The sequence below is a fragment of the Sinohyriopsis cumingii genome, chromosome 11 (assembly GCF_028554795.1).
Source record: "Sinohyriopsis cumingii isolate HCF-2022 chromosome 11, ASM2855479v2, whole genome shotgun sequence".
In the NCBI taxonomy this organism is placed as follows: Eukaryota; Metazoa; Mollusca; class Bivalvia; order Unionida; family Unionidae; genus Sinohyriopsis; species Sinohyriopsis cumingii.
The window spans coordinates 17,728,206-17,872,384 of record NC_142971.1 but is presented as its reverse complement, the minus strand read 5'-3'; the positions used below and the strand labels follow the sequence as shown (position 1 = coordinate 17,872,384).

Sequence of the window (144,179 nt, the reverse complement as noted above, 5' to 3'; positions counted from 1 at the left end):
TCACTACATTTTAAACACCATGGGTCACTTTATATCCATGGTAGACCAGCGTATATTTAGAGGGAGTGTGTCTTGCCTTCCAATATTCATTTCACTCTCAAACCGAGCAGAACGATGGAAGAGCCTACACAGATCGAACTTTTGATCACACCTTTGCGAGGTGTCATAAGAAAATTTTCTTCAGACAAGCAGACGGACTAATCACCCTCCTTTCGAGATAAAAGTCAAGATACTTGCTATATCTGTAAGAAGAAAGGGCATTGGTCTTCAGAGTGTCCAGACCGTCAAAAAAGCAAAACAGGTGCTAGAAGAGACAAACGTCAAGATCCCTCTTATTATTGTCAAGAAAAAGGACATTGGTCTTCAGATTGCCCTCAGAAACAACTGAAGCAAGTAGAAGAGGAGGGTTCAGAACAGAAGGAAGAAGATGTATCCATCCCAAAGGAAGTACCGAGGCACGTTCAGAAAGAGAAACATGAGAAGAAAAGAAGAAGAGGAGAAAGTGAGGAAGAAGTGGAGGAAAAACTTGTGAAAGTGAAGAAACAGAGAGAGTGAACACACTGAAGAAGCCTAGGAACTTTATAAGGTGTTATGTTGTGCTGTGTGGTGGATTTTAAAATTTGGACCAGAATAGACCAGGCAAAAAAGGTAAGTGTCTCTTGGTTTTGATTTTGAGAATAAGAACCTACATTCACGCACTCACTCAAACATTCACACACGTACATGATGGGTAAAAAAAGTTCTGTTTTTTTAGTTTTAATTGATGTTGGCAATTGAAATAGTATCTCTTTTCAAGAAAGTTTGGTGGCCCTGAAAAGGGCCTTTGGGTATTTGTTTGTTAAAAATACAAACATACTCAGGAATGGGACGAAATTATCTTTAACTGTCTTAAGCCTTTGCCACGAACAAGGCCTACTTCTGGACAGCCTCCTGTCGATGATTTTGTAGAAATTACTAGGGGTGGTACGGCCGGTGTAGTCACAGGGTTGGGATGTCTAGCTCGGGAAGGTCTTTTTCTCTTCGGTCGTAATAAAGAAGTCTGATACATTTGTTTCAGACTTCTTAACTCTGCTAAAATGTTTCAAAGTACCGTGACCGTTTGACTTTCACTGTTCTCTTTCTCTCTTAGACCTTGTTTCTTCTCTGCTTCTTCTTCCTGTCGTTTCCTTCTTGCCTCTTCTTCTCGCTGTTGTTGAAGAAGAAAAGCTTGTTCTGTTTCCTTTTGCTGCTGTAAAAACTTCTCCAATTCTTCTTTCTGTTTCTGTTTAAAATCCTCCACGTGTGGTAAAGAAGGAGAAGATGGCGAAGGTACTGTTTCCGGAACAATGTCTTGCGAAGAAGAACGAAAATCAACAAAATTCCAATTAAAATCAACCTCTTCTGGAAGTAGGCCTGTGTTGACTTGGGTAGTGGCTGCTATTCCATCGCTTCTCGTCTCCACGGCCAGTGCACCCCAATTCATCTTCTTCTTAGTTTCCTTTACTAGTGTGGTCCTCCTCAGAATTACATCATTTGGCGAACCCCCTAGTTCCTATACAGTAAAGGATTTTATGTCTGTTTTTTTTCTATTTTCAATAGGTGTGTTGTATGTATATTTTATTTAGAAATTTCGTTTGGATGTAATTTTGATAGGGTTTGCAACACCGTCCTATTCTAGTGTTTCAAAATCTCTATTGTCCTAGCTGGTTTTGGAGTTGTTTACACGAGTGATCCATTGCTAGTGGATCGGTATCGTCCGGTGTGTGCTATATGTATGTTGATATATTGTTTAGTTGTTTTTATTCTATTGTTTGTGTTCGGGCTGGCTTACTAAGTCAAAGCTTTTCAAGTTGTTCTTAGTTGTTTTTATTTAATAGTGTATGGAAGCATTTTAGTGTGAGTATGTAGTGGGTTATAGAAGAGTCGTACTTACTTATTTATTTATTTGTTTTTTATAATTAATGTAAAAGAAGCGGTGTATGTAGTATTTGTGTACACTGTATTTGTAGTTGTTGTCAGAGATAGGGTAGTCTTACAAGGACTTCTTTTTCCCAGAATAAAGTATGTCACCTTACGGAATCTATAAAAGAAAGAAAAAAAAATTATAAATAAAGATAAATAAAAACTAAAATAAAAAAGTAGTTTTAGTGTATTTAATTTAGAATTGTATTTTAGAATTTAGCATTTATTATTAAAAAAACTTCCCTTCTTGTTTTCATAATGGAGTTGATATACCATATTATGTCATTGTATAAACTCTTTTCCTCGATGTTATTTGTAAACAGTATTTACATACCATTAAAAGTTTCATATTTATTTATGATCTTGTTTTTTATAATTTGTCTCTCCGTATCTTTCTTTCTGCATCATAATATTAAATGTTCTTTTGAATCAATATGGTTTTTACATAACCTACATCTTGGTATTGTGTTGATCATGTCTGTTACAAGCCGCCTCACCGGTCATCCAGCTTCCATGTACATATAAAAATAGTCTACTTTGGACAGCCGGTGATTTTATGTTTGCATAATTTTTCCATAGAATCAGCCAGTTTAAATTCGGATACTTGAATTATATTGTGTGTTTGTCTTGGCTTGCTATCTCATTTAGTATATTGTATGTCTTCTTGTTTGTATCCCTTACATCTATGTTGTCTCTATATTTATATAATAGATCGCTGATTCGTTTTACAAGTCCCAGGTGGTTTTAATAGTTAAGTTAATAAGTTATTTTGATATATTGTATTGTTAAAACGACATAGGTATCCATATACGTATATGTAAATAGCTTCCCCTGGTAATTGGGGAGGGTTATTTATGTATTTAAATCTATTCAAAATGTTAGGTTTTAGTGCTATACTTAAGTTGTGTAGGGCTAATCCACCTTTGTCCTTAGGTATGCATATATGGTGTTTGTTTAAATGGTGGATTGTGTTATCCCAAATAAAGCTCAGCATTTTCTTTTCAATCTTGTTAATCATTGCTTCTGTTAGTGTATCGAGCTCATTTTATAGTTTAATTGGCTATACATGTAGGTTTTAGCTACCTGTATTCGATCCATGAGGTTAATCTACGAATGTGACCAAGTTTCTATTTGTGTTTCAATCTTAATTAAAAGCTCACTGTAGTTTTTGTGAGTAGCGTTCATTCCATATTTGATTCCTAAATGTTTTACTGTTTCTTAATCAAGTTGGAGGTTTAACCTGGGTGGTTACCCCGCCAGTTACCTATTAATAAAATCTCTGTCTTATCGTGATTAATAGCTGAACCAGAGGCTTTTCCAAATTGTGTGAATTCGTGTAGTAAATGTTTGAAGGATAAACCATCACTGGTAAAGTTAGTGCAGTCATCTGCATGTAATATAGTTTTGAAATCTCTTTTCATATTTGGTATTTTTATTCCCTGAATATTGTTATTTTGGTTGATGGTTATGTTCAGGGATTCTATAGCTATTATATATAGCAGCATAGACAGGGGACAGCAGCCCTGTCTAAATGATCTTTGTATACTTATTTCTTTAGAGAGATCTCCGTTTATTATTTTTTTGAACTTTTATTTTTGTACATGGTTCTAACCCAGTTTATAATGTTGGGTCCGAATTCACATTTTCCTAGTGTTTTAAAAATGAAGTCATGCTCTATTCCATCAAAAGCCTTTTCTACCTTTATGTAAATTCGATTGTTTTCCTGCTCTAATTTTGATACCTTGGGTTAATTCTTGTTCTAATTCCTCCCATTGTCTAATAACTTCCTTATCTTCATGTGTTAAAAGTTCATTCTTTGTTTTAATTTCAGATTACTTCTTTTTAATCCATTGTTTATGTATTGCTTTAGTTTTGCTATAATATTTTGTTATTCTCCTAATCTCATTCTTTATTATTCCCCAGTCTCTTATTATATTTCCCACATATTTTGTTTAAAATTATTCACATGTGTGCGTATGTTATGTGCATAGTCATCATCTAAAAGTGAGTATTATTCAACTTCCCTACGCCTGCGCCCCATTTTATTGTATTTGCAATCAGTATCTCAAGTGTAACCAGTCTGTGGTCTGAAATCTGCTCATCCAAAATTACACACTTTTTAATTACATTAATATAGCTATCTGAAATATAGAAAATATCGAGCCTACTTTCATTGTTATTTCCATATATTTACGTAGATTGCTTGACATTTGTGTTACATTATGAGTATGCATCCGTTATGTTATTGGTCTTTGTAAAAAATTTAATCTACTTATGAAGCCTATTATCTAACTCAGTAAGTTGTTCACTTTTGTCCAATTCTGTTCGTATCCTATTGATATCTCCTCCTAATATACAAGGGTCTGTAACATAATGTTGGATATAATGATTTACATTCATAACAAAATTTACTTTTTGAGGGCTTCCAGATGGTATATGTATATATATATATATATATATATATATATATATATATATATATATATATATATATATATATATATATATATATATATATATATATATATATATATATATATATATATATATATATATATATATATATTAAATACGTTCCACTTATTCAGTTTAATATGAATTTAACAACCTTGTAATTCATTTGAGGTTTTTAAGTGTTCAAAGTTTAATCCTTTGTCAGAATGCCGAACAATTGTAGCCACCCCGGAAAAGATTTTGGACGGGTGGTTATTGATAATAACTAAGGCGTCTAATTCCTCTTCTAGTTTCTTCACCACATGATCAGGCATTTTGTGCGTTTCTTCATAACTTTTTGATTGTTTTATGATTTTATCTATTTTATTTGTAATTCCATTTCTGTTCTTAGTCAAGATATGTAGGTTTAATCCCTCCATATTGACTATGGACAGGTGTTTTAGTTTCTTTATGTATTAATTTGTAAATTTTAATGTGAAGGTCTTGTGACTTATAAAAGCAACTATATTTAAGATAATTTTGTTTGTTTAGTGGGCAGTCCTGTTGTTCTGTACTGTTCTAAACTAATTTTTCTCCTGCCTCTGTTCAGAGAAACTGCTCTTTCTTGCTCGTGATCTTTTTTCTCATTTCTAGATTCTCTGATGAATTCCATTATGTCTGATTCTGAGGGAGTCCTGGGGGTAGAGGCTGCCCTTTTCCTCTTCGTTGGAATGATAGGAGTTGATGAATCTATCTGCATTTGCACAGGGGATTCATGAGTTTCTTGATAGTTTGGACATGTAGATCCTTCTTGATTTATGGATTCTTCTATGATATTACGGCTTTCCGGTGTTTCTTTTTCTTCTCCGAATTTCGGTTCCCTTATGCCGTAGCATGGAACAGTGTTTTTCGCTTTGATTTTTTATTCTTTTGCCTCCATTTCTTTCTTTCTCAGAATTATCCATTTTCTGGCTTTGGGCTTCTTCTTTTCCGCCGATCTTGCTTGGCTGGCATCTTCTCACTTTTCTGATGTATCTTGTGATGGCACTTCTGAGCTCGCTTCCAGGCTATCTTGGGTAGGAGAACTTATCATTTCTCCCATTTTGTCCTCTGTCGGTTCTGGCAATTGTTGTTCAGCTTTTTCCGTGGCCTCATCGAATTTAGGTTATTCTGTAGTTTTTCCTGCTGCCGCCGCATAGGATTTTGGGACGGTGTCTTGTGTTTCCTTGTTGTTTTGGCTGTGGTGTTCGCAATCCCTTGGAAGTTGACCTGTATTTCCACACCTATTACATTGCCTGTGGTTCTCACACCCTCTATACCATGATTTAATCATGAAACCGATGACACAGAAATATGACTGAATCTTCTTGGCATCTTCAGCTGCTAGGCTCAAGATCTTTATCCTTGTGAATACGGTGGGGAAACCCCAGTAAGTCGCCATCTAGGCCATGGTGACTTTAACTCCGAATTTCTTTTTCACTTTACTTGTTAACTCTTTCAGTGAGATTTCTAATTGAGGCCCATAGAAATGGACCTCCGCGTTTTTATTTCCCAGGACTTTTATCAGTGCTGGAAGGGGGGGGGGGCGTATATCTTCACCGTCTTTCCTTTAATTTCTATTGTTTGGTTCTTCTTGTAGAGGGGTATATTTTCCTTGGCAAATAAGAAGTATGAACCTCTTCCACTATTTTGCAGACCTTGAAGGTTTTCCATCTTAATTTCTCTCGCTGTTAGATATCGAAAAATTTCTGCTGGTCTTGGCCTTTCTGCCTCTGTAAATCTGGCCAGGTCCAACACTTGGCATCCTGAAGATCTGTAAGTCAATAGCAGCCTTCCTTTTTACGTATCTTTAAGCTCTGTAGGAAAATACTTCCTGATCTTCCCTCCTTGCAGGCTTTTTGAAGTAGTAGTAGCCATTTTCAGATTGCGAGGACTACCCACTTGAATGAAATAATTTGGAAAAGGAAAAGTTTCTTTTTTTGTTAGCAATATTATGCTAAAACAGCTATAAAAAAAGAAAATTATTATTCAGTATTATTGCTAGGGTAATGTTATACCTTTGATCCTTAGAAATAATAATCCAATTGTTAGAGAGAAAACCTTTTTCCACTCTTCTGAGCTCTGAACAACACTCACTAAGAGCGTAATTGCCGACAGTTTGAAAACTGTGTCGCATGGATTCTAGAGGATTTTACGTCGGTCCACATCTTGTGACGAGAACAAGTGAAGGGAATGCGGTGAACAGTGGTTATTTATAGGGGAAGGGAGAATCGAAAGGGATTGAGTTCATTCACCAATCCAAACACGCGTTACCAAATACAGTCACAACACGCAGTCAGTCGCCCAATCCGAAGAGTGCAGTCTGAGACGTCACATTCCCTATATAGAGGGGCTAGCGTCTGTGCGCAGTCATTCCATGCGACACAGTTTCAATCATGACAGAAACTAAAAAGACGATGAATTGGGGTGCACAGACCGTGGAGACGAAAAGCGATGGAATAGCAGCGACTACTCAAGTCAACACAGGCCTTCCAGAAGAGGTTAATTTTAATTGGGATTTTGTCGATTTTCTTTCTTCGTAAGCATTTGTTCCGGAACCAGTACCTTCGCCACCTTCTCCTTCTTTACCACACGAAAGAAAAATTGGAGAAATTTTTACAGCAGCAAAAGGAAGCGGAACAAGCTTTTCTCCTTCAACAACAACCGCAAAAAGGAGAGGCAAGAAGGAAACTACAGGAAGAAGATTCAGCTAAGAAACAATGTAGTGAAGGTCAAACGGTCACGGTACTTTGAGACATTTTAGCAGAGTTAAGAAGTCTCAAACAAATGTATCAGACCTCTTTAATACTACCGAAGAGAAAAAGACATTCCCAAGCTAAACAACCCAACTCTGTGACCACGCCTGCCATACCACGCTTAGTGATGTCTAACAAATCATCGACAGGAGGCAGTCCAGAAGTAGGCCTTGGTCGTGGCAAAGGCTTAAGGAAGTTAAAGAAGTTTTCGTCCCATTCCTAAGTTTGTTGTTTAAACAAACATAAATAACATAAACCCAAAGACCCTTTCCAGGGCCACCCATTTCTCTCGAAAAGAGATACTATTTCAATTGCCAGCATCAATTAAAACTCAAAAAAGCCCTTTTTTACCCATGTTGTATGTGGAATGCATGAGTGCGTGAATATAGGTTCTTATTCTAAACTTCAAAACCAAAGAGACAATTAAGTTTTATGCCTGGTCTATTCTGGTACCAATTTTACAATCCAATTCATAACAAAACACTTTAAAAAGTTCATATGCTTCTTCTGTGTCTGTGTTCACTCTCTCTGTTTTTTACATTTCTTCACTTTCACAGTTTTTTCCTCCACTTCTTCCTCACTTTCTCCTCTTCTTCTTTTCTTCTCATGTTTCTCTTTCTGTATGTGTCTAGGATCTTCCTTGAGGGATCGTACCTCTTCTTCTTTCTGTCCAGAACCCCTCTCTTCTTCTTCTTGCTCCTGTTGTTTCTTGGGGCAATCTGAAGACCAATATCCTTTTTCTTGACAATAATAACATGTATCTTGACTTTTGTCTCTTCTAGCACCTGTTTTGCTTGTTTGACGGTCTGGACACTCTGAAGACCAATGCCCTTTCTTCTTACAGATATAGCAAGTATCTTGACTTTTATCTCGAAAGGAGGGTTAGTAGTCCGTAGGCTTGTCTGAAGAAAATTTTATTTTGCCCCCTCACAAAGCTCTGATCAAAAGTTCGATCTGTGTAGGCTCTTCCATCGTTTTGCTCGGTTCGAGAGTGAAATGAATATTGGAAGGCAAGACGCACACCTTTTATATACGCTGGTCTGCCATGGATATAAAGTGACCTATGTAGTGATTTGACATTTTGCAGTCAAGATGAAACGATTGCATCAATTCGTGAAGAAAGAAGAAAAAAAGTAAGAAGTAGAAACGTGATTTATCGCATCGTACAATAGCTGAAGTCTTGGCACAAATTCATGCCAGTGATTTTGAAGATGACATGAGTGAACCAGAATCCAAACAAAGACAGTCTTCACCTAACCAAAGTTCACCATCCTTAGTAAACCCTGAAAATTAGTATCGCATTCGAGAGACGGAAAAGCGCTGCTCTAGAAAGTTTAGAACCATGATTTACACCTACACGTTGAAGTTTAAAGATTTCAAGTCCGACGTACCACTGGAGAAAGCAGAGGTCTTCATCACCGAGGTGTGGGATTCTTTGTTAACCACACTGAAACACCAATGTCAAGCCAAAGAAGACGATCGTTGGAGACTTTCCATTCATCACGACAGCTTGAAATCACCTGTTTGGATCGAGTTTAGCAACCCAGCAGAACTGACACCTTCCAAATTCATGTACAAAATACAACAATGCAACAATCCAATGAATATTTTTATATCACCGATGGAAAAGCGACACTGTTCATGACTCATGTCTCTCTCCCCAAGGAAACCGGACAACGCAGAAACGTGAACGACCAAAAAGAGCCTCGTACAAATTAACAACCCTCAAGACCAGATGTGTTTAGCCAGTGCTATCCTGGTGGGACGAAGGTATGCCGACAATAACGACACGGTAGAATGGAAAAGGGCCTGGGGGAACATTCGGAAATCGGACCGAGCCAAACAACAAAGTGAACCAGTACTCCTGTTACAACAAGCAGGTCTGTCCAAAGACACACCCTGTGCTATTCCTGAAATGCAAAAAATACAAGATGTCCTAGCTCCACGCTACACCTTGAAAATACACACTCAAGAAGTGCGTGGACCTCTATTGTTTCGAGGCAAAGATTTTAAGGATGGAAAATACATTCACGTCTATTATCACCATGAACATTTCGGTACCATTACCAGTATCACCGCATTCTTGGGATACCGTTATTACTGTGAGAAATGTGACTATGGCTATAACAATTTAGAGCAACACAAACATTGTGGATCGAAATGCCCTGGATGTTTTGCCTCTCAATCCTGTCTGGACGATGGACAACAACGAGTGCATTGCCGTGCTTGTCAGCGCAATTTTTTGAGCCCTGCCTGTTACCAACAACATTTGAAGACACAAGCTTCACAGTAGAAAAGTGATTGTCAACTCCTGAGATTGTGTCCTATTTGTGGCAAAGCATGTGTTCCAATAATGCCAAGGCACACGTATGTTCAGGAAAGAAACGATGTCACATTTGTCACCAAATCATGGTCTTGGAATATCAATGCTTCATTAAAAAATACCAACCCCAACAGGAAGATGATGACCACAAGAAGAAAGGCAATTTCATCTTTTTTTTATTTCGAATGCATGCAAGAGACCGGTATTCACATTCCTAATTTCTGTGTGGCTCACCTAGCGTGTAAGAAGTGCATCCAAGAGCCTATCTTTAGTCATTGTCCGCATTGCAACAAGATTGCTGGAGGACGTGAAAAAATCTTTCGGGGACCGAACACACTAGCCGATTTCGCCCAATGGTCTTAGACCCCATCGACGAAACGTGGAGCCAAGAGGACATCGAACGTTATGGAGATTGTCATCGCCATGCCACAGTCATGGCTCACAATTTCTCGGGACACGATGGACAGTTTCTTTTGAGATACTATACGGAACAAGGCACCGCACGTCCTAAAGTCACTTTCAACGGAGCCAAAATCATTTTCATGCAATTGTTACAAGTACAGTTTAAAGATTCGATGAGCTACTTGGCCATGCCTTTGAGTCGAATGCTTAAAACGGTTGGAGTGACAGAAATGGCTAAAGGTTATTTTTCTCACTTTGTCAATACCTAAGCCACTCAACACGCCGTTCTACCCCATTTGCCTGAGATTCACGACTAAGACCCCGATGACATGCGTACCGAACAAAGAGATGCTTTCTACGCTTGGTACCAAGCTCACGCCTCAGACCCTTTCGACTTTCAGGAAGAAATATTAAAGTATTGTTGTTCCGACGTGGACAGTTTACGGCGTTGCTGTGGAAAATTTCGAGAACTATTCATGGAACACGGAGGGGTCGATCCTTTGAAAGAAGCTTGCACCATTGCCGAAGCATGTTCCTTAGTGTACCGTCAACGATTCATGCCCAAAAACACCCTGGCTATCATCAGTCCTCAAACGACCAACTTTGTCAAACGTCAATACTCTCCCAAAGCTATACACTGGTTACATTACTTGTGCGACCAGGAAGACAAATGGATCCAGCACGCTCGCAACGGAGGAGGCAAAAAGACCATCGGAACGTATTCGGTAGATGGCTGGGACTTAGAACGAACTCTGAACTGTAGGTTAGTGCTTCGAGTATTTAGATTCCCTACTAGAGAACGATCATCTCTTGGCAGAAAGTAAATGTATTGCTTCCGAAAATGTAGGGTATGAAAACAGGCTGCCATGCCACGGCTTTTATCAGAAGTGATTCAACAGATTCCGTGGAAGGAAATCAATGACACTGTTCAAACAGTGGAAGATTACCACTGTCTTGTGACTTACACCACCATTGGACAGATGTACGTGACTGGAAAAATTGGGGTTTTGAGGCTTGGACTCAAGAAGTAGCCCATTATGTTCAAGAGCTGGGATCCTCCATTTCAACGTTCTAGGAAAAAAAATCACTTTTCAACCTGTATTAGTGACAGTGCCAGAAGAACCCGTCACCGAGGGTAATCACTTCCTTCAGGACAGGACTGTCATGGACATTCCCGAAAGACCCTTTCGGGAGGACACTTGTGTGACATTACCCAATGTATAGTCTGTAAGAACGTTACACATTGTCCCTAGGACATCTTGGTTACCAAACACATGTTGTACAGAAACATGTTTCTATTTTACTTTGATCGTTTTGATGTGCATTTTATCGTTCTACTTAACCCTTTGTCTTTTATTATTTTAGTCTTTCGTGCTTTTTTTTAAAAAAATCAATAAACGTGTCCTGAAAAAGTATAAAAACTCTTGTCTTGTCTGTCTTCGTGTCACAAGTGACATTCCTTGCACTATGGTTACCTCTGCTGTCTCTACTCCCTCTTCCTTCACTTTCAAAGTCATCGACGAACACTTAGATCGTGCCAGTTGGGAGGCTTTGTGTCTTTGTCATTCTTTTAACATGCTCATTCCTGGACCTAGTGGTTCAGGCAAAACCGAATTTGTCAAACGTTTGATCGAAGACAAACATCATTTGATCGACCGTCCACCTCAACGAATCGTGCGGTGTTACAAAGAGTGGCAACCGGCGTAAAGTCTCTTGCAAGAAAGTCAAGGCGATTCCATCATGTTTATGGAAGGCATTCCTAACGAAGACGACGGAATCGTATCTGATCCCAGTCAAACCCATCTGGTCATTTTCGACGACATGTTAGGAGAAGACGAAGAACAAAGTAAACTGTGGTTTACGCGAAAAGGGCATCATCGTAATGCCAGTGTCATTGACATCACTCAATATTTGTTTCAACAAAGTAAAGCCCATCGCACAAATCAGTCTAAATGCTCATTACGTGGTCTTGTTTAAGAGCCCTAGAGGTAAATCGCAAGTGCAAGTGGCTAACTCATGCGTACGACGATGCCACTTAAACTCCACACGCCTATTTACTCGTCGATTTGAAACCGACAACCCCCGATGATTTGCGATTTCGTACCAAATTGTTTCACTACTGGTGTCAAGACGGAAGGGATGTCCTGTACATGTCTCCGTTGTCGGCTTAACCAAAAACAATCTATCAAAACCTCGGACACTTTTCGTCTGTCTCACACATCCTCAACATGACGTCCCTTCAGTCTCATCTTCCCGTCAAATTGATTAGTGCCTTGTATGGCATCAGTTGCGAGAAAAAAGTCCACAAATGCGTCTTTGTGTCTTAGAAGCCAGTTCCAAAGAAGTCTTACGCTGGTTCACGGTGACAGCACGTCAATTACTGCAAGGAATCATTCAGATTCCTCATCAAACCAAACGCTTTTTTGATAGAAACAAAGTAGCCTTGACATAACTGGCCGATCTCCGCATCGACACTCAAACCAAAAAGCAAATCATTTTGAAACCTGGAGGGAGCGGTACTCTAGGAGGTGCTATCATTCGCTCCCTCTTAAAATGGGATCCTAATGCTCCGAAAGTTCTCCCCAAGAAAAAACGCCACTCCCAAAAAAGCCAAACGAAGCCCCAAGAAGAAAAAGAGCAACCGTGTCATGACCAGGATACAACCCCAGAAAAAGAAAAGCCCTCAGGTAACAAGACAAGCTGGCACTTCGGCCAGGACGCAACCTTACATTCGCAAACCACGACCTGCAGCGACGGTGACCACGTGTCCGGTAGCCTCAGGTTCATCCACTTCTCCGTTGCTGACGATACCTGCCCAACCCCACTTGACGCCCGTTCGTCCTCAGTTGATAACACCATGGAAGCCCGTGTCTCCAAGAACTTCTCCTCCAGCGGTGACACCTTCTCCTCTTTAGCTGCAGTGGCAGCTGCTCACAAAGTACCTGCTCCCAAATTCAAAGTAAAAGAGAGATCGGGCATGTTACAGAGTTTACTGGATTTGTCCAAGCAAGAACTGACTAGATTTAGTCCGTTGCGAACCCTTCCACGACGCGTGATGTCTGTCATCAAATTGATACGAGGTAAAGAGAATCAGTGGCGACGCGTTCCAGTATAAAAATGGTCTGAGACAAAGCATGGGTATCAGTGTTTTTGTGCTCTTGAAGACCCAAAGATGTCACCCCCCAGAAAACATCCCTCTTCTAAACCCAAAGGAAAGCATAGGAAAGGACTGCCTCCTCGTTTAGTCAAACGTGGAGACATGCTGTCTGTCCTGTCCAAAGCTTCTCCACCCCTGCGAAAAAATGTCATTCAAACGGCCTCCAAAGATGTCATCGATACCGTGTGCGAATGTTGTTTGAACTTCTTGAAAGGCACGATACCTTTGTCATAACATTAGAAACAATGCTTAGGCAAATATCGTCACGTTCTTCGCCAAATGGTTCAAAAGGAAATCCCCATTCGTCAAAAGAACAAAGATGTTGGTCCAACGCGGAGGGATTTTGCCATTATTGTAAGGACCTTTGCTGAAAGGCGTATTGGGAACCATGCTGGGAGGACTACTAGGAGCTAGATAAAATGGACCACTGGAGTCCCAATATCTCAGACGTGGCCCTTGACATCGAATGGAATGACGAAAACTAGCTTTAGTGCCTTACAAACGATGGACGGAATACCATCGTTGGCAAGAACAACAAACCCCGCATTTGCCTTCCAATCCAAGTTTGACAGAGATGTCCCAGTTACAACACGAACTGCAGTCGTTGATGGATCGTCACGATTTGTCCGAAACAGAAATATCGCAAAAATACGGTCAACTTTTGCAACGACTGCAACTCTTTCACCAGAAAGCTTTAGACGAAACAGCTCTACCCTCTCTCAAAGATTTTAAGACCTTGATGAAAGTCCATCACCCACACCACCACCACCACCTGTATCATCCCCAGTGGTCATGAGAGACGCCACCCAAAGAAAGCCTGAGGAAGAAAAGATACGAGAAGTTTTTCAAACACCGTCAGCAGCTCCCATTTCTAATAAGATTGCATCGTCATTGTTGATGTTGATCCCTTCCCCACACCCCAACGAGAAGAAATGAAAGCTTGGGTTAAAAAGATGATGTCCACTCCTCCTTCGACAGAAGTGAAAAAGAAAGAAGGGAAACTAGAAGTGAAAAAAGAAAAGAAGACCAAAGCCATTCCATTACCACCTCCACCACTAGCTTCTACTTCTACTTGCGTGGCCCATCGGACACGTAAATCCGTTTCTAAACCACTCTTTCGCCCGTCCAAAGTAGCATCAGCGAAGAGTGGGTGATTTATTTGCAAAAATGGTAAAGGTGTTAGCCAACATTTACTACAATCGATCTCATCCTGCAGGTTACCGCGGATTGGTCTCCGTTTACCTCAAGTGCAACGATGGTTACAAGAACAAGCTACCTACACTTTACACAAACCCATTCGAAGAAAGTTTTCCAGAAGTCGGACCCAAGTGGAAGGCATCGATCATCACCGGCAAGCCGATTTAGCCGATGTCTCGCATTTGGCCACCTACAATCGTGGCTACAAATATTTGTTTTGTGTCATCGATGTCTTTTCCAAATTTGCCTGGGTCGTGCCCTTGACTTCCAAATCGAGCAGCGAGTTAGTGCGAGCCCTGCAACGGGTGTTGAAACAAAGCGGTCGTCACCCTCTTCGATGGCAAACGGACAAAGGCACTGAATTTCTGAAGCAAGCATTCCAAAAGGAATTAAAAAAACGTGACATTCATTTTTCACCACCGATAGTCCCGAAACCAAAGCCAGCATCGTGGAACGTTTTCAACTCACTTTGAAAGAACGCATGTGGAAATATTTTACGCATCCCCACACTCTCAAGTACATCGACATCTTACCGCACCTGGTTCAAGCGTACAACCAGTCTTACCATCGAAGCATTGTACGTGCCCCGCAAGAAGTGACTCCCGATAATGAAGTGCTGGTTTCTGATCGCCTGTTTGGTACGTCCCCGACGGTGACTGTTCCCCAAGAAAGGTGATCGGGTGCGCACTGGCAAAACCAAACGCACTTTCGACAAAGGTTACCTACCCAACTGGACGACCGAATTGTTTCGTGTCACTGGGCGAGTGCATGGTCGTCATCCTGCCGGCTATAAATTGGTAGACATGAACGGAGAAGTGTTAAAAGGAACGTTTTACTTACCCGAGCTACAACGTGTCCCCAAAAAAGAAGACGACATGTACGACATCGAAAGAAATTCTCGAACGAAGAACCCGTAAAGTGGGAAAAGGACTTGTCAAAGAAGTCAAAGTGCGTTGGAAAGGCTATCCTCCCAGTTTTGATTCTTGGATCGACGCTTCGCAAGTCACCGACTATAAAAAGAAGTGACCGTCATGCCCTTTCACACAGCCTCAGCTACCGCTACCATTGCTGTGACCACACCTTCACCCAGTTCTTCTCTGCAAGATCTACAAACAACCCTTGTGGATGTGGTGTGGAGAACAAATGCCTAAAATTCAAATCGTCATTTTCTGCCAAATCTTTGTGGTGTATTGTGTTATCGGTGCAGCCATTGCCAATTTGAGTTTACAACAAGGAGACAAACAATTGTAGACCATTTTATTGAGCAGTTGTACCGGTTACCTTCTTCCCAATCCATCCCTAAAATTCTCCTCGAACGGTAACAACGGGAATCTTGGGTCCAATGTCAGTCACCACTCCAACAACAGCACCAACAACCCCATTTTGGGCGGCGACACTCCTCTGACTTCCAATAACCCCTCGGACAGCCACAGAACTCTGGATTTATGAACCACCATAACCAATTTTACTTAACCTTACCCAGTGACAGATCCATGGAGGTGTTTCCCAATAACACTTTGTGTCGTTACACCGCCAAATTACTTCAGGCCATCCAATTAGATTAAGAAGCCCATTGGGAAGTGGCTTTGGTAGAAATCATTCACCCGACACAAGTCCTCAATATCAATTTTTTTTAAGGTCGAAGTTTATGATACCCATGTAAAATATGAGTATAAAACATATAACGTACCAATTAAAAATTGGACCTATCACTTGATCATTCCCCAAGGCTATTATTTTAGCGGTCAACATTTGGTCAGCACCATTGCTACCAGGTTTAATTCCGTGTTCCTTAAAGCTTTGGAGAGTGTCAGAAAAAGTGTCACCCTTGAGTACCATAAAGTAGCTCATCGCCTCCTGATGAAATTTCCTGAGGGGTACAAAATGTTGTCTATTTTGTTTTGTCCCGAATTGATTGACATTCTTGGTGGGGACATGGGGATGGGGAAGAAACTACAAAAAAAAGGCGAATTAGCAGTCATTTCCGACAACGATCCTTTGCCAAGTTCTTTCGTTCCCAGGTAGAACTGAACCAAGGACTTAATTTGATCTTTGTGTACTCCGATGTGGTGGAGTTCAACGTGGTGGGACACACTGCGTGTCATTCCTTTCAAAGTGGATTCTGCAACGAACGCTGACGAGGAAGGTAAAAACACTTATCACGTTCACCGCGAATTTGTACATCCTCACTATTTGCCCGTCAGCAAGTCATATTTTGACACTGTCAACATTGCAATAAAAGGAGATCTGGGACAAAATATTTCATTCAGCAAAGGGAAAGTCACGGTGAAACTCCATTTTCGAAACGGTTCTCTAACGACTCGTAAGTCATGTATCCAGTGTACGAGGCGTCGCTCGACAGCGAGGACACGGTTTAGGAGATATGTAGGAGATACGTTGAAATCAGCCTTTCGTTCGGTGGCCCCCGTGTTGAAACCGATGGTGATACGAGGATTGCACGCCTTGAAAGAATCAGCATTGACACACGGTAAAGAATTTCTCCAAAATGTCAACATTGACAAACAAAACCCTAAAGAAGCATTCCTAGGAGCAGGCAAAAATGTCTTTCTGCAAACAGGGAAGGACATTTTGGGCCGCCGAGAAACGCCTATAAATGCCCTGAACGCTACAGAGTCAGGCATTCCCGCTTCCCTGAAATCTCAGCAAGGACAAGGCAGAAAGAGACGACGAAGAAAACACCCTTTCACAAGACTTCATACCCCTAAAGCTAGAAAGACTAAGGAAAGAAGAACCGTCGGAGACTTAGACGTTTTCGATTATTAAATTATAATGAGACAAAAAAAAAATGATGCACCGAGAGTGAACTGGATCCAAATTGGAACTGGATCTGTTTGATATGCCACCCACCATGATGACGATGCAAGAATCCCAATGGGTAGAATTTCACCTCGTCTCCTCCTTGACGGATTCAGCTCCCATTGAGTATGAAATCAAAGGACAGCCCGAAGATTACATCAATCTGAATAACAGTTATTTGTACCTGAAAGTGAAAGTGATCGAATCGCCCAACACTCTCATAGAAGACGATGATGCAGTAGCTCCTGTCAATAATTTCATGCATTCATTGTTTAGCGAAGTGGATTTGTACTTGAATATAAAACTGGTCAGTAGCAGCATGGATACTTACCCTTATCGAGTGTACCTAGAAAATCTCTTGACGTACGGAAAAGAGGCCAAGAACACTCATCTGGATGCTTGCGTGGTATGGATACCTGACAAAGCAACTAAATTCAACAGCATTACGATTGCTGGGGATGATCAAAATTCGTCGGGATTTGTAGAAAGACGAAAGAAAATTGCTAGAAGCCGTAATTTAGAACTGAGGGATCGCATGCATTTGGACATGTGGTTGCAAGATAAGTATTTGCTGAACGGTGTAGATGTTCGCCTAAGACTCAATCGCAGTAGTACCGCTTTCCATTTGATAGCTGCAGCTGATACCACTTACAATACTGTCATCCAAGAAGCCAGGCTCTACGTGCGTCGTGTGGAAGTGTTGCCTAAAGTGGGAAACGACAGCAGTCACACTTTGAGCAGAACGACCGCCAAGTATTCGATACGTCGTGTGGAAGTGAAAACCTCCACCATTGCTACTGGACTCCGATCCATGATCGCAGATCATCTGTTCCAAGGACAGTTACCCAAGCTTTTAATCCTTACCAAAGACTTGGCCAAAAAAATTACGGAATTTATCAAGAAAGACTGCTTTGGATGTCAAAACGGCCATCCCAGTCAAATTCAACACGATAAATGTCTGATGCTGAGTCAAGAAGAAAAATTGGACCAGTATCTAGAAAAGCTTCGGGTCTCATCTCGGAAGAAGCCGTGTTTCATCAGTGGTATAAAGGCTTCGTGAACATTCTTGGCCTCCATTAACGCCTCTAGCGATCCGTCGCACCGAAACTCTCTTGGACTAGGGTACGAAGTCGGAGCTAATAGCCGTTTTCATGTCAGACATTTTCTTAGATAAAGTCAGGATCGAATTGATCACTTATTATTACCTGTGACGAAAAAACAACACAAACAAATGGATACTTGGGAACTTTATTACCTTTTGAACCACAGTTCGTACACTGCTTCTTGGAATCCAGTCGTGTATGCTAAAGATCAACTACGTCATCGCAGATCTCAAGACCATCAAGCTTATGTGATCAACACGGACGACAGTCATCTCCGAGGAACCCACTGGATAGCCGTCTACATTCCTAAAGAAGGATGTGTGGAGTATTTCGATTCGTATGGATTGCGACCTTTGGAAGACGATATCATTGACTTTATGAGAAGAAATGCTCAGAGGACACGATTCAATAATGTGAAATTACAAGGTACAGATTCAATGGTGTGTGGACAATATTGTGTGTATTTTCTGCATCAACGAAGTCTGTGATATTCTTTAGAACATTTAGTGATTATTTTGATCGTCATTCTTCTAGAAACGTTGAGAAAGTAGATTGATGGTTTTGTGACCATTATGGTTATGAGTTGTCTTTAGCTAGAAAACGCAGATTAAATCAATGGCCCAATGCCTTCCAACAGTGGAAATCTCAATTTAATTCACAACGTTGTCAACCTTGTCCAAAATAAATAGTTATTGAAAAACAATGTTTGTTAGTTTATTAAAATGTTATATTTAAAAATGTGTTCATTGTTAGTTGTGAGTTATTAGAATAGAAAATGTTGTGTTTTGAAGAAGAAAAAAATCGTTTGTCATTTGCTTGCCATTGGTATCATGAACCATGCTCTTTGACTTTTCTCTATCCCTCGCATGAAACTATTTTAGCGTTCCGACTCGAAACCGTGTAGGGATGTTTTCGTTCGCGTCCGCGCTTGAACCATAAAATCGGAGTAGACACCAGTCAGACCACTCATCCTCCTAAGAAGATGTGCTCAAGACTGGCCAAGATGAACGAAGCTTACGTCAATTTGCATCGCGCGCGCGCGCGTGTGTGTGTGTGTGTGTGATTAGGATTTTTAACTTAGCTTTAACAATTTTTCAGTTATATCGCTACGATGTCTGCAGTGTGGCAGTTTAAAGTGATGTCCTGCACTGGGGCATCATGCCGCAGACATGTCGCATGATGTCCCACCAGTCCTAACACTAACCTCTTAATGCTGAGCGCCAAGCCTGATACCAAAGTCTGAAGAGATAGAGAATGTCAGAATGTTACAAGTCACTGAAGACCTGATAGTAGACCTCTTCAGAAAGGAAATAAACAAGGAGAAAGAAGAATGGACAGAGAAGTACAGACTTCAGAAACAGCAGAGAGAGCAGAGAAAGCAACAGCAGCAGGAACTTGACAGAGGTTTTGTCAACTGCCGTGTTGACACCAAAGAGTTCTCCTTCTCTTTCCGAAGAAGCACACCCTATCCTGTGGGAAAGCCTGTCGCCAGACAGGGATGCAATCTTAGATAGAAATGATTGCCATAGCTCCTCGTCCACAAAAACAGCCCTTTTCAGGGCTACCCAATACTCTAGAAAATAAATAATCATTCAATTGCCAATGATATGTTAGTCAGTTAGAAACAAATAGAAGTGCGTGTATAAGCACATCATTTCTGTATCTTTGTTAGAAAGTGTGACTTTAAGCCCTTGGTTTCCGTAGTTTGTCAAAAAATTTAAATGAGTGATTGTAAGTAAAAATGTGAGTGAGTGTTTCTTTTAAGTCCGCGCGTATTTGGTGATAATATGGGTAATGAAAGTTTTGGTGTCGGGGATATTTTCCTTCAAGTCCGTGCTTGGCTGATATATACGGAACGTTTGTTAGTCTGGCTACCCATTGTCAACCAGACAAGATTGAAAAAAATGAGCAGCAGAATCGCCAAACAGATCGAACTTCAGTGGCACCTGGAGAATGCCAGAAGAATCATAGAGGAATTAGCTATGGAGGAGGATAAGGAAATGAAGTTAAAAGAGGAGAAAGAAGAGAAGGAGTAGGAGGAGAAGAAAGAGATCATTCTCATGATGAGGCTTATTTGTAATGTCAAGCCAATAAGAACATAGAAACGAACGCCAATCTTCACGCTTCCTAGCAGAGAGGATTGGGATTGGGAATTGGAGCTGGAAACACGCTGACACCAACACTAGAAGATACTTGAATTTTTTTAAAAACAGCCCTTTTCAGCACTGCTCCAATACTCTAGAAAAGAAACTATGCAAGTTGTCAAATGGTGTAAATTTGGATTAGTGTGAATATAAACACGCACACTTTCACTAATATAATTGTGTTTGTGTGTGTGTGTGTGTGTGTGTGTGTGTGCGTGCGTGTGTGTGTATGTGTGTGTGTGCTTGTATGAGCTCACGTACGTTTGTATGGATGGTAGATTATTGGAGTTTGTAAGTACTCACGTACGTTTGTGTGGATAGTAGATTATTTGGGGTTTGTAAGCGCTCACGTACGTTTGTGTGGATATTAGAGTGTGAGGTTTTCCATCTTCCTTTCTGTGTGGATAGTAGATTATGGTTATGTTTTTGCTGCTTCCCGTGTGTGGATAGTACATTATGGTTATGTTTTTAGCTTCTTCGCGTGTGTGGAAAGTAGATTGTGATTATGTTTTCTGCTTCTTCTCGTGTGTGGATAGTATAATTTGGGTTTGATTTTTGCTTCTTCGCGTGTGTGGATAGTAAATTTTGAGTTTGATTTGGCTTCTTCGTGGGTGTAGATAATATATTTGTGGTTCGTTTTTTTACTCCTCACCTCTGTGTGGACAGTAGATAATATGTGAAAAGATAAGTAAGGGATGTTTTCCTTCACGTCCGTGCTTTACAAAAAATCTCAAAGCGTTCGTCATTCGCGCCATTCTACGGAATAAGCAAAAGAAGATGGTAGCAGTCACGGCTTTATTCAACAATTTGTAAGACAGTTGGTACTGGATGGTGATTGGAGCCTGTGTAGTGGAAAGGCTTGAACATGAATGGAGGCATCCATTTACCAAAGACTTTGTGACAAGTCAAGTAAAATGCCTCAAGTTAGCTATTGATCTTGTCCAGGGAATATTAGAGGAAGAAGTAAAGAGATGAAGAGGCTTCATTCACCCTCCCTATGTGAGAGTGGGAACATTGAAGGAAGCCATTGATCATCTCACGAGAGTCAGGTGCTTCTTAGAAGATATCTTGGAATGGAATGAGTGGTCCTTTGTAAAGTGGAGAGTAGGTCAGCTCAAGAAAGCAGAAGAACTGAATGTCACAGAATTAGGCAAAGAAATAACTTGGTTTTGTCTGAAAACAATTAGACTATTTCTCGTTGTACATGCGTACAACGTTATATAGGGTGAATGTGTTTTTCCAGGTAAGCGACTGTATTAACATGTACCTAGCCACAGATTACTTCTGTCGGGTATCATGACTAACATGAGGTGCACGGGTATTCTACCCCGACTTGTACTCACTCTCCTATGGATTTAAGTAAGACGATTCCCGAAAAACCACACTGGTCATTTTTTGGATCACGTCAAGGAGTATACGCTCTCCTTTATTCTCCAGCCATAGGGGTAAGTGTTAAATTTACATTCTATTTATTTGATAGGCGAAGCTTATTCGGTTTGTACTGTGTTATCGCGTAATAATGTTTATTACACCGCAGATGTTTAAAAGTAATATCATATATATATAGAAATTATGCATAAACTATTATGTCCCATTTGGTTTTATTATAGCTGCGTATGTGAATATGTAGCTGCGTCTGCGTATGTGAATCTGTAGCTGCGTCTGTGCGTCTGTATTGGCAGCTGTGTCTGTGTTGGCAGTAGCTGTGTCTGTGTTGGAAGCTGTTTCTGTATTGGAAGATGATTCCGACTGTGTTCGTAGCTGACTATTATAGTAGCTGACTATTATGGTAGCTGACCGTGTCTGTAGCCGTGAATGTATATGAAATGTTATTGTGAATATAACTAGAGCGGTCCGAAGCTGTACGAAGCAGTCTAAAGTTTCTTGGAGTCATCTGGAGCTTCCAGAACAACGCTGTCTGTTGTGATAAGATTATTGTGAATCTTAGTCGTGATAAGATTATTGTGAATCTTAGTCGTGATAAGATTATTGTGAATCTTAGTCGTGATAAGATTATTGTGAATCTTAGTCGTGATAGCATTATTGTGAATCTTAGTCGTGATAAGATTATTGTGAATCTTAGTCATGATAAGATTGTTTTGAATCTTTAGTTCTGTCAAAGATTATTGTGAATCTTTAGTTGTTTCAAAGACTATTTTTGAATCTTTATAATTTTGTTCTTGTTGAACAAAACACCGTTTAAGGGGTAAGTGCAACCCATGAGGGTTCTTGGATCTGCACTTCATTTTATTCAATATTTGTTTTGTTTATTTTCAATTGTATTTTTACATCATATATTTATCATTATTAACTCATTCATAAAATTTCCATCTTTCTTACATTGTGTTTGGCTTGTTCATTTGGTCCAAAAACCCACTCGGTTACAATTCTGCGACACTGAAGAAGTCAAGAAGATCAAAGCAACCTGGACTAAAGAGAGATAGGAAAGAGACAATATAAAGAAAAAAGAAGACTTTGAAAAACAACTGGATGAAAGTCCAGGAAAATTTCAGAGCGATAGGCCATCATAACTAGGTGTCAGAGACAGAGATGAAGAAGAAAGGAATATTAGGAAAAGTCAGGAGCTGGTCGAACAACTGGAGAAAGTAGAAGAAAAAGAACCCAAAGTCCCTTTTCCGGGCCACTAATATGCCTCGAAAAGAAAGTACTTTCTTGCCTGCTAAAATTTTATTTTAAAACTGTTGTATAAGTATTTGTCTCTTCTATGTGTTATTTCTGTACACCCGCTCTTTGCTCAGTACTGTGACGTCACCTCCAATAGTTGCCACATTGATACCAATCTAACCTACCGTGACGTCAGACGCTATACAAACTCCACTTTCCGTTGTCCCTATAAAGGCCCACTATATTTTTGACTGCATTTTCCCATTGTTCCAATACATCCTGTCCCTAAACAGGCCCAAGGGTGTCTGTAATGTATTGTCCAATTGTCCTTATAAGTCTTGCCCCTAAACAGGCCCAGGGGGGTCTGTAATGTATTTTTCCATTGTCCCCGAATCGCCCCACTTCACTACTCATATCATAACACTGTTAAAAAGTGGAAACTACATAAAAGAGAATAACACAAGAATAGAAAGCTGTATGTGGTCATACGATGAAAATAAACTACTGTATATCAATAACATAGATAAAATTAACATAGATTACAGCCAACATTATACACGTCATGATAAAGCGTACCCGACAACAATTATACCAAGATGAATATAACCTTTACTTTTCACAGCATGTTAGAAATACGTTATCCTTTTCAACGGACATAGCAATACAAATTTGCATATACATACGGCATATGCATGATTTGAAGCAATAAGTTCTACGAATCGACTCTCGTCCATATATATATATATCCGGTACACAAACGCTAAAGAAGTAAATAATGCAGCATACGGCAAGGGATTTATTGTGAAATAAGTACAAATATTTTTTCTACAAGCGCTTAAATGAGGGACTTTGTTCGTCTAAGACGGGAGAGGAGAGAAGTATAGCCATTAGGAGGAAGTGATTAGTTATATCTTTCCCATACGGTGAGCTGAGCTGGGCCAATCTCTACCGTCACATGCTAAAATCTTCTACTTCCAGAAAGAGCGGGTCAAGCCTGCTTAAAATGCATTCACATCTGTTCAAGAATTCCGAAATTAAGGTCAGAAAAGGGACAGACGGGAGTACAAAATTTAAAAAATCTAATTCAATAACACAAAACAAAATCAACTCAAACTAACTAATATAATTTTAACACAAAAAAAACTAAATAAACACCTAGATCCCCCACTTTTCGATGTATCAGGGTAATGTTCCTTAAGTAAGGGATAATTATTATGGGAGGCTATGCCATCAAGGCGCCTTGCAAAGTAGACAGGATTACATTGGAGTCTCAATATATATATATGGACATAACAACAAAAATGTACACGACACAAAACAAGAAATCTGGGGACGCATACACATATAGTAACAATTGCGAATTTATAAAATACACATATCAAACAGACACCCAGTGGAAAAAACACTTTTTACCATTTTTCTCAAGTATCTAATTTTTTGTCAATTTTATTGTTGCTCTACTCTGTGTAGATTTTATAAAAAAAAATTAATAATAAATAAATGAATAAATATAAAGAAATTTACCTGAGGAAAGACCATTATTGACAATTACGATAAGAAATTTTTTGTTTTTTGTACAAGGCCATAATAAGATCCGTTTAAATATGGATATAATAAAGATGAAGTATTTATTAGAACATGCTACAACTAGATACATTGCGTATATACAGTACATAAATAGCTAGACAACGAATTGTCAGTTAAGTAGTATCATCATCGTGCTTTTAGACAATTTTACTGCTATAGGTCGAAGCCTTCTATACCCTATGACCTTACTCTTAAATCACACACGAGTGTATACGGTATGGCTGAAATTTAGTCAGTAAAAATAATTATAACGCTAACGTGAAACTACGCAGCTGTTATTATTTTTAAAACATAAAAATATTACAATTACTCCCACCTTTCGTCACGTGAATGGTTTTGCAAAGCAAAATCTGCCGCAGTCAGGTCAGTACATTATTGTTCATAGTGACTATGCTACATATATGAAGAGTGCATTTCTGTGCGAATAAAATTACAACTTCAATGCAGGAAAAGGATTCGCTAAAATGTTTATAAAATATTGTGCAAATATTATTTTCTATGTGAAGCTATAGTTTATAATGATCGTGGCAGAGATTTATGAGAATATTATATTAGACAACGTCCTATAAACGAGATATTCAAAAAATGATACGTATAGTATTTTGAAAGACTTTCTGAGTGTATCCAGTGTTGGAATCACATTATAGGCAAAAGGAGTGTGTAACGTTACGGAAAATATTAAATCTTGTTTCCTTTAAACGCATCATATAGATTTGTCAGAGAGGCTCAGTTCTATGATTTTTCAGATACATAGTCGGAACATCTTGAGAAATTAATTGACTTATTTACGAAATTCACGAAGACAAATGAAACTTACGCGCAAGACCAGGAGTGTTCGGAAACCATATCGTGCCAGGTATTTTCAATATTACAACAACGACTTAAATCAATTCAACCTATAATTTTTTCAGTAGCAGTTATGCAAGCGGAGCTTCCGCGAGCAGAGATGCTCAGGGCTACGCACTGCTTTTGGTTTTTAAGTCAACTTTGGAACCACGTGATTTTATGTCTTCCAAGTCATAATTTGCGGTTGATGGAACTTCGTTTCACCCTTGTGGATCGGGACTGAAAGATGATAGAACTCAGCGAGGAAACTTTGAAAATGTAAATGAATATTTGAGATGGAATTGATACAATGACTCTCGTATCTGATCATGTGATACCTAAGACTTTAGCATCTTTCATTTATTGTAAAAGATCTGAATCATCAGGTACGTATATATTTACAAATGCATGATACCTTGGTAGTTTCGTCATGTGAGGCAATCTTAGAAATCGATGGAAAACTAATACAACCAGAAAGTAACGATTATGCTGCCAATTCACAAGTTATTTTTCTCAACAGTGGTTTCATGGCGTTGTTTAATTGTGCACATAATTTTCATCAAGCGAAAGGAATGCGAAGTACATTAAAGCAGCCTTGACGTTGCCACGATAATGCTTGCACTTGTGATGATGACTCAGTCACATTATACAGAAAGGGTAACACTATTTAGGTAATTTAGGGTGATGATGGTATAGTTGTTGGTAAAGTTGTTTTGTAAAATTTGATATTGTGGATCCCTTCAATAGTTGCAGAAACACGTTTGTTCGTTAATGAGTTTCGGAGACACATCACCGCTGTTACTTCACACGATTACAAGAGACTTTATGAAGGCCAAGTTTAGCAGTTATCATGGTACATAATTACCAAACAAAGTATCAACACACTGAGTCACGTATGCATATAGTTTCGGGTACGTGATGGACAGCATATCAATCATATTTGACCGGTATGGAGTATATGAAGTTTCTGTACGATTAAACGGTTACCAAAAACCCTCCAAGAAAGCTTCCTTGATTTTGTCCACACATATGTTACACGTGCATATCAAAAGTAGTGGTCAGTTTTATGAGCAGAGATCACATACAATGTTCTGCAGATTTCCCAGCATAATTTCGCTGCTTAGTACCGTATTAATTGCTTTTTGCTGGAACACCTGAACCGCCTCGGGTCAAGTAGTAGTGCATGCCCGTACGAGCCAAAATATAAAAGATGTCGAGGTGTTACTACGTATGTGATCCACTGAATACCAGGTCCTGGTTTTAATAAAGGTTAACGATATCGCTTTCCACAGTCGGAAAATTTCGATGCTAGTTGACCCCAAACAGAGACGGAAATGCTTGACTGACTTTATATTTGTGAGTAAATCAAGATTAGTCACTAGACGAGAGGCCACATGCGAGTCGTACAGGTTTCTTTCAACCTCGATTGGCTTCGGTGAATTAAAATATAGGTTGATAGGTATATCAGAAGATTAACATGAACATGTTTTTCAAATAATTAAAACAGAGCTGGTAGGATAAACATGGCTCTGTAGTTATTGATATCGCCTTTATTGCCTCACTTGTGAATGTGGGTAACTTTTGAGAAAACACAATCAGGTGAATATACTTATTTATAGATTTTAGTTATGCCATCAAATATTATGTCTTCAGCAGTTATTAGAAGCCGAAGTCTAATATTATACAGACCTGTTGCTTTAATTGTCTCAGTAGTTTGCAAAAATGTTATAACTTTTTCTGTTGGTATTGTTGAGATCAAACATTTTGTGTGGGCTCTAATACTTTTTGAATATAAATTTCTTAGTTCGTTGTGATTTGAGTTTACAATTAGTTCCTTAATTCTGGAAGCTATACTGACAAAAGAACTCACTGAGTGTATTTGCGTTTTCAACATCATTAGCAGTCAATGTATATATTATAATGTCCACATTCACCAAGAGCTTCCATTTTTGAAGATTGTCTTTCAAGATTAAATTGCAATATACAGAAGCAATGCTGTAATTTCTTTACAAATTTTATATTAACTGACAAGAAAAGATTGGGCTTTATATAGTTTGCACGCTGTGTTCATTGATGGAAATCCGAGTTTTCTTATTACTTTCTTTACTGGGATCAAAGCTTTATGAACTTGTTTAACTAGTCTTTCACTTGCCTTTGACAAGCTCAATCGACCAGAAAACATTAAACCCAGATATGTGTAATAATTTAATATATATATATATATATATATATATATATATATATATATATATATATATATATATATATATATATATATATATATATATCCATAAATCCACATTTTATAATTCATAACTTTCCATTCATGTCTAAAACCAGTGATATTTGTCTTATCCATGTTTACAGCAAGACCATAGTTCATACACAAGAGTTCCATTGTACCTTTCTTTCCTTTGAATCCTATAATAGCATAAAGTAGCAGAATCTGTTACGAGTCTAGGTTCTTACAAAAAGTAACAGAAGAAAGTGAAGACAACCAGCTTTGTAAAATTGAAGAAATAATTTATTTCCCTAGAATATCAAGTGAAAAATGAGAAAAAAGAACTTACGGTTTGACGAATCAAATTCAATAGTAATCCAAGAATTAAAAAATAGAAGTCCTAGTAATAAAAAGTCTTGAATAAAACTGAGTTCGAATCCCGATGAAATCCAAAATGGAAGACGATGATGTCATTAATAGTCAGCGAAGTGCTGCAATGTCAACAGTCTCTTGTAGAATCACAGAAAGTATTATTGCAAATTTTGAATTCAGTATAAATTTTTTATAAATGTCCTTGTCCCAGAATTAATTTAGAGCACTAGCATTTCCAGGGAAAATAATTACTTGAAATCCAATAATTAGAAGAAAATTAAATCTCAGCCCAAACTGGTCACAACAAGACAATTTAACGTGTCAAAAGATTCAAGTCCACTGACTAATTATATACACAACATTAGGTATAAGGCTAACTTAAGACGCAAAACAAATTCCCAGAAGGAGGGCAAGAGTTCAACTTTACAGAAGAAATGGAAGTTTGTTACAGGAAAATGATCACATACTCCCGGTATGGCCTTAACTGAAATCAATGGTTCTTACTCTGGGAAAGAACAAAAAAGAATACAAAAAGTTGTTTGCCAGAACTATCACTGTTTCTGAATTAAGGTCAGATATTAGATACAATATTTCTATTATTATAACAGTCAGGTCAAACAGAACTGAACTGAATTTCTGGAAAATTTCAAATCCAGTAAACAAAGTTAAAGTACAATAGTACGTCATGGAATTAAAAAAAATTAAAACTAATAAACAAATAATTAAATTAAATATGCATAACAAATCATATTTTCTAATTCATTGTCAACATAGATTCCAATTTCACATTTTCATTCATAATTACTAATAAATCATTTAAAAACAAGGAGAAAGGAGCCTGAGAATTATACATTTTAAGGGATAAAAGCACATAAATAACAAACAGAAAAACGTACATCTATGGAATTAGACAAAAATAGAGCCCACCCTGGATGAATCGCTCAGTACTTCTAGACTGGACAAGGAAACCATTTAAATGGCGCAGTAACTAAGGAGGGGAGTACAAGCTAATAACTTAGGTACGGGGACGGAAAGAATCGAAACCTGGTAACGGGAATGTAAACAATACATCCTAATCAAAACGTAAGAAGAACCCCATTCCAAATTAAAATTTACCTTTCTCAAACTTCCTATTCTTATTGTATTATAAAAATACCAATAATGCACCAGACAAAAGAAACAAGAAACCAAGAATGAAGCCTCCAGCTCTTCGACTTGCAAGCTGGAACGTGCGCACCATGTGCACAGGCATCTCTGACGACCTCAGGGAGATTGACGAAACTAGGAAGGTGGTTATCATCGACAGATAGACCACCAGACTAAATGTCACCATAGCTATCCTCCAGGAAACCAGATTCGTTTCCAGCGGCTCCCTCAGAAAGGAAAACTACACATTCTTTTGGAAGGGCGAGATACTGAGGATTCCTGCCATCACGGAGTTGGAGATGGCATCAAAATACCCTCGTGGCCTAGTTGAGCCTCCATAACGGGGCACTAAGCGTCTCTTGCCCAGCCGCCTTGCCACTGGTGCAGGTCCTGTAAACATACCCAGTGTATACGCTCCCACCCTCAGGTCTTCAGAAGATCAAAAGGATCAGTTATATTGGCAGCCTGATGAACAGAATTCCCTAAAAACCAGCCACTATTGCTCCTTGGCGACTTTAATGCCAGATTTGGTGCGAACCAAGAGTTATGGCCTACATGCCTCGGACATCATGTAACTAGAAAGGCCAACGAAAACGGTCAAAGACTGATGGAGCTGTGCACCAACTGTGACCTGTCCGTTACAAACACATTACATTCTTCAAGTGTAAGCCACAACAAAAAGTGTCAGGGGAACACCCCAGGTCTCATCACTGGTACCAGCTCGACTTGGTTATCACCAGGCGCTCTGCCCTGAACAGCGTCTTCTCCATAAGACGCTACCACAGTGCAGACTTCGACTCCGACCACGCCCTCGTGAGCAGAAGGGTGCGCATACAGCCATACACACCACACCGCTCAAAACGAAAAGGTCGCCCTCGCATCAACACTGCGCAGATGTCGGCCCCGTCCAAGGTGGAGGATGGAATCAATAATCGAGGACAAACGAAAAGCCTTCATAGCTTACAAAAGCGAACGAATACTGGCAGCAACTGTGTGAAGGAATCCAGCGTATTGCCGAATCTGGAAACATCCAAGGCATGTACAGTGGCATCAAGAGGGCCCTAGGCCCTACAGCGAAAGAGGTTGCCTCCCCCATGAAATCTCAGACGGGATAGAAAATCACAGACCTTGAGCAACAGATGGCCAGATGGGTGGAGCACCACTCATTGCTGTACTCCCGTGAAATGTCAGTCACCGATGCGGCCTTTAGCAGCATGCAGAAACTGCCCACCATGGAGGAGCTCGACAAAATGCCCACCTTAGCGAAGCTCAGCAAAGTCATCGACTCCCTACCATACGACAAAACACCAGGTTGCGACAGCATCCGGCCAAAAGCTATCAAACGTGGGAAACAAATGTTGCTTCAGCCGCTGATTGAGCTACTCTGACTTTGCTGGGAGGAAAGAGCAGTTCCCCAAGACATGCGCGAGGCTACAATTGTGACCCATTACGAAAACAAGGGCGAACGCAGTGACTGTAACAATTACGGAGGGATCTCGCTCCTGAGCATCGTTGGCAAAGTGGACGCACGCATCCTCCTCAAGAAGCTGCAGGTGCTGACGGACCGTGTGTACCCGGAATCCAGGTGCGGCTTCAGAGCAGGTAGGTCGACAATAGACGTGATATTCTCCCTTCAACAACTCCAAGACAAGATCAGAGAGCAAGGTAAGCCACTCCGTATGATGTTTATCGATCTCACCAATGCCTTCGACCTGCTCAACAGGAAGGGCCTATTTGAACTTCTCAGGAAAATCAGCTGTCCATCAAAAAAAATTAGCATGATAATCTCCTTCCATCCCGATATGAAGGGAACAGTACTGTATGATGGAGCCTTGTCAGACTCATTTTACATCAACATCGGCGTGAAGCAAGGCATCATGCTGATGCCGACCCGTTTTGGTTTATTCTTCTCCCTGCTCCTGTCCTAGGCATTTGACTTGTCTACTGATAGCGTATATCTGCACACCAGGTCCGACGGGAGGCTGTTCAACCTGACACGACTGCGCTTGAAGACCAAAGTGAGGTCGGTGATCATCGCTGATGATACGCCATTTGTGACCCACACTATGGATTCCCTCCAGAGACTGGGAGATCGTTTTGCTGATGCCTGCAAGCAGTTCGGGCTCACCATTAGCCTGAAAAAGACAAACGTTAGCGCACAAGATGTTGACACTGCCCCATCCATCAAAGCGTCGGTGTCACCCTGTAAGCAGTCAACAACTTAACTTACCTGGGGTCAAACATCAGCACCATTCTCTCGCTCGATGTTGAGCTGGACAGACGGCTTGTAAAGGCAAACAAAATCATGGGCCGACTAAAGAACAGGGTGTCGGAACACCGCCCTGACAGAGCACACCAAGATCCAAGTCTACCAGGCCTGCGTTATTAGACCCTCCTATATGGAAGTGAGACCTGGAGCAGAACCTACATGAGGCAAGAGCGCTGGCTCAACTCCTTCCATATACGTTGCATCAAACGTATCCCGAAAATCAGCTGGCAAGACTGAGCCCCACAAAACGAGATCCTTCAGCGTGCAAGTATACCCAGCATGTACTCCTTGCAGAGCAGACGCCGCCTTCGATGGATGGGACACGTCCGACGCATAAAGGATGTGAGGATGCCAAAAGACATCATATATGGTCAGCTGGCCCCTGTCTCCAGAAGAATCGTACTCCCCTCACTCCGATCCAAGTATGTGTGCGAGAGGGACATGAAGGAATGCGACGTTTGACCCGACGGCTGGAAAGTGCAGGCCGAGGACCAATGCACCTGGAGACTGACGGTACGCAAGGGTTCAGCAGTTGCTGTTGTGAGGAGAGGCCAGCTGGCCGCAGAGAAACGTGACAAAAAGAAGAGTGGCAGCAATTCAGCAACTCAGACTTCCCAATACGTCCGCACCAACTGCAATAGGGACTGTCACTCACGCATAGGCCTGCATGGCCACATCATACGATGCCCAAAACCCCAGAGACAGACGAAACTCCAAGGGCGCTACTAGCATGGTCTCACAAAATTGAGCCGCCAGCGATGATAATAGTGGTAATTGTGAGTACTCCCATACGAAAATAGGTAAATGGCTTTTGAATGCTGGAACAATCCATACTTTTAGTAACTTTAAAGGGTATTCACTACTTTCCGCGGAAGGAATCAAATGTGCAATAAATAATAATTCACGCTTGTGCTTCTGAGAATTTTATTGTGTAATTCATCGTATAATTATGAGATACGCTGTGTGTCTTTTATGGCAGTTGATGTTAACTAATCTGTCAAATGTGCAATAAATAATAAAGCATGCTTGCGCTTCTTAGAATTTTAATGTGTAATTCATCGTATAATTATGATATACGCTGTGTGTCTTTAATGGCAGTTGATCTTAACTAATCTGTCAAATTTGCAATAAATAATAATTCACACATGAGCTTCTTAGAATTTCAATGTGTAATTCATCGTATAATTATGATATACGCTGTGTGTCTTTTATGGCAGTTGATCTTAATTAATCTGTCACGACCAAAAACTGGTTCGCCATACTGTTTTGGGTGGGACGCTGAGATATATTTGATGGGTGGTGAGGCTAGCACCACAAACCGAATCTAGGTCGCCGCCCAAAAAGGATATGAACCGCTGCCTTCTGGGAGAAACTAAATATTCGTATTCTAAGGAAGTCGCATACTACAATGGCTAGATTTGTTTGTTATACATTATCCAGAACTTATTGCAACCAGAAGGTTCAAGAATGGTCGCATCTGATGGCCTATCAAAGTAAATGAAAATCAAATTCAGTGATGAAAATCAATTGATTCAATCAGGAAGAAAGCAATTTTATTTTAAATTGGAAGATATGCGTCTATGTAGCAAAAGAATAAAATAAAATATCTACGGGATCATGGGTAAAAATAAGAAAGACCGTAAATCAACAAACATATACTTTTTATTGAACCAGATATGTGTAATGCGAAAACACATCTAAATGTAAGACAGCGTTGCCAAATTTGCTCTTTCAGATTTATCCAACGAATGATCTGAAAAGAAAACGGAAGTAGTTTTGTATAATGTACGTACGATAATCCGTTTTAATACTTTGATGCCTATTGTCAGACTATAGGGAGAAGAGAATGAAACGACTTATTGCCATATTACCGAAAAAGAAGTTATTTAAGAGTTGCTGGTGACTACATTCCCTACAATAAAATATTCCCCAACACTATAGGAATAGTCATCTTATTGAAAGAAAAAGAATCAGTATTGTATTATTACATTAACGGAAAATAGCACTTTAAAATAGCAAACAATTACAGCAAAAGTACCGTTTTAATCCTTTAATTTTATTAACATGTCCATTGAATAATGCCAGCCTTTGTAATGTAATCGTCTAAAACCCAAATAATTATTTCAGATTTGACTATCATATAATGCACCACTAAGCTTTAAGAGGCACCTTTAAGAATCATGCTAATTCGATGCAGAATACATTGTCACTCCACGTTCCTCCATATTTTCAATGCTGCTATACGGCATTGGCTTCATCTTGCTTCTTTGCGACAAGACTTATGAACTTTCAAAGATTTGCCTTAGATATACCTTGCGGTTTTTCAATTTTGCTCATTGAGAACAACATGCAATTTAACAAAATAGATTTGAAATGTTTTGCTACTATAATATTATGAATGAATATTCGTCATTACCTTTCACCCAAAAGCTAAACATATACACCTGTTCTACAATGAATAAATAGTTGGATAGTTGTTTGATAACTAAACAAACGTTATTTCCAAACTTCGTTTCTAGACAACAAACATTATAGCTTAAAAAGTAAGTTATTTTCTTTTAACTTTTTAAATATTAAGTAAAAACAAAACTCTCCACTAATTATTTTCTTTATACTTCTCAGCAACTGAATTTTCCAACATCCAAAATCACTTTGAAGAGTATATTGAATTAAAGTGTAACCATTGTCGCAACGAAATAATGAGCTTTACATTTTTATATTTGTTTTAATTAAGAAAAACATCACCTGATTCAAGTTTTTCTACTCATTTGAACGCTCCAATTAAGAAAGACTTTGCACAAATATTTAAGGAGCTGCAAAATTACTACAACGAAAGCAAATATTTGCATAGAATGTATTAAACAATTTTGAAAATTACCTTTTAAGATTTGATAGTGATATAGATCATTTTCAGATACTAATTTTAGTTGGCCAAACCTATCTCCTAGCCTCATCCGGTACGATCATGCGCATTTGACGTAGGTCAGTTCGAGTGACCTACACTCCTTAGATAAATAGAACATTTGTCATTATAGATCTCTACAGATAGTAGTATACAATAATATGCCAACCGACAAGTATAAGAGTTGAACTGTACGTTTTCATCAAGTATTTTTGACAATAAATAAATATATATTGCTTTATGTTACTGCATCGTGTCTCTCACCTTAACTATGCCCCCCCCCCTTATGACTGCATGGTAATAAATAATCCGAAAATAAACAAGTTAACTTGTCTATTCAGCAGCAAATAATGAACACCAAAGGCGGCACATCACATATTAAGCAGATTCCTTTAAGATTTACCATTTAGTAAAAAAGTTAATTGGGAATGAATGTGAATCCCAAACCTGCTTATGATACATTGGATTGGCAAGGAATTTACTCTCAGTCTCTCTCTCTCCTTAGTTTGCTAATTCCTTCAACATATATAGATAATAATGATGAGTTAACTCATCCTGCTATACATTTGCATCGGCCAGTTCCAACAGTACTATCAGCTATGTGTAACTCGTGTGGCTTCTTGGACTGGACTCGTGATCTGATTACGCTGGCATTGATAATGATGTGTTCACCACTATGAAATTAATTATATGCAACAAAGATATTTGTAAGTCATCGTGTTTTCGCGAGTATATAGTATTGAAGAGTCATCTAAATACACCTAGATTTGTAACAATTGTAATTCTGGTCACATAAGAAAATCGTCCACCCACCCCTTTCCTTTCAGAAATGGATCATCCAACTTTGTAAGTCCTATCCAGGACCAAGGACAGGGGAGGACAAATTACGGGGGACCACAACGGTCAGGGGGTCGACCTTTGTTTCAATTATGATTCATTGGGGCATACTGGATACTTTTTCCTAGGGCCTACAAATCCTGTCCGATGTTCAGGTCCTCTCTCATGCTTTTTGTGCTCATATCTACTTTTCTGTTTTAGGCAGATTACTGAACTATTCACTCATGATTTTTAAATACACTATTTCTGTGATGGGTGTAAAGAAGTCAAACCCTAACAAATTTGTTTGAAACTTTCTTTACGAACATGCACTATGTTAATGGCAATCGTTTAAAAGTTGCCCTAAGTTGATTGCGCATGCATTAAATATTGGAGTGGAAACACCCAAATTCGACTTCCTGAAAAAGATCTATAGACCACAGTGTAAAATGAAATGGGCAGTATTGATGGCAACAGCTGGCTGTGGAGTATCTTATTGACATTTCAACATATAAAAGCTAATTTAAAAATTTAGTAACATCGACGTCACGTCAAACTTCAAAAAAGAAAACGTTTGTCTTAATATGGAATACCTTTACCTCAAGAACAAACATTTTAATTGCTCTTCATGAACAGTGAAGATACCTCATAGAGAAGTATGTTTTTAATTAATAATGAATTATAGGACTATATTAAATAGCAACTGCATGATATAATATTAAAAAGATTTTAAAACCAATAAACTGAATAAAGTTACATGCAAAGTAAAAGTAAGGAGGCGCAAAAATACGTGGAAGAAATAAAACAGGATGGACAGATTTCATTTTGCAAGATAAAGGATTGACAAAAGGTTTAAGAAATATAAACGTTAGGTTTTAGGTCATGTGTTTTAAATGAACCAAAACAGTATATATTTTGCAAAATCTGTTTCAATTGATCAAGATTCAGGAAAAAGATTTTGCAGAAATTAATTTTAAGAGAACAAGACTATCCCACATTTCAAAAACTATTTTTCAGATTGAAATGTTAACTTGAATGTATTATTCGTGCAAATAGTTTAACTGTAACTTAAAGTGGTATAGTTGTGACAATTGATGGCAATGCTGATTGTAACAAAAACTGATAAAGTCATCAAATGGCTTTTAACCACAATTGAGCACTGATACAGAGAGAAAAAATCGAAAATATAGTTCAAATTAAAAAGTCTGCTGTAATTCGCCAAATAATAGACAATGAAATCAAAGAAGAAAACGCAATTAAAAATTACGCAAGTAAGATTCATATTGTACTTGAAATTGCTAATGATTTGATAAATATTATTAATAAGATCTACTACTACTACTATTACTACTACTTCTGCTGCTACATGTATATATTGCACTCTTTATATTACACACACACACACACACACACACACACACACACAGATATATATATATATATATATATATATATATATATATATATATATATATATATATATATATATATATATATATATATATATATTGATTATCGATGTTTAAATTGTTTTAAATAATTTTTATGCAAACAGCTTCTATAACAATGTACATGATTTTAGCATATAACTTTAATAAGCTCTTTAATAACACAATGCATTATAAATTAAAGCAACTTCTGTTGTTGAATAACAAATGTCTTTATCGTAATTAGTGTCATCGGAAACAGTATTTTCTAATCTTTGACAAGCATTTTAGCCACGTTTTGCAATGTTTACATTATTTGGATGGCAGAGAAACATTTATTGAAAACATTAGATGTATGCAATAAATAAATAACAGTAATATTTCTCTACTTGCCATCAAAGAATGCAGATAAGAACTGGTCTAGCTGATATAACACACAAAGAGGTAATTTGTACTATTTTAATCAGAGAGGAGTTGGACAAAAGGATGACAACCAAACAGATAAAACAGTAAACATTTGTCAGTGCAAGCTGGGGTACCAAAAGTATTGTTAAATGGCATCATCGTATTTATATAAATAAAACATTTTAATTAGTAAAATTCTACCGAGTGACGATTTAAAGACTGGTGAGCTATGATTGTTGGGTTCTTTAAGAGTTGGGCGAGGATCTCGGATAGCTTCTTCTTTAGTCTCGATTAAAATAGATGGAAAAAGTTTATTAGGCTCATAAAATGACTAAATCTTAGCCAAGTCAGCCTTGTTTAAATTCCAGTGTGGAACTGAGTCACGGATGGTAGAGTTAATGTTCTTTAAAGAAATATGGAAGTGATCACCGCCGTGAAGGTCAATCGTGACCTAAAATTCAAAAGCATCGACTGAGTACAAATTGTCATTATCAATGCAGATATATGTATTCGTTCCAGGGTGCAAACGTCGTTTATTTGTTGTTGTTGATGTTATGTAGACATAAATCGTGTCCAGAAATGAAATATGATACCTCTTGCCTCTGTCACATATGCAATTTTTTACCCCTATATTGTGATGGGCATCAAAAGCCTCGAGTAGAACAAATGGGGCCGGCATCTGTTCAACAAGGTGGTCTAATTCATTTGATGGATAAGTTGGCATTTGGCGGTATATAAATGGAACGAAATGTAACACTCGATGTGGGCTTGTAACTTTCTCTTTAAATGAACGGCATTTTGAGGGCCCGAATTTAACGAATAACGCAACATCTTACAGTGCAAATCCACTGATAGGATATTATTATTATTAAAACTGTTATTAACTAAATGGCCAATACAAAAACTATTATTTTGAAAATAATACACATTTATATATATATATATATATATATATATATATATATATATATATATATATATATATATATATATATATATATATATATATATATATATATATATATATATATATTGCATGTACGCTATAGCAACGATATACCACGAGATGTATTTCATTGAAATGAAACGAGGAATGCCGAGTTTCCTTTTAATGAAGCATTTATACAACGAGTGGAATATCACTGTTACAGCGTGCATGCTGTACATATATTTTATTTATAAAATATACAAATACATATATTTGCCTTATGAATGGAGTTAAGATTTACCATAGTCGACTGTGTACTGACCGAGTGAATGAACTCCTCACATCCCCGAGTGTGTCCGCTACAAAATGTAGTTCTATGCCGTTGTGGCTATTCACAATGACCTTTGAATATTGATAAGTTGGTTGTTTGTTTTTTCTTTCTTTGTCAGTTTCTATTTGTCTTCACATTGATTAAATCAAGTTAATACATACTTATGATTTAGACATGAAATATGGTTTTAATGATAAAAGTGGATCATTACATACACATAGTTAGTTATACTATACAGATGAAAGCTTAGCCATTCACATATCGGCACATGGAAATTATTGTGGAATAGAAACTAATTGAAACGACGTATAAAGAAAAGGTAATTAGAATACTTTAATATATGTACAGTTCAGTAATATGCTTTAGTAACAGTACCACAGACCATAAACTCTCTCTCTCTCTCTCTCTCTCTCTCTCTCTCTCTCTCATGCTTTGGTCGGTTTGATTTAACCTTTACCATAATTCGTAAGTCCAGAGACTTCGATCGAGAGATAGAGAGAGAGGTCGTTGGGTATTTTCATATTTCATTTATAATAATGGATTTTTAGAACATTATATTATGTTTAAGACACTGCAACAACAACAACAAAATTAATTACACATTGTGTGTATTACGTCACCGAGATATTTACCATATACAATAGACATGGTTTTCAACTTTGTGTCATTGATAAACACTGCAGATATATCCCAAGGAAAGTGCACACATATCGTTACGAATAACCTTATTATTATAGGTTACTTGGGGTAATTTCTATTTCAAAGTTTTAATCCAGCCCAGATTCGTTTTCTCTCACTCCACCTGTTTGCGTAGTTTGTCCGTTATGCAGGAGAGGGGAGGTGGAACAGAAAGCAGAAAGGATTGTGATAAAAATGGTTACCATATTAAATTTATTTAGAAAACGGGTATTGTTAATACATTTTGTCGTTATTTTCATAAATAACTAATGGTTAATGTGTGAAAATTCATCATTGATCTAGAATCAACTGCAGACGCTCGCGAGAAAGTTTATACATGCGTAACATTATTTGATATATATACCAATAGTGCTGGCATATGAAATAAATTGCTTTAGACAATATATAATACGTGTGAATATATAAATTCTCGTTTTATTCGAAACGGAAATTGGGCCCACTTGGCGACAATCAGGTTAGAAAGTATAAATCGATAAATTAAATACTTTAGTTTTGTGTATATTTTTATCATGGAAGCATTTCATTTTCAAAATGGGTAGGTAGTACAAACAAACGGGATAGTTTGCGAATATTATAATTAAAGCTTTTTTAATGTGTTTTCCCCAGTGTTTTGCACGTGTATTTACCTAAATATATTTCTTCATGAACGAATTTTTATAATGGACAATGAAGTTGCTGAAGGTTTTAAAATAAATATCAGTTAGTGTTTTCTTGCTAATAGATGAATAGTTGTTAAAAATTTCAGATCAGTGTTAACTAAAAATTGAAAGGATAAGATGTTTGTTGCCTATAAATGGAGTTTGGAAAAACGTTCCTTTTGTGAGTGGCCAAAGTCTATTTATTTTGAAAATTCAGATGTTAGTGGACTGTAAATATTTTTAAAGTTTAGCTATTTTTGTCTTAAAAAGGTAGGTTGAAAAAAAAAGATGCTTTATGCGAGTTAACCGACAACTATTCTACTAACTGTACAGAGTTATGTCGCTGAGGCTGACTAGTGTTCCGTAGAGAGGACAAGAAGACTAATTTCGAGACAAGTTTTGACCAATCTTGAAAGTTTGTGTCTCCGAAAATGTCGATGCTATGTTGATTATTTGTTAAAAACATCTGAATACCTAGACGGCGTATTGATAATTGGTTGCTGTCACGTTGTGAAGACAGCCTTCATGAACACAACATACCTGGGGATGGAGAATGTCGCCACGACATTGGCAACTGACCTTTGTTGCGCAAGAGTTCGACTTGAATCGACACTGGATGGAACAAAGGGCCTGCTGTTTTCAAAGAGACGATGTGACTGGTAGAACTGGAAGAGGATGTTTATTCACAACCAAGCCTCAGCCTAGCCGCGGCAGAAAGAAATTTGACATGCGCATGAGAAACTAGGCAGACGAAAGTTCAAATGAACCCCAGTATCAAACCAGGGCTGAGTTAGGGAAATATGGGCTTGACACCTATCCGAAGCAGAACCTTATTATACAGGTCATTTTACGGTCACTTCAGTACTCGCTGGGATTTTGACCAAGGCAGAAGTCTAGTAAGTTAGGTAGTGAATTCTAATAGGCATATCCCCAACGAATGTCTTGTGCAAAGAATGAGGGCGGGAATTCAGACTTGAAAAGCTTGTTAAAGGTAACAATTCTTCGCTCGAATTTGTTGAACATTATCAACTGAGTTGCAAGTTTATATGTAGTATGCAGAAATTGATTACTAGAATTATGTCGGTATGTAGAAGCTACCTTTATTAGAGTCAATGTCACCTACGTATTTGAGTTATTTACCTATTGTACCATTCTGTAGAGAAATTAGTAGAATATTGAATTACATAGATTGTTAGCCTGTGTTCGGAATTGATTGTGTAATTTGCAGCTGTGTGCATCGTATTGAATTATTGCTTTGCTTAATGAGTTATGTTAGAACTTATGCTTGTTTTAATTTTGAATTTGATTGCATAGCTGCGAACTATACAGAGTTAGGCATATTGGCCTTGTGAACATATCGTGAAGTATCTGCATATTTCTATTTGAGTTTGAACTTTGTGTGTACCTCTTATGATTTGTAAGGAAGGAATGCGTCTGATTGTTGTGATATTGGTAGTTACTTCATCGAGAATTAAAAATGTGTACTCATGTAACGGAAGTTCTTGATGTTTGTATCAGGAATCATTAATACCGTTTTTGCATTATTACCCTTATTTTATCGTACAAGCGTGTATGGAATATTGTGATTTGAGTGTATGCGTGACCTAACGATTTTAGTTGCCATTATACTGCTGAAAAGTTGTGTAAGGGTGTGAGATTGTCTAGGTCTAAAGGGAGACTAGACTATACGTTCCTTATTATTTTAGGTGTTAGTTCCACCCTAAGGTGACGATGTCGGGAGAAGTTATTACAGAGGTCACGGAACCGTATAGAACAACGGAGGCAGAAGTTTGAAGGCAGGCCGGAGAACGGACGGAGAGGAAGTGGAATGGTGAAGGATGTACCTGTCAAGGAAAAGGAAATAATACAGGTGAATAAAGTAGCAGGGACAGGTGGAAATACTCTCACGCCGCACATCAGATGATGAAATAGGCAGATTAAATAGGTCGACCGAGTGGATAAATTGTGGACGTTTACTTGTGTTGCTTGAATATCTACATCTGTATTAAATTGTTATTCCTCACATTTAAAGTTTGTATATTACCCACCTAGACCGTCGGCATTGCTGACTGGGGGTTCGGAACTATGTATCCGTCTATTTGAAATTTTTAAATGGTACGTCCTCCTATGAGATTAACAATAATACCCTAGGGGACAAAATTACAGTTGCAGACAGCATGACTAACCCATATACTGCGTCTTTCTCGCATATGTAATGCAATAGCACGTAACAGTCTTCGTCATTCCAAAATCCATTGTAGAAAATACCCAGGCAGTTCTCATTTCCACCCTCGTCGTTTGGTTCCCCGGACTTCCAGTGAGTGTAAGACAGCCACGAAAACGGGGTATTGCTATGAGTCCAAACCCAATCTCCCTTTATCATATTGTCTGTCGCACCCATCCATATCTGACCTAGGGTTAAACAAAGAGCAATATCAAATGAAAACTTTAGTTTCTATCAGGATTTCTTTCATTGTCAAATATTTATGAATAAGGACAGCGTTTATAGAATAATGTTTCCGTTTTATCTGCGGACATGTACAACCGCTCTCTTCCGCAAAGGGAATAGTTTCCCTGAATTCGCATCAGACCTGATATCATAATCAGACAACCAACTGAGATCTTTTCTATTATATGTTTCAGTGTGTGTGTGTGTATATATATATATATATATATATATATATATATATATATATATATATATATATATATATATATATATATATATATATATATATACACATACATATATATATATATATATATATATATATATATATATATATATATATATATATATATATATATATATATATATATATATATATATATATATATATATATATAGTGAGAAAGAAAGAGAATTAAGAATATACACCAGACAGAACGGAAGGTGCTATCCCTGGATTTTATATGCTATTTCTATACTTAATACACTTCCAAACAATTTACTATTCGGATCAAAGAATAAAGATACAATCGCATTTAGAGATTTAATCTTGATGAATTTACCTGAATTTTAGATATGAATATCGATCGGAGATAGTTTAGCATATTTTGATGAAAGATATCATCTGTTATTTTTCATTAAAATCATAACAGCAGAATGAATTATTATCTTCTCACTGTATTCATACTGTTTCTGTCGATTTACTGTCTCAAAGACCAAGGAATAAAAATGGAAGACTGCGAAGCTAAGCGAAATATTTGGTATGAGAATCACAAAAAGTGAACATTGTGTATTTGGCTTGCAACATCAATATACATTTGAGGATGTGGCCGCACTTGCAAAGTTTATTATAGTTCAGTTTTTTTATTGCCTGCCACCAATGACCAGTAAACAAAAATACAAAATGATCCACTGTTAATTTCTGATTCATCAGTCTCACGTGTCCATCTCTGATATACCAGTTATATTCATGTAATTGTGAGCACGCTTTGTGATTATTACCAATTATTTTGTGGTACGAGAACAGCATGAGCACAGTCGTACATTTTAATTATTACCAACTGGTGTAGTGTTATAAAAACCATTGTGAGGGGTAAGAAGATGCTCTTTCACACCATCTCTTCCGTCTCAGAGCAACGAAATCAGTTCCAGCACACTCATAAATTTCAATGTTTTGTCTTGTAAAAATTCAATAATTGAAAAAGAATTTTAAAAACATAGATATCTTAATGCAGTGCTTATACTCTAGGTACATTGGTGAATCATGGAACTACTGAATATTTTCATGACTGTGGTCGTTATCAAAGTAAGAGAAAAAATCGAAAACAAACTAGATTTTTAAAAATTTAACAAATAAAGTATTTCCTAAGAATACAAAGTAAAAAATGTAAAAAAGACTTATGGAATTGCAACTTAAATCCTCAAGATAATATAACTTACCTTGCTCAGACCTTAGAGCAGGAATGAATAATGACTAGATAAACACGAATATATAGTCATCTACGTGAGCACGGTTCACAATTAGCATTTTCCTAAAAAATGTTACCTATTGGAACGTTTCAGTCTGGAAAGTTCGAAATTTTGACAAGATAACACCTTTGTTCTAATTAGAAGGTGCGTTATTAAAATTATAATATAAGTTCAAAGGGATTTCCAATGTTCGGGACTAAGATTGACAAAACCACGCTGTTTACAAAAACAAAATCTAAGATTCAGGTCAATAAAAAAATGAACTTGACTTTGGACAAGATCATGTCCAAAGGTACAATTACCAATAGCATTTAATGAATACAAATCTAACAAACAATACAAATTAAATAAACATAACACTTACCCTCATAAAAGAAAAAAGACCGATTGATGAAGTAAATATTTCTTTTCAATATTAGTCAAATGCACGTCATAAAAATTTACATCTCATGAAATATTATGCATAACACAAATTATACATGAAATAATATATTTATATACATGTGAAAGTGAATCGGCTATTAAATTGTGTTTTCCCTTGACCTGAAAAGTACGACACTGTATCATCTACACCATTTTAGTCTTCTTGAGTCAATACTTCACTAAAATCACTTGCATCAACATACATTTTAAATGAGTGACTGGGATTTGGCTCAAAAAGAACTGGTACACTGTTACGTATAGCCTTTAACTTAGAAAAGGGTCCTGACATTTCTCAAACCAATGAAACTTAGTTTTCCTACCCAATATATTTCTCAAGGTGTCAGAAATTATGAAGAAATTTGAGATAATTTTCAGATAGTATCCAGCCATAACAAAAATCGCATCAATTAGTTTTTATTGACGGCACAGGAATTCAGAGAAAGCTTTGACCTTAGCATCTGTAGGTTTGACTTGTCAGTGTATCGCGATATGCACTACAAATATAAACAAACACAACAAAACTATCTTTTGGATAAATTATTTGTTAAATTTGCAGCATGAATGCATCAAATAATGTTCCAGTTGTCTCTAGATGTCGTTGTAAATCATGACAATACCGATGTAACATCTCACTTATCTAGACCAGATGTAATAATGTTCATTACACTTTGAAAAGTATAGAAAGAACATTTCAACCAAAACGGCACAACTTTATATTGATAAAGATTCTCTGGAGTTACGAATACCGAAATTTTCTTTGCTTCTTTCCGTCAGTTTCAAGTCAAACTTGGTGACATACTTTCCATTTCCAATTTTATCAATGCCGTAATCGATTCTTGGCAATAAAATTGAATTTGTTTTAGTCACACTAATCATTTTTCTATAGCCAGTACACATGCGGAAAGTATTATCTGGTTTCGGTACAAGGATACATGGTGAACTCAATTACTTTTATTCGTCTGTAAAATCATTATCCAGTAAATACTGGCTTTCTCATTTCAAACATTCATTTTTTCAGAAAGGTCATTCTATTTGGATACTGTTTCACAGGTGTGAAATCTACAATTTCATCGTCAGGGTAAATTTTATTTGTTCCTGTACAAACTTCTGGAAACTAGTGCTCATATTCGAGTACTAGCTATTTGAATGTGCTCTTGTAGCTGCAGATGTTTACGTTTCGGGTCCAGATTATTCACAATTTCTGAATTCTGACTAATAGTTACATCACAGCCAATATAGTCTGATTGCATTCCATCACTTAAATTATCACCGTATGTCACAGGTGCAACTAAACTGACTGCACGATTAACATAGCTATCTCTATGAAAATACTCCTATAACATATTTATCTGGCAAAGCTATTTTAGTTTGTTTGTGCATCACTGGAGTATTGATTCTATAATGTAAATCAGTTACTTTCTTTTCAACTGTGTAAGGACCAACGCGTTTAGCCCAAAAATTATTTTGAGGTAAGTCCAAGAGAGGCAGAACTATGTCACCATGATAATAAATTTCTTTCGCTTGTAATTTGTCATGCCTTAGTTTCATTTTTGACTTTGTAGAGTGATGATTAGGTGTTGCAACGTCACAGGCCTTTGACATCTTATATTAGAAACATATTCGAGAAGATTAAAATTTCTGTATCTTCATTTGAAAGATGTTTCTTTTTAACAACTTCAGTGGTCCACGGAGAGTATGTCCAAATATTAGTTCAAAGGGCCTGAATCTGAAAGATCCTTGAATTGTCTCAATCTTTTGAGCATAAAAATTATATGACTAAATCATATTTTCAAAGTTTGATGAAATCTTTTTAACAGAAGAATTGAATTGGTGATGCCTAGTTCGTGCATAAATTGATGGAAAATGCCAATCATAAAATGTGACCCATGATCAGGTTCAGCACGTCAAACTGAGTCAAAAACTATATTAAAACCTTTACTGTTTTTTTTTTTGGTTTAATATCCCTCTTAGGAGTTGCCTCTTGGATCATGGTTAACACGTTCGGGCTTTGGATATTTCAGAGATTTGAATAGGATTTGACTTTGCTCGAGATGTGAATATTTGAGTAAGATTATAATTGCTTCTGAAATTTAAATTTTAATTTCGTTAGAATTTGTCACATTCTCTGTTATTTTGATAGAACGTATTTGGTAAATTTATAGTGAGACCAACAAATCTTCAACATTACATGTAAAGTAGGAATTTTTTGTGGATTCTGTCCAGTAGTGCCTAGTGTCCTTGAAAATTTGAGCTCGATAAGCAATATCATATTTCTGAAGCGAACGCTTCCTTAAGCAAGGGAGATATGAATAATATCTTGACAGATTATTTTGGAGTAATGTTATTATTCTTAGCATGTTTGGTTTTAATAAAGACTTCTCCATTAGGCTCGCATATGAAATTAAGAGGGCCTCAGTTTGAAAACCAAATGGAACTTGAATGAACAAATACTTCATCTTCAGAAGAAGGAAGAGATAGAGAAAATGCAAAACGATGTAAAGTAAATACAAACGGACGGGAGGAAATGCTAATGAAATTAATAAGGATGAGCCGAGAATCTTAATTCACAGAGGGAAGGATGAGAAGCAAATGACAACGCAAGTTAAAGGAAGTGAAGCAGCCATGTAAAGCACACTTGTATAAAGAGGATCAGGTTATAATACTGCTAATCATATTGGGTTGGTACCGCCTTTTAGAGAAAAGGAGTTAGATTCATGTTTTCTTTATTTTTAGAAATTGCTGAACATTTCAAATGGCAAAGTAATCGATGTTTGCACTTCGTTCTAGTCAAAATAAATTTATGATTATCGTGTGGTCAAGGAATGCATCTTGAATCGTTATAAGTTAGTTCGTTTTGCCTATTGTCAAAGGTTTATAAATTGTTATAAAGAAACTATTCATTTTGAATTTGCTTGGGAACAAGAACAATTGTTTAATACATGGTGTGGAGCCAAGAAGGTTGCCAAAAATTATGATAACCTTAGAAAACTCATACTGAGTGAATAGTTGTATGTAAGTTTTATGATGAACGCGTGTTTGTTCCTTACTATTACTGTTTGCTTTATGGTTATATTTCCTAGGAAATAAGCATTTTTGATCGAGATATTTCTTCAGGAGCATGGTAAAATTTGGAGTCGAAAATAAGTATGTTAATTTATTTGTAAAAGTATTATAAAGACCATGACAATCATATTTCCAGTAAAGCGTAATGCCATTTTAATAATTCTTGAAAGAATATTATTATTATTTTAATATTTTTCTTAGATTTATCAGGAAATTAATGATATATACTATAATTTTTCTAACTTCACGCATTTCATATGGCCTGATATGTAACGTTTACAAGTACAGTCCGATTTGGCTGCCTCTGTGTATGCTTAAAAATGGCACTGATCTCCATTTAATAAAAAAAAACTAATAATGCGTTACAAAGTCCCGTGCAAAACAAACAAATTAAAAACAAATGTAAACCAGACATTTTCTTTAATGAGATGTTTAAATAATACAGATATAAGAAACCTTTAATACGTTTACCACAGTGGTGGGGCCCCGAGTGGCCGAGTGGTCTAAAGCGCTCTTCGTTACGGATCACTGCCATCTCACCTCTGTCTGCGGCGGTTCGAGTCTAAGATTCAGCCAATGTGGGCATGTGAGAAAGCTTGCCAGTAGAATTATGTCAATAGTGACGTAATAACAGGTTGAGACTTTAGAGAAGGCAACTAGTAAAGCTGATTACTATTCCTTTACTCACAAGATTTCATTTGTAAAGAAATCTTCCTCTTCAGTCTAATTTGAAAACTTCCAAGTCTCAACTAAGTACAACTATTAAGAATCATATTTTTGATTAGACTGATCATAAATCCTTATATCTTCAAAAGTGCAATTATTGTAAGATGAAAGGGCACGTTATCCCTAGTTACCACATGCTTAAATTAAGGTAACATAATAAAGTCCCGCCTGTTTCAAACAATTCTCCAATAGGTCAGGCTCACGAAAATTATAAAAAAATATATTGGTTTGGTACAGCTAAACTCCTGTCTGACTTATGTATGGATAGTTATGAACCAATTATGTCGACAGGTCTGTATCCCTTGCTTGGGATTATGTAAAGTCTCTCCCTATTAGGTTATTAAGAGACACTGGAGTTTCGCAGAAACTTATATTGTCAAATACTTGTCCCTTTTCTGAGATGTCTTCTTCTAGTGACAGTGTTCTTATTCAGGAGTAAAGTACGTTTTGTAAATTTTCCTGTCCTATGTGTAAAGTTGTCATCAGACTTAGTCTCAGGACCCGTGTTCATAGGAGCGATGTCCTATTTGCCCATTGAGGGTGATCATTTATTACTAAATAACCTAATTGGAGACAAGGATGTGGTTAATCCATTTGTAACTGAAAACCCTTGCATGGATCAAAGAGTCGATACTTTTGAAATCCAGATCCTTGGTGTATATTCAGCTTGTACAATTACTAGAGATATGGCAAAGTAAGCTCTTGATAATTATGTTCATCAAGATGTTATTCATTTTCGTGATACATTGTTGGGCCAGTACATAAATGAGGTAAAGTTTGCTCCTAGTTTGGATTAATCAAGATGTATTGATAACTGTGATCATCTTTGTGGTTTCACAGTCTCTTCTAATGAGGATGATAAAAGGCCGTCACTAGTTGTCTCACAGGAACACGATCTTAAGATCTACTGTTTGTTTCAGACTGTTATTAGCTAGACAGAAACGACAATATACCATCATTTCTTTTGCAAATAATGTAGTCCTTATGAGGAAATGGAGGCCAACTTAGGTACCAGCTGGTGATAAGTGGTCAGTATGCTATTAAACTATAGGTTTTAAGTTATATCGACAGGAAATGTTTAGTATGAAAAACCGTACTCTGGTCACTTAAGAGCCAGTAAGACTAATCCTAATATAATACATCATTTTTATTGGCCAAACATTAAGTGATGTTTCTAAATACTGCAGATATTGTCAATTGGTGGGAAATCTAAATCAAAAGATCATAAGGCTAATCTGCAACCTATTAGTGAGTGTGACAAACTATTTAGTTGACCAATGATAGATTGTGTCGTCCTATTACCTAAGACACAGTCATACAACCAGTTCTTACAGATGATTACGTGTGCGTCCACACGATTTGCAGAGGCCATTCCACTGATGAATAAAGAAACCAAGAATATAGTAAAAGCGTTCGTAAATGTTATCACACTTTGGAGTTTTATGTCTCGAATGTTTCAGCAAGTTATGCGTGAATTAGGCATCCAGCATTTTAAATCTTCCGCCAGTCACTCTTGGAGTCACGGTGCTTTGCAACAATTTCATCCTACTTTGAACACAATGATTGGATCATATTATATTCATACAGGATATGATTGGGACGAGGGTGTTCGTATTTTCTTGTTTGCTGTTAAGTTCAAGAGTCTTTGTGGTTTAGTACTTCTGAACACATTTTTGAACATAATATCAAGGGACCAATAGATTTATTAAAAGAGAAATTCTTTCAATTTAAGAGACAAAAAAATGAAGCTTTTTGACCATGCCTTCGGTCTTAAATTACAGATTTGTCAAAGATATGCGAGGGATTGCCCAGTAAATGATTCAGTTAATTATACCTATTCCACACATTGAAGATTTAAATGAAGATGTGAAACCGAGCTTATGTGACATTGATGTAACCAGATAGTGCAATTAGGAAATATTGGACGATTTGATTGATAAATTTTCGCATCTGCTGCCAAATAAAAAAGTCAATTAAGATAGTTATTAAGAAAATATGAGCTTTTATTTGCAGATATTCCATCATTAACAAATATAATCTGCACTGAAGTTGAAATTGTAGATTCCACACCTGTGAAAAACATCCTTTACAAGTTGAATCCTCTCAAATGATAATGTCTAAAAAAAGAAGCTAAACATTTACTATAGATTGACTTCAATGAACAAGTAAAAGTAATTGTAGTTCACCACATAATTTCAGTGCCGAAACCAGATAAAATTTCAGTATTGGCATTGATTATAGAAAAGTAAACAGTTTCACCAAGACAGATAACCATAATTGAAAGTATTGGAAAAGAAAAAATAGTCACCAAATTTGACCTCTTGAAGGATTCTGGCAGATTAAACTTACGGAAAGAGCAAAGGAAATTTCAACATTCGTGAATCTGGATTGACTTTATCAATATAAGGTTTGGGAAATTCACACGTAGTTTCCAACGTTGATGGACATGATGACATCCGGTAGAGGAAACGGTTACGCTTGCACCAATGACGTCGAAATCTAGAATGACACCTGTAAAGACTAGCCGGAAACCAACCCGAAGCTCATCGATCGACTCAGTGAAAAAAAATTGATAATCAGTAAAAGAAAAAGTGTATATTACCGCGCCTGTATCACTGTTTCAGGACTAGTGGGACATTGTCAAATAACACCTAGAGAAGTAAAGGTTAAGGCTATCTCTAAATTCCTTGTTCCTATCAGTAAGAAACGACTGATGTAAAATTGGGTATGGCTGTATACTATCGTGAATTGGGCTCTTTGATAAGTTAAAAGCCATGCTCAGGACTGCATCGATTCCTTCAGCTCCAGATTTCAATACGTTATTTAAAACAGTCAATGGCTTCCGAATGTTGTTTAATAATCCTACACAAACTACTTAGAGCGACGGTCATGATTTCCTATTTCGCCGATAATATTTTCAACCGGCACTAACTGCACAGGCCACGAGTGATACAGTAATGTTGGCCGTTCCAATGGTGGATGCTCTAACTATCATCGAGATGGCCATTCCAGTCACACGATGTCCCACAGGCTATAACACATATGACGTTAATTATTCCACTTATGCGTTTGTATTGATGCAGTATACCCTGGCGTTTACTGCTCTCGGCATGCAATTGACCTTCTGCGTCGTTGATTTTATTGCGTTCATACTATTAAGGGTCCATTATATTATTATGCTGAAAATGTAATTACTGACGCATAAATGCTCGCTATGCGTGTAGTTATTTGATCATGTCTAACAATTAGGTACACAACCATAGTATGCTTGTGTTAGAATTTAGTCATCTACGGCAAATTAAATGAGAGCATTTAACTGAACTACTTTCCCTTTCAGATTCTAACTAGAGGACTTTTCCAGTCTTATGAAATCCGCTCGACTCAGCGGAGGTGAATCCGATCGGGGTGGGGTTGGACACTAACGATCAATTTTGTCTCGCTGTGTAATGACGCTTGATCGTTGCCATTTTGTTGAGATGAAAAGGTAAAATACTAATCTTGAGTTATTCTCTTCGTCGTCCCCACGTCAGATTCGACCATGCGTGGGAGTCGCTGATCAACGTCTGTTTACATGTCATTAATTATGTTAATGGCCGGTTGTATGTCTCTGGTCATATTGCTCATCATGCTTATGTCATAATGAAGCCGCGTCGTATGCACAGCTCTTTTATGAGTCATTGGTATGTTACTAATCAGATCACCAAATCTATTAACATAATAGCCGCTTGGGCTAGCATACATGCCACCAAAGAAGGGTTCGTTTGGGTTCTCAATCTAGTTTTCCAAATCTTCCTTTTTAAATTTTACCAAGTTTGATAGCTACTAATCGCGCTGAATAACAATAATAATATTTTTCTGATCTTACCATTCCCACTGACTTAGCAAAATTAGATGTGGTTGACAACTACATTCTGGTGATACTATTAGTCGCCCTGATGTTACTGATTTTCAGTTGCCAAATTGATGATGAAATACAAGTTCATTTCGGTCTAACCAAATAAAGTCAATTAGCACATATAGATCGTCTTTGGTGGTAAATTTCTGTCCGTCCAACTCAGTAATCCCCATGATCCAGTGACATCTTCATTATCGATAGATATAAGTAACTGTTAAATGAAGCAGGAATTTTAATTTTCGCAATTAAGTGCCCGTGAATAATTGTTTTTTATTGACTCTGCGCAGCAACGGGATTAATTGATTTTGTGATCACATCAAGCGCCGAAATGGCTTCCAGTTACCATATGTTTGATCTGTGACGGTTTGTGTGGGCAGCGTTGACAGCCACAATGTGTTTTGGCGGCTCGCTGGATAGTTGAAAGATCTTTCGCATCGGTACAAGCCTATATGAATCAGAATAAATAACTGCGCGTGGATCTATCGAGTATGCGACCCAGTTCGTTACAGCGCGTTCACTGAAATCTAAGTTGTTTATTCACGTTTCACTTGGCATTGGTATTTCTGGTAATTGATCGCACATATAAACATCTCCTGAAGTATGTTTTCGTTGCGCCATCTATAGTTAATCATAATTCGACAGCGGAACAGTTATTTCGTCGCCACTGATGCGTTTTATATTCTCGATAATCTCAGTCCCGGACCGGACCCATCACATGTTTTGGTCTTAATCTCAGTTACTGGCCTCCTTTTCTTCGTTTACGGATCGCAACCTAGCGCCGGCTGTGAACTACTTTCCCCAAGAAACCCCGTTTCTAATGGCCTTTTGCAGCGCCAGTCATCGGCAGCAAATAATGAAGTGGCGATCAACCCGGTTTTGGCTATATCTGGGATCATAGCGGCTGCTTAATATTTCCACTCCACATCGTGCTTTTTGCAGTTAACTGAAATGGATTATCTCTCGCTCGATCATCACTAGATGATTTGTTGCACCGTGCAACAGGGACCCCGCTAATTGTAGTGTTGCCGAACAGTTATAGTTTGCCGCCGATTGTAGTTTTTTAATCTCATTCTGGTTCAGGGTAACATTCACGTAGTTATATGACATTTTATTTTAATGCATATGATCAAATAGAATGCTAGCACAGCTATCTATAGCTTTCAGCAGATTTTTCGTCTGCCACTACATGTTTTCCACATGGGTGTCAACGACCTTTATTCGTCCACCGATCCCATCGAGGTCTACTGTTTTGTCCAACATCGCTAATGAGATACATCTAAACGTGACAACACCACCTGGCAATGCTTTCAGGTGAGCTTTTTGAAATGCATGTCAACCAAGGACTGTCTGAATAATCCAAGAAGTAGTATATCGGATACAACGTTGAGAAATCCTTCTAAGATATTTGGAGCCTTGTATCAGCTTTCTGGTCGCGCCCCATGAAAATTACTAGTCTGTGGTAAGTTTGTGAGACATGGTTCTGGTGTAATGGACAAGGACTTCTTAAGATGGTTCTTTGTGAATGTAGAACTCGTACCGAGTAGCAGTGTGTCGATGCATAATCATCCTGTTTATTTAATCAGCAGGCCATAAATAACGAGCTAGCTCACTTAGCAATATCTCGGATATACAAACTAACCTGAGCGTGTCTCTATGCAAATCAATCATACTTCTAACTTGATATGTCATTGTAAATATCATACCGGAAACAAGAGTATTGTAACATCGCACAAACTCTGGAAGTTTAGGTACTACCGTGATCATGTCGCCCGAAGATATATTCGGTAAAAAAAAAACACTTTATAGAGTATCTCCTTGGTGGGAGAGTTGCTGCCAGCACCAATGGTTTAGCGGCGATAGAGCTTCCGGCGCCGTTCGAATAACTGCTAGCAACGCATCAAATGTAAGATTTAACGCGATCATCGATGCAATGTCAACGAATCCACGTGCTACATGATGTCCATCGCTACCTGGAAATGATCTATGGTTAGTTTCCCAATGTCGGCGAGCTAATAACGAGCATGGTCCAGATCGAAGAAATTCAACTGTCGAAGCGGTACCCCGCAGTTAATATTTCAACGGCGTTGATTCGTGGACTGTAATAGCAATCTTAAAACCTTTTCCTGTGATATTTTCATACACCGCTGAAGTAGAGCATAGACTACGTCAATTTCGTGAACATCATATAAGATTTCAACGACATTCTAGTCGAGCGGAGCGATTGTCAGAGATTTATCGCCACTGTTGTCGTCAGCTCCAAGATTCTGTGAATCCCGACACGAAGAAACAAGTGAATTATTGGCTGCTAAACAACCAAATGGTGCCGATTGAATAATAGGCCAACTGTTATATACACGTTGTTACGCCATGGCAATTTTTAACGCATGTCTACTTGGTACATTAATCGCGTTGTGAGATATAACATGCCACTCTGGTCATGTTGTTGACACCGACACCATAGTGGTGGTACTCGGAGTTGTATATGCATTTATACTGTCATGTCCTAACTTATGCCCGCGGACTACATTATATTCTAATTGTAATTGTTTTGCTAGTCACGGCATATAATCACATATTGACTTTAGTCCTTGTAAAGAATATCACTGTAGAGTGATCCATCAATCATCTCGTTGATTTGCGCAAAATATAATGCAGTTCTACGACCCATCACGTGTACAAACTGTCAGATATCCGTTGCTTCGTTGATGACATCGTACGAAGTGAGGTTTTATCGTACTTCCGTGCCAGATTTGTCTTCGAATGACTTGGCAGCGCTTAGATCTACCGTGGTGGATGTGGATGGATATGGCTACACTGATGTTCGTGCTCGGCAGCGAGCTGCCCGGGGGGGGAGGGACAGTTTTCGTCTCTCATAAATTCGATCTAATTTTCATCCACTTTAGCCAGGTAAGCACTTGTCAAACCTATTTGCACCAATCGTCGCATGACTTAGGATTTCTCTTTCAGCCAATAAATGCAGACTTCTGCAACAATACTTATGCCTGGAAAACTCGAGCTTGTTCTCAGAGATTTTCTGGCGGGCCAACTAGTTCATATATTGTCCTATTGTGGTTAATTTTGATCTATACTCGGTTGCTCCCAAGCTCCTCCTTGTGCGCTTATTCGCGTAGTTTTTTTCTCTTCTAACTGATCAGTTTCGTCTCTGATTTGCTGTGATATGTATACTGTCCCAAGGGCGGCACTGACTTCCCTGGTGTCACCTCGTATTGCTGCAACGGCGCCTAGAAGACGCTGTAGCGGCATTTATCGCACTGTATTTGGTCGGATCGCAAGCGTATTTTCACCTTCAGTTGTTGTAGCAGTTCTTCTTTCGCACGATAATCATCGAAGACGTAATAATTAACGTGCTCACAGAGCCAGCTGTTACGTCAATCTCCTCCAATCGGAGGTTCTTGACCTTGAACCCACACACAATCACGCAGCATGACCGAGTACTCGGCCACGTTAAAAATGTTTAAGACGTCGCAAGGGGTACAGTACATATTTCGTCCCGTATTATCACAAGTTGAATGTATCTATTTCTCATGCGCGCTGGATATCAGCTATATTCATCCAGCCACATATCGAAACGATACTTAATAACCCGAATTGTTTACTAGACCCAAATCCCCTATTCACATTCGACCGCTCCGGTGTCCTATTCTTTAGAGCGTCCGCCTCGGATGCGGAAGGTCGTAGGTTCGATCGCCGGCCGAGTCCTACCAAAGACTTATAAAAATGGTACTAATAGCTGCCTCGCTTGGCGTACATCATTAAGAGGTTAGTGTTAGGACTGGTAGACCTGGTGTCAGGATAATGTGACTGTGTAGGAAATCATGCTACATGTCTACGGCATGATGCCCCAGTGCTAGACATCACTAAAAACTGCTATACTGTAGACATCGTTGCGGTGTGACTGCAAAATCGTTAAAGCTACGTTAAAAATCCAGATTACACACACCGTTCCGATTCACAAGTATGTGGAGTGCTACTGGGTCGTTTACCTTTGGAGCCATTGATAAAGGTTCTAGCGACTTACGGTGAAAATAATTCTCTGGCGCATGATACTTATGACATTAATCTGATGATTTTATCATTTCCTTCTTAATTCTCCAGACGCCGTTTAGAATAAATTAATTCGGTGTTGTTATTTTCCGTGGCAGAATCAAAAATAGATTCGAAGATGAAAATGAGGGTGACGTCCAAATCATCGAAGCTGAACTTGATGGGACTAAAGGAAAATCCAGTATAATGTATCTTGGATCAACAAGTTATTTTAGATTATAAGTCAATACATTCCGGTAACAATAAATTTCATATCGGCAAAGAAAACACTGTTGAGAATACCTGATGTTATTGCGAAACAACAACTCTGGTCGTGTGCATATCCCTTGCTTTCGGCAGCAATTTCGATGTTGGCAGTCAACAAGGTGCATTTCTTATGGTTGACGGCAATAGTGATACTGGTTGTCTGTGTGACCTACGTTTGGGAGAGTCCACTATGTCTGCAAACCATATCAAAGACTTCTCTCTAGAACCTAAAAAAATCTTTACTAGATAAAAAGTGATCCTTCTCCATTGCTCTTTAAACAACGTTGAGAGATGATTGCAAGTCAACAAAGCCAACGGTACAAAACTGATGTGAACATTAAAAATCCAAAACCAAGTACTCTGATCCATTAAAGTTTCAATTTAAAACTGAAAAATATACACTGAATTATTCCGTCCGATCAACAATCGTGCTGTAACAAGATGAACCGGGTTTGGGATCAAATTATAGTGACTACACTATGAGCGATTACATGAATAAGACTTATAGGTTACTGGATTTTATGGGAAATATGATCAATTTTTTCTGAGTATGATGCAGGACCCTGGGAGTGTAGTATTAGTCCGAAAAATTGAATACACACCTGTAGATTCATCAATACAAAGTAAGAATATTAATGCACACATAGTACCAACCAGCGACCTTTGAACTTCGTAACGGGCTCGACATTAATTAAGAAAATATTTTTTGGTTTACTTAAAAAAATGGAAATATAAAGTCATTTGTTCGATGAATGCGCACTGATGTGATGGACTTGATTTATTGGGTCAATTCCGCACAATTTACATGTGATTTGAACAGTGAAGGTTCGGCTTTGAGGGATTAACTGCACCCGTGTTTCTCTTCTGTCACTGATTGTTTGGAATCAAATGGGGGAAATATGAATTCTTTCAATTAAAAGTTTCAAAAGGACGATATGCGATATCACATTCTCCTGTCAGTAGTTAAGTGGGATACTATAGCGTCAATGGGATTTAGCATTAAAAACACCCCCTGGGAACATATAGAGTCAAGGGAAATTTAACATGGGAGAAAAATCGTGGGAACATATAGCGTCAAGGGAAATTAACATGGAGAACAAATCGTGGGACTGTTGAGCGTCAAGGGGAATTGAACATGGGAATAGGGACTGTATAGCGTCAAAGGAATTTAAACAGGGTGGGACTGTATAGCGTCAAGGGGAATTGAACATGGTGGTATTGTCTAGGGACAATGATGGTAGAGGGTCAAACACAACAGAGACAGAGACATACATACACTAGTACAAGCGTGAGATTTATATATAAAGCATTACCAAGACCTGAAATCTTGATGGGGTGTTCAAAAATTTGCATAATTGTAATGATGCTATAAATAGCTATAATCAAGGAAATGCTCAACGACAAAATGGATGTGACTAAAAGTAACGATAAAATGACGAAATTGTCCCAGATCTAAAGGAAAATAAACATATCCCCGAAAATTAAGTTACAATGGTTTAGACTAAAATGGATAAAATTAGTAACTACTTACAATATGAACTTGTGTGACGATCGTGGATAAACACCCATGTATCTATTTATAGCTATAATCAGCTAAAATTCCTATGAAATCCCACTATCTAGTTATAGAACCAACTTGTGGGTTATTCCTTTGGAAAATCCCACTATCTTTTTATAGCCTCAGCTTGAGTGACGTTCCTGTTTATGAACTCTAGTATATATGTATAGCTACAAAATGTGGAAATCCCCAAGTCCATATTTATAGTCTCAAAATTTCCAGCGTCAGTGACGTCACTGTACTGAACACTAGGGGATAAATGGCAACAGTGTTGCAAGTGGCTGACTTGAATACGCGCTACTGTAGGTAGGTAGGTAGAGTGTATCTGATAGGGATAAAGTGAGTTTTATAGGGACAAACAGAGACCAATACACACACACACAGAGGGAAGAGGAAAAAACAAACCCCAAATATACTATCAACACAGAAGGGAGATAATACAAACCCCAAATAAACTATCCACACAAACGTACGCGAACGCATACAAACCCCAAATATACTATCCATACAAACGTACGCGAACGCATACAAACCCCAAATATACTATCCACACAAACGTACGCAAACGCATAAAAACCCCAAATATACTATCCACACTCGGGAGAAGAAGAAAAAACAACCAAATATACGATCTACACAACGTACGCGAACACACACACACACACACCACACACACACACACGCACACCACGGAGTGAAGAAATAACCCTTTATATATATGCTATCAACAGAGAGTGAAGAAAATAACCCATTATATTCCATCCACACATAGTGAAGAAGATAAAGTTTTTTGAAAGCACCTAAGCCCTCACCTGCAATGACCAACTCTGCCAAACACCTACACCCCACCCCCTACTCCCAACACTACAAAACCCATTTAACCCGTTATTTTATGGCATCAGTGTGTGATTTAGGAAACATCAAGACACAAAATGATGGATGAATAGACTGACTATTGTTTACGGACTTGCATGCCTAAAGAGCGTGCGTGAAGGAAAACATCCTTCCATTTCAATTCTAACTAAAACATGATCCAGAGGGATAGAGAGAGGTGAAAGAGCACAATTTCATAAAGTGTGAGTAAAAAACAAAACACGCCATCCTTATTATACAATGTCAAGACCAAGAGACACTTACGTTTTCTTTCTGGTCTATTCTCTTTTAGAAGGTAGTATGAAATTTCACATCAGGGCCAACGCATCGGCTCACATTGTCAATTTTTCCATTTCCATGTCTTTACTGGCACAAGTTCTTCATCATCTTCAATTTCTTCTTCTTCTTCTGAATCCCTCTTCTCTGTTTCGTCTTGTTTCTGTTTCTTCTCTTTTCTCGTAGGGCACTCTGAATTCCAGTGTCCTTTCTCCTGACAACGATATTAGGTATCTTGACTTTTGTCTCTCTTTCTTAGACGAAGCAGGTATTCTGGAGACAAATACCCATTTACCTTTGCAGATATAGCAAACTTCATTAGCACACACTTTCGTATGACTCTCATCAAATCAACGACCAAAAGAGTAAGTTTTGTTGCCACTTTCGCCTGTGAATTATGCTTTCGTATGACTTTTAGCAAATATTTGACCAGCAGGTCGATCTCTGCTGACTCTTCCATCTTCTTGATCGTTTGAGAGTGGAATGAATACTCTGACGCTAAGACACTCTCCTTATATACAGGGACCTGCTGCGTATGAAACCTAGTCAAATGTAATTTTGCAATAAGATGAAACGATTTCATTGAGGAAGTAAAAGGCAATGATGTACCGTATCGCCTCACACAAAACCTGAAGTGTTAGCTCAGATCCGTGTCAGCGATTTCGAAGACGACATAACTGAGCTTTCATCAATGCTCTCCATTATGCCACAAAACCACGAGTCCTGATTCACGCCAAAAGAAATTTCGTTCGGTCCATAAAAAATAGTATCACATCTGAGAAACGCAAAAACGAACTTCCAGAAAACTGAGAACGACGGCTTACACCTACAACGTGAAATGTATGAGTTCAAGTAGTGCGTAAAACTTAGTCAAATTAAATTTTTATAGTCAAGACGAAACGATCTCTTTTCGAAGAAGAAAGCAGACACCAAGCGACAATGGCGATCCGTGTCACACAACACTTTTCAAAATGTATATGATCAGAGGTTTGTTCTAGCGATCTGCACGGTTAAATTAAATGTTGATGTATTTTGCAATAAGACGGACGCAATTTCCATGGGATCGCCCATGGAACCATTGTTCGTGCATTAGTTTAATTTTTTAAAATATTTTTTTTATATAAATCGCCTATAGGATAGACCCAGTAAAGCATGGCCATTCTCGTCACTGTGTGAATAGCTACTCAAGTCAATTCGAAGTGAACGCGGTAAGAAAATAAGTATAGCCAATGAAATGGCTTACAACGGGTGATGCATTGTTTTGTTCTAGGACTGTGTGGCATAATAATCCCTATGTTCTTGCGTTGTTACCATTACAGTGCATACAGACTGAAATGTGAACTTACAAGCCCTCTTTGTGTGTGTTGTACCATTTCTTCTTACCACATCAAAATACTGAGCGTCACAGTATTGGTTCGCGTTTTCAAGCTGACCATTTTTTTATATCTCACTTAAACATTTTAACATAAACACTCACACTCACATCGGTAGAGTCAGAACAGACGGGTTACCGTATTGAGGGGCATGTTATCTTTTTTTTTCTTTTTTTTTCCAAACTAATAAATTTGGGGTTTGTATGAAGTAAAGAACCGAAAGTACAGTGAAACTCAAGGATGATGACCCAATCTGTCTGTCTATTGATGCGTGTATTTACTTAAGAAGAAATATGGCCTCTAAAACACAAAGAGATACGGCAAGCATGATTAGAATGAACATAACGATGTTTTCCTTCACGCCCGTGTAATTTAGAGTTTCAATCCTCTTTGAAGACAAACTTGGTCTCCTTTTGTAGGGCTTGAAATAATAAAAAACCTGAAAAAATCTTAAGCACTTTGCTATAGATAATTTCATCAACAGACTAAACAACATAAATACCGTTACAACACTAGAAAGCCTTAAATCTTCTATCAAAAAGAAATGCATCAAAAAATTAAAGATTAACGATAACTAACCAATGAAACCGAATTTAACAAAGGCAGTGACATGTGAAGAAATGTCTCTCACTTTGGAAAGGTAGGCGAATGTACCCTGTCATGCACCATCAACTTGAAAAAAAAATTATAAACAGAGAGAAACCTGAATTCAAAATTCAGTTGTTTTTTTCTTCAAAATTGTTTCGTTTCTTTTTTCTTTTTTTTTGGAACAAATCTAAGTACTAATATAGAGTGGAAAAGGGAAAATGCACATACAAGCTTTGGTATTTCTGAAAAAATGAGGGGATATTCCTAACGTTCATAACCATCTATGGACTTGGACTTGTCTGTGACTTATCCACAAAACAAGATGTACATATTTCTGGTCAAGTTGCAAGTGTGTGCGTGTTTTTGAAAATGGTAAAAATGGGATATACAATTTTCTCGTGACACTTATAAAGTGAAGAGTCTGTGCAAGTGTCAAAAGCCAAAGTCATATAAGTTTTGTATTTTGTACGGATTGTAAAGATTTCCACTTTAGAAATTGTGAAGTATCACAAGTTATTATCACAAACAGAAGTGGAACATAGGGGCTTGCAAGAAAGAAAATAACCCAGACAGTTGGTGTCATCAAGAGTGCTAGAGACGGTACCCGAACTTGCTTGCTTGCTTACTTGAATTAAAGTGATTTTCGCTCTAATGGAGCATATATCACTGGTTTAATAACGCACCGCGTGATTTTTAATTACTCCTGGGGAAGGAAAGAGAGCCTCATCTCCCAGGCTTTTATGTACTCACAGACTACTTTTAAATTTAGCCACTCAGGTGTAGGATTAACTAGTCCTTAACAACCTGACTGAAAGGCTTTAAACATGAGTGGGAATAGTCTCACCACACACTCATTTTTTCTGTCCGAGCGTGATAAAGAGGAAAAAGGTGCTCAAAAAGACAGCCATGGGTGTTAAGTACTCAACAAAACGCTAGCTCGTAGTTATTTCAAATCAAGTCGTGTCACCAAAAAAGACGACGTGTACGACATCAAAGACATTGTCAAACGCAGACACCGTAAAGTGGGCAAACGATGTGTCAAAGAAGTCAAAGTACGTTGGAAAGGATATCCACCCAGTTTTCATTCTTGCATCGACGCTTCGCACTATAAAAAGAAGTGACCATCATGTCCTTTCACACAGATTCAGCTACTGCGATCACTCCTTCACCCAGTTCTTCTCTGCAAGATTTACAAACACAACCCTTGTGGGTGTGGTATGGAAAACGTGTGCCTAAAACGCAAATCGTCTTTTTCTGCCAAACCTTCGTGGTGTATTGTGTCATTGGTGCAGCCATTGCCAATTTGAGTTTGCAACAAGGAGACAAACACTTGTGGACCATTGTATTGAGCAGTTACATCGGTTACCTGCTTCCTAATCCCTCCCTGAAATTCTTCTCGAACGGGAACAACGAGAACCTTGCGTCCAGTGTCAGTGCCAGTCACCACTCCAACAACAACCCCATTTTGGCGGAGACACTCCTCTAACTTCCAGTATCGCCTCGGAGAGCCACAAAACTCTGGAATTATGAGCAATAACAACCAATTTTACTTAACCTTACCCAGTGACAGTTCCAAGGAGGTGTTTCCCATGAACACGTTGTGCTGTTACACGGTCAAATTACCTCAGACCATCCAGTTAGATCACGAGGCCCATTGGGAAGTGGCTTTAGTGGAAATCATTCACCCAACACAAATCAAAAACATCACCGAAAAGCAAAACATTTTCGAGGTGGAAATCCTGAATGCCCAACTGGAGGAAGAAATCAACAAAATCGGGTTTTTAGAGGACACAAGACCAGCCAGCAATCCAGCCTTCATTATCTACACCTGAATATTTGGTGGACACTACTGCGGACAGGTTCAACTTAGCCTTTGGCAAAGCACTGAACAGAGCCAAAAAAAGTGTGAAGATTGAGTACCATAAAGTGGCTCATCGTCTCGTGATCAAATTTCAAGATACGGACACATTGTCCCTCAGGTTCAATGGTAGTTTGTTTGAAATTTTGGGTGGACATGCAGAAATGGTCGCAAACAATATGAGCCCCAAGATCAAAAGTAATATGGATTTTTACAGAGCTTTTGGAAACCCGGTAGAACTGAACCAAGGACTTAATTTGATCTTTGTGTATTCCGATGTGGTGGAATACAACGTGGTGGGACACACCTCTGTTCCGTTACTGCGTGTCATTCCTTTCAAAGTGGATAGTACCACAAACAATGACCAGAAAGGTGAAAACACCTATCACGTACACCGTGAATTTGTACATCCTCACTATTTGCCCGTCAGTAAGTCGTATTTAGACACTGTCAACATTGCTATAAAAGGAGATCTGGGACAAAATATTCCATTCTCCAAAGGGAAAGTTACAGTGAAACTCAATTTTCGAAAACGGTTCTCTAACGAATTGTAAGTCAAGACAGCGAGGAGGGACATTTTCACCCTATAAAATCCGGTCAGATGCGTGTGGAATTTCAGTTTGCAGAAAATCTACGCGCAGATAATACGGTGAACGTCATCCTGTATGCTGAATTGGACAATACGATATAAACCAACAGTTTGAGAGAAGTCATTCTAGACTATTAGAAGTCATGGAAGACTTTTATCAATGTTTGTATAGTAGGGATTCTTTGGACATGGAATGTGAAGATCCTGAGGAAGGAGAACCCCAAGACAAAGACGAAGAAGTCATCATGGTGAAGTCTAGATGGCCAGAACAAGAATCACATTTAGTTTCCTGTTATGCTATAGTCTTGACAGAAAAAAATTAAGGAATTGATCAAGAAAGATTGCTATGGATGTCATAACGATCATCCCAGTCAAATTTAACACGATAAATGTCGGATGCTGAGTCAAGAAGAAAAATTGGACGAGTATCTGGACGAAGCTTGGAGCCTCATCTCGGAAGATGACGTGTTACAACAGTGGTATAAAGGCTTGCGTGAACATTCTTGTCCTCCATTAACCACTCAAGAGATCCATTGCATCGAAGCTCTGTTGGATCAGAGTTGGGAGACAAGGCGAAGAAACCGTTACTTGTCAGACATTTTCAAGCAAAAAGTCAGGATCGAATTGATCACTTATCATTACCTGTGAAGAAGAAAGAAACAAAAGCTGGATACCTGAGAACTTTATTACCTTTTGAACCACAGTTTGTACACTGCTTCTTGGAATCCTGTCGTCTGTGCTAAAGATGAACTCCCTCATTGCACACCTCAAAACCATCAAGCTTCACAGGAACCCACTGGGTAGCCGTCTACTTTCCTCAAGAAGGATGTGTGGAATATTTTGATTCGTACGGATTGCCCCCTTTGGAAGACGATATCATTGACTTTATGAGAAGAAATGCTCAGACCACCCGATTCAATAATGTGAAATTACAAGGCACAGATTCCTTGGTGTGTGGACAGTACTGTGTGTATTTTCTGCATCATTGCAGCCTGGGCTATTCTTTAGAACATTTAGTGACTCATTTTGATCCTCGTCATTCTTCTAGAAACGATGTGAAAGTAAATCGATGGTTTTGTGACCAGTATGCTTATCTTTTGTCTCTAACTAGGAAACGTAGTGTCCATCAATGGCCTAATGACTTCAAACAGTGGAAATCACAATTTCATTCACAACGTTGTCAGCCTGTTTAAAGTAGAGTGTGAATTGAAAAAAAATGTTTGGTATTTGAAAAAAATGTTTGATGTTATAGTGTTGGATTATTGTTAAAAAAAATGTTAGAGTTGTTTGTTAGTATGAATAAAAAAATGTTGTGTTTTGAAGAAAAAAATGCCTTTGTGGTTTGTTTGGCTATAGGAATCTTGATTCATGCTCTTTGACTTCTCTCTATCCATCCCATAACACTATTTGAACATTCCGGCTCGAAAACCGTGTAGTAATGTTTTCCTTCACGTCCGCGCTTTGACCATAAAACGGGGCAGTCTCCAGTCTGCCCATCCATTGTTAACTCATCTTCCTACGAAGATGTGCTCAAGATTAGCCAAATTGAACGAAGCCTATGTGAATTTGCATAGGGTCATGACAAGTCTGATACCGAGACCTGAAGAGATAGACAATATCATAATGTTGAAAGTCACTGAAGACCTGAAAGAAGAGCTCTTCAAGGAGGAATTCAACAAGGAGAAAGAAGAATGGATGGAGAAGTACAGACTTCATAAACAGCAGAGAGGAGCAACAGCAGCAGCATGAACCTGACAGAGGCTTTGTCAACAGTTGTGTCGACATCAAAGAGTTCTTCTTCTCTTTTCCGAAGAAGTAGACCTTATCCTGTGAGAAAGCCTGTCGTCAGAGGAGGCCGCCATCTTATAACCTAAGCGATCGCCATAGCTTCAAGTTCCAAAAAAAAAAATTTCAGGGCTACCCCATACTCTCGAAAAGAAATAACATTCCATTGCCTATGATATGTTAGTCAGTTAGAAGAAAAAATACAGAAATGAGTCTATCAGCACATGATTTCTTTCTCTTGGTTAGAAAGTGCGACTCTAAGTCCTTCGTTTCCGTCGCTTATCAAAATTTTAAAAATAGTAATGTTCTGTAAAAAAGTGAGTGAGTGTTTCTTTTAGGTTTGTGCGGTTTTTTTTTTGTTGGTGATAATATGGATAATGTAAGTTCGGGTACAACGAAATTAAAAGAATTAGGCCCAGAACTCGGTGTGGAGGGAAGAAATATACGCAACAGTAGCGGAAGCAAGAAATGCAGACCTAGCCAGTTAGCACTCCACCCACCTCGAGAACACAAATAACATCTAGTCAACAGCCGACTATGCCTAACAAACAACCTGCCACGGAAAGAGTGGTGGCAAAACAAAGGGCCAATTATGTTAGACAAACGGTATGGCAAACTCAAATGTAATTATCGGAGGCACTACGTTCTTTCCTGGGGCCCCGAGTGGCCGAGTGGTCTAAAGCGCTCTCCGTTACGGATCACTGTCATCTCACCTTTGTCTGCGTGGGTTCGAGTCTCGGATTCGGCTAATGTGGGTATGTGAGAAAGCTTGCCAGTAGCTTTTCGTGGGTCGGTGGTTCTTTCCGGGTTTTTCCCGGGTTCTTCCTCCACCATTAATACTGGCCGCCATGTATAGCCTATCGCGTGCTGAAAAATGGCGTTAAACCCTACAACAACAACAACGTTCTTTTCTCACTCCGATACTACAGGCAATCTCAGCTGAAAGAACAACCACAACAGCGACAGACACCATAGCAGCGGATTTGAAACTATCTACCTCAACTAAAGAATTAGTATCAGAACCAGAAGAGGAAATTGAGGCGGTTGAGGAGGAGGAGGGGGACGCTGACCCTCGTTGAGAAGTACACCGAAATGGGACTAGATCAAGCATTGTATGACGTCAACAAAGCAGGGTAGTTTATAAGAGCCATACAATACGTTGCCTACAAATCTCTAGACACCTTTAAACCAAGACCTTCTCAATGGAGATTAGGGTCAAAGTTCTTCCCCAATTCTACGGACAAACCTACACTGGATACCCCCTCAGTCAACTGGTAGAAGCCGCTGCTTACATTGCCGCCCCTCATGGCTACGCATTTCCTGATATCAAGAATCATGAGACTAGGAGTGCGGGAAAGAACGTGAAAGCAAAAGAGAGACGTGTTACCTTCTAACAGAAAAAACTTTTTTAGGGCTCCAAAAGATTGCTTTTTATTAACTAGGGAACCATATTTGGCTTGGTATCCCTCCTTGACTAAACTATTCTCGAAACAAACTTGACCCATTGGAACACAGCAACAAACTTAACTTTTTAAACCTAACAGTGACCAAACTGGTATATGTCTCTTAGACATAATAATTTAAATAAGATCAGTATGGCTATTTTTATGTACACCTAGTACTAATATTAGATAGATATGTTAGGAAGTAGGAAATTTAACAGACTCGTTAGATTTGAACTAATTGCACAGGTGGTTAACACATTATTGGTACTTTTTACTGTCCATTAGCAGAAACGGGACTTGATTTGAAATAAGTACGGGCTAGCGTTTTGTTGAGTACTTAACACCCATGGCTGTCTTTTTGAGCACCTTTTTCCTCCTTTACCACGCTCGGACAGAAAAAATGAGTGTGTGGTGAGACTATTCCCACTCATGTTTAAAGCCTTTCAGTCAGGTTGTTAAGGACTAGTTAATCCTACACCTGAGTGGCTAAATTTAAAAGTAGTCTGTGAGTACATAAAAGCCTGGGAGATGAGGCTCTCTTTCCTTCCCCAGGAGTAATTAAAAATCACGCGGTGCGTTATTAAACCAGTGATATATGCTCCATTAGAGCGAAAATCACTTTAATTCAAGTAAGCAAGCAAGCAAGTTCGGGTACCGTCTCTAGCACTCTTGATGACACCAACTGTCTGGGTTATTTTCTTTCTTGCAAGCCCCTATGTTCCACTTCTGTTTGTGATAATAACTTGTGATACTTCACAATTTCTAAAGTGGAAATCTTTACAATCCGTACAAAATACAAAACTTATATGACTTTGGCTTTTGACACTTGCACAGACTCTTCACTTTATAAGTGTCACGAGAAAATTGTATATCCCATTTTTACCATTTTCAAAAACACGCACACACTTGCAACTTGACCAGAAATATGTACATCTTGTTTTGTGGATAAGTCACAGACAAGTCCAAGTCCATAGGTGGTTATGAACGTTAAGAATATCCCCTCATTTTTTCAGAAATATCAAAGCTTGTATGTGCATTTTCCCTTTTCCACTCTATATTAGTGCTTAGATTTGTTCCCAAAAAAAAGAAAAAAGAAACGAAACAATTTTGAAGAAAAAAACAACTGAATTTTGAATTCAGGTTTCTCTCTGTTTATAATTTTTTTTTCAAGTTGATGGTGCATGACAGAGTACATTCGCCTACCTTTCCAAAGTGAGAGACATTTCTTCACATGTCACTGCCTTTGTTAAATTCGGTTTCATTGGTTAGTTATCGTTAATCTTTAAGTTTTTGATGCATTTCTTTTTGATAGAAGATTTAACCTTTCTAGTGTTGTAACGGTATTTATGTTGTTTAGTCTGTTGATGAAATTATCTATAGCAAAGTGCTTAAGATTTTTTCAGGTTTTTTATTATTTCAAGCCCTACAAAAGGAGACCAAGTTTGTCTTCAAAGAGGATTGAAACTCTAAATTACACGGGCGTGAAGGAAAACATCGTTATGTTCATTCTAATCATGCTTGCCGTATCTCTTTGTGTTTTAGAGGCCATATTTCTTCTTAAGTAAATACACGCATCAATAGACAGACAGATTGGGTCATCATCCTTGAGTTTCACTGTACTTTCGGTTCTTTACTTCATACAAACCCCAAATTTATTAGTTTGGAAAAAAAAAGAAAAAAAAAGATAACATGCCCCTCAATACGGTAACCCGTCTGTTCTGACTCTACCGATGTGAGTGTGAGTGTTTATGTTAAAATGTTTAAGTGAGATATAAAAAAATGGTCAGCTTGAAAACGCGAACCAATACTGTGACGCTCAGTATTTTGATGTGGTAAGAAGAAATGGTACAACACACACAAAGAGGGCTTGTAAGTTCACATTTCAGTCTGTATGCACTGTAATGGTAACAACGCAAGAACATAGGGATTATTATGCCACACAGTCCTAGAACAAAACAATGCATCACCCGTTGTAAGCCATTTCATTGGCTATACTTATTTTCTTACCGCGTTCACTTCGAATTGACTTGAGTAGCTATTCACACAGTGACGAGAATGGCCATGCTTTACTGGGTCTATCCTATAGGCGATTTATATAAAAAAAATATTTTAAAAAATTAAACTAATGCACGAACAATGGTTCCATGGGCGATCCCATGGAAATTGCGTCCGTCTTATTGCAAAATACATCAACATTTAATTTAACCGTGCAGATCGCTAGAACAAACCTCTGATCATATACATTTTGAAAAGTGTTGTGTGACACGGATCGCCATTGTCGCTTGGTGTCTGCTTTCTTCTTCGAAAAGAGATCGTTTCGTCTTGACTATAAAAATTTAATTTGACTAAGTTTTACGCACTACTTGAACTCATACATTTCACGTTGTAGGTGTAAGCCGTCGTTCTCAGTTTTCTGGAAGTTCGTTTTTGCGTTTCTCAGATGTGATACTATTTTTTATGGACCGAACGAAATTTCTTTTGGCGTGAATCAGGACTCGTGGTTTTGTGGCATAATGGAGAGCATTGATGAAAGCTCAGTTATGTCGTCTTCGAAATCGCTGACACGGATCTGAGCTAACACTTCAGGTTTTGTGTGAGGCGATACGGTACATCATTGCCTTTTACTTCCTCAATGAAATCGTTTCATCTTATTGCAAAATTACATTTGACTAGGTTTCATACGCAGCAGGTCCCTGTATATAAGGAGAGTGTCTTAGCGTCAGAGTATTCATTCCACTCTCAAACGATCAAGAAGATGGAAGAGTCAGCAGAGATCGACCTGCTGGTCAAATATTTGCTAAAAGTCATACGAAAGCATAATTCACAGGCGAAAGTGGCAACAAAACTTACTCTTTTGGTCGTTGATTTGATGAGAGTCATACGAAAGTGTGTGCTAATGAAGTTTGCTATATCTGCAAAGGTAAATGGGTATTTGTCTCCAGAATACCTGCTTCGTCTAAGAAAGAGAGACAAAAGTCAAGATACCTAATATCGTTGTCAGGAGAAAGGACACTGGAATTCAGAGTGCCCTACGAGAAAAGAGAAGAAACAGAAACAAGACGAAACAGAGAAGAGGGATTCAGAAGAAGAAGAAGAAATTGAAGATGATGAAGAACTTGTGCCAGTAAAGACATGGAAATGGAAAAATTGACAATGTGAGCCGATGCGTTGGCCCTGATGTGAAATTTCATACTACCTTCTAAAAGAGAATAGACCAGAAAGAAAACGTAAGTGTCTCTTGGTCTTGACATTGTATAATAAGGATGGCGTGTTTTGTTTTTTACTCACACTTTATGAAATTGTGCTCTTTCACCTCTCTCTATCCCTCTGGATCATGTTTTAGTTAGAATTGAAATGGAAGGATGTTTTCCTTCACGCACGCTCTTTAGGCATGCAAGTCCGTAAACAATAGTCAGTCTATTCATCCATCATTTTGTGTCTTGATGTTTCCTAAATCACACACTGATGCCATAAAATAACGGGTTAAATGGGTTTTGTAGTGTTGGGAGTAGGGGGTGGGGTGTAGGTGTTTGGCAGAGTTGGTCATTGCAGGTGAGGGCTTAGGTGCTTTCAAAAAACTTTTTCTTCTTCACTCTGTGTTGATGGAATATAATGGGTTATTTTCTTCACTCTCTGTTGATAGTATATATATAAAGGGTTATTTCTTCACTCCGTGTGGATAGTGTATAATGGTTTTCTTCTTCCCTCTGTGTTTTGCGTGTGTGTGTGTGTGTGTGGGGTGTGTCTGTGTGTGTGTGTGTGTGTGTTCGCGTACGTTGTGTAGATCGTATATTTGGTTGTTTTTTTCTTCTTCTCCCGAGTGTGGATAGTATATTTGGGGTTTTTATGCGTTTGCGTACGTTTGTGTGGATAGTATGTTTGGGGTTTGTATGCGTTCGCGTACGTTTGTATGGATAGTATATTTGGGGTTTGTATGCGTTCGCGTACGTTTGTGTGGATAGTTTATTTGGGGTTTGTATTATCTCCCTTCTGTGTTGATAGCATATTTGGGGTTTGTTTTTTCCTCTTCCCTCTGTGTGTGTGTGTATTGGTCTCTGTTTGTCCCTTTAAAACTCACTTTATCCCTATCAGATACACGCTACCTACCTACCTACACTAGCGCGTATTCAAGTCAGCCACTTGCAACACTGTTGCCATTTATCCCCTAGTGTTCAGTACAGTGACGTCACTGACGCTGGAAATTTTTTCAGACTATAAATATGGACTTGGGGATTTCCACATTTTGTAGCTATACATATATACCAGAGTTCATAAACAGGAACGTCACTCAAGCTGAAGCTATAAAAAGATAGTCGGATTTTCCAAAGGAATAACCCACAAGTTGGGGCTATAAATAGATAGTGGGATCTCATAGGAATTTTAGCTGATTATAGCTATAAATAGATACATGGGTGTTTATCCACGATCGTCACACAAGTTGATATTGTAAGTTGTTACTAATTTTATCCATTTTATAGTGTGTGTGTGTGTGTGTGTGTGTGTGTGTGTGTGTTCGCGTACGTTGTGTAGATCGTATATTTGGTTGTTTTTTTCTTCTTCCTCCCGAGTGTGGATAGTATATTTGGGGTTTGTATGCGTTAGCGACTTTGTGTGGATAGTATATTTGGGGTTTGCATGCGTTCGCGTACGTTTGTGTGGATACTTTATTTGGAGTTTGTATTATCTCCCCTCTGTGTTGATAGTATATTTGGGGTTTGTTTTTTCCTCTTCCCTCTGTGTGTGTGTGTGTGTGTGTGTGTGTGTGTGTGTGTGTGTGTGTGTGTGTGTGTGTGTGTGTGTGTGTGTGTGTGTGTGTGTGTTGGTCTCTGTTTGTCCCTATAAAACTCACTTTATCCCTATCAGATACACTCTACCTACCTACCTACAGTAGCGCGTATTCAGGTCAGCCACTTGCAACGCTGTTGCCATTTATCCCCTAGTGTTCAGTACAGTGACGTCACTGACGCTGGAAATTTTGAGACTATAAATATGGACTTGGGGATTTCCACATTTTGTAGCTATACATATATACTAGAGTTCATAAACAGGAACGTCACTCAAGCTGAGGCTATAAAAAGATAGTGGGATTTTCCAAAGGTATAACCCACAAGTTGGAGCTATAAATAGATAGTGGGATTTCATAGGAATTTTAGCTGATTATAGCTATAAATAGATACATGGGTGTTTATCCACGATCGTCACACAAGTTGATATTGTAAGTAGTTACTAATTTTATCCGTTTTAGTCTAAACCATTGTAACTTAATTTTCGGGGATATGTTTATTTTCCTTTAGATTCTGAGACAATTTCGTCATTTTAGCTTTACTTTTAGTCACATCCATTTTGTCGTTGAGCATTTCCTTGATTATAGCTATTTATAGCATCATTACAATTATGCAAATTTTTGAACACCCCATCAAGATTTCAGGTCTTGGTAATGCTTTATATATAAATCTCACGCTTGTACTAGTGTATGTATGTCTCTGTCTCTGTTGTGTTTGACCCTCTATCATCATTGTCCCTAGACAATCCCACCATGTTCCATTCCCCTTGACGCTATACAGTCCCACCCTGTTTAAATTCCTTTGACGCTATACAGTCCCTATTCCCATGTTCAATTCCCCTTGACGCTCAACAGTCCCACGATTTTTTCTCCATGTTAATTTCCCTTGACGCTATATGTTCCCACGATTTTTCTCCCATGTTAAATTTCCCTTGACTCTATATGTTCCCAGGGGGTGTTTTGAATGCTAAGTCCCATTGACGCTATAGTATCCCACTTAACTTCTCATTTGTCATCACATCCTGGACTTGAAACACCAATGCTACGTGCAAAAATACCAACCCCAACCAGAGAAAGAGGATGGTCACAAGAAGAAAAACAATTTCATCTTTTTCGATTTCGAATGCATGAAAGAGACTGGCATTCACATTCCTAATTTCTGCGTGGCTCATCGAGCGTGCGAGAAGTTCATTCAAGAACCTATCTTCAGTCATTGCCCTCACTGCAGCAAGATTCCTGGAGGACGTGAAAAAATCTTTCGAGGACCGAACACGCTAGCTGATTTCGCTCGATGGGTCTTAGACCCCATCGACAAGACGTGGAGCCAAGAGGACATCGAACGTTACGGAGATTGTCATCGTCATGCCACGGAGATGGCTCACAATTTCTCCGGATACGATGGACAGTTTCTTCTCAGATACTATACGGAACATGGAACCGAACGTCCTAAAGTGACTTTGAACGGAGCCAAAATCATTTTCATGCAAGTGGGACAAGTACAGTTTAAAGATTCGATGAGCTATTTGGCCATGCCTTTGAGTCGAATGCCTAAAACGTTTGGAATGACAGAAATGGCTAAAGGGTACTTTCCACACTTTTTCAATACGGAAGCCAATCAACACGCCGTTCTACCCCATTTACCTGAGGCTCACTATTACGACCCCGACAACATGCGTACCGAACAACGAGAAGCTTTCTACGCTTGGTACCAGACTCACGCCTCGGACCCTTTCGACTTTCAGGAAGAAATGCTAAAATATTGTCGTTCCGACGTGGACATTTTACGGCGTTGCTGTGGAAAATTTCGAGAACTGTTCATGGAACACGGAGGGGTCGATCCTTTGAAAGAAGCTTGCACCATTGCCAAAGCGTGTTCCTTAGTGTATCGACTACGATTCATGCTTGAAAACACCGTGGCTGTCATCAGCCCTCAAACGACCAACTTTGTCAAACGTCAATACTCGGTCAAAGCCCTACGTTGGTTACATTACTTGTGCGACAAGGAAAACAAATGGATTCAGCATGCCCGCAACGGAGGGGGTGAAAAGACCATCGGAACGTATTCGGTAGATGCCTGGGACTTAGAAAACCCAAAGATTGTGTACGAGTTTAACGGTTGCTTATTTCACGGATGTCCCGTCTGTTACCCTGATCGTAGCACTAAAAATCAGTTTCTACAAAGAACCATGGAAGACTTGTACCAGGACACTTGTCAGCTGCTCCTAAAGTTGGAAATGGAAGGATACCAAGTGGTGGAAATATGGGAACACGAGTACGATCACCGTATGAAAACCGATCCCGAGTTTAAACGCCTCGTGGAAAGTTACCAGTTCATGGACCCGCTGAGCCCGAGGGATAGTTTGTACGGAGAAAGGACCAATGCCACCTGTTTGCTGTACCAAGCCGACGAAGAGAAAGGAGAAGAAATCAAATACTTGGACGTGCGTTAGCTGTATCCCTACGTGTGCAAATATTGTCGCTTTCCTGTAGGGCACCCGCAATTGTTAACGGAACACATCGACCTGAAAAACATTCGACAATACGAAGGCTTGATCAAGTGTAAAGTTTTGCCTCCCACGAACCTATACCATCCCGTCTTAACTCACCATTGTCAAGGGAAACTGATGTTTCCATTGTGCCGTACTTGTGCCGAAACGTGCAACCAAGACCAACCTTGTCAGCACACCCAGGAAGAACGTGCCTTGATGGGAACCTGGGTCAGCGTAGAAATGTCCAAAGCTCTGGACATGGGATACCAACTGTTAGAAGTGTACGAAATTTGCCACTTTCCCAAGACAAAACAATACCACAAGGGTGATCCTAATCAGAAAGGCATTTTCGCTGACTACGTGGATGCCTTTTTGAAACTGAAACAAGAATTCAGCGGCTATCCTTCCTGGTGTCACACTCCCGCAGACAAAATACAATTCAAAGTATAGAGCGTAAGACTCAAGTCCAACGAGAAACTCGGGTGTGATTCTATGCCTCACGATCACATCACCAATGCAATACCACATCTTAGTTGTACTAATGCCATGACAAACTACGTGCAACCAGTGAAACTTCCAGACCACAAAACTTTACCTTATGGACATGCTGATATCACCCAGTATAAAAAGGGACGACTTCCAAGAACGACACTTCTTTGCGAGGACAAGCGACGAGAAAGATGAATAACTCTACGCAGAGGAAAAAAGAGAAGGAACAAACATCATTGACCTCTTTCACCACCATACCGTCACAGCAAAGTGCGTTCAAGAAGGGAAAGGATTCAATAGACCTAAAGGAGTATTTTAGCATCCAAATGACCCAGACAGCGGCCTCGAGAAAATTTAGAACGACAACTTACACCTACACGGTGAAATTTAAAGACTTCGCGTCTGACGTTCCAGCCGAGGAAGTATCAGGTTTCATTACGGATCTACTTGACTCACTGTTAGAGGAACTCAAATGTCATTGTCAAGTCAAAGATGAAGGTCGTTTGAGCCTATCTATGTATCACGACAGTTTGAACTCGCCTGTATGTCTCGGATTTAGCACACCTGCAGAAATAACTTCTTCCAAACTTTTGAGGGCTATTGAAGACGTGCGGTCGGTGAGAGAAAAATTTGACATCACCGATGGAAAAGTGACTATTCATATGGCATATGTTGTACCTCCATGGGAAGAAGACGATCACTGCTCTTGATCTGCTTACCGATAAGTGTACCTAGCACGATGGACGTAACAGCAGATTTACGACTGACAGGGAATACGAGATCGGAAACATCTATGCTGGGACACAAGTGGTAGCTGACCAGATTTTAAACAACGTGTGTAACGGATAGAGAGACAAACACGAACTTTCTCTTATTTGATTGTTTGTTACTTGTTTTGTTTTAACTTTTTCTTATAAACGAACATTTAATGTAAATTCCTTGCATATGAAGTGATTTTAGAAAGGAGTGAACGTTAATTTTAAACATTAGTTTACTAGAGTCAATAACTAAACAACTCGTAAATATGTTTCTTTTATGTTCAAATGTTTATGTATTTAATGGATAGTGCTTAGACCAAAGCACAGGCCAGAGAGCCCATGTATATATGTACTTGAATAAATGTTTTGAACCCATACAACAGACTTTTCTTTATCGAGTCTCTATTCTATCTGTGAGTCTTTCTTTAGAATATTTCTGTCCTCTTTTCTGTGTATTTGAATGTGTATTTGTTTGTTTCTGTATGTCTATGTTTGTCCCTATCAACCCTTTGTCCCTACAAATACATTTCACCCTATAAAAGGTTTTGACCCTATAAACCTATGACGTTACCAATGTTTAATTCCCACTGATCCCCAGGTGACATTCCCATGTTCAATTTCCATGTTCAATTCCCCTTGTCGCTAGAGTGACCCAGGGTTTTTCTCCATATTAAATTTCCCTTGTCGCTAGAGTGGCCCAAGGGGTTCTGTAATGCTAATTCCCATTGTCGCTAGGGTGGCCCCATATACTACTCCTGTCTCTTAATGCATTAAACATTTACGTAAATACGATTCTTCTGTTCCGTTTTATACTGGCGAACTTTTTGAAAACAGACTATAATAAATCTAATAACATTGATTATATGACATGTCGGAACTATCTAAAATCCTGAATATTAGAACAACAAAACTGTTCTATCCTATAGTACAGAGAGGAAACAAATACAATTTTATAATTCACGTACCTCTACATCTGGAGATTTGCTCCGTAAATCGGACCGTTCACCGATAAGACTTTTAATGTTGTAAATTAGAATGATACCTTGCAACTATAAATACACTCGCTATTGTCCAATCCACGGCCTGTAAGCTCAAGTTATATAGATTTTCTCATCATAAAAGCACTTTGGTTGAGCAGCACTGACTGAGAAGAATTCAATATATTGAATCAATGTACGATATAAATAAAGCACCATAAGGTAACACTGTGCGCAGAAACGAAACCCGAGTATATTTTGTTCGAAACATAATATATAAACAATAAATATACACATTTGCATGACACGTGGCTTAAATAATCGATCTTTCTAAATAGCTCTTAAAGAAAAAAAACGAACAAACAATGTTGTTGAAATTTCCACTTTTTTAAGTCAGAGAATAGTAGCGTTTTGGGGGAAGTAAAAATGTAAAATTTGAAAAATAATAACAGTAGATATATATAAAGATGAAAATACATTTTTAAATGTCATAAAGATCTCATTCGCCAGTTGAATATTTTATTGGTGAATATAACTTGGTGCTATTGAATCGGTAAAACATGAAAAATAATACAAACTAAACAGATCTTTGGTGATATGTGTTCCAGTTATTATTAATCACGAGATGTATAGTGTGAAAATGACTGAAGCAGTATAGGTACAACGATAAACTCTTTTAGTGCACAACGTGTACACATTATTTTATAGACATGCGAGCATACCGAAGGTACAGTGTAGATTGAGAATACCCTTCTCAATGGGATATGAGACCTCCGGTACAATTATAACGTAGTGAAAAGTAAAATCAATTCTTATTAAAAGTTTGTTCCTTTTGTTGTTAAAGCTTTGACAATATCTCTCTCATGTTTTGTGACACATTCACCTTCAGTGAAGATAGTGTGCATTGATATTTTATTGTCGTTTCTTATGAAGTCCATCAAAATATGATCGTTGTCTGTAAAATCTATTACAGAATTCTACAAGTGCACGATCACTTATATTTCAAATGTCTGCAATAAAAGCTAGTTTGGTTATGTTCGTCGGTTTATCTTTCAGATAGTGAATTTGACCATAGTCATCGTATAAAAATATGTGTACCTTGTTAGTAATCAACCAGTAAGTATCTAACTACTTATCAATGAATGTGTGTTCTAAATCTATTACTTTTCATCTTTACAAAAATCGCATTTTGTCACAAGCCTTTTTGTACTTAAAAGTTGGAGAGAGAGAAAATGATATGATTGCAAATAGCTTTTGTGCTTATGAAACAGCAGATAGTACAAAAAATGTCTGGCCACAATTATTCGCTCCACATATTATGATGTTATCAGTTATATCAGTCAGATGTATACTGACCTTTTTGTTTTTTTTGATCATATGAATCGAAATAATCGTTACGTTTTTGGTCACCTAAATTTCTTTTGATGAAAGTCACAACCTTGTTGCAAGTTAGTAAATCAAGAATGTTGACAGTTTGTATTTGATTAGGTTAAAAATAGTGTCTGTGAATTTGATGAGTCAATTAAATATTTATTATTTGAATACAGAGAAGAAAATGTTTAAATAAGTAAGTTAAAGCATTGTTTAAAAGGAACATTATCATTGATAAATAAGACAAAATTAAGCATTTGGATTTGATTTTCTTGATGTTATTTACTTCCTCCTGGTTATACCAAAGCATGCATTTTTAATAACAACAACTGCTATTTAATCAGGTATCGTGTGTGTTTCTCAGATCAAACAGATACACTGTCAGTATAGAAATTTTTAAGGTTTCGTTTATTAAATTCTGTGCATTTTTGTTATTCACCCAAGAAAGACTGTAGCTTATATAAACTAATATCAGTATAGGCATGTTATGTCAAAGTGGATATCTGTCTCTCTCGTAATATATTCATAAAATAATTGAATTAAATTTATGTGTCTATTTCAATCCGAATCTGCAGTGTACTCGGAGGTAATCCTATCGTACAGAATAAACACATTTACCAGTTTGCAATCATGATTGCCACCTTTTATCGCTTCAGCAACTTCTGAAAGTGTAATTTTAAATCTGAAATCTGGAGAAATTGCTCGCTGATACAGTCGCTTTATGAGAAACTGGACGTCCAGTGATACTATTAACATATTTCCAATAACTATCAAGTAATGTGCTATTATAGTTTCTTGAAACTATGAATATTATCGTACTGTTTAGGTCAGTAATATTTGTGCCAAAATTACTCATTGACTATTAAATTATTGATCGTTTTATTGGATTTTCTTGTTACACTGTAGATAACTGTTCCAAAAGAGACTTATCGTGTTATAGTCTCCCCCGAGATTTGCTTTATTTCATCCATAACACCTTCCAATGCCTCTATTTATGTGTATATGCCCTGTCCGAATGGTAGGATATCTTATGTAACATTACATAAAGGATCTGCTCCTTCTCTTGTTTCGTGCAAGGCTTCTATACAACTCGAAGAGGCTCTGAATCTCTGCGCCAGCAGTTCCTGTGCACCGAAGATAATTATTTATGTTCGCATCAATCTGTTTCTTTTTTATTAACTGCAGACGTTTTATACCCCATTTTAGTACCACTCCGCTCACTCCATGTCTTCATAACGTTCAAATGATTATCCCACACCAATTGTTTCAAAATATGTCCTAGCTTAAAAATGTTCTACTGATTTTATTAGACTGGTAGCAATACGAGTACGAGTATCAGGCTCGACCGAAGTGGATATGTGAGAAAGCTAGCAAGTAGCTGGTGTTTCTTCCCGGGATTTTTCTCCAGAATTTTCCTCCACCAGTTATGCTAGCCACCATCTATAACCTCTCTTGTGTTGACAAATTCCAGACCTGCCTGTCATGGAGGAGCTAGATACACAGCCCACCCTGGAAGAGCTCGGAAAAGCCATCGATTGCATTGCCTGTGGGAAGGCTCCTGGAAGCGATGGCATTCCGCCTGAAGTCCTCAAGAGCGGAAAACTAATACTGCTCCAAACCCTACACACACTCCTCTGCCTTTGCTGGGAACAGGGATACATCCCACAGGACATGCGTGACACCAACATCGTCACTTTGTACAAAAACAAAGGAGACCGTAGCGACTGCAACAACTATCGGGGCATCTCCCTCCTCAGCATCGTCGGAAATGCTTTCGCCCGTGTTGCCTTGGCGCGCTTGCAGATCCTAGCCTCCCGCGTCTACCCAGAGTCCCAGTGTGGATTTCGAGCCTGCAGGTCAACTGTAGACATGATCTTCTCACTACGTCAGCTGCAGGAGAAGTGTCACGAGCAGCAGATGCCCCTCTACATTGCCTTCATAGACCTGACGAAGGCGTTTGACCAGGTTAGCCGGAGTGGACTCTTCAGACTCCTGCAGAAGATCGGCTGCCCCCCCCCCCACGTCTGCTTCAATGGTGCAACGTCTGAAGCATTCCCAGTCATCAGCGGAGTCAAACTAGGCTGTGTCCTTACGCCGACGCTCTTTGCCATCTTCTTCTCCATGCTTCTCCAGTACGCATTCAAGGACTGCAGCGAGGGAGTGTACATCCATAACAGGGCTGACGGCAAGCTGTTCAATATCGTCCGTCTCTGTGCTAAGACTAAAGTCACAGAGGTACTCATCCGTGAATTGCTCTTCCCCGACGATGCAGCCTTGACATCAGACACGGAAGATGGACTGCAGCAACTGGTATGCCGCCTCTCCCATGCTTGTAAGGAATTTGGACTGACCATCAGTTTGAAGAAAACGAACGTCATGGCGCAGGACGCAGACTCCCCTCCCTCTGTCACCATCGACGGGTACAACTTGGAAGTTATCGAGAACTTCACATACCTCGGGTCTAACATCTCCAGCTCACTCTACATTGAGTCTGAGGTGAATGGCAGGATTGCCAAGGCAGCAGCAGTGATGGCCAGATTTAACCAGATAGCCTGGAACAACCCCAGTCTCACAGAGAAGACCAAACTGCGTGTCTACCAAGCCTGTGTACTCAGCTTACTTCTCTACAGCAGCGAAACATGGACCACCTATGCAAGACACGAGGAGAAACTCAACAGCTTCCACCTGAGATGTCTGCAGCGCATTCTGCACATCCAGTGGCAGGACAAAGTACCCAACACAGAGGTTCTAGAAGGCACCAACATGAACAGCATGTTCTCCATTCTCAGCGAGAGGCGCCTTCGCGGGCTTGGCCATGTCAAGAGAATGGACCCAGGTCGCATTCCCAAGGACCTGTTATATGGGGAGTTAGCAGAAGGTGCACGACCAACTGGACGTCCACATCTGCGCTACAAAGATGTTTGCAAGAAGGATATGAAGATGGCAAACATCAATGTCAACGACATGGAGAGCTGTGCAAACAACCGTTCCAGCTTGAGTCTAGCTGTCAGGCAAGGAGTTCAAAACGCAGAGGAAGAGAGAAGAATAAAACAAGCTAAAAAGAGAGCTAGAAAGAAGGATAAGCAAAAGCGTACCTTGGAGCTACAGCATCGTCTCCCGTAGACGGTCAGATGCCAAGAAGTTGACAAATGGCGTTAAGACCCATAACAACAACAATTATATGGAATACATCATACTATGCTTGAGTTTCCTTACGATTTGGCAGCTTCGTTAGCTATGTGATAAATATATGTTACATATATACCATGAAAGTCTTATAGGTTTCCATCATTCATCTGATGCTAATACTCAATACATTAAACATTTTACCCTTGTTTAATAATGTGTAATGGACAATAACATTGTATGCGGCAAAGTCACCGTTAAACAATATTTTAAATGGCAATGCCTCTAGCAATGTGCAATAATGCCACTTAAATAGTTTTGGTTTAGTTTATCCGATCAATGATGGCGTGTAAATGTCTGAGTTTGATAACCTAACCAACTGTATCTAATTCATTGGATGCTTGTAAAGTTCCTGACCATTAGATTCCAACATTGTGTCCATGGTATTGGTTACGAATCCTGTGTAATTTAACTTTCGATTTCTGTTTCAAAAATTGAAATTAATACCTCATTCTCTATCACCAAATGAAGCTATTCCCTGTTTTAACGTTTTAAAATACTAATTGCCATCTATGGTACCAAAGTAATTTGTAAACTAAGTTACTTTCCATATAATTTGGTCAAATTTTACATAGCTCTTTTTGCTGTACAAAGTCTCTATAACCATTTTGGGAACTAGAGATTCCAAATCTCTAAACTCCGACTTCCTATATCACTTTGCTTTCCAACATGTTTTTATTTCCATTCAGTATTTTACATTAAGGGCTTTTGTAGCAATACTTACCAGGGAAATGCTCACACTAGCAATAGCTAAAGGAACAAAGAATGGGACTATTCCCTATAGACACAATTCAAATAAAGGAAGGTCTGTATAGCTATAATAATATCGATTCCAGCATCGAACCATTTCAAACCATTACATGAGATTCTGCAACATTTGGGGGGGGGGCATGTTTATTTTTTTCAAACTCCATGAGCAAATAATTTGTATGACTCGTTAGTATTTTTAGAGGTTGCTCTTGTTCATTTGTTGTTGCATTTCACGTCATGTATTTCAATTAATTGATCCAAAAATAAAAGCTACTCTACGTACTGTGTAGAAATATATTGCTGTGTATATAAATAATATTGTGTGATTGACCCGTACCAATAACCTATGGTAGAAGGTGGAGTTACATGTCACGCAGGATAAACATGACTACTAAGTTTGATTCTGACCTTATGATTTTCTCGAAACAAATTTTGTTGACAGTTGGATGGACAATTTCATTAAAATGACATGGTAGTGGGAATCTATATAAAAATGTTGATAATTAGAATGTTCTGATAATGAACTCTTGGTCCTCCTGGTTTTCAAAATATGTCTTAGCTATCTTAAGAATCGTTATGGGTGAAATGCTCATTACTGTCTTAAAATGCGACGCAGAATAAGTCATCTTGCTGTGCTCAGGTTTATTTGGAGAGGATTCATTTTTTAAAAATTCTGGAATTGCAAAGTGCGTATAAATACTTTTGGACGTGTAGAGCTACAATTTACCTAACTTATAAATAGTGTTTATTCGAGTTTTACGTTAGTAACTACAGTGATAGCTATGCTATCAGATAAATGCCATTTTGGTATCACATAGTCGTTTGTGAATTGATTGGACGATAAGGAAATAATAAACATCAGAACTTATTATATGTCCTTATCTAAGACGAAATTTTCTAAATAAAATTGTATGTTGATCACGAAATAGTGTAGGGTAAATTGTTTATTTTATAGATGATTACGTCATATTATTTGTTGAATATTAATGTGTTTAATAGTTGCATCATCAATCAAAGGTGTCACCAAAGCAAGGTTATTGTATAGTGTTTAGTATGCTATTCGAAAAAGCGCATCACAGCAGCTCCTGCATTGACGAGTAATAAAATGAATGATTGCCTTTTTTATGATCAATATTGTGCTAATATTTGGAAAGTTTCATGTCAGAGACAATTTGAGGCACAGTATAATGTGGAGACCACACATAATAATCGGACAGCTGTGCTAAGCACATCATCGTCATCAAAGAGTTTTGTCTCTGGATAACCTTTCACCCCATTGTTGTCTTCTTTTTAGAATTGTACTGTTTAAGATACATTGTCAGTCTGAACAAAACCATACTGTGTTACCTCGATAGAAGCGTCCAAACTGTTGTTATATCGCATTTTGCTACCTATGTTATTTACAGTAGCACCAGGTGTCAAAGGTAAAATGTCCCCAGCATAGTTGAGCTTAATATTAGAATTTCGTAAACATTGTTGGCTTTTATCATCATGTTTTTGTCTGTGTCAGGATCAATCTATCGTAAATGTGATAGCTCCGTTAGGTTTTCACGAATGTCTGAGACTTTCATGATAGTAATGGATGTTATGCTTTCCAAATAATCACCTAAAATGTTAATGTAATAGAACGTTATGATTTGATTTAGACTCGCTATTCTTTTGTATGTAAGTCTGGTTCTATCTGAAATATAAAATTATAGCCAGCCTGCTTGATTGTTGTTGAGACAACATTGCCTGCTGAATAATTAATTTCAAGGCCTACAATATTTCAATGTATTCAACAGTAAGTTTAGGTAGATAACACAACAAATGTGATGGGCTTAGCGACAATATGGTGTACCGTCGGTTGATGATGTATCCGCAATTATGATGTATTGGGCAGTTACAATTTCTTAATTCATATCGAATTATATGGTGTTGTCATTTGATTTAAGTACACTGTCATCGAGTATTTTTACAGACAGAGAGCAGTTTGCGCATCTGGAAATATAGATGAAAGATATACTGATTTCACAAACTCAAAACTAGTACCTGGTAAGTCTTTGGTGTTAAACTCCTGTAGGAAATATATCAAACGGCTGTTACCATCCACACTACCCCATTTACGTGCTTTTACCAAAATTTCATATCAGAGTGACATTCATCGAGTCATCAACGTCAAATTTTAAACTGGAGTTTTACTAACATGTTTTGTGGCTTGCATATGGTAAACACAATTTTCACAGTAGGAAATTCCTGTTATTAAATAGTTATAAAATTGTTCAGTGGAGCGTTAAAACAAATTCAATATTTTTGAAATATAGTTTTTAACGGAACTTTGAAATGAGTTAAATGTGTTTAAAATGTAAAGGATTAATGGAGGGTTAAAATGAGTTACTTGACAAGAATAAGGTGTTGTACTTGATAATTATTTGAATATCAAGCCCAGTTTTCGATGATAAAGAACAAATAATTTCAGTGAGGCTGTACAGGTAACATTGCTGAACAATGTTGTATTATTACATATACATCCAATATGAAATTGGCTTTTCTTGTGCAAACACATTGATCTTCTATTTAGTATTTTCTTATTCACATTTCAGGTTATGTGGAGTTTTTCTTAACCTATTCATTCTGTATATTTCTCAACCACATTTCTTTCCTTTCCATTCACCCAGTATAATTATTCTTTTATCTTCTATTTGGATTTTTCATTTCCTATATCAGTCTTTCTTCATTACATTTTAGACATTGCAGAATTGTCTGTATTACACTGGACAACAAATTTTTACAAAAGTCATGTTACTGAAATAAAATTAGTCAATTCTTATCAATTTTTATGTGCTGAACACGAATATGACAGTCAAATTGCAAAATTGGCTCTAGTTTTTTTGTAATCTGCAAGAAATTAATGTTTACATAACGAAATGCATTCCAATAGTAAAAGGTCAACTGTAATAGCCTACCTATAAAAAATCAAGTCATTGACTACATCTTAGATTTCTTCGCCTGTCTCTTGTACAGCTGTTCGGGAGCATCTCTGAGGAGTGTCCAGCAGTAGTCAGCCAGCATTGTAGTGGACCATTTTCCCTGGTATCTTTGTTCCATTGTTGCGATATCTTGATGAAAACGTTCGCCGTGTTCATCACTAACAATACCACAGTTGCTAGGAAAGAAATCCAAATGGGAATGAAGGAAGTGAATCTTTAGAGACATATTGCAGCCAAGTTTCTTATACTTCATCAACATGTCTTCTACTAGTTCCTTATAGTTTTCTGCCCTAACATTTCCGAGGAAGTTTGTAGAAACTAGGCGAAAAGCATTCCATGCTTGTTTCGCGTCACCTTGCAGCAAGTTGTTGAACCGGTCATCTTTGAAAAGCTCTCGAATCTGAGGACCCACAAAAACTCCCTCTTTAATCTTTGCTTCGCTGAGTCGAGGGAATTTTTCATGCAGGTATCGGAATGCTGGCAAAGTCCGGTCAATGGCTTTCACGAAGTTCTTCATCAAACCTAGTTTGATGTGAAGGGGTGGTAGCAAGATTTTCTGAGCCTCAACCAGAGCTGGGTGTTGGATATTCTTCTCTCCAATGGCTACATTCTGCCTGTGAGTCCATTCCTTCCTCATGTAGTGCATTTCCCTTGCTCGGCTATCCCACTCGCATAAGAAACACATGTATTTTGTATATCCTTGCTGCAGTCCCATTAAAAGGGCAACTACCTTCAAATCACCACAGAGGTGCCAGCTGTACTTGTTATACTCAATGGAATTCAGTAGCTGCCTTAAGTTATCGTATGTCTCTTTCATGTGGACAGCATACGCTACTGGAATAGATGGAAGAATGTTTCCATTGTGCAAAAGCACAGCCTTGAGACTCAGTTTCGAAGAGTCCACAAATAGTCTCCATTCTTGTGGGTCATGAGTGATTTTTAAAGCATTCATGAGGCCCTCAATATCGGAACAGAATATCAGATTACTTTCCTTTCTGAAGAAAGGCTCCAATTGCTGGTGGCGCTTTCGATATGCAGTAATTGTGACATCTTCTTCTAGAAGATTCCATTGTTGGAGTCTTGATCCTAGCAATTCTGCCTTGTTCTTCGATAAGTCCAAATCACGAATCAGGTCATTTAGTTCTTCCTGTGTTATTCTGTGTGGGGTTGATGATGCACCACAGTGAAAATCTGGATCACTGCATGCTGATGGACCAGGAGAAGAACAGGTCGACTCACCTTTGTCTTCGTCAGATGAATCAAGAGAATATTCTGCTGGAGGTTCTGGAATAGGAAGTCCCTCACCATGTGGAACTGGTCTCAATGCAGACGGAATGTTGGGGTAGACTATTCTCGACTTCTTTCGCTTCGTTATTCCGCCGGAAAGAGGAGGAACCAAGCAGAAGTAACAGTCATTTAGGTGGTTGCTTGGCTCTCTCCACACCATTGGGACTGCAAACGGCATTGATGACCTTTTGCAATTCAACCACTGTGAAAGCTGTGTTGTACATGTAGCACAGCATATATGCGGAGCCCAAGGCTTGTCTTGGTCACCAACCTTGCATCCGAAGTAAAGATGATATGCCTTCTTCACTTGAGAATTGATACTTTTCTTCTGGTTGGCAAATGTCACTTCCCCACAAATATAGCAAAAATTGTCCGCGGTATTAACACACTTTCGAGGCATTACTGTTCTTTATTGTACGTAAATGGATAAAATAATAAGTTTTATGTAACAGTAGCTTGAACTGTCTCGCACAACGTCTAAAATATTTTAAATGCTGAACCTATCTGATTGGGCTTTATATAGTACACTGCTTACGTCAGCTTCAGCAGCCGCCTGGCATTAGTATAATAGGCCTACACATGTATAGTACACTGCTGACGTCAACTTACTTCAGCAGCCGCATGGCATTAGTATTGCATTGCATCAGAAAATGATGCAATCAACTGTGGATGATGTGAGCATGATGGTATTATGCAATGTTACATCATTATTCCGGATGTTGCTGCAGTCCTACTGGAGAAATTTACACAGTGAAACATAGAAAATGAGGTATATGAATATCTTCAAAACGAGAGCCAATACAAATTTTTCACGGTTATATTCGTGTTCGGCACACCAAAATACTACAGATTAGGGCCTTTTCAAGTCAGTAATGATTTCACTGTTGACCAGTGTTATCTTTTTTTGTCTTCAATTAATTAATACTATATGCCTTTGAAACCAGAATCTTGGAAGTCTCTGTATCCACATACTGTGAAAAGTGTAATGGCTTTTACTTCATCAAAATGTTACGATTTTACGTCATCAATCAACTTTGATGAAGTTTGTGGTGCTTAATTTCACGAACATACTCGGCAGCTTCAGTAGTAAGTAATAACAGATGCAATACGTTATTGTTCATTGTAAAGACAGCTTTGTGCACCTCGACGAAGGTTTTGTTTATCCTCAAACGCACCTAATATTGCAAGTATGTCAGGTTCTATTTGCACCTCTTAGTATCCGTATGTGCAAAGTGTTGTACCGTTGCTGTATTAGCACAGCAGCTTACAACAACCATTACAATCAAATGTTTGTTTGTTATATTTCGTAGTCGATATTGTTTTTCATGATTTAATGTGTCATCGATTCAGATATATCGTGTGCTGGAAGCACAATATAATTTGCCAACCTGACAGTATTACTCTAGCCGTTGCCTCAAAGGGACACATGCATTGTGCTTTATGTTGTCATCAGTATTCTGTACAAATGACCTTTACCCAATTTGATTTCATTTTGTCTTACAATTACAAATTGTTTAGCAGCCATTTGGAATGTCACTCGAATCAATGTTGGGATTTAAATCCATTTTAAGCAAGTCACTGGATTTCTATAAATTGTTGTATCCGACGATCCTACCTGTTTTTCAATGCTATGTCACGCCTCAAAGAAAAAATATTATTTTCAACGGCATAAGATTCACTTTTAATCTGATTTTCATTGACTAAATTTCAGTATGGAACTTCTCTACATTTAACAACTTCATGCACTTTTTTAAACGAGATACCGTTGAAACATGCGTCATTATTAATGTTTTGCTTGATACCTAAACACCTGAAATACAAATCAAATACAATCTAGTATTTTGATTTAATCATGGCACACAGTCATCTTCAGACAAGTGTTATCTTGCAGAAAGAAGTAAATTGCGATACACTCACTTTCAAAATATTTTCAACTCTGTTTATGTCATTTTTGTTGAATGGAAATAATTTTTTATTATACAACATGTCCTCATCCTTTCCGTTCAAGTCTTTCAATTTGTTAAGTATTGGATCTATTATTTGTCTGAACTCAAATATTTCCTGGTAAAATTAGGAGGGTTTGCCTTTAAAAATATAAATTTGCATTACGAGAATTTGGTTTATTTCTTCTTTTTTTAATAAGGATTTAAATATGTATCAATGGTAAATTTCTGATTCGTTTTGAGAGATACACTTCAACCTTACGTTCTTTGAAAAGTCTCCACTGCATACACTAATTTGTCTGTATGAGTTGAAAAGTACTCAGAGGTTCCTCTTTTCAAGAGACCTGTAACTTTCCTGTTATACAAATCATTTATCTAAACAAATTGTATCTTTGCAGGCTTTCTTTCTTTGAAGCGTTGTATGAAAGAATCGTGTGTTATCGCTCTTATTTGTTTGAACTTTTCAGCACAAAACTGTTTTGAGAAGAGATTAATGTCAAGATGTATTTGCATATCCTTTTGTAGTTTTATATGCTTGCTTGTCAATAGCATCTGGCTGCCACTGGTAATTCATTTGACTTGGATTTTTCTATTTCGAAATCTTCTTGATTGCGTATTTAGTCGATCGCTCAGTTAACTATACTAATTCTACGTGTTCAATGTTCTTTCCGTTGAGTTTGATTTTTTTCTCACTTGCTTTACATTTGTGTAACCAACTAACAGAACAGAGTGTAATGTAATATTGAATATTGTTTTTTGTTAGCACTTTTGAGACGGTATAAAACATCCAGGGAAAATATGATATACTTTAGAATTTTTTTTCTTCAGGTGTTATAAACATCTCAACAAAAGACCTCTTGAAAAACGAACGTTTACTTTTTAAGTATTTGCGAAATTTCTTTAATCCTTCCAAGTGTATGAATTATTTCAGACTTATGGTCAAAGTTTGCATACACATGTTTGATTCAACGTTGCTTTATATAGTGTATTGTGTCTCCACGTGCTGTTTTTAATCTACTTTTTTCCCATATATTTCATCTTTGTTTTAGTCAGATCGTTATAAACTGACCTCGTAAAGTTTACGAGATATTTGAGATGCATTGTAAATCATGTTGAATACAAAATTTGGGTATTTATAACTATCAAATTATTCTTTCTTAACAATGGGCTATATAAATCGTCTTGCAATCAGAAAGAAAGAATCCATATTATAATCCTAAAAGCCAGCAATATGAGCATTATTGATATATAATTATACTATTCTATAAACACAAACCAAATCTGAGTCTAATCACATAGAAATACATGGCAAAGAAATGTCCAGTGGAGGAAATATAGATGAAATGGTGCTTACAATAAAATAGCTGTTGATAGAAGCAATATTTTGAGGTCACTGCTGCTACTTTCATTTATAGCTTTACTAGAGCCATCACCAAAACATCAACTCCAACAAAGTTATTATTATGCTTTAAACCACAAGTTAGAATAGCCTAATTGTTTCGGCTATGTTGCGAACTTTCCCATATAAAATGTCCATCCCTAATTACCTCAACGGTTTTTCTTGGGCATATTTCAATACTAGCAAACCATCCATCCGTTGTTCATCAGACTATCTATATGTCCGTGACTCTGCTTCCTCCTAAACCTCTAGAAGTTATTTCATTCATGTTGATACATATTTTGCTCAGTCATGTGATGACCATCTCCAAAATAAATATACCTTTGAGTCTCTCTAATGATATCTTGAGGGGTGGGGTAATGAAAAGTCAAAAATAAAGATTGCAATTATAGTGACAATTGTAGAATATTTTGTGACTAAACGTGATACGCGTAGTAATAGGAGGGGACATTGTATGCGTGACAGATTTTGGGTTATGACCTCTTTCTTATGATCGGACGAAGTGTGTGGAGATGGTATTTTTGAAAACGCTTAAAGAGTCACTATGATAACTCGTGAACGCAATTACAGCAGGACTCTTGTCACCGACAACTTTAATGAAGATTTAAGTCCAAGATTATAAATACAGATGAAATATTACCTTCAGGAATGTTGAACATTGTCAACTGATGTTCCAGAAAATGTCCCTCGTCAGCATCGTTTACCTCTACCAAATATCCACCGTCAAGAACGCAAATGGACTGAAACAAATCATGACATATATAATAATGAAACAAATCCCAAAGTATTATTTCATAAGAAAATTACCGCTATGACTCTTAATTAATCAATAACAGAAGTAAAACAATAAGGTACCGTTTCAAGTATACAGGAAGAATTTCGATGCTTCACATCAAATCGCCTTTTAAATTACTTCTGCGTTAGTCCTACCAATAACTGAACGTTAATGTGTCGTGAATAATATGTATTTCATAACAGAAGCCATTGGTTTCTGAAGTCATTTTGGGTAAGTGTTCAAACATCCGTAGAACTTTATAAAGTAGCATGAAAATATAAAACAAATACAACAGGTAGTTTCATGACAAATATAGCATATCGAGGGGTAGGGTTATCAAATGTCAGACAGACAAAATTTGGAATTATAGTGACAATTATGGAATATTTTCTGACTGACCGTGATACCCATAGTAAGAGGAGGAGGACACAGATTTTACGTTACGGCCTGTCTCATAATCGATGAAGGGGGTGGGTCAGGACGTATTTAATAAAAATATAAAGAATCGCTATAACGACCAATGCATGCAGGTACAGTGAAACGTTTCTCAAGGCTAATGTTAATAAAGGTATTGTTTCCAAAAAATTTTATAATGGTGAAATATTAGCTCCAGGAAAGTTAAACAAATGCCAGTATCTTCAAGCTTACAGTCGAGCGGGACGACTTTCAGGCAAGGAATTACCTCGCCATAGCAGGCATTTAGTAACCTCTCTTTCAGGTAAGGGATTGCCTAATTATATTAGGCATTTTACTGTATGACGTAGTATAAAGCATAATGGTCACATTATGGAGTTAAAATACATTGCAAATAAACAGTTTTCAATGAATTTAAGTAAGCTGTGTATTATAAATTACAAATATAACCAATTTAATATAAAATATTATTAAAATACCTACCTTGGGAAGGTAACTGCTTGAAGGAAAAGGATACAACCTAATTTATCGGCTACAGTTACATGACTAGGATTCACTTCCAACAAAAAAAATCCCTTTTTATGAATATATAAACATATTGATTAAAACTTTTTACACTCGTATCCTAGGAATGGTTCTTGTAAATATGTTTAATGCTTATACCAGTGGTTTGAGGATTTAAAACTCTTTTTGAAGACTGAACAGAGAGTAGTAGTAGTAGTATCATTATAAAGATGATAATAATAATAATAATAATAATAATAATAATAATAAAATCGTTGAAGCCTGTGTTAACACTTACAGCAGCTTCAATCCATCCCTGCTTGTCATGACTCATATGATAACAGGAGTTTCCGCGCTGAAACCATCCATTGCCACACTGTCCGTATGCTGTCAAATACAAATATATATCTACATGTATAATCCAAGAAAAGTACACTCAAATAGTCGAAGATTTGGACTTATACTGGCAACGTGTTGCAGAAAAGGCAACAATAATTAAAGCCAGCAGCACAACTATATAATGCTACATAAGAAATGTTTTCCTATTTTCCTACCAAATTAGTGCCTTCCTAATGGACAATAAAATACAAACACAATGTCGCACGCAGAATTTCTAGTGGAACATAAAATTTATATGATTAATAAAAGTCGCAAAACCTGAAAAGGAAAAGTTACGTTAGTATATATATACATCAAACTGCAATAACCGTCGTCTATGACGTGTATGCATTAGGAGTGCTTTGTTTTTTATGGTTGAAGTATATATACATCAAACTGCAATAACTGTTGTCTATGACGCATTAGGAGTGCTTTGTTTTTTATGGTTAAATTAGATGTAGATCAATAGATGTACAAGAAATATTAATTAGGAATATTAAGGTCGTACAGTTACGTAGGATCAATAAACGGATGCTTATGTATCTGTATACAAGACTATTGTTCGGTATCTCTCAAATATGTACAAGAACCTGATTAATCAAGCGAACGATGAATATTACACAAGTCAAACTCCCAGATCATGCCGGAATGGATGTGTGTAATTATTACATTATAAAGCGAAATGTTGCAATATGTTAGATCACTTTTAACAATATCTAACTGATTTGTAGTATCAATAATTTATTTGCATACGTTCGGAAAACAGTGGATGACAAGAGCTCATCCTCATCTTTAAATGCTTTACATAAAATCAACACTGTCTGTATTGAACTCTTTGACGTCCTACTTACACTTTATATGGAATGATGTGGATGCTGTAACAAAGATTTTGTTGTTTGTTTTACTACCCTTGTTGCTGACATAACACAGTTATCATCTTCCCTATCAATCATATGCATGCAGATGAATTTATCTCCACATAAACGTTCTGATAAATTGCATGTATATTGTCTCTGCGTTTACTTGTTCTCGGAACCAAGCATGTCCTGCCATCTTATCATACATATATATTTTCTCCATTTTGTTAATTGCTAATAAGTTATCGATATCTTGGCATAAATATTACGGATTTTAATTGAATTTTGACGTCCTACTTACACTTTATATGGAATGACCTGGATGATGTAACAAAGATTGTATTGTTTGTTTTACTACCAGAATTAGAGTGAACACACATACAATTTATCAGTATGTTATGTGGAGGTAAATTCCTCTGCATGCATATGATTTATAGATTTATGATTTATATGATTTATAGCGACGATCATAACCGTGATATGTCAACAATAACTGTTGACATAACACGGTCATGATCTTCGCTATAAATTATATGCATGCAGAGGAATTTACCTCCACATAAGCATACTGATAAATTGTATGTGTGTTCCCTCTAATTCTGGTTGTTATCGGAACCAAGTAAAACACATATTTATTTTCTCCATTTTGTTAATTGTTAATAAGTTATCGATATCTTGGCATCAATATTACGGATTTCAATTGAATTTTGACAAAATTCTTGTGTCATGTCTATAATGGACTAGAAGACCGCTTGCGTGTTGCATCTGAAGAACCCCAGCCTATTGAGCAATTATACTTCGCAAAACATTATTAAAAGACCTTCAGAGACCCTGAAACTTACCGATTTGAAACTATACTCGAAGCGGAACAAGAACTTTGAGATGAAATCCTAAAAATTGATGCCACTCTCGCAAAACACAAGCGCATATGTAACGTTGTATATGCTATTTATGGACTTGCCTCCGCAATTACTTTTGACCTTGGTATTTGTGTAATCGCAACAACGGTAATCATCTTAGTTACACCTTTCGGTTTTATTGGCAGAGGTGTATCAGTAGTAAAATCGTGATATAATTTCATTTCCATTACACCATTGAATACGAGTTTACTCTCAGGGTAGGCTCAGAAAGATTAATAATAAAGTCTATTCGATGGCTATCGAGGGTCGAATAAATAGCATCACATAGTTTGCGATAGAAAACAACCAACTACTTCGTTCACAGATACGGAACAGAGGTGCTTGATTTACATACAGTGAAATTCGAGTAAATATTAGTCTACCAGCATGTTTGCCAGTGCTTTGCGAAATTGTTTTTACGACCAATAGGTGCAGTAATTTTATTTTCCCCAAAAATAATAATTGTATTTAGAACAAATTGATAAGTATTAAATAGTCTACGCAGGCTAATTTTGCTATGCAAAATCTTTAACGCAAGCGTTATAATTACTTTGATTGCCTAAAGTTTAGATATGCTGTATATACCTGCGCGTTATTTAAGAGTATTTAAGGCTTTGACCTATATCAATAACAACAGTCCAACAACTCCATAATTATACTACTTTTTATACTTTAAGTTGTAATGTATAAGTCAAATCAAACAGGTTTATATTTTCATCCATTGAATTAAATTATAAATAAATGCACTTATATAAGTGGACATTCTATGCTTTCCTTTGGGATTCTTCTCCAAATTATTGGCCTTAAACAGAACAGTTTTTGATGGGGTTTTCCCGGGTTCTTCCTCCACCATTAATACTGGCCGCCATGTATAGTCTATCGTGTGCTGAAAAATGGCATTAAACCCTACAACACCTACAACAACTTAATGTTAAGATTTTAACATCATTTGATGCCTTTTGGATATTTTCAGCATTATCTTGGATGAGTCTCCATGCTATATTGTACAAGCGGAATAATTTTCAAATATACTTGTCAGAAGTGTTTACCCAAATAACATTCTAGCAGTTTAGATTTGGTTGCAAATTGCTTTTGTTTTATATTAACCGAAGTATATTTGATCGATATGAACTTATTTTGTTTAATTACCATATGCATCATCTGATTTTATGGCATATGATTTGAATATGTTCCTTCGCTCATGCATTCAATAACAATCCTAAAGTTCTATATGATAAATCAATAATAATATTTTGTGTGGAAGACAATAGTTGCATTTCATCTTTTCTGCCTCTGAGAAAAGGAAAGCAAAAATGTTTCCAAACTAATTTTTCTTGGAGCAAAAAAATCATTTGCAACATCTACAACATTTACAGGCAGAGGAATATTACTTTAGATAATCAAATTCCAAATCATCTATAACATATATTTTATATTTGCTATAATTTATACTCTGAAATATGCTATTCAATAGTATCTTAAACTTCAAACCAACTGACATTAATAATCATTCACGAGAGAGGCAGAGAGCCAGTGGACGAGAGAGAGAGAACGTGAGAGAGAGAGAGAGAGAGAGAGAGAGAGAGAGTTAAAAGGACAGGTCTTCTTTGTGCAGAAATTGAGACAAATAGTAATGGTTTATATTGCAAAGTATCACCCAATCAAGCAAACAATTTTTAAAACTATCAACGCGTCAAAGACATAAATATAAAGGACTGTAAATCAGCAAAAAAAGCTTTATATTGAAAAACCGTTGGGCATCTGACGTACTTACATGATTCCTATATAACTTCATAAGGGTAAACATCGACCACAGTGTATTTCATGCCAGTGTCCACTGATAGTGGTACACATTCTTGTCGAGTATGTGAGACGGAAGTATGATGACGTGAACTACATGATGTGAACTGCATAACGTAACTGTTTGATTGTACACCATCCGATAAAAGTCTTTACTTTTTGATCGAATGCGGTTTACATAATTCTGTTCTGATACTTTATTTTGTTGTACTTCAAGTTAACATTACATCGTAGGAACAGTGGTAACTCAGTTGGCAGTGCATGTAACTAGTAATTCAACTATTGCGGGTTCGGTATCCAGGCCATCTTGGGTCGACTGTTTTGGCGTGTTCTTGTGAAAGGTACTCAGCGTTATTTTATTTTAGGCATGGTGTAGCCAAGTATGTACTAAAATGCCTTTAAAAGCAGGAAAATAGATTTGGAATGTTCAAAGCTACAAGAAAATCCAGTAAAGTCGGTGACAGGATTCAACAGGATATAGCAAAAATTACTTCTGTGTGGCAACACTAGTAGAATAGTTTCTCTTTGAATCACAGTTGCCACCCAGTGTTACGTTGTTTTTATGTACCACATAGTGTGACGTGTATTGCACTTTTTACATCACATATGTAGCAGACATCACTACCATTTCAGCAAATAAATGTAAACCAAAAGTAAATTTTGCTACTGTCAAAGAAGAGACCGAATTGTCTTAAGAAGGCATATAAAACCCGACCAAAGATAAATCAGAGATGGATAACAACAACAGAAGTAATTTCATCAGTAGTAACCATGGTAATACCAATGAGGTATTATACAAGACTATATCTAGCCATGAAAATAGAAGGAGATATTGTAAGAATGAATACGAGGACACGTGTTTAAAAACCATTTAATACTCTATCGGAGATGATTGGGGTCTCTTCCAAAACGTTAAAGAGACTAAACTAATTGGATATCCGAATGGAAAAATCTAATTTCTGACTTTCAAAGACGAAATCAAGTTGTAGCGGAAAGATGAGTGGATTTAGATGAGTTAGAAGAAGGAGAAGAGATAGGTTGAATACAATAATTTTGGAGATGATATTAAGAGCAATCTAAGAAGCAATATGAAGTGAAATGTTGCAGTATGTTAGATCGCTTTTAACAATATCTAACTGATTTGTGTACAAATATTCATTTGCATACGTTAGCAAAAGAGTGGATGGCAAGAGCTCATCCTTGTCTTTAAATGCTCAACATAAAATCAACACTGTCTGCATTGATCTCTTTGATGTCCTACTTACACTTTATATGGAATGACCTGGATGATGTAACAAAGATTGTATTGTTTGTTTTGCTACCGTTATTGTTGACATAACACGGTTATGATCTTCGCTATAAATCATATGCATGCAGAATAATTTACCTCCACATAAGCATACTGATAAATTGTATGTGTGTTCCCTCTAATTCTGGTTCTTATCGGAACCAAGTAAAACATTCATTTTCTCCACTTTGTTAATTGTTAATAAGTTATCGATATCTTGGCATCAATATTACGGATTTCAATTGAATTTTGCCAAAATCTTGTGTCATGTCTATGCTCCGTACATCTTGAGTAGTCACTCTAAACTTGTACGGAGAATTTTTCAAAATGTATAAAAGCTTGTATGTAAAATAGTTGTCTTAAGTGTAATATATGTTTATTTCTTAAAATATGTGTGCAGTGTCTCGATTAACTGGAGTATTAAATATGGATACAGTTAAATAATTAGGCGCATTGCTTGTTAATTTGTTGAACAAAAAGCCCATTACTTAATCATCACACATTTTCATAAATAGATTGAATCAGAAATAAGTTTACATCTTGTTTCATGTTCTCTTGTAATCGTTGGTACAACTTCTCTTCACATTCTTTACCTCTCATTTACATATATCCCTTTAAGTGAATTTTTTAGTTCTTTTTCATATCCTACCATACTTACTGTTAATAATACACGATTTATATTATTTAATAATCAGCCCTCAAATGTTGACTATTTTACATATATCAGCATTGCCCTAGCCATTTTCTGTTTATTCGATACATACCTACATCCATCCATCCATACATACATACATACATACATACATACATACATACATACATACATACATACATACATACATACATACATACATTACTTTAGCAAGATTTCATCGAAATCGGAGATTCTTATCCGCGAAGAGTTTTGGATTTCGGATGATTTTGTACGGAAAGATCTTATATATTCGAGGATTTTCCACTCGTTAAATAGTAACATATATAGTCAATGGGAATGTCCTGTAATAAAACACCGTCCTCTTACTCACGGCTTATAAGCTTGAAATAAAAGCGATACATACCAGAGAGCATTATGGAAGACAAACAAATTCAATGAGACTATTTCTCTTTTTGGTTGGTGTGGAATGGTTATGATAAATAGAGCCATAATTAAAAGTAATGGTCATACACGATCATAATGCCTATGACCATCTACTGTGATTCATCCAATTTGCTATATATGAACACAATACAGAACGATATCAACGAAGTCAACTAATACGTTCCATTTGAAAGTTATCTAGTGAGCAAGCTTCACCAGTAATTCATAATAGTAAATCCCATTTGATTTCTGTTATTTTTTTATTGTATAAACGTTTTACAAAAATGTAGAATTGTTACTTTCATACTTCATGCTGTTGTAGTTCACGTTTACATTTCTTTGGATGCGTTTGTCTAGTTGGAATTTTTGTGGAATTCAATTTTACACTTTCCGAAGATGAAGGTTAGTCATACACGATTTACGATAATGTACATGACCTTGAACTATTTTCCTGTACATAATTTTGAGCATCTACCTTTCGTTGGCACCATGTAATCACTAATGTGCTGAGTTCCAGTAAAGACCAACTACATGTGTGCATAATATTGCAGTTATTGTATTTTGAAGCTTCCATTTAACTGCCAGACTGAATTTACATGGCCCGAAGTTTCAGACATTGATATTAGTTGAAATAGTGATAAAAGAGTTGATAGCTGTTAATATCCAGACACTTTCTTTATACTTACATAATGATATATATTGGAGGGCTTTGTCTTCATTATATATTACCACACAGAGCCACTGGAAACCGTAATCCTACCAACACTTTATATGTTGGACATCTTAGTGATTACTTACCAGTCTTCAGGCATAGAAGACAAACAGCTGCGATGACAACATTTACGTTCATAGCTGAGTTGCGTAATTGCTTAATGAATCATGTAACTAGAGCCTTAGATAAACTTGAAGATTGGGCATACACGATTTATGATAACATGCATGACCTTTGACCACTTTGCTGTACAATAAGATGATGCAGCACATACTGCAGGCAAGGAAATGGTATTCACCTATCAAACTCTAAATGATGAAAATTTGGAACTTTAGAATCTATACAGAATTAACAAAATGGGGTTTATATAGTAATCCCTCTCCCACTTACACAAATACGTTGTTACTACTCTATGGTCTTAAACTTACTAACAGAAAAGAGCGAAAACCAGCAAGCTTTGCAAACGGCAACCAATAATTTATATTCTTAGAATGTATAGTGAAAATTTAGAAAGAAAACTCACAATACTATGAATTAAATCCCAAGTAGTCATAACAGTTCTATTACAAGTCCAAATGTATGAAGTTCCAATCGAATTAAAGCGGTATTCCGATTAAGTTCTAATATTTAATGTTTTGATGTGCCTGTAGTCGTGAACGTACTTATATGTCATTGTCCTGGAATGTCGTGCTGTGTTAACAGTCTTTTGATAAATCACAACAATATAGTACAAATTGTTCTTGTCTAAATTCACTATAATTCCAAATAAATGTTTTAGTCAAACAATATTGTAGAGCACTTTGTAACTCAGTGAATACAATGTGAGTAAATAAAACCACACAAAATTAAAAACTGAGCACAAAATGTTTGTTTTCTGCTTCAGGATGAATAATAATAATTTAACAAGATTATATACCCGTCTTCTTGACCAAGGTCGAAATTACCAATTTCTCAATAGAGTCTGTCAAATTAGTACGAACTTTCCACACACACGCGCACACACACAGAGCAATTCATACCGTTGTCAAGTTCGATAATGCTTTCACAGGAAGAATATGCTCAACAAGATTCCTTCCCTTGGACTACTTGAATTTGAATGCTATGGGGATTTCGTTGATTATTGTGACAAGGCATATTTGTAAGGATAAAGGTTAATCTTTGCTGTCTTCAAATTCTAGGAATCACCACACCTGGTACGGAATTTTTTATTGCCAAAATCAAAAGCGACATTCAAGTATAATTCAGTGCCGTTTTAATATATGCATGAAAGGCCGAGACTAGATTACAGTCTGAAATATTTTCACATCGAGGAACGTTGCTTACTTTACGGTATAAACAGTGATTGGACATTATTGAAGTTTGGCACATCCTTCATTGTATATCAATCTCCATGGACTTTAGAGGAAATCAATTACCGTTCAACTCCACGTACCAAAGATAAACCTATAGGTGAATTTTTCACAGCCTGTTTGGTACGGGTAACTAACTAAACTCCACCTACATGACAAATCATAATGCATATGAAAGTATGAAATCGACTCCTTTTAATCCAACTTTCTTTTTTTCATCACTACTGTAGCAAATCTTAAATGGTTATTCTCAATATCGTAATAAATTACACAACTCTAAAAGGTTTTAAACAATACCTAAGAAGCGAATAAATTAGTGATACATATCGCACATAAATAAATAATTAAATTCATTACCATCACTTTCAACCATTTTTCAGTTGTTCAGAAAGAAAAATAAAAGAAAGTCGTTTCGGTGACAATGAGTGTCAGGAGTATAATTAGGTGCAAACACTGGCTTAAATCAATGAAGCCTTATGACTTACAAAAACCGTTCTAGCATGTATTTTAATGAGTTTACATCAGGTAAAGATAACGGAATATCATTTCTTAATTTTCACTCCGCAGTATATTTGAGCAACATAGAGATGTATTTACGCATGACTCTAAACTACATTTTCTGCAGCTCCATTACAAACTACAACACTTTTAGAAACTTGCTACTGATACGGGCCATAGTGTACAGTTTTGCTATTGATACAGGCTATAGTGAACAGCCTTGCTATTAGTACAGATGATAGCGTACAATCTTGCTATTGGTACAGGCCATAGTGTACAGCCTTGCTATTGGTACAATCCATAGTGTACAGCCTTGCAATTGGCACAGGTCATAGTGTAAAAGTTTGCTATTGGTACAGGCTATAGTGTAAAGGATTGCTATTGGTATATGACATAGTGTACAGCCTTGCTATTGATACAGGCTATAGTGTACAGTCTTGCTACTGGTAAAGACCATAGTGTACATCCATGGTATTGGTACATGCTATAGTGTAAAGCCTTACTATTGATCCAGTCCATAGTGTATATCCTTGATATTGGTACAGCTCGTAGTGTAAAGGTTTGCTATTGGTTCAGGCCATAGTGTAAAAGTTTGCTATTGGTACATGCCATAGTGTAAAAGCTTCCTATTGGTACATCCCATAGTGTACATCCTTGCTATTGGTACGGACCATAGCGTACAATCATGTTATTGGTACATGCCATAGTGTGCAATAGTGCACAGCCTTGCTTTTGGTACTGCTCATGGTGAACATTCTAGCTATTGGTACAGCTCATAGTTTAAAGGCTTGCTATTGGTACAGGCCATAGCGTATAATCTTGTTATTGGTACAGGCCATAGTGTATAGCCTTGCTATTGGTACATGCAGTAGTGTACAGCCTTACTTTTGGTACTCCTTATAGTGAACATTCTTGCTATTGGTATATCTCAGTGTAAACGCTTGCTATACGTGCAGGCCATAGTGTTAAATCTTCCAATTGGTACAGGCCATAATGTAAAGGCTTGCTATCGATGCAGGCCATAGTCTACAGCCTTGCTATTGGTACATGCCGTAAGGCACAGGATTGCTATTGGTACATCTCATAGACTGAATGCTTGATTTTGGTACAGGTTATAGTGTACAGCCTTGCTAATGATACAGATCATAATGTATCTCCTTGCCAATGATACAAGTCATAGTGTTCAGCCTTGTTATTAGTACAGGCCATAGTGTACAGCCTTGTTAATTGTTGACCCTGCCAATAGTACAATCCATAGTTCACTGCCTCGGTAATTGTCCAGACCAAAACGTACAGCCTTGCTATCGGTAGTGGTCACAGTGTACAGACTTGTTATTGCAACAAGACATAGTGTATAGCCTTGCTATTTCTGCAGGCCAGACTTTACAGTCTTACTAATGGTATCAACCACAGCTTACAGTCTTGTTAATCATATATGCCGATGTTTATCGTAAAATATTTATTTTACAAAGATAAATGATTAGTATCTATATCTGGATTATAAACTAAAACAGTTTCTCAGATCATAATCTGTGATAAATATTTATCTAGTAAAATAACGCCTAGATGAAGCCCGAAACAATTTGCTCTCATTCATCAGTGACATGAATACAATTTCTTTACTTCGATAAACCTCAATAGACGAGACTGTATTTACTGCAACTTAAACATAAGTGGTCCGGTAAATTAAATGATTTTCAAAAGTTCCACACGTAGTGATGTCTGTGAAATTGAATTTTGAATTTCCCTTTCATGGTCTTCTATGGGAAATGTACCTCATTGTTTGAAATTTCTTCATAAATTTGTTTAAACTTCGAAATCATTACTATACTACAGTATATATCAAGCGATGCCATCCAATTAACAACCCCAGCTTGAGGATGGACAAAGTCTTTTGACAAGAAATCCTTTTTTAAGTGGATGTTTGTGTTGATGCGAGAACAGGCATTGCCATCCATCTGCAATCTCAGTGCGATACGGAAGAAATCAATTAATACGTTCCATTTAAAAGTTATCTTGTGTGCAAGCTTAACCAGAATTTCATAATAATGATCCGATTTGTTTTCTGTTTATATTTTATTTATTGCATAAACATTTTACGACATCGTAGCATTGTTCCTTTTATACTTCATCCTGTTGTAGTTCACGTTTACATCTCTTTGGATGCGTTTGTCTAGCTGGAATTTTTGTGGAATTCAATTTTACACTTATCGAAGATGAAGGTTAGTCATACACGGTTTACAATAATGTACATGAACTTGAACCATTTTCCTGTACATAATTTTGAGCATCTACCTTTCGTTGGCATCATGTAATCTCTAATGTGCTGAGTTCCAGTAAAGACCTACTACATGTATGCGTATCATTGCAGTTATTGTTTTTGAAAGTTTCCATTTAATTGCCAGACTGAATTTACATGGCCCGAATTTTCAGACATTGATAGTAGTTGAAAGAGTAGTAAAATTGTTGATAACTGTTGATAGTCAGACGCTTTCTTTCTACTGATATAATGATATATATCTCAGGGCTTTGTCCTCGTTATATATTACCATACAGAGCCGACGAAAACCGTAATCCTACCCACACTTTATATGTTGGACATCTTAGTGATTACTTACCAGTCTTCAGGTATAGAAGACAAACAGCTGTGATGAGAATAGTATTGTTCATAGTTGCGTTGCGTAATTGCTTAACGAATCATTGTAACTAGGGTCTTATATAAAATTGAAGGTTGTGCATACACGATTTATGATAACATACATGACCTTTCACCACTTTGCTGCACAAAGAGATGATATAGCACATACTGCAGGCAAAGAGATAACAGTCACCTATCAAACTCTAAATGATGAAAATTTGGAACTTTAGAATCCATACAGAATTCACAAAATGGGATTTATTTAGTAATCCCTCTCCCTCTTACACAAATACATTATTACGACTCTATGGTCTTAAACTTAGTAACAGAAAAGAGTGAAAACCAGCAAGCTTTCTAAAATTCAAGAAATAATTTGTTTTCATAGAACATATAGTGAAAATTTAGAAAGAAAACTCACAATACTCTGAATTAAATCCCAAGTAGTCCTAACAGTATAATATTTAATGTTTTGATGTCCCAGTAGTCGTGAAGGTACTTACGTGTCATTGTCCTGGAATGTGGTGCTGTGTTAACAGTCAATTAATGGATCACAACATTATAGTACAAATTGTTCTTGTCTAAATTCACTATAATTCCAAATAAATATTTAGTCAAACAATATTGTAGAGCACTTTGTCACTGAGTGAATAAACATGTGAGTAAATAAATCCATCCAAAATTAAAAACTGAACACAAGTCTGTTTCCTGCTTCAGAATCAATAATCATAATTTAACAAGATTATATGCCCCTCTACTTGACCAAGGTCGCAATTACCATTTTCTCAAAATAGTCACATGCACACACACACACACACACACACACACACACACACACACACACACACACACACACACAGAGCAATTTGTACGTTTGTCAAGTTTGATAATGCTTTCACAGGAAGAATATGCTTACCAAGATTCCTTTACTTGGACTTGTTGAATTTGGATGCTGCGGGGATTTATTTTTAACTTTAGATGTGCTTTATGTATTCATTTTTTCATAGATTGTTGTGATAAGGCATATTTGTAAGGAAAAGGGTTAATCTTTGCTGTCTTCTCATTCTAAGGATCACCACACCTGGTGCATAATTTTTTATTGCAAAAAACGACATTAAAATATAATTCAGTGCCTTTTTAATTTATGCATGAAAGGCCGAGACTCCATTACTGTTTGAAATATTTTCACATCTAGGAACGTTGCTTACTTTACAGTTTAATATTAGCATGGTGGCCTTGCTAAATTCCTTAAACAGTGATTGGACATTGCTGAAATTTGACACGTCATTAATCCTGTATCAATCTCCGTAGAATTTAAAGGAAAGCGATTACCGTTCAACTCCACGTACCAAATATAAACATACAGGTGATTTTTTCACAGCCTGCTTGTACAGTTAACTACATAAACTCCATCTACATGACTAATCGTAACGCATATGAAAGTATGAAATCGACTCCTTTTAGTGCAACTTTTTTCGTCATTGCTGAATAAAATTTTAAACGATTATTCTCAATATCATAATAAATTATACCACGCTAAAAGGATTTTAACAACACCTAAGAAGAAGCGAATAAATTAGAGACACATATCGCACATAAATATATAATCAAATTCATCACTATCACTTTCAACCATTTCTCGGTTACAACGGATGTAAGGAGTATATTTAGGTGCAGACATTGTCTTAAATCAATCAGGCTTTATAACTTACAAAAACCGTTGTACCATGTATTTTAATGAATTCAAATCAGATAACGGAATATCATTTCTTAATTGTGACTCTGCAGTATATTTTAGCAACGTAGAGATGCATTTACACACAGTTCTATACTTCATTTTCTGCAGACTTGTTATTGGTACAGGCCATTCTGTACAGCTTTGCCATTGATACAGGCCATAGTGAACATCCTTGCTATTGGTACAGGCCATATCGTACAGTCTTGATGTTGGTACAGGCCATAGTGTACATCTTTGCTATTGATACAGGCTATAGTGAGCAGCCTTGCTATTGGTATAGGCCATAACGTACACTCTTGCTGTTGGTACAGGCCATAGTATACAGATTTGGTATTGATACCAGCCATAGTGAGCAGCCTTGCTATTGGTACAGACCATAACGTACAGTTTTGTTGTTGGTACATGCGATAGTGTACAGCCTTGCTATTGGTACATGATTGATTCCCAAATACTCTCCATAGTCTAATGATATCAAGGTGGTGTAGTGTCGGCAACATGGAGTCGGTCGATTTCTTTCCTCTGTATGTTTTAATGATGCAGAATGTGTCTATTTGTGATAAAAGATAGCTTTTCTTTCAGAATGCATGGAACATAAATCAATTGGAATATGTTTGGGCTCACTTCCTGTATTCTTAATGAGAAATGTCGTAAGCCCGGAGTTGGAAAGCTTACTTTTTGCGAAAGGACTCGACGATTCACACAAATTGAAATCAGTAAATCCAATCAGGAGAAAACACATCCAAAATAAATTTAAAGGGCTCTAGTGGATACCTAAATGGAACAAAATGTAATGTAATGGACCCATATACAGAACCGAATAATCCCAATTCTGACAGGGGTATATCCCAAAGAATAAGTCCGTAATCCGTTCATATTGTGCCGACTTAAAGATCTCTGAGTAAAATGGATTTGTTTGTATTTCATCGTCTGGTAAAAGAACATTGTGATAATTTAATGAGTGAAACAAAAACAAGTTAAACTATACTTATTTGTACTATAAGATGACAAAGATCGGAAATCCACAAAGAAAAAGAAAATATTTTTATCAAATACCAAGCTGGTCTCTAAATCAAAATTTTCAAGAGCAAAGTCACTCTTAAGCACGACAGCCCACCACACTCTTCATAAGTACACCTTACTTTTTCTCGCATTATTTCGCTGCAAATTTGTTTAAAAATTTTACCTTATCTGAGTACAAAAGCAAGTCTAATTAAAAAATCACCTAAAGTTTTGCATTGTTCTCAACATGGTCAAAGGGACGTAAGTTAAGAATCAAGATGGGAAAGTTTGTGTTGTCATATGTGAAACTAATAAGGATATATTATAGAAATATTATAAGATATGGAGGAAAAAAAAACATTTCACCAATAATATTCTATAATTGATCAGATAGTTTAAAATGATATGCAAAGTTTCTTTTCACAGCGCTAGACATAGTACCTTGCGATGGTGCAAGATTGCAGAGTACAATAAAATGCAGAAGAGTTTCAGGTACAGAATGCTCATCATTTCTCTTCTGAAGGGGTACAGGATCTTTGATTAAAAATTATTTATGCATCAAGAAATAATAAAATTAACAAAATGGCCCGTATTAGAAGAATGATTCATTACCAATGTCATGCAAACAGTTGATACTTATACAATGTGTAAATACCATGGACCAAACAGCTGACACTTACAAAAAGTGTTTATATCATGGACCTAACAGAAAACACTTACAAAAAGTGTTTATACCATGGACCAAACAGTTGACACTTAGAAAAAGTGTTTATATAATGCATCAACATACCTTTCAGTTTCAGCTAGACAAATTTAAGGCACGTCATGAATGAGACCTGATAATGCGGAAGCAAAGTCTACGGATTATACAACATTCTGCGAATTGACAGTGTTGCATTCATATTGACGGCACACTGATTCTATATCTGAGCATTTAGGCAAATAATGAATTTAATACGATACTCTCTGGATATAAACTGTTTTTCTTTTTCTTCTTCTGAAATTGTGTCGTGGTCGTTAGCTCCAAATATGTACTCCTAGTAACAGCAAATAACGAAAACCAACAAGTTTTGTATGATTTATTTCTCTAGAATATAAAGTGAAAATTTAAAAAAACGTATACTATTGTTAATTAAAGTCCAAATAGTGCTGAGAAGAAAACGTATTGGCCACTGAAATTGAGTCAAGAAACAATCCTCAGCTGCACAAAAACATTTTATAAAGTTTCGACCTTTTCCTCATCGAGGAAGGTCTTGTCGCCATAATGGACATAACGTTTGAACTTTTCAACTTATATGTGCTCTCTGTTTTTATCATTTCAACCTTCTTGACTGAGCACTGTCTGTCAAATAACTATACTTCTTCTCGTGCAAATTGGTATTGGTCTTTCCAGTTTCTTTCCTACAGCTCCTAAACTTTTGTCGAAGTGCCGCAGTTACCAGCTCATAATCTTCAAGGTACATTCCTTAACCTTATCATAATCCGAACTTTTTTGTACTGACGGAGAAATGTAGAGTTCACGAGCTTTGCCAATAAGTACACCTTGCAATATTAAAGTCCAATGAAGTTCTCCACTTTTGATGACATTGTGAAAACATGTTGATTTCACTAAAGAATTCTCGAATGCGTGAAATTAAAATACCACTGACTACAAATGTCCGAAACAAGTGAATTTAAATTTCAAAAACAAACTGAACTTTTCTGACATATTTTAGACAAAACAGTATCCATGACAAGCCCCCAATTTGTGTCCTACGACTCGACGGTCTTAAACTAGTTAACAGAGAAAAAGCGAAAACTAATAACAAATTTTGTAAAACTCAACAGATGATTTTTACCTAGAATACAACTGGAAAATTTAAAAATCATTACATTCTGGTGAATTAAATCCCAAAATAGACCTAAGATCTCCCCGTATGAAATAAGGTATATGAGAAAAAACAAACAAACGGTAAACAAGGCCAGAAATGATCGTAGCAAATGGCTAGAACGACAATGATCAGAGACTACACTGAGTTATATAGAATTAATTATGTGTGGACTTCATCAGATTGAACACCCAAGACTGGAACATAAAAAATCAGGATTTAACGGAAAAAGAAAATTAAGGAAAAGATAGATTGATGGAGGAGCGGATGCTTTCAGAAAACACAATATGACAACAAGTCATGCATCACACCTAGTTCTTGGCCAGAAACTCTCTCTGCAACGCTTTACGGCACAAACAGTATGGCAAGATAACATACTAAATGTGGTAGCTAAGTCTGCATCTCTTACAACGTTTTAGGAACTACCAGTGATGTATTAATAATGAAAGCACACTAATTTCATATCTGAGTCTTTAGGTAAGATTTTAATGAGCTTGATTTGGTACTCCCTGGATTGGAACTGCGTTTTCTTACTTCTTCTGAAATGGAGTCTCTTAGTGGACATCTGCTTAATGTTCATTTTGGGGGTATCAAGAAGCTTGATAATCAAGACTAACTGTGTGTGGGCTCCTTTCCATCTTAACATGGATGGTAAAAATCTAATAATACATTGAATTTATGTCTATAGCTGCTAATAGGTGACGTTCGGAGGACCTCTGTTATTCACTAAACAAGGATTGACAGAACATTTCCGAATGCATGTAACTATTTTTAGGTTGCTTTTGTTAACAACGGTTTTAATAGCACACATTATTTCATCGATGGAAAATGGAAATAAGCAGCTTTGACATCTTCAGGATAACTCTTGGACTCGTCATATTTTGTGACGATAGTGTAAAGTCCGCAGGCCCATCAATGATGGTTCATCAGAAAGGATCCTATATTGCAGATCAGTTTCAGTTATAGAAGGACAGGATGTAGACCGTTCAGTGCCCCCTCCCAAATATCAGTACTATGAAAAATGTAATGTTTTCTTTTTCTAATTACAACCTTAGATTTGCAAGGCTAACTTCACATAGTCAAGCTCACAGTCACAGAATACCGAAAGGGTAACACATGTGCTAAACATTGGAATGCTCGCGGCGTTGTTGACAGCGTTGATTAAGTAGCGGTATTTTCCGACGGAGTCTTGGACTGGCTCACCTGTGATGTCAGTATCGACATTGAAAACGGTGCTGACAAGCTCATGTATAAGCTGAAATCTCATCGTGCAATAAACCAAAATAAAAATCTATATTTCGCACCATCCTTATATATCCAATGCACCTCGAAGAGTGGAATCATTGCATTAGCATGAGAAAACGGTCAGTTGCAGAATGCACAGCCAGGTACGAATGCACTCACATATTGTTTCTGCTGACCAATCCACCACGGTTGCATTCCCTGTTGATTATATTGCTCAGCCAGGAAGAGATAAATTTTGACGATGTTACAGAGCAAGGAGAGTATACCAGTTTTTGGGTGAAAACGAGAATAATCGTTTCAGAAAGTATTCAATCTCTTAATCACAATGGCTTTAAATGAACACATTAACACATTAACAGGCTCCGAGAACGCATAATCGCTGGGAAGTTATATATTCCACCGCAAGATACTTTCCATTATTGTACAACAGATGTACTAGTAAAACAAAATAATGGAATAGAAGACCGCTTGCGTGTTGCATCTGAAGAACCCCAGCCTATTGAGCAATTATACTTCGCAAAACATTATTAAAAGACCTTCAGAGACCCTGAAACTTACCGATTTGAAACTATACTCGAAGCGGAACAAGAACTTTGAGATGAAATCCTAAAAATTGATGCCACTCTCGCAAAACACAAGCGCATATGTAACGTTGTATATGCTATTTATGGACTTGCCTCCGCAATTACTTTTGACCTTGGTATTTGTGTAATCGCAACAACGGTAATCATCATAGTTACACCTTTCGGTTTTATTGGCAGAGGTGTATCAGTAGTAAAATCGTGATATAATTTCATTTCCATTACACCATTGAATACGAGTTTACTCTCAGGGTAGGCTCAGAAAGATTAATAATAAAGTCTATTCGATGGCTATCGAGGGTCGAATAAATAGCATCACATAGTTTGCGATAGAAAACAACCAACTACTTCGTTCACAGATACGGAACAGAGGTGCTTGATTTACATACAGTGAAATTCGAGTAAATATTAGTCTACCAGCATGTTTACCAGTGCTTTGCGAAATTGTTTTTACGACCAATAGGTGCAGTAATTTTATTTTCCCCAAAAATAATAATTGTATTTAGAACAAATTGATAAGTATTAAATAGTCTACGCAGTCTAATTTTGCTATGCAAAATCTTTAACGCAAGCGTTATAATTACTTTTGTTGCCTAAAGTTTAGATATGCTGTATATACCTGCGCGTTATTTAAGAGTATTTAAGGCTTTGACCTATATCAATAACAACAGTCCAACAACTCCATAATTATACTACTTTTTATACTTTAAGTTGTAATGTATAAGTCAAATCAAACAGGTTTATATTTTCATCCATTGAATTAAATTATAAATAAATGCACTTATATAAGTGGACATTCTATGCTTTCCTTTGGGATTCTTCTCCAAATTATTGGCCTTAAACAGAACAGTTTTTGATGGGGTTTTCCCGGGTTCTTCCTCCACCATTAATACTGGCCGCCATGTATAGTCTATCGTGTGCTGAAAAATGGCATTAAACCCTACAACACCTACAACAACTTAATGTTAAGATTTTAACATCATTTGATGCCTTTTGGATATTTTCAGCATTATCTTGGATGAGTCTCCATGCTATATTGTACAAGCGGAATAATTTTCAAATATACTTGTCAGAAGTGTTTACCCAAATAACATTCTAGCAGTTTAGATTTGGTTGCAAATTGCTTTTGTTTTATATTAACCGAAGTATATTTGATCGATATGAACTTATTTTGTTTAATTACCATATGCATCATCTGATTTTATGGCATATGATTTGAATATGTTCCTTCGCTCATGCATTCAATACCAATCCTAAAGTTCTATATGATAAAGCAATAATAATATTTTGTGTGGAAGACAATAGTTGCATTTCATCTTTTCTGCCTCTGAGAAAAGGAAAGCAAAAATGTTTCCAAACTAATTTTTCTTGGAGCAAAAATCATTTGCAACATCTACAACATTTACAGGCAGAGGAATATTACTTTAGATAATCAAATTCCAAATCATCTATAACATATATTTTATATTTGCTATAATTTATACTCTGAAATATGCTATTCAATAGTATCTTAAACTTCAAACCAACTGACATTAATAATCATTCACGAGAGAGGCAGAGAGCCAGTGGACGAGAGAGAGAACGTGAGAGAGAGAGAGAGAGAGAGAGAGAGAGAGAGAGTTAAAAGGACAGGTCTTCTTTGTGCAGAAATTGAGACAAATAGTAATGGTTTATATTGCAAAGTATCGCCCAATCAAGCAAACAATTTTTAAAACTATCAACGCGTCAAAGACATAAATATAAAGGACTGTAAATCAGCAAAAAAAGCTTTATATTGAAAAACCGTTGGACATCTGACGTACTTACGTGATTCCTATATAACTTCATAAGGGTAAACATCGACCACAGTGTATTTCATGCCAGTGTCCACTGATAGTGGTACACATTCTTGTCGAGTATGTGAGACGGAAGTATGATGACGTGAACTACATGATGTGAACTGCATAACGTAACTGTTTGATTGGACACCATCCGATAAAAGTCTTTACTTTTTGATCGAATGCGGTTTACATAATTCTGTTCTGATACTTTATTTTGTTGTACTTCAAGTTAACATTACATCGTAGGAACAGTGGTAACTCAGTTGGCAGTGCATGTAACTAGTAATTCAACTATTGCGGGTTCGGCATCCAGGCCATCTTGGGTCGACTCTTTTGGCGTGTTCTTGTGAAAGGTACTAAGCGTTATTTTATTTTAGGCATGGTGTAGCCAAGTATGTACTAAAATGCCTTTAAAAGCAGGAAAATAGATTTGGAATGTTCAAAGCTACAAGAAAATCCAGTAAAGTCGGTGACAGGATTCAACAGGATATAGCAAAAATTACTTCTGTGTGGCAACACTAGTAGAATAGTTTCTCTTTGAATCATAGTTGCCACCCAGTGTTACGTTGTTTTTATGTTACCACATAGTGTGACGTGTATTGCACTTACATCACATATGTAGCAGACATCACTACCATTTCAGCAAATAAATGTAAACCAAAAGTAAATTTTGCTACTGTCAAGGAAGAGACCGAAATGTCTTAAGAAGGCATATAAAACCCGACCAAGATAAATCAGAGATGGATAACAACAACAGAAGTAATTTCATCAGTAGTAACCATGGTAATACCAATGAGGTATTATACAAGACTATATCTAGCCATGAAAATAGAAGGAGATATTGTAAGAATGAATACGAGGACACGTGTTTATAAACCATTTAATACTCTATCGGAGATGATTGGGGTCTCTTCCAAAACGTTAAAGAGACTAAACTAATTGGATATCCGAATGGAAAAATCTAATTTCTGACTTTCAAAGACGAAATCAAGTTGTAGCGGAAAGATGAGTGGATTTAGATGAGTTAGAAGAAGGAGAAGAGATAGGTTGAATACAATAATTTTGGAGATGATATTAAGAGCAATCTAAGAAGCAATATAAAGCGAAATGTTGCAGTATGTTAGATCGCTTTTAACAATATCTAACTGATTTGTGTACAAATATTCATTTGCATACGTTAGCAAAAGAGTGGATGGCAAGAGCTCATCCTTGTCTTTAAATGCTCAACATAAAATCAACACTGTCTGCATTGATCTCTTTGATGTCCTACTTACACTTTATATGGAATGACCTGGATGATGTAACAAAGATTGTATTGTTTGTTTTGCTACCGTTATTGTTGACATAACACGGTTATGATCTTCGCTATAAATCATATGCATGCAGAATAATTTACCTCCACATAAGCGTACTGATAAATTGTATGTGTGTTCCCTCTAATTCTGGTTCTTATCGGAACCAAGTAAAACATATTCATTTTCTCCATTTTGTTAATTGTTAATTAGTTATCGATATCTTGGCATCAATATTACGGATTTCAATTGAATTTTGCCAAAATCTTGTGTCATGTCTATGCTCCGTACATCTTGAGTAGTCACTCTAAACTTGTACGGAGAATTTTTCAAAATGTATAAAAGCTTGTATGTAAAATAGTTGTCTTAAGTGTAATATATGTTTATTTCTTAAAATATGTGTGCAGTGTCTAGATTAACTGGAGTATTAAATATGGATACAGTTAAATAATTAGGCGCATTGCTTGTTAATTTGTTGAACAAAAAGCCCATTATTTAATCATCACACATTTTCATAAATAGATTGAATCAGAAATAAGTTTACATCTTGTTTCATGTTCTCTTGTAATCGTTGGTACAACTTCTCTTCACATTCTTTACCTCTCATTTACATATATCCCTTTAAGTGAATTTTTTAGTTCTTTTTCATATCCTACCATACTTACTGTTAATAATACACGATTTATATTATTTAATAATCAGCCCTCAAATGTTGACTATTTTACATATATCAGCATTGCCCTAGCCATTTTCTGTTTATTCGATACATACCTACATCCATCCATCCATCCATCCATCCATACATACATACATACATACATACATACATACATACATACATACATACATACATACAATACTTCAGCAAGACTTCATCGAAATCGGAGATTGTTCCCCGCGAAGAGTTTTGGATTTCGGATGATTTTGTACGGAAAGATCTTATATATTCGAGGATTTTCCACTCGTTAAATAGTAACATATATAGTCAATGGGAATGTCCTGTAATAAAACACCGTCCTCTTACTCACGGCTTATAAGCTTGAAATAAAAGCGATACATACCAGAGAGCATTATGGAAGACAAATTCAATGAGACTATTTCTCTTTTTGGTTGGTGTGGAATGGTTATGATAAATAGAGCCATAATTAAAAGTAATGGTCATACACGATCATAATGCCTATGACCATCTACTGTGATTCACCCAATTTGCTATATATGAACACAATACAGAACGATATCAACGAAGTCAACTAATACGTTCCATTTGAAAGTTATCTAGTGAGCAAGCTTCACCAGTAATTCATAATAGTAAATCCCATTTGATTTCTGTTATTTTTTTATTGTATAAACGTTTTACAAAATTGTAGAATTGTTACTTTCATACTTCATCCTGTTGTAGTTCACGTTTACATTTCTTTGGATGCGTTTGTCTAGTTGGAATTTTTGTGGAATTCAATTTTACACTTTCCGAAGATGAAGGTTAGTCATACACGATTTACGATAATGTACATGACCTTGAACTATTTTCCTGTACATAATTTTGAGCATCTACCTTTCGTTGGCACCATGTAATCACTAATGTGCTGAGTTCCAGTAAAGACCAACTACATGTGTGCATAATATTGCAGTTATTGTATTTTGAAGCTTCCATTTAACTGCCAGACTGAATTTACATGGCCCGAAGTTTCAGACATTGATATTAGTTGAAATAGTGATAAAAGGTTTGATAGCTGTTAATATCCAGACACTTTCTTTATACTTACATAATGATATATATTGGAGGGCTTTGTCTTCATTATATATTACCACACAGAGCCACTGGAAACCGTAATCCTACCAACACTTTATATGTTGGACATCTTAGTGATTACTTACCAGTCTTCAGGCATAGAAGACAAACAGCTGCGATGAGAACATTTTCGTTCATAGCTGAGTTGCGTAATTGCTTAATGAATCATGTAACTAGAGCTTTAGATAAACTTGAAGGTTGGGAATACACGATTTATGATAACATGCATGACCTTTGACCACTTTGCTGTACAATAAGATGATGCAGCACATACTGCAGGCAAGGAGGTGGTATTCACCTATCAAACTCTAAATGATGAAAATTTGGAACTTTAGAATCCATACAGAATTAACAAAATGGGGCTTATTTAGTAATCCCTCTCCCACTTACACAAATACATTGTTACTACTCTATGGTCTTAAACTTACTAACAGAAAAGAGCGAAAACCAGCAAGCTTTGCAAACGGCAACCAATAATTTATATTCTTAGAATATATAGTGAAAAGTTAGAAAGAAAACTCACAATACTATGAATTAAATCCCAAGTAGTCATAACAGTTCTATTACAAGTCCAAATGTATGAAGTTCCAATCGAATTAAAGCGGTATTCCGATTAAGTTCTAATATTTAATGTTTTGATGTGCCTGTAGTCGTGAACGTACTTATGTGTCATTGTCCTGGAATGTCGTGCTGTGTTAACAGTCTTTTGATAAATCACAACAATATAGTACAAATTGTTCTTGTCTAAATTCACTATAATTCCAAATAAATGTTTTAGTCAAACAATATTGTAGAGCACTTTGTAACTCAGTGAATACAATGTGAGTAAATAAAACCACACAAAATTAAAAACTGAGCACAAAATGTTTGTTTTCTACTTCAGGATGAATAATAATAATTTAACAAGATTATATACCCGTCTTCTTGACCAAGGTCGAAATTACCAATTTCTCAATAGAGTCTGTCAAATTAGTACGAACTTTCCACACACACGCGCACACACACAGAGCAATTCATACCGTTGTCAAGTTCGATAATGCTTTCACAGGAAGAATATGCTCACCAAGATTCCTTCCCTTGGACTACTTGAATTTGAATGCTATGGGGATTTCGTTGATTATTGTGACAAGGCATATTTGTAAGGATAAAGGTTAATCTTTGCTGTCTTCAAATTCTAGGAATCACCACACCTGGTACGGAATTTTTTATTGCCAAAAACAAAAGCGACATTCAAGTATAATTCAGTGCCGTTTTAATATATGCATGAAAGGCCGAGACTAGATTACAGTCTGAAATATTTTCACATCGAGGAACGTTGCTTACTTTACGGTATAAACAGTGATTGGACATTATTGAAGTTTGGTACATCCTTCATTGTATATCAATCTCCATGGACTTTAGAGGAAACCAATTACCGTTCAACTCCACGTACCAAAGATAAACTTATAGGTGAATTTTTCACAGCCTGTTTGGTACGGGTAACTAACTAAACTCCACCTACATGATAAATCATAATGCATATGAAAGTATGAAATCGACTCCTTTTAATCCAACTTTCTTTTTTTCATCACTACTGTAGCAAATCTTAAATGGTTATTCTCAATAAATTACACAACTCTAAAAGGTTTTAAACAATACCTAAGAAGCGAATAAATTAGTGATACATATCGCACATAAATAAATAATTAAATTCATCACCATCACTTTCAACCATTTTTCAGTTGTTCAGAAAGAAAAATAAAAGAAAGTCGTTTCGGTGACAATGAGTGTCAGGAGTATAATTAGGTCCAAACATTGGCTTAAATCAATGAAGCCTTATGACTTACAAAAACCGTTCTAGCATGTATTTTAATGAGTTTACATCAGGTAAAGATAACGGAATATCATTTCTTAATTTTCACTCCGCAGTATATTTGAGCAACATAGAGATGTATTTACGCATGAATCTAAACCACATTTTCTGCAGCTCCATTATAAACTAAAACACTTTTAGAAACTTGCTACTGATACGGGCCATAGTGTACAGTTTTGCTATTGATACAGGCTATAGTGAACAACCTTGCTATTAGTACAGATGATAGCGTACAATCTTGCTATTGGTGCAGGCCATAGTGTACAGCCTTGCTATTGGTACAATCCATAGTGTACAGCCTTGCAATTGGTACAGGTCATAGTGTAAAAGTTTGCTATTGGTACAGGATATAGTGTAAAGGATTGCTATTGGTATATGACATAGTGTACAGCCTTGCTATTGGTACAGGCTATAGCGTACAGTCTTGCTACTGGTAAAGACCATAGTGTACATCCATGGTATTGGTACATGCTATAGTGTAAAGCCTTACTATTGATCCAGTCCATAGTGTATATCCTTGATATTGGTACAGCTCATAGTGTAAAGGTTTGCTATTGGTTCAGGCCATAGTGTAAAAGTTTGCTAATGGTACATGCCATAGTGTAAAAGCTTGCTATTGGTACATCCCATAGTGTACATCCTTGCTATTGGTACAGGCCATAGCGTACAATCATGTTATTGGTACATGCTATAGTGTGCAATAGTGCACAGCCTTGCTTTTGGTACTGCTCATGGTGAACATTCTAGCTATTGGTACAGCTCATAGTTTAAAGGCTTGCTATTAGTGCAGGCCATAGCGTATAATCTTGTTATTGGTACAGGCCATATTGTATAGCCTTGCTATTGGTACATGCAGTAGTGTACAGCCTTGCTTTTGGTACTGCTTATAGTGAACATTCTTGCTATTGGTATATCTCAGTGTAAACGCTTGCTATACGTGCAGGCCATAGTGTTAAATCTTCCAATTGTACAGGCCATAATGTAAAGGCTTGCTATCGATACAGGCCATAGTCTACAGCCTTGCTATTGGTACATGCCGTAAGGCACAGGATTGCTATTGGTACATCTCATAGACTGAATGCTTGATTTTGGTACAGGTTATAGTGTACAGCCTTGCTAATGATACAGATCATAATGTATCTCCTTGCCAATGATACAGGTCATAGTGTTCAGCCTTGTTATTAGTACAGGCCATAGTGTACAGCCTTGCTAATTGTTGACCCTGCCAATAGTACAATCCATAGTTCACTGCCTCGGTAATTGTCCAGACCAAAATGTACAGCCTTGCTATCGGTAGTGGTCACAGTGTACAGACTTGTTATTGCAACAAGACATAGTGTATAGCCTTGCTATTTCTACAGGCCAGACTTTACAGTCTTACTAATGGTATCAACCACAGCTTACAGTCTTGTTAATCATATATGCCGATGTTTATCGTAAAATATTTATTTTACAAAGATAAATGATTACTATCTATATCTGGATTATAAACTAAAACAGTTTCTCAGATCATAATCTGTGATAAATATTTATCTAGTAAAATAACGCCTAGATGAAGCCCGAAACAATTTACTCTCATTCATCAGTGACATGAATACAATTTCTTTACTTCGATAAACCTCAATAGACGAGACTGTATTTACTGCAACTTAAACATAAGTGGTCCGGTAAATTAAATGATTTTCAAAAGTTCCACACGTAGTGATGTCTGTGAAATTGAATTTTGAATTTCCCTTTCATGTTCTTCTATGGGAAATGTACCTCATTGTTTGAAATTTCTTCATAAATTTGTTTAAACTTCGAAATCATTACTATACTATAGTATATGTCAAGCGATGCCATCCAATTAACAACCCCAGCTTGAGGATGGACAAAGTCTTTTGACAAGAAATCCTTTTTTAAGTGGATGTTTGTGTTGATGCGAGAATAGGCATTGCCATCCATCTGCAATCTCAGTGCGATACGGAAGAAATCAATTAATACGTTCCATTTAAAAGTTATCTTGTGTGCAAGCTTAACCAGAATTTCATAATAATGATCCGATTTGTTTTCTGTTTATATTTTATTTATTGTATAATCATTTTACGACATCGTAGCATTGTTCCTTTTATACTTCATGCTGTTGTAGTTCACGTTTACATTTCTTTGGAGACGTTTGTCTCGCTGGAATTTTTGTGGAATTCAATTTTACACTTTCCGAAGATGAAGGTTAGTCATACACGGTTTACAATAATGTACATGAACTTGAACCATTTTCCTGTACATAATTTTGAGCACCTACCTTTCGTTGGCATCATGTAATCTCTAATGTGCTGAGTTCCAGTAAAGACCTACTACATGTATGCGTATCATTGCAGTTATTGTTTTTGAAAGTTTCCATTTAATTGCCAGACTGACTTTACATGGCCCGAAGTTTCAGACATTGATAGTAGTTGAAAGAGTAGTAAAATTGTTGATAACTGTTGATAGTCAGACGCTTTCTTTCTACTGATATAATGATATATATTTCAGGGCTTTGTCCTCGTTATATATTACCATACAGAGCCGACGAAAACCGTAATCCTACCCACACTTTATATGTTGGACATCTTAGTGATTACTTACCAGTCTTCAGGTATAGAAGACAAACAGCTGTGATGAGAATAGTATTGTTCATAGTTGCGTTGCGTAATTGCTTAACGAATCATTGTAACTAGGGTCTTATATAAAATTGAAGGTTGTGCATACACGATTTATGATAACATGCATGACCTTTCACCACTTTGCTGCACAAAGAGATGATATAGCACATACTGCAGGCAAAGAGATAACAGTCACCTATCAAACTCTAAATAACGAAAATTTGGAACTTTAGAATCCATACAGAATTCACAAAATGGGATTTATTTAGTAATCCCTCTTCCTCTTACACAAATACATTATTACGACTCTATGGTCTTAAACTTAGTAACAGAAAAGAGTGAAAACCAGCAAGCTTTCTAAAATTCAAGAAATAATTTGTTTTCATAGAACATATAGTGAAAATTTAGAAAGAAAACTCACAATACTCTGAATTAAATCCCAAGTAGTCCTAACAGTATAATATTTAATGTTTTGATGTGCTAGTAGTCGTGAAGGTACTTACGTGTCATTGTCCTGGAATGTGGTGCTGTGTTAACAGTCAATTAATGGATCACAACATTATAGTACAAATTGTTCTTGTCTAAATTCACTATAATTCCAAATAAATATTTAGTCAAACAATATTGTAGAGCACTTTGTCACTGAGTGAATAAACATGTGAGTAAATAAATCCATCCAAAATTAAAAACTGAACACAAGTCTGTTTCCTGCTTCAGAATCAATAATCATAATTTAACAAGATTATATGCCCCTCTACTTGACCAAGGTCGCAATTACCATTTTCTCAAAATAGTCACATGCACACACACACACACACACACACACACACACACAGAGCAATTTGTACGTTTGTCAAGTTTGATAATGCTTTCACAGGAAGAATATGCTTACCAAGATTCCTTTACTTGGACTTGTTGAATTTGGATGCTGCGGGGATTTATTTTTAACTTTAGATGTGCTTTATGTATTCATTTTTTCATAGATTGTTGTGATAAGGCATATTTGTAAGGAAAAGGGTTAATCTTTGCTGTCTTCTCATTCTAAGGATCACCACACCTGGTGCATAATTTTTTATTGCAAAAAACGACATTAAAATATAATTCAGTGCCTTTTTAATTTATGCATGAAAGGCCGAGACTCCATTACTGTTTGAAATATTTTCACATCTAGGAACGTTGCTTACTTTACAGTTTAATATTAGCATGGTGGCCTTGCTAAATTCCTTAAACAGTGATTGGACATTGCTGAAATTTGACACGTCATTAATCCTGTATCAATCTCCGTAGAATTTAAAGGAAAGCGATTACCGTTCAACTCCACGTACCAAATATAAACATACAGGTGATTTTTTCACAGCCTGCTTGTACAGTTAACTACATAAACTCCATCTACATGACTAATCGTAACGCATATGAAAGTATGAAATCGACTCCTTTTAGTGCAACTTTTTTCGTCATTGCTGAATAAAATTTTAAACGATTATTCTCAATATCATAATAAATTATACCACGCTAAAAGGATTTTAACAACACCTAAGAAGAAGCGAATAAATTAGAGACACATATCGCACATAAATATATAATCAAATTCATCACTATCACTTTCAACCATTTCTCGGTTACAACGGATGTAAGGAGTATATTTAGGTGCAGACATTGTCTTAAATCAATCAGGCTTTATAACTTACAAAAACCGTTGTACCATGTATTTTAATGAATTCAAATCAGATAACGGAATATCATTTCTTAATTGTGACTCTGCAGTATATTTTAGCAACGTAGAGATGCATTTACACACAGTTCTATACTTCATTTTCTGCAGACTTGTTATTGGTACAGGCCATTCTGTACAGCTTTGCCATTGATACAGGCCATAGTGAACATCCTTGCTATTGGTACAGGCCATATCGTACAGTCTTGATGTTGGTACAGGCCATAGTGTACATCTTTGCTATTGATACAGGCTATAGTGAGCAGCCTTGCTATTGGTATAGGCCATAACGTACACTCTTGCTGTTGGTACAGGCCATAGTATACAGATTTGGTATTGATACCAGCCATAGTGAGCAGCCTTGCTATTGGTACAGACCATAACGTACAGTTTTGTTGTTGGTACATGCGATAGTGTACAGCCTTGCTATTGGTACATGATTGATTCCCAAATACTCTCCATAGTCTAATGATATCAAGGTGGTGTAGTGTCGGCAACATGGAGTCGGTCGATTTCTTTCCTCTGTATGTTTTAATGATGCAGAATGTGTCTATTTGTGATAAAAGATAGCTTTTCTTTCAGAATGCATGGAACATAAATCAATTGGAATATGTTTGGGCTCACTTCCTGTATTCTTAATGAGAAATGTCGTAAGCCCGGAGTTGGAAAGCTTACTTTTTGCGAAAGGACTCGACGATTCACACAAATTGAAATCAGTAAATCCAATCAGGAGAAAACACATCCAAAATAAATTTAAAGGGCTCTAGTGGATACCTAAATGGAACAAAATGTAATGTAATGGACCCATATACAGAACCGAATAATCCCAATTCTGACAGGGGTATATCCCAAAGAATAAGTCCGTAATCCGTTCATATTGTGCCGACTTAAAGATCTCTGAGTAAAATGGATTTGTTTGTATTTCATCGTCTGGTAAAAGAACATTGTGATAATTTAATGAGTGAAACAAAAACAAGTTAAACTATACTTATTTGTACTATAAGATGACAAAGATCGGAAATCCACAAAGAAAAAGAAAATATTTTTATCAAATACCAAGCTGGTCTCTAAATCAAAATTTTCAAGAGCAAAGTCACTCTTAAGCACGACAGCCCACCACACTCTTCATAAGTACACCTTACTTTTTCTCGCATTATTTCGCTGCAAATTTGTTTAAAAATTTTACCTTATCTGAGTACAAAAGCAAGTCTAATTAAAAAATCACCTAAAGTTTTGCATTGTTCTCAACATGGTCAAAGGGACGTAAGTTAAGAATCAAGATGGGAAAGTTTGTGTTGTCATATGTGAAACTAATAAGGATATATTATAGAAATATTATAAGATATGGAGGAAAAAAAAACATTTCACCAATAATATTCTATAATTGATCAGATAGTTTAAAATGATATGCAAAGTTTCTTTTCACAGCGCTAGACATAGTACCTTGCGATGGTGCAAGATTGCAGAGTACAATAAAATGCAGAAGAGTTTCAGGTACAGAATGCTCATCATTTCTCTTCTGAAGGGGTACAGGATCTTTGATTAAAAATTATTTATGCATCAAGAAATAATAAAATTAACAAAATGGCCCGTATTAGAAGAATGATTCATTACCAATGTCATGCAAACAGTTGATACTTATACAATGTGTAAATACCATGGACCAAACAGCTGACACTTACAAAAAGTGTTTATATCATGGACCTAACAGAAAACACTTACAAAAAGTGTTTATACCATGGACCAAACAGTTGACACTTAGAAAAAGTGTTTATATAATGCATCAACATACCTTTCAGTTTCAGCTAGACAAATTTAAGGCACGTCATGAATGAGACCTGATAATGCGGAAGCAAAGTCTACGGATTATACAACATTCTGCGAATTGACAGTGTTGCATTCATATTGACGGCACACTGATTCTATATCTGAGCATTTAGGCAAATAATGAATTTAATACGATACTCTCTGGATATAAACTGTTTTTCTTTTTCTTCTTCTGAAATTGTGTCGTGGTCGTTAGCTCCAAATATGTACTCCTAGTAACAGCAAATAACGAAAACCAACAAGTTTTGTATGATTTATTTCTCTAGAATATAAAGTGAAAATTTAAAAAAACGTATACTATTGTTAATTAAAGTCCAAATAGTGCTGAGAAGAAAACGTATTGGCCACTGAAATTGAGTCAAGAAACAATCCTCAGCTGCACAAAAACATTTTATAAAGTTTCGACCTTTTCCTCATCGAGGAAGGTCTTGTCGCCATAATGGACATAACGTTTGAACTTTTCAACTTATATGTGCTCTCTGTTTTTATCATTTCAACCTTCTTGACTGAGCACTGTCTGTCAAATAACTATACTTCTTCTCGTGCAAATTGGTATTGGTCTTTCCAGTTTCTTTCCTACAGCTCCTAAACTTTTGTCGAAGTGCCGCAGTTACCAGCTCATAATCTTCAAGGTACATTCCTTAACCTTATCATAATCCGAACTTTTTTGTACTGACGGAGAAATGTAGAGTTCACGAGCTTTGCCAATAAGTACACCTTGCAATATTAAAGTCCAATGAAGTTCTCCACTTTTGATGACATTGTGAAAACATGTTGATTTCACTAAAGAATTCTCGAATGCGTGAAATTAAAATACCACTGACTACAAATGTCCGAAACAAGTGAATTTAAATTTCAAAAACAAACTGAACTTTTCTGACATATTTTAGACAAAACAGTATCCATGACAAGCCCCCAATTTGTGTCCTACGACTCGACGGTCTTAAACTAGTTAACAGAGAAAAAGCGAAAACTAATAACAAATTTTGTAAAACTCAACAGATGATTTTTACCTAGAATACAACTGGAAAATTTAAAAATCATTACATTCTGGTGAATTAAATCCCAAAATAGACCTAAGATCTCCCCGTATGAAATAAGGTATATGAGAAAAAACAAACAAACGGTAAACAAGGCCAGAAATGATCGTAGCAAATGGCTAGAACGACAATGATCAGAGACTACACTGAGTTATATAGAATTAATTATGTGTGGACTTCATCAGATTGAACACCCAAGACTGGAACATAAAAAATCAGGATTTAACGGAAAAAGAAAATTAAGGAAAAGATAGATTGATGGAGGAGCGGATGCTTTCAGAAAACACAATATGACAACAAGTCATGCATCACACCTAGTTCTTGGCCAGAAACTCTCTCTGCAACGCTTTACGGCACAAACAGTATGGCAAGATAACATACTAAATGTGGTAGCTAAGTCTGCATCTCTTACAACGTTTTAGGAACTACCAGTGATGTATTAATAATGAAAGCACACTAATTTCATATCTGAGTCTTTAGGTAAGATTTTAATGAGCTTGATTTGGTACTCCCTGGATTGGAACTGCGTTTTCTTACTTCTTCTGAAATGGAGTCTCTTAGTGGACATCTGCTTAATGTTCATTTTGGGGGTATCAAGAAGCTTGATAATCAAGACTAACTGTGTGTGGGCTCCTTTCCATCTTAACATGGATGGTAAAAATCTAATAATACATTGAATTTATGTCTATAGCTGCTAATAGGTGACGTTCGGAGGACCTCTGTTATTCACTAAACAAGGATTGACAGAACATTTCCGAATGCATGTAACTATTTTTAGGTTGCTTTTGTTAACAACGGTTTTAATAGCACACATTATTTCATCGATGGAAAATGGAAATAAGCAGCTTTGACATCTTCAGGATAACTCTTGGACTCGTCATATTTTGTGACGATAGTGTAAAGTCCGCAGGCCCATCAATGATGGTTCATCAGAAAGGATCCTATATTGCAGATCAGTTTCAGTTATAGAAGGACAGGATGTAGACCGTTCAGTGCCCCCTCCCAAATATCAGTACTATGAAAAATGTAATGTTTTCTTTTTCTAATTACAACCTTAGATTTGCAAGGCTAACTTCACATAGTCAAGCTCACAGTCACAGAATACCGAAAGGGTAACACATGTGCTAAACATTGGAATGCTCGCGGCGTTGTTGACAGCGTTGATTAAGTAGCGGTATTTTCCGACGGAGTCTTGGACTGGCTCACCTGTGATGTCAGTATCGACATTGAAAACGGTGCTGACAAGCTCATGTATAAGCTGAAATCTCATCGTGCAATAAACCAAAATAAAAATCTATATTTCGCACCATCCTTATATATCCAATGCACCTCGAAGAGTGGAATCATTGCATTAGCATGAGAAAACGGTCAGTTGCAGAATGCACAGCCAGGTACGAATGCACTCACATATTGTTTCTGCTGACCAATCCACCACGGTTGCATTCCCTGTTGATTATATTGCTCAGCCAGGAAGAGATAAATTTTGACGATGTTACAGAGCAAGGAGAGTATACCAGTTTTTGGGTGAAAACGAGAATAATCGTTTCAGAAAGTATTCAATCTCTTAATCACAATGGCTTTAAATGAACACATTAACACATTAACAGGCTCCGAGAACGCATAATCGCTGGGAAGTTATATATTCCACCGCAAGATACTTTCCATTATTGTACAACAGATGTACTAGTAAAACAAAATAATGGAATAGAAGACCGCTTGCGTGTTGCATCTGAAGAACCCCAGCCTATTGAGCAATTATACTTCGCAAAACATTATTAAAAGACCTTCAGAGACCCTGAAACTTACCGATTTGAAACTATACTCGAAGCGGAACAAGAACTTTGAGATGAAATCCTAAAAATTGATGCCACTCTCGCAAAACACAAGCGCATATGTAACGTTGTATATGCTATTTATGGACTTGCCTCCGCAATTACTTTTGACCTTGGTATTTGTGTAATCGCAACAACGGTAATCATCATAGTTACACCTTTCGGTTTTATTGGCAGAGGTGTATCAGTAGTAAAATCGTGATATAATTTCATTTCCATTACACCATTGAATACGAGTTTACTCTCAGGGTAGGCTCAGAAAGATTAATAATAAAGTCTATTCGATGGCTATCGAGGGTCGAATAAATAGCATCACATAGTTTGCGATAGAAAACAACCAACTACTTCGTTCACAGATACGGAACAGAGGTGCTTGATTTACATACAGTGAAATTCGAGTAAATATTAGTCTACCAGCATGTTTACCAGTGCTTTGCGAAATTGTTTTTACGACCAATAGGTGCAGTAATTTTATTTTCCCCAAAAATAATAATTGTATTTAGAACAAATTGATAAGTATTAAATAGTCTACGCAGTCTAATTTTGCTATGCAAAATCTTTAACGCAAGCGTTATAATTACTTTTGTTGCCTAAAGTTTAGATATGCTGTATATACCTGCGCGTTATTTAAGAGTATTTAAGGCTTTGACCTATATCAATAACAACAGTCCAACAACTCCATAATTATACTACTTTTTATACTTTAAGTTGTAATGTATAAGTCAAATCAAACAGGTTTATATTTTCATCCATTGAATTAAATTATAAATAAATGCACTTATATAAGTGGACATTCTATGCTTTCCTTTGGGATTCTTCTCCAAATTATTGGCCTTAAACAGAACAGTTTTTGATGGGGTTTTCCCGGGTTCTTCCTCCACCATTAATACTGGCCGCCATGTATAGTCTATCGTGTGCTGAAAAATGGCATTAAACCCTACAACACCTACAACAACTTAATGTTAAGATTTTAACATCATTTGATGCCTTTTGGATATTTTCAGCATTATCTTGGATGAGTCTCCATGCTATATTGTACAAGCGGAATAATTTTCAAATATACTTGTCAGAAGTGTTTACCCAAATAACATTCTAGCAGTTTAGATTTGGTTGCAAATTGCTTTTGTTTTATATTAACCGAAGTATATTTGATCGATATGAACTTATTTTGTTTAATTACCATATGCATCATCTGATTTTATGGCATATGATTTGAATATGTTCCTTCGCTCATGCATTCAATACCAATCCTAAAGTTCTATATGATAAAGCAATAATAATATTTTGTGTGGAAGACAATAGTTGCATTTCATCTTTTCTGCCTCTGAGAAAAGGAAAGCAAAAATGTTTCCAAACTAATTTTTCTTGGAGCAAAAATCATTTGCAACATCTACAACATTTACAGGCAGAGGAATATTACTTTAGATAATCAAATTCCAAATCATCTATAACATATATTTTATATTTGCTATAATTTATACTCTGAAATATGCTATTCAATAGTATCTTAAACTTCAAACCAACTGACATTAATAATCATTCACGAGAGAGGCAGAGAGCCAGTGGACGAGAGAGAGAACGTGAGAGAGAGAGAGAGAGAGAGAGAGAGAGAGAGAGAGAGAGAGAGAGAGAGTTAAAAGGACAGGTCTTCTTTGTGCAGAAATTGAGACAAATAGTAATGGTTTATATTGCAAAGTATCGCCCAATCAAGCAAACAATTTTTAAAACTATCAACGCGTCAAAGACATAAATATAAAGGACTGTAAATCAGCAAAAAAAGCTTTATATTGAAAAACCGTTGGACATCTGACGTACTTACATGATTCCTATATAACTTCATAAGGGTAAACATCGACCACAGTGTATTTCATGCCAGTGTCCACTGATAGTGGTACACATTCTTGTCGAGTATGTGAGACGGAAGTATGATGACGTGAACTACATGATGTGAACTGCATAACGTAACTGTTTGATTGGACACCATCCGATAAAAGTCTTTACTTTTTGATCGAATGCGGTTTACATAATTCTGTTCTGATACTTTATTTTGTTGTACTTCAAGTTAACATTACATCGTAGGAACAGTGGTAACTCAGTTGGCAGTGCATGTGACTAGTAATTCAACTATTGCGGGTTCGGCATCCAGGCCATCTTGGGTCGACTCTTTTGGCGTGTTCTTGTGAAAGGTACTAAGCGTTATTTTATTTTAGGCATGGTGTAGCCAAGTATGTACTAAAATGCCTTTAAAAGCAGGAAAATAGATTTGGAATGTTCAAAGCTACAAGAAAATCCAGTAAAGTCGGTGACAGGATTCAACAGGATATAGCAAAAATTACTTCTGTGTGGCAACACTAGTAGAATAGTTTCTCTTTGAATCACAGTTGCCACCCAGTGTTACGTTGTTTTTATGTTACCACATAGTGTGACGTGTATTGCACTTACATCACATATGTAGCAGACATCACTACCATTTCAGCAAATAAATGTAAACCAAAAGTAAATTTTGCTACTGTCAAGGAAGAGACCGAAATGTCTTAAGAAGGCATATAAAACCCGACCAAGATAAATCAGAGATGGATAACAACAACAGAAGTAATTTCATCAGTAGTAACCATGGTAATACCAATGAGGTATTATACAAGACTATATCTAGCCATGAAAATAGAAGGAGATATTGTAAGAATGAATACGAGGACACGTGTTTATAAACCATTTAATACTCTATCGGAGATGATTGGGGTCTCTTCCAAAACGTTAAAGAGACTAAACTAATTGGATATCCGAATGGAAAAATCTAATTTCTGACTTTCAAAGACGAAATCAAGTTGTAGCGGAAAGATGAGTGGATTTAGATGAGTTAGAAGAAGGAGAAGAGATAGGTTGAATACAATAATTTTGGAGATGATATTAAGAGCAATCTAAGAAGCAATATAAAGCGAAATGTTGCAGTATGTTAGATCGCTTTTAACAATATCTAACTGATTTGTGTACAAATATTCATTTGCATACGTTAGCAAAAGAGTGGATGGCAAGAGCTCATCCTTGTCTTTAAATGCTCAACATAAAATCAACACTGTCTGCATTGATCTCTTTGATGTCCTACTTACACTTTATATGGAATGACCTGGATGATGTAACAAAGATTGTATTGTTTGTTTTGCTACCGTTATTGTTGACATAACACGGTTATGATCTTCGCTATAAATCATATGCATGCAGAATAATTTACCTCCACATAAGCGTACTGATAAATTGTATGTGTGTTCCCTCTAATTCTGGTTCTTATCGGAACCAAGTAAAACATATTCATTTTCTCCATTTTGTTAATTGTTAATTAGTTATCGATATCTTGGCATCAATATTACGGATTTCAATTGAATTTTGCCAAAATCTTGTGTCATGTCTATGCTCCGTACATCTTGAGTAGTCACTCTAAACTTGTACGGAGAATTTTTCAAAATGTATAAAAGCTTGTATGTAAAATAGTTGTCTTAAGTGTAATATATGTTTATTTCTTAAAATATGTGTGCAGTGTCTAGATTAACTGGAGTATTAAATATGGATACAGTTAAATAATTAGGCGCATTGCTTGTTAATTTGTTGAACAAAAAGCCCATTATTTAATCATCACACATTTTCATAAATAGATTGAATCAGAAATAAGTTTACATCTTGTTTCATGTTCTCTTGTAATCGTTGGTACAACTTCTCTTCACATTCTTTACCTCTCATTTACATATATCCCTTTAAGTGAATTTTTTAGTTCTTTTTCATATCCTACCATACTTACTGTTAATAATACACGATTTATATTATTTAATAATCAGCCCTCAAATGTTGACTATTTTACATATATCAGCATTGCCCTAGCCATTTTCTGTTTATTCGATACATACCTACATCCATCCATCCATCCATCCATCCATACATACATACATACATACATACATACATACATACATACATACATACAATACTTCAGCAAGACTTCATCGAAATCGGAGATTGTTCCCCGCGAAGAGTTTTGGATTTCGGATGATTTTGTACGGAAAGATCTTATATATTCGAGGATTTTCCACTCGTTAAATAGTAACATATATAGTCAATGGGAATGTCCTGTAATAAAACACCGTCCTCTTACTCACGGCTTATAAGCTTGAAATAAAAGCGATACATACCAGAGAGCATTATGGAAGACAAATTCAATGAGACTATTTCTCTTTTTGGTTGGTGTGGAATGGTTATGATAAATAGAGCCATAATTAAAAGTAATGGTCATACACGATCATAATGCCTATGACCATCTACTGTGATTCACCCAATTTGCTATATATGAACACAATACAGAACGATATCAACGAAGTCAACTAATACGTTCCATTTGAAAGTTATCTAGTGAGCAAGCTTCACCAGTAATTCATAATAGTAAATCCCATTTGATTTCTGTTATTTTTTTATTGTATAAACGTTTTACAAAATTGTAGAATTGTTACTTTCATACTTCATCCTGTTGTAGTTCACGTTTACATTTCTTTGGATGCGTTTGTCTAGTTGGAATTTTTGTGGAATTCAATTTTACACTTTCCGAAGATGAAGGTTAGTCATACACGATTTACGATAATGTACATGACCTTGAACTATTTTCCTGTACATAATTTTGAGCATCTACCTTTCGTTGGCACCATGTAATCACTAATGTGCTGAGTTCCAGTAAAGACCAACTACATGTGTGCATAATATTGCAGTTATTGTATTTTGAAGCTTCCATTTAACTGCCAGACTGAATTTACATGGCCCGAAGTTTCAGACATTGATATTAGTTGAAATAGTGATAAAAGGTTTGATAGCTGTTAATATCCAGACACTTTCTTTATACTTACATAATGATATATATTGGAGGGCTTTGTCTTCATTATATATTACCACACAGAGCCACTGGAAACCGTAATCCTACCAACACTTTATATGTTGGACATCTTAGTGATTACTTACCAGTCTTCAGGCATAGAAGACAAACAGCTGCGATGAGAACATTTTCGTTCATAGCTGAGTTGCGTAATTGCTTAATGAATCATGTAACTAGAGCTTTAGATAAACTTGAAGGTTGGGAATACACGATTTATGATAACATGCATGACCTTTGACCACTTTGCTGTACAATAAGATGATGCAGCACATACTGCAGGCAAGGAGGTGGTATTCACCTATCAAACTCTAAATGATGAAAATTTGGAACTTTAGAATCCATACAGAATTAACAAAATGGGGCTTATTTAGTAATCCCTCTCCCACTTACACAAATACATTGTTACTACTCTATGGTCTTAAACTTACTAACAGAAAAGAGCGAAAACCAGCAAGCTTTGCAAACGGCAACCAATAATTTATATTCTTAGAATATATAGTGAAAAGTTAGAAAGAAAACTCACAATACTATGAATTAAATCCCAAGTAGTCATAACAGTTCTATTACAAGTCCAAATGTATGAAGTTCCAATCGAATTAAAGCGGTATTCCGATTAAGTTCTAATATTTAATGTTTTGATGTGCCTGTAGTCGTGAACGTACTTATGTGTCATTGTCCTGGAATGTCGTGCTGTGTTAACAGTCTTTTGATAAATCACAACAATATAGTACAAATTGTTCTTGTCTAAATTCACTATAATTCTAAATAAATGTTTTAGTCAAACAATATTGTAGAGCACTTTGTAACTCAGTGAATACAATGTGAGTAAATAAAACCACACAAAATTAAAAACTGAGCACAAAATGTTTGTTTTCTACTTCAGGATGAATAATAATAATTTAACAAGATTATATACCCGTCTTCTTGACCAAGGTCGAAATTACCAATTTCTCAATAGAGTCTGTCAAATTAGTACGAACTTTCCACACACACGCGCACACACACAGAGCAATTCATACCGTTGTCAAGTTCGATAATGCTTTCACAGGAAGAATATGCTCACCAAGATTCCTTCCCTTGGACTACTTGAATTTGAATGCTATGGGGATTTCGTTGATTATTGTGACAAGGCATATTTGTAAGGATAAAGGTTAATCTTTGCTGTCTTCAAATTCTAGGAATCACCACACCTGGTACGGAATTTTTTATTGCCAAAAACAAAAGCGACATTCAAGTATAATTCAGTGCCGTTTTAATATATGCATGAAAGGCCGAGACTAGATTACAGTCTGAAATATTTTCACATCGAGGAACGTTGCTTACTTTACGGTATAAACAGTGATTGGACATTATTGAAGTTTGGTACATCCTTCATTGTATATCAATCTCCATGGACTTTAGAGGAAACCAATTACCGTTCAACTCCACGTACCAAAGATAAACTTATAGGTGAATTTTTCACAGCCTGTTTGGTACGGGTAACTAACTAAACTCCACCTACATGATAAATCATAATGCATATGAAAGTATGAAATCGACTCCTTTTAATCCAACTTTCTTTTTTTCATCACTACTGTAGCAAATCTTAAATGGTTATTCTCAATAAATTACACAACTCTAAAAGGTTTTAAACAATACCTAAGAAGCGAATAAATTAGTGATACATATCGCACATAAATAAATAATTAAATTCATCACCATCACTTTCAACCATTTTTCAGTTGTTCAGAAAGAAAAATAAAAGAAAGTCGTTTCGGTGACAATGAGTGTCAGGAGTATAATTAGGTCCAAACATTGGCTTAAATCAATGAAGCCTTATGACTTACAAAAACCGTTCTAGCATGTATTTTAATGAGTTTACATCAGGTAAAGATAACGGAATATCATTTCTTAATTTTCACTCCGCAGTATATTTGAGCAACATAGAGATGTATTTACGCATGAATCTAAACCACATTTTCTGCAGCTCCATTATAAACTAAAACACTTTTAGAAACTTGCTACTGATACGGGCCATAGTGTACAGTTTTGCTATTGATACAGGCTATAGTGAACAACCTTGCTATTAGTACAGATGATAGCGTACAATCTTGCTATTGGTGCAGGCCATAGTGTACAGCCTTGCTATTGGTACAATCCATAGTGTACAGCCTTGCAATTGGTACAGGTCATAGTGTAAAAGTTTGCTATTGGTACAGGATATAGTGTAAAGGATTGCTATTGGTATATGACATAGTGTACAGCCTTGCTATTGGTACAGGCTATAGCGTACAGTCTTGCTACTGGTAAAGACCATAGTGTACATCCATGGTATTGGTACATGCTATAGTGTAAAGCCTTACTATTGATCCAGTCCATAGTGTATATCCTTGATATTGGTACAGCTCATAGTGTAAAGGTTTGCTATTGGTTCAGGCCATAGTGTAAAAGTTTGCTAATGGTACATGCCATAGTGTAAAAGCTTGCTATTGGTACATCCCATAGTGTACATCCTTGCTATTGGTACAGGCCATAGCGTACAATCATGTTATTGGTACATGCTATAGTGTGCAATAGTGCACAGCCTTGCTTTTGGTACTGCTCATGGTGAACATTCTAGCTATTGGTACAGCTCATAGTTTAAAGGCTTGCTATTAGTGCAGGCCATAGCGTATAATCTTGTTATTGGTACAGGCCATATTGTATAGCCTTGCTATTGGTACATGCAGTAGTGTACAGCCTTGCTTTTGGTACTGCTTATAGTGAACATTCTTGCTATTGGTATATCTCAGTGTAAACGCTTGCTATACGTGCAGGCCATAGTGTTAAATCTTCCAATTGTACAGGCCATAATGTAAAGGCTTGCTATCGATACAGGCCATAGTCTACAGCCTTGCTATTGGTACATGCCGTAAGGCACAGGATTGCTATTGGTACATCTCATAGACTGAATGCTTGATTTTGGTACAGGTTATAGTGTACAGCCTTGCTAATGATACAGATCATAATGTATCTCCTTGCCAATGATACAGGTCATAGTGTTCAGCCTTGTTATTAGTACAGGCCATAGTGTACAGCCTTGCTAATTGTTGACCCTGCCAATAGTACAATCCATAGTTCACTGCCTCGGTAATTGTCCAGACCAAAATGTACAGCCTTGCTATCGGTAGTGGTCACAGTGTACAGACTTGTTATTGCAACAAGACATAGTGTATAGCCTTGCTATTTCTACAGGCCAGACTTTACAGTCTTACTAATGGTATCAACCACAGCTTACAGTCTTGTTAATCATATATGCCGATGTTTATCGTAAAATATTTATTTTACAAAGATAAATGATTACTATCTATATCTGGATTATAAACTAAAACAGTTTCTCAGATCATAATCTGTGATAAATATTTATCTAGTAAAATAACGCCTAGATGAAGCCCGAAACAATTTACTCTCATTCATCAGTGACATGAATACAATTTCTTTACTTCGATAAACCTCAATAGACGAGACTGTATTTACTGCAACTTAAACATAAGTGGTCCGGTAAATTAAATGATTTTCAAAAGTTCCACACGTAGTGATGTCTGTGAAATTGAATTTTGAATTTCCCTTTCATGTTCTTCTATGGGAAATGTACCTCATTGTTTGAAATTTCTTCATAAATTTGTTTAAACTTCGAAATCATTACTATACTATAGTATATGTCAAGCGATGCCATCCAATTAACAACCCCAGCTTGAGGATGGACAAAGTCTTTTGACAAGAAATCCTTTTTTAAGTGGATGTTTGTGTTGATGCGAGAACAGGCATTGCCATCCATCTGCAATCTCAGTGCGATACGGAAGAAATCAATTAATACGTTCCATTTAAAAGTTATCTTGTGTGCAAGCTTAACCAGAATTTCATAATAATGATCCGATTTGTTTTCTGTTTATATTTTATTTATTGTATAATCATTTTACGACATCGTAGCATTGTTCCTTTTATACTTCATGCTGTTGTAGTTCACGTTTACATTTCTTTGGAGACGTTTGTCTCGCTGGAATTTTTGTGGAATTCAATTTTACACTTTCCGAAGATGAAGGTTAGTCATACACGGTTTACAATAATGTACATGAACTTGAACCATTTTCCTGTACATAATTTTGAGCACCTACCTTTCGTTGGCATCATGTAATCTCTAATGTGCTGAGTTCCAGTAAAGACCTACTACATGTATGCGTATCATTGCAGTTATTGTTTTTGAAAGTTTCCATTTAATTGCCAGACTGACTTTACATGGCCCGAAGTTTCAGACATTGATAGTAGTTGAAAGAGTAGTAAAATTGTTGATAACTGTTGATAGTCAGACGCTTTCTTTCTACTGATATAATGATATATATTTCAGGGCTTTGTCCTCGTTATATATTACCATACAGAGCCGACGAAAACCGTAATCCTACCCACACTTTATATGTTGGACATCTTAGTGATTACTTACCAGTCTTCAGGTATAGAAGACAAACAGCTGTGATGAGAATAGTATTGTTCATAGTTGCGTTGCGTAATTGCTTAACGAATCATTGTAACTAGGGTCTTATATAAAATTGAAGGTTGTGCATACACGATTTATGATAACATGCATGACCTTTCACCACTTTGCTGCACAAAGAGATGATATAGCACATACTGCAGGCAAAGAGATAACAGTCACCTATCAAACTCTAAATAACGAAAATTTGGAACTTTAGAATCCATACAGAATTCACAAAATGGGATTTATTTAGTAATCCCTCTTCCTCTTACACAAATACATTATTACGACTCTATGGTCTTAAACTTAGTAACAGAAAAGAGTGAAAACCAGCAAGCTTTCTAAAATTCAAGAAATAATTTGTTTTCATAGAACATATAGTGAAAATTTAGAAAGAAAACTCACAATACTCTGAATTAAATCCCAAGTAGTCCTAACAGTATAATATTTAATGTTTTGATGTGCTAGTAGTCGTGAAGGTACTTACGTGTCATTGTCCTGGAATGTGGTGCTGTGTTAACAGTCAATTAATGGATCACAACATTATAGTACAAATTGTTCTTGTCTAAATTCACTATAATTCCAAATAAATATTTAGTCAAACAATATTGTAGAGCACTTTGTCACTGAGTGAATAAACATGTGAGTAAATAAATCCATCCAAAATTAAAAACTGAACACAAGTCTGTTTCCTGCTTCAGAATCAATAATCATAATTTAACAAGATTATATGCCCCTCTACTTGACCAAGGTCGCAATTACCATTTTCTCAAAATAGTCACATGCACACACACACACACACACACACACACACACACACACACAGCAATTTATACGTTTGTCAAGTTTGATAATGCTTTCACAGGAAGAATATGCTTACCAAGATTAATTTACTTGGACTTGTTGAATTTGGATGCTGCGGGGATTTATTTTTAACTTTAGATGTGCTTTATGTATTCATTTTTTCATAAATTGTTGTGATAAGGCATATTTGTAAGGATAAGGGTTAATCTTTGCTGTCTTCTCATTCTAAGGATCACCACACCTGGTGCATAATTTTTTATTGCAAAAACGACATTAAAATATAATTCAGTGCCTTTTTAATTTATGCATGAAAGGCCGAGACTCCATTACTGTTTGAAATATTTTCACATCTAGGAAAGTTGCTTACTTTACAGTGATTGGACATTGCTGAAATTTGACACGTCATTAATCCTGTATCAATCTCCGTAGAATTTAAAGGAAAGCGATTACCGTTCAACTCCACGTACCAAATATAAACATATAGGTGATTTTTTCACAGCCTGCTTGTACAGTTAGCTACATAAACTCCATCTACATGACTAATCGTAACGCATATGAAAGTATGAAATCGACTCCTTTTAGTGCAACTTTTTTCGTCATTGCTGAATAAAATTTTAAACGATTATTCTCAATATCATAATAAATTATACCACGCTAAAAGGATTTTAACAACACCTAAGAAGAAGCGAATAAATTAAACACATATCGTACATAAATATATAATTAAATTCATCACTATCACTTTCAACCATTTTTCAGTTGTTCAAAAACAAAAATGAAAAAGGCCGTTTCGGTTACAACGGATGTAAGGAGTATATTTAGGTGCAGACATTGTCTTAAATCAATCAGGCTTTATAACTTACAAAAACCGTTGTACCATGTATTTTAATGAATTCAAATCAGATAACGGAATATCATTTCTTAATTGTGACTCTGCAGTATATTTTAGCAACGTAGAGATGCATTTACACACAGTTCTAAACTTCATTTTCTGCAGACTTGCTATTGGTACAGGCCATTCTGTACAGCTTTGCCATTGATACAGGCCATAGTGAACATCCTTGCTATTGGTACAGGCCATATCGTACAGTCTAGATGTTGGTACAGGCCATAGTGTACATCTTTGCTATAGATACAGGCTATAGTGAGCAGCCTTGCTATTGGTATAGGCCATAACGTACACTCTTGCTGTTGGTACAGGCCATAGTATACAGATTTGGTATTGATACAAGCCATAGTGAGCAGCCTTGCTATTGGTACAGACCATAACGTACAGTTTTGTTTTTGGTACATGCGATAGTGTACAGCCTTGTTATTGGTACATGATTGATTCCCAAATACTCTCCTGAGTCTAATGATATCAATGTGGTGTAGTGTCGGCAACATGGGGTCGGTCGATTTCTTTCCTCTGTATGTTTTAATGATGCAGAATGTGTCTATTTGTGATAAAAGATAGCTTTTCTTTCAGAATGCATGGAACATAAATCAGTTGGAATATGTTTGGGCTCACTTCCTGTATTCTTAATGAGAAATGTCGTAAGCCCGGAGTTGGAAAGCTTACTTTTTGCGAAAGGACTCGACGATTCACACAAATTGAAATCAGTAAATCCAATCAGGAGAAAACACATCCAAAATAAATTTAAAGGGCTCTAGTGGATACCTAAATGGAACAAAATGTAATGTAATGGACCCATATACAGAACCGAATAATCCCAATTCTGACAGGGGTATATCCCAAAGAATAAGTCCGTAATCCGTTCATATTGTGCCGACTTAAAGATCTCTGAGTAAAATGGATTTGTTTATATTTCATCGTCTGGTAAAAGAACATTGTGATAATTTAATGAGTGAAACAAAAACAAGTTAAACTATACTTATTTGTACTATAAGATGACAAAGATCCGACATCCACAAAGAAAAAGAAAATATTTTTATCAAATACCAAGCTGGTCTCTAAATCAAAATTTTCAAGAGCAAAGTCACTCTTAAGCACCCCAGCCCACCACACTCTTCATAAGTACACCTTACTTTTTCTCGCATTATTTCGCTGCAAATTTGTTTAAAAATTTTACCTTATCTGAGTACAAAAGCAAGTCTAATTAAAAAATCACCTAAAGTTTTGCATTGTTCTCAACATGGTCAAAGGGACGTAAGTTAAGAATCAAGATGGGAAAGTTTGTGTTGTCATATGTGAAACTAATAAGGATATATTATAGAAATATTATAAAATATGGAGGAAAAAAAAACATTTCACCAATAATATTCTATAATTGATCAGACAGTTTAAAATGATATGCAAAGTTTCTTTTCACAGCGCTAGACATAGTACCTTGCGATGGTGCAAGATTGCAGAGTACAATAAAATGCAGAAGAGTTTCAGGTACAGAATGCTCATTATCTCTCTTCTGAAGGGGTATAGGATCTTTGATTAAAAATTATTTATGCATCAAGAAATAATAAAATTAACAAAATGGCCCGTATTAGAAGAATGATTCATTACCAATGTCATGCAAACAGTTGATACTTATACAATGTGTAAATACCATGGACCAAACAGCTGACACTTACAAAAAGTGTTTATATCATGGACCTAACAGAAAACACTTACAAAAAGTGTTTATACCATGGACCAAACAGTTGACACTTAGAAAAAGTGTTTATATAATGCATCAACATACCTTTCAGTTTCAGCTAGACAAATTTAAGGCACGTCATGAATGAGACCTGATAATGCGGAAGCAAAGTCTACGGATTATACAACATTCTGCGAATTGACAGTGTTGCATTCATATTGACGGCACACTGATTCTATATCTGAGCATTTAGGCAAATAATGAATTTAATACGATACTCTCTGGATATAAACTGTTTTTCTTTTTCTTCTTCTGAAATTGTGTCGTGGTCGTTAGCTCCAAATATGTACTCCTAGTAACAGCAAATAACGAAAACCAACAAGTTTTGTATGATTTATTTCTCTAGAATATAAAGTGAAAATTTAAAAAAACGTATACTATTGTTAATTAAAGTCCAAATAGTGCTGAGAAGAAAACGTATTGGCCACTGAAATTGAGTCAAGAAACAATCCTCAGCTGCACAAAAACATTTTATAAAGTTTCGACCTTTTCCTCATCGAGGAAGGTCTTGTCGCCATAATGGACATAACGTCTGAACTTTTCAACTTATATGTGTTCTCTGTTTTTATCATTTCAACCTTCTTGACTGAGCACTGTCTGTCAAATAACTATACTTCTTCTCGTGCAAATTGGTATTGGTCTTTCCAATTTCTTTCCTACAGCTCCTAAACTTTTGTCGAAGTGCCGCAGTTACCAGCTCATAATCTTCAAGGTACATTCCTTAACCTTATCATAATCCGAACTTTTTTGTACTGACGGAGAAATGTAGAGTTCACGAGCTTTGCCAATAAGTACACCTTGTAATATTAAAGTCCAATGAAGTTCTCCACTTTTGATGACATTGTGAAAACATGTTGATTTCACTAAAGAATTCTCGAATGCGTGAAATTAAAATACCACTGACTACAAATGTCCGAAACAAGTGAATTTAAATTTCAAAAACAAACTGAACTTTTCTGACATATTTTAGACAAAACAGTATCCATGACAAGCCCCCAATTTTTGTCCTACGACTCGACGGTCTTAAACTAGTTAACAGAGAAAAAGCGAAAACTAATAACAAATTTTGTAAAACTCAACAAATGATTTTTACCTAGAATACAACTGGAAAATTTAAAAATCATTACATTCTGGTGAATTAAATCCCAAAATAGACCTAAGATCTCCCCGTATGAAATAAGGTATATGAGAAAAAACAAACAAACGGTAAACAAGGCCAGAAATGATCGTAGCAAATGGCTAGAACGACAATGATCAGAGACTACACTGAGTTATATAGAATTAATTATGTGTAGACTTCATCAGATTGAACACCCAAGATTGGAACATAAAAAATCAGGATTTAACGGAAAAAGAAAATTAAGGAAAAGATAGATTGATGGAGGAGCGGATGCTTTCAGAAAACACAATATGACAACAAGTCATGCATCACACCTAGTTCTTGGCCAGAAACTCTCTCTGCAACGCTTTACGGCACAAACAGTACGGCAAGATAACATACTAAATGTGGTAGCTAAGTCTGCATCTCTTACAACGTTTTAGGAACTACCAGTGATGTATTAATAATGAAAGCACACTAATTTCATATCTGAGTCTTTAGGTAAGATTTTAATGAGCTTGATTTGGTACTCCCTGGATTGGAACTGCGTTTTCTTACTTCTTCTGAAATGGAGTCTCTTAGTGGACATCTGCTTAATGTTCATTTTGGGGGTATCAAGAAGCTTGATAATCAAGATTAACTGTGTGTGGGCTCCTTTCCATCTTAACATGGATGGTAAAAATCTAATAATACATTGAATTTATGTCTATAGCTGCTAATAGGTGACGTTCGGAGGACCTCTGTTATTCACTAAACAAGGATTGACAGAACATTTCCGAATGCATGTAACTATTTTTAGGTTGCTTTTGTTAACAACGGTTTTAATAGCACACATTATTTCATCGATGGAAAATGGAAATAAGCAGCTTTGACATCTTCAGGATAACTCTTGGACTCGTCATATTTTGTGACGATAGTGTAAAGTCCGCAGGCCCATCAATGATGGTTCATCAGAAAGGATCCTATATTGCAGATCAGTTTCAGTTATAGAAGGACAGGATGTAGACCGTTCAGTGCCCCCTCCCAAATATCAGTACTATGAAAAATGTAATGTTTTCTTTTTCTAATTACAACCTTAGATTTGCAAGGCTAACTTCACATAGTCAAGCTCACAGTCACAGAATACCGAAAGGGTAACACATGTGCTAAACATTGGAATGCTCGCGGCGTTGTTGACAGCGTTGATTAAGTAGCGGTATTTTCCGACGGAGTCTTGGACTGGCTCACCTGTGATGTCAGTATCGACATTGAAAACGGTGCTGACAAGCTCATGTATAAGCTGAAATCTCATCGTGCAATAAACCAAAATAAAAATCTATATTTCGCACCATCCTTATATATCCAATGCACCTCGAAGAGTGGAATCCTTGCATTAGCATGAGAAAACGGTCAGTTGCAGAATGCACAGCCAGGTACGAATGCACTCACATATTGTTTCTGCTGACCAATCCACCACGGTTGCATTCCCTGTTGATTATATTGCTCAGCCAGGAAGAGATAAATTTTGACGATGTTACAGAGCAAGGAGAGTATACCAGTTTTTGGGTGAAAACGAGAATAATCGTTTCAGAAAGTATTCAATCTCTTAATCACAATGGCTTTAAATGAACACATTAACACATTAACAGGCTCCGAGAACGCATAATCGCTGGAAAGTTATATATTCCACCGCAAGATACTTTCCATTATTGTACAACAGATGTACTAGTAAAACAAAATAATGGAATAGAAGACCGCTTGCGTGTTGCATCTGAAGAACCTCAGCCTATTGAGCAATTATACTTCGCAAAACATTATTAAAAGACCTTCAGAGACCCTGAAACTTACCGATTTGAAACTATACTCGAAGCGGAACAAGAACTTTGAGATGAAATCCTAAAAATTGATGCCACTCTCGCAAAACACAAGTACATATGTAACGTTGTATATGCTATTTATGGACTTGTCTCCGCAATTACTTTTGACCTTGGTATTTGTGTAATCGCAACAACGGTAATCATCATAGTTACACCTTTCGGTTTTATTGGCAGAGGTGTATCAGTAGTAAAATCGTGACATAATTTCATTTCCATTACACCATTGAATACGAGTTTACTCTCAGGGTAGGCTCAGAAAGATTAATAATAAAGTCTATTCGATGTCTATCGAGGGTCGAATAAATAGCATCACATAGTTTGCGATAGAAAACAACCAACTACTTCGTTCACAGATACGGAACAGAGGTGCTTGATTTACATACAGTGAAATTCGAGTAAATATTAGTCTACCAGCATGTTTACCAGTGCTTTGCGAAATTGTTTTTACGACCAATAGGTGCAGTAATTTTATTTTCCCCAAAAATAATAATTGTATTTAGAACAAATTGATAAGTATTAAATAGTCTACGCAGGCTAATTTTGCTATGCAAAATCTTTAACGCAAGCGTTATAATTACTTTTGTTGCCTAAAGTTTAGATATGCTGTATATACCTGCGCGTTATTTAAGAGTATTTAAGGCTTTGACCTATATCAATAACAACAGTCCAACAACTCCATAATTATACTACTTTTTATACTTTAAGTTGTAATGTATAAGTCAAATCAAACAGGTTTATATTTTCATCCATTGAATTAAATTATAAATAAATGCACTTATATAAGTGGACATTCTATGCTTTCCTTTGGGATTCTTCTCCAAATTATTGGCCTTAAACAGAACAGTTTTTGATGGGGTTTTCCCGGGTTCTTCCTCCACCATTAATACTGGCCGCCATGTATAGTCTATCGTGTGCTAAAAAATGGCATTAAACCCTACAACACCTACAACAACTTAATGTTAAGATTTTAACATCATTTGATGCCTTTTGGATATTTTCAGCATTATCTTGGATGAGTCTCCATGCTATATTGTACAAGCGGAATAATTTTCAAATATACTTGTCAGAAGTGTTTACCCAAATAACATTCTAGCAGTTTAGATTTGGTTGCAAATTGCTTTTGTTTTATATTAACCGAAGTATATTTGATCGATATGAACTTATTTTGTTTAATTACCATATGCATCATCTGATTTTATGGCATATGATTTGAATATGTTCCTTCGCTCATGCATTCAATACCAATCCTAAAGTTCTATATGATAAAGCAATAATAATATTTTGTGTGGAAGACAATAGTTGCGTTTCATCTTTTCTGCCTCTGAGAAAAGGAAAGCAAAAATGTTTCCAAACTAATTTTTCTTGGAGCAAAAATCATTTGCAACATCTACAACATTTACAGGCAGAGGAATATTACTTTAGATAATCAAATTCCAAATCATCTATAACATATATTTTATATTTGCTATAATTTATACTCTGAAATATGCTATTCAATAGTATCTTAAACTTCAAACCAACTGACATTAATAATCATTCACGAGAGAGGCAGAGAGCCAGTGGACGAGAGAGAGAACGTGAGAGAGAGAGAGAGAGAGAGAGAGAGAGAGAGAGTTAAAAGGACAGGTCTTCTTTGTGCAGAAATTGAGACAAATAGTAATGGTTTATATTGCAAAGTATCACCCAATCAAGCAAACAATTTTTAAAACTATCAACGCGTCAAAGACATAAATATAAAGGACTGTAAATCAGCAAAAAAAGCTTTATATTGAAAAACCGTTGGGCATCTGACGTACTTACATGATTCCTATATAACTTCATAAGGGTAAACATCGACCACAGTGTATTTCATGCCAGTGTCCACTGATAGTGGTACACATTCTTGTCGAGTATGTGAGACGGAAGTATGATGACGTGAACTACATGGTGTGAACTGCATAACGTAACTGTTTGATGTACACCATCCGATAAAAGTCTTTACTTTTTGATCGAATGCGGTTTACATAATTCTGTTCTGATACTTTATTTTGTTGTACTTCAAGTTAACATTACATCGTAGGAACAGTGGTAACTCAGTTGGCAGTGCATGTGACTAGTAATTCAACTATTGCGGGTTCGGCATCCAGGCCATCTTGGGTCGACTCTTTTGGCGTGTTCTTGTGAAAGGTACTAAGCGTTATTTTATTTTAGGCATGGTGTAGCCAAGTATGTACTAAAATGCCTTTAAAAGCAGGAAAATAGATTTGGAATGTTCAAAGCTACAAGAAAATCCAGTAAAGTCGGTGACAGGATTCAACAGGATATAGCAAAAATTACTTCTGTGTGGCAACACTAGTAGAATAGTTTCTCTTTGAATCACAGTTGCCACCCAGTGTTACGTTGTTTTTATGTTACCACATAGTGTGACGTGTATTGCACTTACATCACATATGTAGCAGACATCACTACCATTTCAGCAAATAAATGTAAACCAAAAGTAAATTTTGCTACTGTCAAGGAAGAGACCGAAATGTCTTAAGAAGGCATATAAAACCCGACCAAGATAAATCAGAGATGGATAACAACAACAGAAGTAATTTCATCAGTAGTAACCATGGTAATACCAATGAGGTATTATACAAGACTATATCTAGCCATGAAAATAGAAGGAGATATTGTAAGAATGAATACGAGGACACGTGTTTATAAACCATTTAATACTCTATCGGAGATGATTGGGGTCTCTTCCAAAACGTTAAAGAGACTAAACTAATTGGATATCCGAATGGAAAAATCTAATTTCTGACTTTCAAAGACGAAATCAAGTTGTAGCGGAAAGATGAGTGGATTTAGATGAGTTAGAAGAAGGAGAAGAGATAGGTTGAATACAATAATTTTGGAGATGATATTAAGAGCAATCTAAGAAGCAATATAAAGCGAAATGTTGCAGTATGTTAGATCGCTTTTAACAATATCTAACTGATTTGTGTACAAATATTCATTTGCATACGTTAGCAAAAGAGTGGATGGCAAGAGCTCATCCTTGTCTTTAAATGCTCAACATAAAATCAACACTGTCTGCATTGATCTCTTTGATGTCCTACTTACACTTTATATGGAATGACCTGGATGATGTAACAAAGATTGTATTGTTTGTTTTGCTACCGTTATTGTTGACATAACACGGTTATGATCTTCGCTATAAATCATATGCATGCAGAATAATTTACCTCCACATATGCATACTGATAAATTGTATGTGTGTTCCCTCTAATTCTGGTTCTTATCGGAACCAAGTAAAACATATTCATTTTCTCCATTTTGTTAATTGTTAATAAGTTATCGATATCTTGGCATCAACATTACGGATTTCAATTGAATTTTGCCAAAATCTTGTGTCATGTCTATGCTCCGTACATCTTGAGTAGTCACTCTAAACTTGTACGGAGAATTTTTCAAAATGTATAAAAGCTTGTATGTAAAATAGTTGTCTTAAGTGTAATATATGTTTATTTCTTAAAATATGTGTGCAGTGTCTCGATTAACTGGAGTATTAAATATGGATACAGTTAAATAATTAGGCGCATTGCTTGTTAATTTGTTGAACAAAAGCCCATTATTTAATCATCACACATTTTCATAAATAGATTGAATCAGAAATAAGTTTACATCTTGTTTCATGTTCTCTTGTAATCGTTGGTACAACTTCTCTTCACATTCTTTACCTCTCCTTTACATATATCCCTTTAAGTGAATTTTTTAGTTCTTTTTCATATCCTACCATACTTACTGTTAATAATACACGATTTATATTATTTAATAATCAGCCCTCAAATGTTGACTATTTTACATATATCAGCATTGCCCTAGCCATTTTCTGTTTATTCGATACATACCTACATCCATCCATCCATCCATCCATCCATACATACATACATACATACATACATACATACATACATACATACATACATACAATACTTCAGCAAGACTTCATCGAAATCGGAGATTGTTCCCCGCGAAGAGTTTTGGATTTCGGATGATTTTGTACGGAAAGATCTTATATATTCGAGGATTTTCCACTCGTTAAATAGTAACATATATAGTCAATGGGAATGTCCTGTAATAAAACACCGTCCTCTTACTCACGGCTTATAAGCTTGAAATAAAAGCGATACATACCAGAGAGCATTATGGAAGACAAACAAATTCAATGAGACTATTTCTCTTTTTGGTTGGTGTGGAATGGTTATGATAAATAGAGCCATAATTAAAAGTAATGGTCATACACGATCATAATGCCTATGACCATCTACTGTGATTCACCCAATTTGCTATATAGGAACACATTACAGAACGATATCAACGAAGTCAACTAATACGTTCCATTTGAAAGTTATCTAGTGAGCAAGCTTCACCAGTAAT

At 36.8% G+C, this 144,179-nt stretch overlaps 1 protein-coding gene across 2 annotated transcripts; it reads right to left on the bottom strand.

Annotated features, from left to right (window-relative positions):
* Positions 1 to 33,001: 33,001 nt before the first annotated feature.
* LOC149787683 (perlucin-like) lies at positions 33,002 to 101,856 on the bottom strand. Of its 2 annotated transcripts, none has more exons than XM_089975634.1 (5): positions 101,757 to 101,856; positions 90,578 to 90,666; positions 89,227 to 89,326; positions 41,690 to 41,915; positions 33,002 to 33,110 (listed from the first exon to the last, which is right to left on the bottom strand). In XM_089975634.1, exons 1-5 carry the CDS (start codon positions 101,806 to 101,808, stop codon positions 33,095 to 33,097), a joined length of 483 nt encoding a protein of 160 aa, XP_089831760.1. In that variant the 5' UTR covers positions 101,809 to 101,856; the 3' UTR covers positions 33,002 to 33,094. The 2 variants fall into 2 exon arrangements, with proteins under 2 accessions (XP_089831760.1, XP_089831758.1); XM_089975632.1 differs by lacking the exon at positions 33,002 to 33,110 and adding an exon at positions 34,795 to 34,933.
* Between the last annotated feature and the right edge of the window lie 42,323 nt (positions 101,857 to 144,179).

Bases quoted from the DNA above. Each gene is read 5' to 3' on its own strand.
- LOC149787683 (XM_089975632.1), bottom strand. From the start codon at position 101,808: ATGAACAATACTATTCTCATCACAGCTGTTTGTCTTCTATACCTGAAG. The intron at 89,327-90,577 runs GTAAGTGTTAAC...GATTTGTTTCAG, and splicing joins AGGGATGGATTGAAGCTGCT to TCCATTTGCGTTCTTGACGG. The intron at 41,916-89,226 runs GTAATATTTCAT...GTTTAACCCTAG, and splicing joins AATGTTCAACATTCCTGAAG to GTCAGATATGGATGGGTGCG.